Source organism: Centrocercus urophasianus, unplaced genomic scaffold, assembly GCF_019232065.1.
Source record: "Centrocercus urophasianus isolate 14NV4802_14NV808 unplaced genomic scaffold, USGS_Curo_1.0 seq_10, whole genome shotgun sequence".
Lineage (NCBI taxonomy): Eukaryota > Metazoa > Chordata > Aves > Galliformes > Phasianidae > Centrocercus > Centrocercus urophasianus.
Genome location: NW_024884142.1, coordinates 7,492,639 through 7,636,817, shown reverse-complemented (window position 1 = coordinate 7,636,817; position 144,179 = coordinate 7,492,639). Strand labels below are relative to the sequence as shown.

General features: G+C 38.9%; 2 protein-coding genes across 6 annotated transcripts in view; both read left to right on the top strand.

Moving 5' to 3' along the window:
* Positions 1-25,943: 25,943 nt before the first annotated feature.
* Positions 25,944-78,443, top strand: GREB1 (growth regulating estrogen receptor binding 1). The gene is made up of 32 exons (XM_042818280.1): positions 25,944-26,100; positions 29,483-29,602; positions 30,426-30,602; positions 37,424-37,606; positions 37,910-38,041; positions 38,679-38,804; positions 40,265-40,387; positions 41,237-41,374; positions 41,551-41,736; positions 42,202-42,552; positions 43,048-43,176; positions 44,649-44,774; positions 45,226-45,423; positions 45,520-45,700; positions 46,369-46,561; positions 47,126-47,262; positions 48,558-48,897; positions 50,320-50,435; positions 51,114-51,313; positions 52,301-52,390; positions 54,433-55,049; positions 61,531-61,633; positions 63,333-63,491; positions 64,850-64,992; positions 65,334-65,495; positions 67,103-67,307; positions 68,360-68,534; positions 69,440-69,658; positions 72,457-72,592; positions 73,049-73,249; positions 74,922-75,060; positions 76,653-78,443. The coding sequence occupies exons 1-32, from the start codon at positions 25,944-25,946 to the stop codon at positions 76,814-76,816; spliced, it is 5,826 nt and encodes a 1,941-aa protein (XP_042674214.1). The 3' UTR covers positions 76,817-78,443.
* A 29,307-nt stretch (positions 78,444-107,750) lies between these two features.
* The window catches only part of LPIN1 (lipin 1), a 52,758-nt gene continuing 16,329 nt past the window's right edge, over positions 107,751-144,179 (top strand). Inside the window, exons 1-14 of one of the 5 annotated variants that reach the window (XM_042839858.1) lie at positions 107,751-107,845; positions 123,201-123,401; positions 124,708-124,803; positions 125,574-125,908; positions 126,300-126,419; positions 132,250-132,376; positions 134,122-134,431; positions 135,430-135,523; positions 136,771-136,958; positions 138,034-138,127; positions 139,374-139,443; positions 141,941-142,018; positions 142,140-142,232; positions 143,510-143,586. In XM_042839858.1, coding sequence (XP_042695792.1) covers positions 107,768-107,845; positions 123,201-123,401; positions 124,708-124,803; positions 125,574-125,908; positions 126,300-126,419; positions 132,250-132,376; positions 134,122-134,431; positions 135,430-135,523; positions 136,771-136,958; positions 138,034-138,127; positions 139,374-139,443; positions 141,941-142,018; positions 142,140-142,232; positions 143,510-143,586 — 1,961 coding nt within the window. In that variant the 5' untranslated portion in view covers positions 107,751-107,767. Of the gene's footprint in view, positions 107,846-116,017; positions 116,089-121,850; positions 121,925-123,200; positions 123,402-124,707; positions 124,804-125,573; positions 125,909-126,299; positions 126,420-132,249; positions 132,377-134,121; positions 134,432-135,429; positions 135,524-136,770; positions 136,959-138,033; positions 138,128-139,373; positions 139,444-141,940; positions 142,019-142,139; positions 142,233-143,509; positions 143,587-144,179 lie in introns of those variants that run through there. The other 4 variants (XM_042839826.1, XM_042839848.1, XM_042839834.1 and 1 more) reach the window with 4 other exon arrangements.

The following is a 144,179-nucleotide window of genomic DNA, read 5'->3' as shown; positions in this document are numbered from 1 at the left end:
TTAGAATTGGTGTTAAATCAAGCATTGTCGATCCAAGTGTCTGCATGATAAGTTTTGGACTGTTTTATTATTAAAATGTTAAGAATGCAGGGAAATATAGGGGAAAAAAATAAAAAACAACTCTGTGCTTAACACTTTACCATTTGGTCATAGGTTTCATTAAAGTTAGTTTAGAATAATGTAAACTGTGAAATCTTTCAAATTTCTGACCTGTCTTTGTCCTCATTCACACGAATTGTACTTCATGGGAGGGCAACGTTTTAGGAGTGTGTTACAAAGGTGATTGTCAAAGTACAGGGGAATAGACACACTAATCTGTTTGAACTCAAGTTGTTATAGATATAGATGACAGAACTCCCAGGAACGGCACAGAGCTGGATCAGGAAAGGTTCAGACTAGACATTGGGAACTGCTTTACTGTGAGGGTTATCAAACACTGGGATAGGCTCCTTATGGATGTGGCTGATGCTCTGTACCTTTCAGTGTTCAAGTGGCACTTGGATAATGTCCTCAATAACATGCTTCAGCTTTTACTTAGCACTGAAGAGATCAGGCAGTTGTAGAGGATGATATTTGTAGGTCTCTTGCAACTGAACTATTATTCCATTCCAATCATCAATAAGTTTGCCTTTTTAAAGATCTTAAACATGTGATTTCATATATATATATATATATATATATATATATATATATATATATATCTAGAGTGGGATTTCAGCTGGACTTCCTGTAGATACGTATGTTAATTCATGTATGTAAGAAAGCACTTCAGAAAGGGGCAGAAGGGTGCTTCTCTAGGAGTTTTCCTGGCTGATTGTGCAGAAAATATTGTTTGAGTGATGTAGGAAATGTATTGAATTGTTAACTGTGTTAGGGGACTCCTACTGTTTTGGCTAGGCATACAGTGCTTCTATGGGAGCATTTTGTTCAATTTTAAGGGGGAAAATGTTTAAAAGTACCCATGATGATCTCAGATTATTTCTGTGGAAGACAGTGGGGAAAATGATCTCATTATCAATTGGTGTATAAGGAGGAAAAAATTAAAAACCATTAAAATTATATTTCTATGATTTAAACAAAAATACAGAAATCAATATCAATCCTTAAAGTGTGCAAGCCATTTAAAATGTGTCCATTTGTTGAGTGAAGTCGCATCAGCAAGCTCATGTATCTGTGTCTCAAACTGGACTTCTCTGTAATAGTGACTAGGTAGAAATACTGTATCTGTGCACGGTGAAGTGTCAAGAAGCTTTAGACAGAGTGGTTTGTAAAATAAAGTAGATTTTTGAGAATGGTTTCAAAATCAAAACATTCAAGCAGTTTTTTTTCTCATTGGCACATTCTCTCCCCTTCTTTTTGTAAAATCTTCTTAGCGTCCACACTGGTACATTAGGACAAAAAGTAATTATGAAAAGCAGGAGAAATCCTGAGTTTATTGGCTAAATTTGGATAGAATTTTTGACGTGGCTGACCATCTTTCAGATAAGATCTTTGTGTCAGAGTGCAGAGGTCAGGGTATAGAAGCCTTGGGATATCAAAAGGTGGTGAGAAGAATGGCTGGGATTTCCAGCAGCCTAAGAGTGCTCTTTTGTCTTTGGTGGTCAGTTGTCGAGGATGATGCCTGTGTACATCAAAGAAATGTCTAAACAGTGTTATCTAGGCCTGTCCTTTGCCCCCTGCCATGTAATGGGCCTCTTTTCAGGAAAACATTGGGAAAGCTGAGAAAGCGAGCTGTCCTATGCTAGTGCTATTAATTCAGCAAGAAAGCAGATCAATAATGTTTGTGCTAACCAGTAAAACAATCTGCTAGTTTCTAAAAATGCAGATTAGCCAATCCTTTTTTTTTTTTTTTTCATAATTGACATTAGCTGAGACTGTATTCCATAAAGAATTCAACTTCTGCCTGCTTTATCAATTATGGAGAATTATTCCGAGAGAAAACAAACAAACACTGAAAAAAGAGCTGATATTTTGTGCAATTCATACTTAAAACATTGATGTCTGAGAGAGTGCTACCATCGTTTTCAAGAAAGATGTGCTTTCCTCATCAACAAATGAGTGACAATAACAAAACAAAGCTTATACCTAGTATATACAACCCATATTGCCTTCTACTGAACGAAAAACATCTGCTTGTGTTTCCTTTGTGCCAAATCCAATACAGAAATTTATTCTAAAAGTGTTATGTGGAAAGAAATTATGACTATTTAGAATATTTTCTATGTATGCCTATGTGCACAAGGAGAGACTGATTCCTTTTTCTTTTTTAATTAATTTTTTTTTTTTTTTAAAGGTATAAACTCTTTAAAACCTCACTTTTACAGACGCTGGCTACTGTGAGTTTTAGTGGTGAGCAGCCAGGGCAATAATCTGGGGCCCCAGCCAAGTGGGAGCTCATTAGACTAAGGTGGGTGGTTATGAAGAGGAAGCCAGACTAGAAATGGGCTGGTATTGCTGGTTCCTGGCTTTTTTGTCAAGTCACAACAAATGGTGGTGCCTATATCACCATGTAATGCCACTGTCATTCTTGAATTTAATAGAACAATGTAAAGTTGAGTCTTTGCAGGTCTGAGAGTTAGTGCAGTAGAATTATACAAATTTTGTTTGTAGATCACTTTCTAGGGATATTTGATAAAACCAAGATTTAATTTAAAAAAAAAAAAAAAAAAAGGATTCATTGCTGCCCACATCTTGCTAACTGTATCATAATATACTCCAAGTTTTAAGTAATTGCAAATATCTCCATCCATAACTTTATTGAAGAGAATAGATCAAATGAAGGGAGAAGGACAAAATCCATACAAAATGAAATCCGATTCTTTAGTTCAGTTGTGAATCTGTGACTAAACAGATTAATTTAAATTCCTTTTAAAAGTGATTCATGTCTGCAAGTATCTTATTTCAATAGCTAGCACACTTAGCTAATGAGTAGGTCACTGTTAGCATACAGTGATATTCAGTTATGTCATTAAAGTATAATTTGTAAATAATAATATAGAAATCAAGGAAGCAAGAAAAAAATGTAATTTCTCTCATAAAGATTCCCAGGCTATCTTTGATGTTTACATAGTTGCCTCTTTTTTTTTTTTACCCATACTGAACACTCACTGAGGTCTTGCTGTGATGTAAATTCATTACTAGTCCTCCCATACTGCCATTTAAAAATCTACTTTAAAAAAAATATAATTAAATATATAGGAAATAGATTTTTTTTTTTTTTTTTTTTTTTTTCTATCATAACCATCTGCTTTTACGTTTTTGCTTAGACTGGAAGCTTTTAAAATTAAGTTTGCTTTTACATTTTGTTTTGCCACTTGTTGGTAGGAGAGTTGAACCTTTCTCTGTAATGAAGTGACATCTATTACCTAATGTCAGGTTTAAGACAGGAGGAGGACTTTGAGAGACACTTGATTTCAGGGAGAAGGACATGGTCCCTCTGAAGCCTTTACCTTGATTTGATTGTGAAAGTGTGTTGAGTAAATGGCAGATAGCATTGCACACTTTGTTCTCAGTGATACAGTATAATGATGAGACAATAAGAAGTGAAGTAAAAGCAGTTAAAAATGCAAATTAATAAGATTATATGAAGAACATTGATATATGGCAAGAACAAGGAGAATAGTTTTAAACTAAAGAAGGGGAGATTTAGATTGGATGTCAGGGGGAAATTTTTCACCAAGAATGTGGTAAGGTGCTGGAACAGGCTGCCCAGAAAAGCTGTGGATGCTCCATCCCACTTGAAGCAGGGTGGGATGTTTCAAAATGTAATTAGCATTAATTAAAAACCTTAACTCAAACCACACGCAGTGATTACATCCTCAGAGCCATAGAACGCTATATGCGTGCAAGAAATTAAGTGTGCTCTTGCCTTAGAATAACCCATGGCCTTGTTTTATTTTGCCGAACAGATACTGCAAGGAGCCACATCCTCTGTTTGACTTTGGCTAGAAAGTGGATGGGCTGTGAAACTGGTTGACTGTGCTTGAGTGGGAATGCTTGCCTTATCAAGTAGCATAATGATGGACTTCATGAAGAGAAAAGGGACCTGGGGGTGTTGGTTGATGCTCGGCTGCACATGAGCCGACAGTGTGCCCAGGTGGCCAAGAGGGCCAACGGCATCCTGGCCTGCATTAGAAATTGTGTGGCCAGCAGGAGCAGGGAGGTGATCATCCCCCTGTACTCAGCACTGGTGAGGCCGCACCTCGAGTGCTGTGTTCAGTTTTGGGCCCCTCACTGCAAGAAAGATATTGAGGCCCTGGAACGTGTTCAAAGGAGGGCAACAAAGCTGGTGAGGGGTCTGGAGCACAGGGCTTCTGAGGAGCGGCTGAAGGAGCTGGGAATGTTCAGTCTGGAGGAGGCTCAGGGGAGACCGCATTGCACTCTACAACTTCCTGAAGGGAGGCTGTGGTGCAAAAGGGTCTGGCCTCTTTTCCCAGGCAGCAAACAGGCCCCGAGGAAATGGCTGCAAGTTGTGCCACAGGAAGTTTAGGTTGGACATGAGGAAGAACTTTTTCTCTCAGAGAGTGGTCAGGACTGGAATGGCTGCCCAGGGAGGTGGTGGAGTCGCCGTCCCTGGCAGTGTTCAAGAGGTGTCTGGATGAGGAACTACGAGATGTAGTTTAGTTTGTGGTAGCAGTGGTTATGAGAAGACAGTTGGACTAGATGATCTTACGGGTCATTTCCAACCTTGTGATTGTAGGATTGTGTGATTCATCTGTATGGGTCTTCCAATAAACTCATTTCTATAGACTCTACCACTAAGGACTGTTGTGTGTGACAGATTATGAGCAGGTGACTAACAGCTATAGCTGTGTTACTGCAGGAGGGAAGTATTTTGTCTTTGCATTTTGTGCAAAACTCTTATGAGGTCATGAAACCAAAGCAGTTAATGTCAACTGGTAAAAACAAAAACCTGCTTTTAAAAACAAAATTGCTGTAAATATCATGTTGTGCACTGATAACTGAGCCTCAGCCCTAGGACACATGTCTATATTTGCTGATGTGCGTGTAGATACAGGTAGGATCTAGCCACCTGATTTACTTTTATCCATTACTGGCATATGGCTATTGCTTTAAAAGAGCTTCTTATTGGTGTTTGGGGGTACAGTTGGCTGAAACAGTTGAAATGGTGATAACCAGAATTTATTCAGAATAACAGAAGATTCTAAGTTGCTTATAAACTAATAAAGAACTATTCAAGAAGAGAAGGTTTTATAAAACTCTAATTTGGTAAAGAATTGTGAGCATTTTAATGAGAGAGTTCTATTCATGTAGTATATAGAGTGTTGATTGAATGGATGATAGGATTAAGAAAAGATAATATATTATTTCTGTATCTGCAGTGTATGGATCTGGAAACACTGATAGAAGTTAGCATTCATAGTCAGAAAGGAAGGACTTTGATAATGTGAAAAAATGGGAAACTTGCTGATAACTTATGTCAAAAAAAAAAAAAAAAAGTCAAAGGCTTGAAGATTTTCTGAAAGGAATTGGACAAATTCATAGAAGAAAGATCTGTGAATACTAGTTAACCCTCCAGATGCGTCTGTAAGCTGCACTTCAGATCAGGTGACGACAAAAAAGCCTTCCTTTCTTGTGCTCCTTCCTGAAAGCTACCTGAAGCCACAGTGGGAAGCAGGGTGGTGAGCCTGGAGGACCTTATATATGATACAGATCCAGTATTTCCATGTGCTAAGTTTTAAGTGAACAGCAGAATTCTAATAGGGGTAGATTTGTAATTGTGTATACCAATTATTCCTCCCTTCTTCACAGCTTTTGACACAAAAGACAAGGAAGAAAGATAATATTTCTATCTGAAAGTGACATGGGCCCCTTGTGGGCTTGACTTATACTCTTCTTTAGGCAGAGATCACGTTCTTGAGTCTTAGACACCTTGTAGACAAGTGGCAAGTTTAATGATTGTTCCTTGGTACTTAGGGAGATGTTCCCCTATAGGGGGTAAATTCTTCAGAGTACTTCATATTTGGAACATCCCATATTCAGTAATAGAGCAATTGTTCTGGTGCACTTAATGAAATTATTTTTCTTATTCTTCAGAAGTTAAGCTTTACTGTGGAGCGGTTTCCTGAAAGTGGTGTAGTAGTGTTTATGTAGCATTTAAATATTAGGATGAGTTATAACAAATTAGGATACTCTTAAGCCTCCCCATGTCAGATGTACATTGACAAAGACATGGGAGGTAGGTGCCCTCTGGAGAGTAGATAAATTACATAACAGTAAGCTATATTTTTCTGAAAGAGCTTTTATCAAATGTCTAGGATGAAGTCTTTATAAGAAGGTTTGTTTTTTTTTTTTTTACTGCTATTGGACAAGTTGTGTGTGTGTGTGTGTGTGTGTGTGTGTGTGTGTGTGTGTGTAAAATATCTGTAGTGCATAATTAAGGGAAAGTGGATCTGGCAAATATGAACAGTCAGCCCTTAAAGCAAAGAATTTTGCTCTTACACAAATTACAGGATAAATGGATGCTTGGAGATATGAAGAGTAAGCCCTTAAAGGCAAGAATTTTGCTGTTACATAACAGCTTGTTCCTATTCCTGACATATTGATTGGTACAATATGTCCAGTGGTGATGTTTTAGAAATACCATTTTGTACTGTTCATGATGTCTGTTCACAGTGCTACTCCATTCTTTTCTCAGTCACATGAAACTCTGTTCTTTTCTGACTTTCTTGATCATGAGTCTGTTTTCTTCTGCAGGAGTGAAGTACAGTGAGTTAAATTAGAAGTGGGAGCAATGCCTCGGTTATTTGAAAAATGCCAAGAACTCTGAACTAACTGAAATGATGGCACTAAAAATATGTAAATGAGAAAGCGTCTTAAATTTTGCAGTGGGAGCTAAAGTAAGCAATCACTCCTGGTGTGCTGTTGATATGCAAGTCATGATTTTGTTCTAGTAGATGCCTTTCCGTCACGTTTTTATATTCTGAAGGATCCCAGTCCATTGAAGACTGCTAATTCTTGTGGTGTCCCTTCTTGTATTTTACTGAGTCTTTTCAAGGTCTATTATGTCCTTTTTGACAAAATGGGCCTAAAGTGCACACAGTGTATAAGATTATGGATTTATCCAGTAGCACAGTAACATTTCCTGTCTTGCTTTCAGCTCCTTTCCTCTTAAGTCTTAAAATCTGATTTGCTTTTGTTGTTGTTGCTTGTTTGTTTGCTAATGAAAAGAAAAATAAAAGTAAAATTTAATTAGAATTTACTAGTAAAGTCACTTATTATTGAGTTACTATGCAGTAATGAGCACTACTGAGGTTGCTGTTCTCAATGAAGAAATTGACATTCTAGGTAATTTTTTTACTGCAGGAGTATATTGAGAATATAATTTCTGATACAAATATATCATTCTTAATCTTCCAAGAAAACTGCTATTATGGTTACGAATTTAAATACCATGTTCATTAGGATTATATGATGCGCATTTGTACTTGACAGAAGGAGTGAGGTATATAAATGCTGTTAGGCTGTTTTAAGGTTTTTATGGTAAAAAATAATTGCTATTTGTAATTTGTATTATATTTGTTATAGATCTATTTTTCTTATCTCTTACTAATATTTTTGAGGTTTGTGTTGTGCTATAATGATATCCTTTTCAACCTGAACAACCCAAAAATTTCAAATAGGCCATAAATGTCAGAATAGCAATGCTCTCTTCAGCTACAGCTTCTTTCTGTATTATGAGGTAAAAAATTAGTAAGGATTTTAACATCACTTTCAACAGAATATCTGAAATCACACATCTGTCAAATTCATTATCGTCCTGGTGGGTTTGACTCCAGAACTGTTTTTTTGACAAATTCTGAGGATGGAGTACTGTAGAAAATTTACAGATCGTCTCCTCCTTGCTTTCCAAAGTCCACACATCTGCCAGGAATTTAAAGTAAACAGCTAAATGTTTAGTAAGTGCAAGAAGAAATGATGATCCAGCACGAAAAGTTACTGTAGGAAAAATGCTCAGATCTAAGCTCTGTCACTGTTCCTGTGTGACTTTGAAATATTTGAACTAAGTCTTTTAGAAGCATTTAGATGAACCTACCTGTTGTGGGTTTTTCAGTTGTAACTAGGGACTCAGGAGATTATGGGTACTATGCCAAGATCACTTCAGATTGTAACTTCCCATCAGTAAAATGGAGAAAAGGCATACCCTGTAGTTCTACTAGGGAGTTAGTAAACACGGAGGTGTTCAAGAATTATTATACAGAAGTTGTGATTTGAAAGAAGAAAGAAAAAAATGGAGATTATAGCACTTCTCAAAACTAAGATGGCACAATTTTTATTTAAGTAAGTCTGAGAATTTTACTGTTTGGAATATTGTCAACTGATGTATTTAAAATGCAACACTGAACTCTTCTATGTCATTTTTGAGTAGAAGTTACCAGATGAGAGAGTTAAGGAAAATATATCTAAAACCATGGTAAACTAAAGAGATCAAAATTTGAATTATTCCTGGTAATTAAAATAAGCCGATCAGATAGAAAGTTGCGTAGTGTATATTTGTTTTAATTGGAAGCAGTGACATATATTATTTTCTAATTTATTGACTGTGAAATGAAACCATCCATAGGTACACATAGACCTGATATCTGCCCAAGTGTATATGAGGAAGTAGGTACAAAACACGGAGTTGATGAGGTGTCTGAGCACCAATCTTATGAGGAGAAGAGGCTAAGGGAACTGAGATTGTTCAGCTGGGAGAAAAGGAGGTGCAGGGGAGATCTTATGTCTTTCTACAAGTGCCCAGAAGGTTGTGGCTAAGTGGGAGTTGGCCTCTTCTGCCATGTAAATAGCGATGGGATGAGAGGAAATGGCCTAATGTTGCACCATGGGAGGTTTGGGTTGGGTAGTAAGAAAAATTTCTTCTCCCAAAGAGTGGTCAGTCACTGAAATGGGCTGCCCAGGGAGGTGGTGGAGTCACCATCCTTGGAGGTGTTCAAGAAACATTTAGATGTGGTACTAAGGGGCATGGTTTAGTGGGGAAATAGTGGTGGTAGGTGTTTGAACTACATGATCTTGGAGGTTTTTTCTAACCTTAGATATTATATGTTTCTATGAAAATGGTAATGGAAATTGTGTAATAACTGTGATAGTTTGCAGTGAAATAGCAGCATCTTTGATGTTAAACAATAAACACAAGTGTATCAGATCACATAGAGAATTTAGTTTTACTTTGTACTGGCAACAGAATGTAATATGCCTGTTCCCCAGCTGTGCCATATCTTGTCTCCTGACCCAACGTACTATCCAGAGTCCTGCATCACATGGTCTGATATATGAAGTCTTTCACAAGGACAGTGAAGAAAGTTGAGAGTTCTTCAGAGGTGCTTTTCTGAGCACACAAGTGGGTGTTACTCAGCCAGGAGTTTCTCAGGTTTCTTTTTCCCCAGGATGACAATTTCAAGAGATGGAGGAATGCTCTGAAGGAAGTGTTTTGAACAGTTAGAGCTGTTAATAGCTACGAAAGCACCAGTCAGGCTGTATCTTTAAGTTTTTAAGAAATAGTCTTTGAACATATGTTTAAAATTCTTACACAGGTACAGCATGACTGAACAAATAGCACTTCTGTGAGGTGCACAAGTAACAGTGAAATGTGAGTGAGATACAAAAGCAGCAATGGTTTCTTTTGCTTGTAAGAGCAGTGAGGAAACAGTTGTGACATTCTGAAATGCTCCCCTTGTGCACTGAGAAAAGTAAGGCTTTTTCTGGCAGTGATTTTACCTGTCATAAAACAGTGTGTCAGATTAATAATGCATTCTATTGAAAAGGAATGGGAGGTTTGCTTAGCCATGATTCATCGTTATCTGGTGCAGTAATTAAGTCTGTTGCTTGCCTTAGGGTCAGCGTGACCCTGTTTATTTTAATTTTTCAGCTCTGAATTTCTGTGCAGTGGATGTTGAAGGAGGAATTAGCAAGAGAGAGCGATTTATTGGTTTCTGTAGTTTTTTGGCAAGTGTTTATTGCCCTTCATTATTTTTTTTTCTTCTCATTCATTATTGAAATATTGATAACACCTAATTGGCCTTTTGTTTTACTCTTTAATTACATTTTTTTTCCTTAGAGATTTTAGAAAACATAGTATCGTGATTAGGATCCTTATCAGATCAGTGATGGGAAGAATACAGGAAATACTTGTATGGCTTTACATACAAAGCAGTATTTAAGAAGGTTCTTAGGTTCTTTAAAACATTTTCACTTGAAAGACAATTCCGTTCTGCCTACCCTCTTACTTCATAAGAAGGAAGCAGTTCACTATACTTGCTTTCCCAGTTTACTTCACATTTGTTAAGTATTTCCCAATAGATCCTGCATGTTATTTTGCTGTTCTCTTCAGTACCTTTTTAATAAATCCTGTTTTTTTTTGTTGTTGTTGTTTGTTTTTGTTTTTGTGGGTTTTTTTGTATCTACAAAAAATGAAGTGTAGTTTCCTGACATGATTTTTCTGGTAACACTATTGGGGTAGCTCAAAATCATGAATGTAACTGTTCTCTGTGCAGTAAAGAAGTGATGTCATCCCCAGCGTATTTCCAAACAGTGGAAGGGAGTCACAGAACAATGATAACAATAAAAAAGTGGATGAAAACATTTAGAAAAATTTATAGAGTTTTCCAAACTGAAATGTGCTGAACCCCGATCAGCTCTTGCAACTCTGGGAGAACTCAGTGACACCTTTGTGGACGTGAAGCTGCCCAGGTCAGCATAGCCCATGGGTCATAACGTGCAGTGGGTCTTTCCCACTTTGCTCAAAGTAGCGTTTTTCAGAACGAACTGACTAGCCATGTGTCTGCTGTGCCCTTCACAAGACTTTTGTGCCTCTGAGACAGTTTTTGTGCTTATGTGTGGCAGGAATTTAGCTTCAGTTCAGACAGCAAGCTACTATAAATTATCCTTTACATCTAGCAGGAATGGTCAGCTTGACATGCTTGAATGAAAGGATGCCACTTAGAGGGACCTTGATAAGCTTGAGAGGTGGTCCCATGGAAGCCTCATGAAGGTCAGCAAGGTCAAGCACAAGGTGCTGCACCTGGATCAGGGCAATCCCCAACAGGGAAGTAGACTTTACAATAGGTGAATTAAGAGCAGCTCTTCTGAGAAAGACTTGGGGGTACTAGTGGGATGAAAAATTGAGTATGAACAGACAATGTGCATTTGAAGCCCAAAAAGCCAACCCTATCTTGGGCTGTATCAAAAGAACTATGGCCAATAGGCCATGAAAGTTGATTCTCCCCACCTACTCAGCTCTCATGAGACTTTTCAATTGACTACTGCATTCAGCTTTGGGGTCTTGAGCAGAAAAAAGACGTGTGTACCTGTTGGAGCTAGTCCAGAGTAGGGCCATGATTATGATGAAAGGGCTGAAGTATCTGTCCTTAGGAGACAGGCTGAAAGAGTTGGAGTTGTTCAGCCTGGAGAAGACAAGGCTCCAGGAAGACCTCAGAGTTCTCCTTATTCCTTAAGGGAGGTCCACAGGAAAGGTGGGGAGGGAATCTATCAGGGTGTGAAGTGACAGGACAAGGGGGAGTGGTTTTAAACTAAAAGAGGGTAGATTTATATTAGATTTTGGAATAAATTCTTCACTATGGGATTTGTGAGGTACTGGAACAGTTCTCAGTTGCCCAGAGAAGTTAGAATGCTCCATCCCTGGATGTGCTCATGGCTAGTTTGGATGGGGCCCTGGGCAACCTAGTCTAGTGGTTGGCAACATTGCCCGTGCCAGGTGGTTGGAACTGAATGATCTTTAAGATCCCTTCCAACTCAAGCCATTCCATGCTTCTATGATCTTACAGCATGGCACGTATTGCATGCCGTGGAACGTGGAGTGAGAGCAGGTGAGTAAAGGTACCAAGTTTTCGTGGGTTTTTTTTTTTTTTTTTTTTTTTTTTGGAAACTGTTGAAGAGGACTGTGTGGGATGATGGGAGAAAAATTTACATAATCTTGTCCGTGAGAAAGGAGTGCTTTTATTTAATTATTTGCAGAACTGAAACATAACGTAAAATGCCTGGATGTCAACTAATATATATGCATTATAAGAAGTCAGGTGATCAGAAATCAGGAACAAACTGGAATCTGAGTCATTTGCCAATGTAAATGTATCCGTGTCCTTGCTGTTTGTTTTGCCATTGAGTATGGGAATAAATTTGAGATAAAGTATGTGATAACAGTTTTTTGTTTACATGCTTCTTTAGACACTTGAGTTGCCAGCAGGTCTTTTGGTTGTTTTGGTTTCCTGAAGATCTTACACGGTGTTAGCGGGATCCACAAGGGTGTCTCAGGTCTCCTGTCAAGGCACAACTGAGGCCACAAAACATCTACATGTGGGCAACTGAATTGAACCTCAAGACTCCCAAATCTAGATGTCTTCATGTAGACATCTAGAGCTGCAGCTCTTATTAGGAATGGACATGCAGTCAATGTGATCAGTGGAGCCAGATGAGTGATATAGCTAATGCTGAAGTAAATAAACAGTAGTGGTTGGTCAGCTGAATAACTGCTCCATTGATCTTATTGAATAGTGAAAAATTCTGCCTAGTGAACCGATGCATATCTGTGGATCGCTTCCAATGCCTAAGTAGTTCTCCAGTTTCATTTGAGGTTCTGTGGTTTACCTGAGATGTTCACTATTGGATATGACCGATGACCTGCCTCAGACCTCTGCTAGAATCCAGCCAAGGCAGTTCAAACTTAGTTTCAAAGCTAGAATATACGTGTAGTTAGGAAACTAAATCACAATCTGTATTTCTAGATGATTTTAAATGTCTCCTTTAGTACACATCCAAAAGTACAAAACTAAGAGACATTCCATATATCTCTTTGGAGGACACCATCCTGGACTACATGAAAGTTCAACCCAATAGGTATTTCCAGTCTGCATACAAAGAAACTTTTATGTAAGATTTTGAACACATTTTAACAGTTCTGGCAAAGCAGAAAAAGCAGTTACACCTGCAACAATTTTAAAAACATTTTGGGAAGAAAGGTAGTTGTCTTTCAATTAAATCAGTTGCTCTGCCTGGCGGGGCCATGTTTTAATTGTTTTTTATATATTCTGCACACATCAAATAGTAAGTTATTGGGTATTTTGGAGGAGTAGTCTTCATTTTTTCCCTGCTAAGGCAGCAGGGCAAATCAGACAAATCTTTGCTTGCTTTTCTGCTATAAAATTATACCTTTCTGGTGGATGATTTAGACAGACAAACGCGATCTTTTGACATACGTTATGTCAGCAGCTACATACAGACCAACTCTCACTGACTCTGCATCTCTCATACATAATCTCTATGCTCATCAGGCACTCCTGGCATTCCTGCTGTGGGTACTAATCAAATACAACAGGCCCTTCTGTTTTCTTTCTATTTCTCCCCTGGAACTTCTATTCTGTGCCTATATTGAGCGGGCAGGCTGCTTTTACATTCTGCATTCCACCACTGAACTCTGGAATAACATATTTTTCTTCTACTTCTGCCCTCTATTAATGTTCTTTGAGTGGAATGGTCCTTCCAGCCCAAAGGAAAGCTGGAGACTTCATTTTAGGCAGCACCCTATACAGCATCCCAGAGAAATCTGGTTCATGACTGCATTAAGAATGTCTGGCTGGCATTAATCAAAATACAAATACGTATTCTGCGGCTTGTGTTGATGTTGAACTGGTAAATTACTGAAAGATACTCTTCCAGAAATCATGTGTGTTCATACTCATGCATGCGTATTTCTTGCAGTGTTTGTTCTTCCTTTGCATTTCTCGTAACTTTGGCAATGCAGTCTTTTAAGTGTCATCTGGTGAGTGTAAGGTTCACATCTGTGCATTGCTAATAGGAAGCCAGACATCACTGGGCATCTTTAAGAGATGTAGCGTTTGTGCATGGTGCAATAGCTGTTCCTTTGTGTATGCAGTAGTACACTGAGCGCAGCCTCTCAAATTTTGTTTTGATTTCCTTTTATTCAGAAGATTAGAGGCGTAGTACCAACACAAAAGTAATGATGTATGTATGTAATTTCTGTTAATTTAGTTCTGTTAGCAGAATGAAGTATCCGCCTTATTATGCTTTCTTTACTGCTTTTGTTATCAACATAATGCAAAAGACTCTCCTAATTTAAAAAAAAAAAAAACAACCTTCCGCCCTTCCAAAACCTGTAACAAAACTGTTGACGTTAATAATGCTTCAGACTGACAGATTGGTACGTGCCCTGACAGGAGCACCATGACCCAGCACAGCACTTCTGTATTAACAAGACATAAAGTCAGACCGTTTATCATTTAGTATAGCCAGCACACAAATTAGAGAACAGCTTGCCAGGTTATACTGTGGTCTAATTGCTTTGTTTTTGCTACAGCTGCAGAATAGATAGCTTTGAAACCTTCCTGTGTTCTACTGTCAGAGGAGAGTGCTCGTGTCATGGCGACCCAGCTGAGTTGTTCGGTGGTTGCGTACAGTGCTGACTCAGGAGTGTTAAGTGTCCTAACCAATTCTTCAAGCAGCAGGCTATTCTAAATCAAAAGAAGGAAAACGCCGTAAAGATATAATCACTGGCAGCTACGTTGGGTGTAAGATGTTCAGCAATGCAACCAGAATATGAAACTTTGGGAGTAACTCACTGGATGACCCTGAGGAGCTCATGCTTTCGTTATGGTACAGTGTGCTTTTCATTACCAGGCTAGTATTCCCGCGCTGAAAAATACTGCTTACTGAAAACATTCCTATAACATAAGATGACAGACTCACAGTTGCTTGTATATGTGGCTATTCAAATGTTGTAGTTGAGAGATATTTTATAACACCTAATTTTCATGTTGTAAGTATGTGCATTTGTCGGCAGATTGTGTCCTGACTGCTTAGTCCCTCACGCTTTGCTGTTTTCTGGGGTGAGAGAGCTCTCCTCAGAATAACTCGGAGGTATTTTAAAAAATACAGGAAACCGTAATTTTTGATCCCTTAAAATAATCAGTTTAGATCTCAAACTACAAGTTCACTTTGCTAAAAGGATGAAACGTGAGCTTTGTAGTGGTTCTTTAACTGAAGATGCTTGATTAAGGTTTTTGCATTGCATATTTTTGTTTATTAATTTTTCTTACTTGAAAAAAGTTTATTACTTTTTCTTACTTACTCTACTTACATTTTCAACATGCAGTGCACGTTGATCTCCTGACTGAGTAAACCTTGATGCTGTTTGATTTTCCAATGTAATTAATTTACGTAAAAGAAGTATTTGTCTTTTATCATAAACCCAGGGATGGCTTTATGCCTTTTAGCCTATTTCCATTGTGTATCTGTTCATCTTCGTTGTGTGGAAATTATGACAGTTTTATCTCAGTGTGTTCAGTCAGAAGAAATCAGTGAGGATTTCTACATCAACCAGCGATGCCTTTCTCTGTCAAAGAAGTTAACAGGCTCTAAACCTGTGCAGTCCATATGTATAAAGAGAGAGATCAGAGACTGCCTATGCCTCTGCTGTTCTGAAGCAGACAGCTCCAAAGAGCTTTTACTGCACATCCTGCCCTCCTTGGGGGCTGCCCTACATTGCTACACTGCTTCCCCTAATGAGCCTAGTGGGTTAGGATCAGGTTAAGGAAAAGTAAAAGTGGATGGATCGTAAGCCTTTACAGTCAGTATAGGATGACTCTGTAATTTCATGTCAGATTCTGAAAACGTTCTCAAAAATAATCTCTAGCATCCATAGCTAAAAATAGTAAAATATGTCCCATCTGGTGATTTCTTTAGAATTTGCTTTGGAAAGCATAGATTTAAAGATAATCTCTTTCCTTCTGACTTGCCAGTCTGTTTCCTACTGCTTTGCTCTAAGATGTGAAGTGCTGCTGGTACAGAGCTCGCATGTAAGACAATAGTTGAAAAGAGAGTCGTGTCTCTGTCCTGGGTAACACAGAGAAACCCTCTGCCTTACAGAGCTGGGAAAGGGAATGACCGAGACCTGTACAACATTTTTAACTAATTTTCCACTCGCCGCTTTGATCATCATTTCCTAGCACTGATTTGTGGCACCTCCTCCCCTCCCTTTCTCCTCCCCCTACTTGGCTTCTTCCTGCTGCTTAACAGGCTCAATTGGTTTTATGTATGTAATTCTTTTTTTTTTTTTCCTTTTTTTTTTTTTGAAGAGAGTTTGAAGGTGGTCTCTAACAGAATTGCTTTCATCCAAAGCCAGGAGCTGATCAAAGCAACACACAAAAGCCGAATGGGAGCCAAGGCAGAGCTGCCTGACTAGCCATAGGGTCAGGGTTCTGTGCTGTAGAAATAGTGAAGCATATTGCCTGAGCTATGCTGGGAGCTGCTGATAAGGGATTTTTTCTCCAGTAACACCTGCAAAGTTTAAGAGATCCCAAAGGAAAATCAGACAAATCTGCATCAGAATACATTGTTTCCTGCAGAGGAATGTGAAGGTATTTACCGAATGAAGTGCATTGCTTAAATGTATTTATTGCCGTATCATAGATCAGGCTTATTCTGCATGATTACAGCACTGGACTCACCCAATTTATGCTTATTCTCAATGAGTTAGACCAGCTGTCAGTTTATTAAGGAATGACATGCATGATTGGCAATGAAAAGAAGGTTCACCTGAAATCAAAAAAGCAAGAACATGAAAATCAATATTAACATTGTCTGGAAATGGATTTCCTGTGAAAATTACTAAGAATCGAGCTAATAATGGGTGTTCAGTCTTCTATACAAAGTCTGATTAAGATTTCTTCTGAATTCTTTTTGCAGACAGGGGTGTTTTTAGGGCATTGGTCCCAATTAATGATGATAATTCTCTCGAAATTAGATTAGTATTCGAGTGTTTGACTTTTCACCAAGGACTTCCTACTAATGACTAGTTTGAACTTTGGCAGTTTTTCTCTTTATTAAGATAAGCTAAGGTAGATACAGAATCATTTTTATGCAAGTTAATCTGAATTTCCTAGAAAAGTTCAACGCGTTTGAGAGTAGTCATACAAGCTTTTAAGGTGAAGGATATTTAAGTTTTCAGTATTCATAAAGGAAGATTAAACTGCATCTTAAAATCAAAACAACCTTTCATCTTTAAATAACTAAAAGAATTTGGTTGTTACTGGAGTTTCTCTTTCCTCAGAAAGCTACAATGCAGGCTGTTACAGTTTAAATTCCTTCCCCTCTAAATTGCTAACATGCCTGAGTCCGGATCTTCAAGCCTAATGCATTGCTGTGTATTTTAATGGCTTTATGGCAAGTCAGAGTGCTGTGTGTTTAGTGGAGTTTTATTTAGTAGAATTGAATCTGTATGAGAATTTTAAAAACACGTAGACATAGTCTGTAAATTCTTTTTTTCTTTGTCTATGAAAAACATTCATGAGTCACTCCTGCTTATATTTATTTCCTGCACAAATTAAAGGATTTTCACTGAGAAATGAACTCTTCCTCTTCAAAAGTAATAACTGTTGGTTTGCAGATGAATAATTTCCCCAAAATAAGAAAATAACCTGAAATTCTTGTCTTTCCAATAGATGAAAAGAATGTGAAATAAGTTTTTATTAAGGAAGATCAATTCAATAGCTTGATTTGCTGTCTGCCTGAAGGGCAAAAAGTAGTTAATAATGTCTTTACTGAAAATGCTTACTTCTGATTTGTCCCAATCTGTTTTCATCCCCTTTGTTATCAGTCATTACATCTATGAGTGCACAAAGGGCAGATAACAAATTGGGCTTGATTTTTCAGTAGATGGGGAAAATGGCATATATTTGATTTCATTGCAGAGGTATCTGTTTTAACCTCTGCAGTGATTTCCTGACAATAATGACATCTCTCACTTTTTTTTTTTAACTTCTGAATTGAGTGAGAGAACTGATTCTGGTGATTGACAGAAGCAGTTTGGCATGGGATTGCAAAAAAGCTTGGTGTCTTCTTCCCTTCTTCCTAGGGCACCTGAAAGCTTGGCACCTTTCAAACAGCACTCTTGTTCCAAGCTCCTGTTGCTTGGAAACATGAGTCATTGGAAGAAATCATGTCACTGCTAATGCAGGAAAAATCCTATGCTTTGGATCAGCCTAATTTTCAAAATCAAAATAAGATACCAGGTAACAGACGAAAAAGAAAGTGGTGCATTGGTCTGAGTCACAGTATTCTTTTGGTGTATTCTCTTTATGGAAACTAGTGGCATTGTTCTTGGCTATATTAAGATGGTGGAATTATGTTCTCTCTGACCTGCCATCAACCTTAATCACAGCCTCTGTGTTTCATGAACTGCTTATCAAAAGTAACATTGAAAGGAAACCATTAAGTTTAATCTGATCTGGTCTTCCCATAGCCTTTCTAATACAATTCCACAGGAGATATATGAGTTCTAAGATCCGGTATCAAAGAAGAGCTGGAATTTCTGGGAAAGATATCAGTGGTTTAAGCTAAAGCTTTAATGTTACCTTTAAAATACAATGGTCAAATGTGGTCTGCTGAACCATAACTTTATTCATCTATGAATCAGCTAGAGAGTTTTCAGTGATACACAAGTTTAACTGCAATGGAACAAATTACTTCACAGATGTGGATATAAATCAGAAGATCCAAGAGTGGCTGCTGATACTACTCACTTAGCACTTAGCCAACAGAGTTGGGATAAGCAGATGATAATAATTTCATTTCTCAACAAATTTTTGAAGTTTCACATTTTCTCCTTATCAGTAAGACTAACCACAAAGTCAAAACCTTCATGAAGATTTAGATGAACATCATGTAAGTAGTAAAATATTGGTCTGGAAATGTTCTCAAATGAAGACGTATTTAAATGTTTCCCATAGTCTGTGTTTGTGTCATAACCCTCAGTTTTCTGAGCCCTTTTTTTCTCTTTCTTACTGCCAACTCATTAAAGTTGACAGTAAGAATATTCAGATATCTTTTGAAAACAGGTTTGGCTTCCAGAAACCTGTATGTTTTGCAGAATTTTGAATTAGCCCACCTGTTTTCTACGCTTGTAGAAGTTTTTTATTTATCATACAAGTGATAATTACACAGTATGTGAATGAACAGATTGTTTTCTTAAATAACAAGTCTTGCATTGTCCTCGCTCATATCAGCGGCTCTCTGGGGCTAGTGTTCTCTCCGGCAATTCCCTGGCACAGTTTGGAAGTTAGGATGACCATACCCAAAAAGCAGTGTGGATCAAGTAACTTTGTTTTAAGCCATTAGTAAAGACATTACCTATGATACTATGTATGCATTCTGTGAGCCTCAGAGAATAGTTTCCAGCCCATTTTATTGTTTTCTAAAGACGTAACCTCTATGTGACTTGATCATAAAACAGGCTGTGACAGACAGGAAACACTGTGCTGAGTCTTGCTGAATTCTGTAGATGTGAAAGCTGTAAAAGTCTCCTTCAGTTTCCCTGAATTAAAAATTGAATACAGTATGTTTGTCTTGCACTTTTATGCAGAAAGTTAAAAATAATTTATTCTTCCAAATCTGATGATTAAGAAATCACTGTCAATAATTGCAGATAGCATCACAGAAAGAGAAGAATAAAACATGATTACACAGCCTTGTTCCTGAACTGAAGCCATAGGGAATATTTTCTATTGGTTGTCATTGCTATTGAGGAGAATCACTTTTTCAGCGTTTACAAATTTACTTTTCTTTCCTTAGTTACATCTAGAATTCTGCCCTAGGATTTCTCCCTTCTTAATCAGATTGTTGTTTTTAATATAGATTTTATAGGGACTGTATTAGAGCTAATAGGGACTTTACTTAACCTTATAAATACTGATGGACTCTGGGTGTTACTAGATTGTTCCAACTTGTGTTCAGAGAGCTATCTGATTTTCCAACACTGAGCTTTGGACAAATTCAATTTCAATAGAGAATGCTTCCTCCTTCCAGACAAATATTAATAGATAATGAATTGGATGCTTAAAACCATGATTCATTCAAACAAACCTCATCTTGAAGAATTTATGAACCTCCTCTTGCTATAGCAATGAAATTATTTTACAGTACTGTTGGGCTTGTAGACCTATTATCATTCTCCTATTAAAAAAAAAAAAAAAAAAATAGAAGTTTATTCTATTAGGTCATTACAAAAAAGTGCAGACTGTTCAAAATGGGAAAATGTATCCATTGCTATTGCTATACTGTTTTACTCTGACATGAACAGCTTCTGTATCATAAATAACTAAACTGGCTAAAGATATCTCAGGAGTTTGTTCATGTTGCCTGCAAAAGGATATGAATATTGTTCTGAATTTAAACCTGTAGTTGTTCAGCTGTTGATACCCCTTATTATGATTTTTTTAAATCTTTTACCTACCTTTTATCATTTCTTTTAGAAATAATATTCTGAAGTAGTAATGCCAAGAGAGCTTTAAAATGCAAAAAAATGTGCAACTCAATGTGAAAATTTTTCTCTTTTAATAATTTGCAAGTCCTATATAATTCTCATTTCTTATTTAGACATCAGCCTCCTGTGATGTAGTGGCTGATTGGGTAGATGAGGGGAGAGCAGTGGCTGTTATGTGCCTTGCCTTCAGCAAGGCTATTTGTCTCCTACGGCATCCTTCTAATGAAGCTTAGGAAGTGTGGGATAGATGAGTTGACAGTGAGGTGGACTGAGAACTGGCTGATTAGCAGAGCTCAGAGGGTTCTGATCAGTAGTGCAGAGTCTAATTGGAGGCCTGTAGCTAGTGGTGTTCCCCAGGAGTTGGTACTGAGTCCAATCTTGTTCAACTTCTTCATCAAGAAGCTTGTTGAAGGGATAGAGTCCAGTCTCAGCAAGTTCACAGACAATACAAAGCTGGGAGAATTGGCTAACACATCAGAAGGCTGTGCTGTCATTCAGTGAGACCTTGATAGGCTGAGAGTAGTGTGGAGGGGAACCTGATGAGTTTCAGCAAGGGCAAACGCTGAGTCTGTACCTGGGGAGGAATAACTACATGCGTGAGTACAGGTTAGGGCCTGACCTGCTGGAGAGAGTCCAGCGGAGGACCACAAAGATGACAAGAGGCCTGGAGCATTTTCCTTATGAGGAATGACTGAGAGACCTGAGACTGTTCAGTCTGGAGAGGAAAAGGCTGAGAGGGGAGCTCATCACTGTTTATAAATATCTAAAGGCTGGGAGACAATGGATGGGGCCAGACTCACTTCAGTCGTGACCACTGACAGGGTTAAGGGAAAATGGACACAAACTGAAACACAGAAATTTCCAGAAAAACATGAGAAAGAACTTTTTTACTGTGAAGTACCCGAGCGCTGGAACAGGCCACCTAGAGAAGTTGTGGAGTTATGTTTTCTGGAGATATTAAAAACCCATCCAGATGCTTTCCTGTGCCACCTACTGTAGGGAACCAGCTTTAGCAGGGGGACTGGACTGATGATCTCCAAAGGTCCCTTCCAAGCCCTGTGATTCTTGAAAACTTGGGATACAAACGTTTTTAATTTCCTTCAGATCTCTCAACTAAAGTGATTAACAGTGGCTTTCTAATTTCACACTTGGAGCTCTTGATTACATTTTAAAATCTTCTTAGCACAGCTTGCATAGATCCGCTTTTTCTGTTTCTGATAAAGCCAAAGGTTCTTTTAACAGTCTTATTATTATTATTTAGCAGTCGTATAAAGCCTCGGATTAATTTCTGTTCTCTTATATCTATAGTTTTCCTTAGGATATCGCCAGAGATCTTTTCCAATGAAACTGTTCTTTGATTCTATGACACTCATCCTGTCCAAGGTGTAGGATAAATCCTGCCTGGTATTGCTATGCTAGATCTTCAGTCTTCACAAAACAGTAATACTCTTTTACTATTGACAACTGCATCTGATAAGTCACCAGTACATTACAGTCTTCCTTTCACTAGTCAAAAGATTTCTCACCAGCATCTCCATTCTAGGTTGGAGATGGCATGTCCTTCTGCTGCTGGTCATTGCTCTGTGTATGACCAGTCACTGTCATGGCTCTCATGTTGGTAGGTGTTGTCCTCATGGCTGAGCAGGCATTTTCTAAAAGTGCATCAGCTGGAGTACAGGACCATAGCAGAATAGTGCAGGTGACGGCCTTCGTCTTCAAAACCTGGTGATTTCAACTGCAGTTGAACCTGAGCATGAATCTGTAATCAACAGGCAAAACTATTAACTCTGAATCACATTCTGTATTTCCTAGTCAAGTAATTGCTGTTTACCAACGGAGTCCTGACAGTTCCTTGTTTGGAACTAGAGAGCTTTTCTCTTACAACTAACATAGATCTACTTTTTACTTTCCCCATATACTTTGTTTATTAGGCTAAATGCTTAGTAAATCTTTCTGGCCAGTTAGCTGTGCCATGTAGATCTTCATGCCATGGACTACGCTATCAGAGAATTAAGGGCCAAAGCTAAAGCCAAATAACCAGGAAGCCCTGCCTTCCACTCCATGACAAACAGTTGTTTGCCCAGGACTCCTAATATCTTTAGACTAACATATTGATAGGCATTCTCAGATGTCTGGCATTTCTCTTTGGCAGCATTTATCTGTGGGTTTCTAATACGTTGTACTGACCCACTTCAGCTGTATCTGCAAATTTTTTTAGGCACCTATGTTCCTCAGAGTGCTTTCATTATTCTTTTTGTCATGGTTGTAAGCAGCTCTCCCAGCTCCAGGTCTTCCTTCCTGTTTTTTTCCCCCTTTGTATTAACTAGTATTTTTCTCTGCATGCTCTCCATGGAAACTGGCTGTGGCAGTCATTTGCTCTTTGATTTATCAGCAGTTGGGGTCGAGGCTTACCCTTCTGTTGCCCTGTGATTTTTTTTTTTTTTAATAGATCTGGTTGCCATCTATGTTCATGGCTTGGAATTTCACATGTATTTGAAACTTCAGCCTGCGCCACCCACTTGTATCCAAGAGAGGCATAAATCTGGGCTGGGAACGCTGAGCTCATTGAAGCAGGAAAATAGGACTCAAAGCCTTTGCTTCCTGGTTGCCACAGAGTCAGCAGTTTACAATTCAGGTGCCGCAGTCTCGGCGGCTTTAAAGAAAAGAGGCTGACAACCATCACAGGGCTTCTCCCCTGCATGCTTCATGGAAGTCATCTCTCCCACAACTGAGAGAATTACTGGGGCTCTGAATGACATGGACTGATGTTGGCAAACGCCTCCAGGAATGGGGCATCCACAACCTCCAAATCTTATGCAGTATACAATTTCTGGCTCCAGAAGTGTGTGCTTGATGATGTAAAATGTCTCTAAAAGATTGGCTGTGTCTTCTGAAGTATGTTCCTGAATTTATGACTATGTCTGACAGTGTGACAGCCTACAGGTATGCGAGAGCTTACCACAGATACGAATCCAAAAAGTTTCTGTTTTGCTGTACAAACCCATTCGTATAATTAAATTGGAACTATAGGGGAAGAAAAACTGTGACTGCGTTGCAAAGGATGCCAGGATCTGGACCTTGTATAAATAGTGTAACTGCACTGGTTACACCAGACTTATTATCTGGTGATGCTGATTTCTGGCATCCATAGCATTACAGACAGGATTTCTGATGTGTGTGCTAGTGGGCTCTACATAACAGGTATGCAAGGTGCCAGTAACAGTAGCATCTGTTGCTATTCCTAATAAACAGTACAGAATAATAGCTGTTTGTACCAGTAGGAGAGAGTTTATGTACTGAAACACTGCAGTATTTTTTCTTTCATCACTAGTAGATGCAAATAGTGTCAATGAGCAAGTCAGTCTTCATGCCTCTTTGCTTAAAGCAGTTCTGCTTGTGTATTTATGTGTAAACAATGCTTTTGGATCATCTCAAAATATTGTGTCTCTCATTAGATGAATTTTAAATCTTCCTATTTTTCACGTGCTCTATGGAAGATTTTCAAGAAGTAAATGAATAAGTTTGGAAGTCCAGTTTTGGTCATGTTGAGAATGGGTAAAATCCAGCCTCTTGTAAGGCAGGCCTCTGCAACTGCAGTCAAACTTTGAGTATTATCTGAGGGCTGTATCAGGAATTATGAAGTACAGAAAATCTTTTGGATGTTTTCCAGTCTTTTTCTTATTGTGTCTCTGCCTTGAAATACAGCAATCTATGTAAAAAAGTGTGAAGTGCCTGATAGCTGAGTGGTGCTTCCAATCCAGAAGGTATGACATTGAATATACCATATTGAGTGCTTGTTCCTTCATTTTTACTTCTTTTTGGTCCAGAATTTCAAAACTGTGCAGAACCATACAGTTCCTGGTCCTGAAAATGTGGAGCTGGGTCCCTGGCCACCAGACTAACAAACTAACTAGAGAAAATATTATTCATAGGAGGGGGAGAGATTTTAAGAAGAATGACATATCTGTTAGGTATCTTGATAATCATTTGTCTTTATTGCGCTGATGTTGGCATATAAAGCTTGAAAGATGGGTTAATTAGTGAGTTTGCTTGGAAACAGTGTTTGAGCTCTTAAACGAATTATACCAACCGTGGGCTTTGTGTCCTTTTAGAGACAATACTGAAGACAGGAATTCTTCATTATCATTAGCTGGGTTTGGTATAGATGAAGCAGTAATTAAAATTTGAAATGAGAAGAGCCAGAGGTAAATTGCTGCTTCTACTGGGAGAGAGGATGCTTCCTTATTTCCACATTAGCTCTGAACGTAGTTAATGTGCTTTATTTTGTTACTTTTTTTAACCCTTCAGCAAATGGGTTCATCAGTGCAATGCGCTGCAATTTTTTCATTTGCTTTTGTGTTCATTCACCTGTTTTGTCAGTAATGCCTACTTCCTTTCTTGATCACGTCTGTAAATACTGCATTGTTATGTAATTCTCACTGAGCTTCTGTTAATGCTGTATATAGTGTGTAGTTAAATATATGATACTAAAAGGGTACCAAAAAGTATACAGAGCTATGGTTTTGTATGTCTATAAGGTTTATAAAGTCATACGAGTATATCCAAATGGTCAAATTTGCTTAATGTTTCTTTTTGGGGTATGTTGTTTTTTTTTTTTTTTTTTTTTTTCTCCTGAGAAGAGCCATCTGTGATTTCCAAATAGCTTTCCTTTTGCTTGCCTTATTCCTGCAGGATGCTTCCCAACAGGCTCATTTCCCAGGCAGCACCCTGCACCGAGGAGGGGCTGTTCACTGTTTTGGAATTACTGCCACAAACAGGAAACGTTTCATGCTTTCCATTCACAGTGATGTGAGGAGGGAAAGGACATGGGGCCCAGGGCAAGAGCTACTTTGTAATAGAAAAAGAAAGCTGACATGGCTTTTGGCTATACCAGGTCATTGTATCTGTGGGAAAGCAGGCGGTGGTAAGGGACGTGGGAAGGAAATGCTGGGATATTCAGCTAGAATAGGCTGGCTCCTCACTGACCATCTGAGTGAATTATGCTGTTTCACTAAGCTGCTAATAATGGAATGCAAAAATCAAATAGATAATGGATATGTCTGTCTTTACAAAAATACTCTTGTTCTTATGGAAAACTATTGCTTAAGGTGAGAAGAAAAAGCCATCATCTTCCAGAACAGATTACAGCAGTAACACCTCTAAAATACATGTTGGCCTGCCTTACCTGTGAGTTTTTAGCCAGGATTGGGCCATGAAAAGGTGACTACACTGAACTGTGCTATTGCCCAAATCCTTTGCAATTTATTCTGCTCAAATCAAACAAAACAGGCTGTTTGACAGGTGAGATTGTTGACTACTGAAAATGCATCTCCTCAATTGCTATACCAACCATGGAATTACTAGACTGAGTTTTCCAGCCTTGTCTTCAAGAAGGTGTCAAAGCTTTTCTACTGAATTTCAGAAAGCTGTTACTTGTAGATAACTTCCTGTAGTTCACCAGCAGGATCAGCTCAGCCACTGCTGCAGTCAATGTTCCTTTCCTATGCCTCTCTCTGCGGACAATTTCTCTTCCCTGAGAAATGTTGCAGTCTGACATCAACGTGCAGTCATGGAGTTCTAAGTACTAAAATTGAAATCAGTTTTCTTTTTTCTCTTTGTCTTTTTGTTTGAGAAGATGGGAAATTCTTACGCCGGACAGCTCAAGACAACAAGGTTTGAAGAAGTGTTGCATAATTCTATCGAGGCCTCTCTCCGCTCAAACAACTTAGTTCCAAGGCCGATCTTCTCTCAGTTGTACTTGGAAGCTGAACAGCAGCTGTCGTCGCTGGAAGGTAGGAATTAGTGAACTTTATATTTCTGCTCCATCACAGTTCTGCTGTTTGCTCTCCTAGGGGTCAGCAAAAACACTTAAAATAGGAATGCAGAAAAGCTGCAGCATTCGAAGTTTTTCTTTAGATATATTAAGATCTAAATACATGTATAAATATTTATATTAGAATTTGATTAGAATGCAAAATGCATTGTCTTTTGTTTTGACAAAAATAAGTTATCTGCTTGCTCAGATTTATACGCATGTATAAATTGAAGATTTGGAGAAATCTTTGGTGATTTAGAGCATAGGGTCTGTTATCTGTTATCCTATAATTTATCATTTATAATTTATCATACACTGCTGGAATTTATATAGTAAGTGATGGTTTAAAATATAACAGATGTTTGAATGAGATGCACTTGAAGTGATTTTTGTTGTGAATAGTAAGGTACAAAAATTGTAGCTGATTATTGAGGATGCTTATATCTACTTTTGGTGTGATTCTTTTAGTTATTCTGTTGTAAATGTAAAAACATAGGATACAAATGCCGGTAAATCTTGTTCCAGTTGTTATATAGCACATGGGACATGGTTTAGAGAAGATCATTTTTTAAGTTTCATTTGCTCAGTTTTTTTTTCATAGAAATAGTATAATTTAGATGAACTGTAGCTCTGACAAGCAAACTCATGGTACAGCTCAGTGCTTTGATGTGCTCTAATACGCATAGTTCAATGCTGCTGCAAGGTTATATTTAATATTTAACCATTTCTGCCACCAGGATGGTGTTTCATTTCTTCTCACCAGGCCTGCTTATGCTGTTTTACCTTGCTAAAGATAGCTTAGAGATATGCAGTGCAGAATGCATAATGGTTAATGCTCACAGTAACATAAAAGGAAAGAAAAACAAAACAAAACAAAACAGCAATCCAAGAAATAGTAATGGAAAAAAGTATTTTGCATGGGTTAAACTTTTTACTGCTACCTTACTGTAACTGCTGAGGAAATATCCCTTGCAGAAGTAAGTTTGTTCACCATTCACACATCATTAATTTTTTTTTTTTTTTAATTGCTAGCATAGTGCATGAGAATGGATCTACATTCATTGTTTAAATATTTATGCTGCTTTATCTCTACACAAAGTGATTCTTCTATTAAATATTTCTATGAGGATTTAATAATCTTTTCCATGCCAATCAACAGTGATGTCACAAAATTGATTATGATATCACCTGGGAATGGTGCTACAGGTGCAGATGCATTTTTGAGGAACAAAAGTGCAATTTCACACTACCGTGACTTCTTTCATTCAGGGCTTTCAACAAGGAACTGTTTAGACCACGAGAGGCTGGTTCTGTTTTTTTTTGCAGTTAATGGCAACAGAATTGAACTGTAATTAATCACACAACAGCCTGGTGAAGAACATTAATTTCATGGAATTTTCAGACAAAGGGAACTCTGAAGCGATCTGACATAGAGTTTTCCCAAGGTTGTTCCTTAGGTGAGAGAGCTCTACAGTCTGGCATCCTATACTCCAGCCTCACAATAAGTAGAAATGTCCACTCCTAGCTAGGTGAATCCCTGTACTCTGAGGACCAGGAGGAATGTGAAACAGTGAGCCATCCTCAGGATCCTGCATAAGCTCTTGTCCATCCATCTTGTTATGCGTCCTTGCCCCTGACATTGTCTTGTTCATATACTTGGACTGTTTTCGGCCATAACTGCTTACTAGTCATCAATACAGCCAGTTTTCCTATGGTGGAGCAAACATGTTATACATAATTTACATATAAAGTAATGTAGTCAAGGTCAGTACTGGTGACAAGTTGAAAAGTTTGACATTTCTCACCTACACAGTACATTTTTTGCAAAGAGTTCACAGCCAATTATTTTCCAATGACTACAGTTTTCCAGTCTCTACATTTAAATTTGAAAAAAAAATCCGAACATACTTGTTGTAAGTGTATGCCTTTATGGTCACTTACACAAGCACAATTGCCTATGAAGTCATTTGAAGCTATATAAATTGAAAGTGCCATGTTCACATAAGTTGGTTTAGATACAACATCAAATCTCCTTGGCTCCAGTAGTAGGACATTTTCTCATTCTGTTTCTTTCCTGTCTTTTTATTATTGATGCATGTAGATGTTAGTCAAGATTAAGTCATAACACATAGCTTATCCCTATCTTAAACACGAAAGACAAAGAACTTCACTTTTCTCTTTGTTCACTTTCAGCATTTTTGTCTTTGGACTATATCCTTAAACAGAAATGTTTAATGTTATGCCTTTATCTGTGTGCACCAGGATTGAAGTTTAAATACTTAAAAGAAAACATGTATTTCAAATTCTTTCCCTGTAATACACATGGAGAGTAAGCAGGTTAATTCTGTTAGCAAGCAATCTATCAGTTAAAAATACTGACTCAAGGGACCAGAACACTGGAAAAGTGGTATGCAGCAGAGAGTCTGAAGGTAAAACACGTGAAAGCATCTAAAATAAAAGCCTAAACGATATATCCTTTTCCTCAGCATTCAGAATTGCCTCTTAGAATGGCCCAGTCCTTCTGCAGACCTTTGTATGTTGTCTTCCAGACATCTGCCATTCCTTGACATTGTGCAGAGAGCAGCAGTGTTTTACTCAGAGCTCTGGGTTTTGGTAGGAAATGGTGTAGGGAACCTTGGCAGGGTTGGATTCGATGATCTCTGGAGGTCCCTTCCAACCCCTACAATTCTGTGATTCTGTGACTGCATGAGAATCAGGTTTTCTTGTGATATCAGCTGTTGGTTGAACCTAATTTCAAGTGGGAACTGTTTCTTCAGTCTACAGCACCAAGGACACGATCATCAGCACCTCATTGATAAAATCTGTACTTGGACTGCAGCCGTGGTGTTCTAAAGTAATGAATTTACATTTGTTTTGGCTGTTAATATTATAAATAAAGGATACAGTTACAATGTTGTGATCAACAAGAGTTCAAACATCAGGAATTAGATCTCCAAACTCATGAGGTTATTTTAAAAATAGAGATTATTTTTTGAATAATAAATAGAGGCTTCTTTTTATTTGCCCCTTGGCTTTTTAGTTCTTCAGGTACACTTCTGTCGTGCTTTCAATTTTTTTTTTTTTTTTTTAGGCAAAAAGCTATTTTTTTTTTTTTTAAATCAAAGACATTCTGTTGTAAGCATAAGACTGCTAGTTGGAGCTTCACAGAAAGAACAGGTAGCTTTAGAGCTTCACAGAAAGAACAGGTAGCTTTAGAGCTGACAATGTTAAAGTCATTGTCAAGAGGAGATAATCCAGTTTTCTGTAATACTTTCTGTAACTGGGTCACCTTGTTCATTCAATGATTTGTTGCCAGCATTTTCTATTTTCTAAGACATTTTTGCTATCACAATTTGTAGCAGGCAGCAGAGCAGATAATGAGGAAGAGGAAGAAGAGGAGGAAGAAGAAGGCTCAGAGTCAAGCAGTCCTGTTTCTTACCAGATGAAGCCTCCCCCAGAGGGGTGTTGCACTACTGATGGTAAGAAATGCACTAAACATGCATCAGAAGGCATTTTGCCCTGCTCCAATAGGTATAGCTGGAGCGTTTCCCTGTAACTCATATAAATGATCTTGTTCTGATGTTGTAAAAATAATAAGCATTCCATTGTTCATTATCTGCTAGGCAAAGCTGGATAGTTCTTGGCTGTTTTTGCATTTTGCAAGGTCTTTACCAAATGTGGCAGGTAAGTGTTTGTGCTAGAACACCTGGCATAAGGACAGAACAAGGCAAGGTTGAGTTTCACAGGCATAACATTCACTATAATGAGTACAGTAATTCTCAGGTTTTATCATCAGTTTTTACTACTTGAGGTGTACCTATTTACCTAATTCAATGTTGCTGAAAGAATTATTCAAAAAACAAGCAAAAACAACAACAACAAAAAAAAAAACAGAACAGGAAAACCAGTGAAATTCACTAGATACTTAGAACTATTATCTGCATTTCTGAAAATCTGACTGTAGTTATGATGACATTAGTAAGTAGCCCATAAATATCTGTGATATTAGTATGATATTAGTGTATATTAGTGATGTGTAACATCATCTCTCTGGATAAAGTTATCTCCGGAAAGTTCTCTCTGGATTTTCAAATTTGAGTTTGTTTATTGTACTGATGGTATTTGTTTATGGTGACCAAAAGGAGGGGAAAAAAAACTATCTCTTAGTTGGCTCGACCTCAGAGAATACCACTTTGCTTTTCACTAAAACTATTGAAAGATCTTTAAGAAAGACAATTACCTGTATTAAAGAGAAAACTCTTCTCAACTTAAAGTACATTGGATTGATTTTTTTTTTTCTAGGTTTCTGCCAGGCTGGTAAAGATTTGAGACTGGTTTCAATTTCCAATGAACATATTGAGGTACCATCAGGGTTTTTACTTGTTGGTGCCAAGTCACCAAATTTACCTGATCACCTCTTAGTGTGTGCTGTGGATAAAAGATTTCTTCCAGATGATAATGGGCGCAATGCCCTGTTGGGTAAGTCTGTCACAGTAAGTGAATGCTTCTGTGGTCTACAATTAATAGCTAGTCTTTTTTCTCAGAGTGAGTTCAGCAGATGTTATTTCTTTTGTGTTTGTACGTAACTCTCATTGGTGATGCACAGCAAGATAAAAACTCAGAGCTGATTATGTTTACTTTGGAAAGATACAGAGTAAGCCAATTCATTAGAAATTCTTCATGATCTGTCCATTAGCCCAAGAATTAAGTCATTATCTGGTCTGTGTATGACCTAGTTGCTGGAACTACACATCTGGAGTTGAAACTGGAAACGGTAACTGGAGTTGAACTGCTCCGTATTTTAGCTTTCCAAATACTAACATAGTTGGACAGAGTGTAGATCTGTCAAAGTGAACCTGTCTACAAGATACATGTAAACAATTTTACCGTAGTTTGTACTGTAAAAAATTAACATAGAATCACAGGCTTGGATTAGAAGGGACCTTGAAGATTGTCTGGTTTCAAACCTCTGCTTGTGGGTGGGGTTGCCAACCACTGAATGAAGCACTGGATCAGGTTGCCCAGAGCCTCATCCGTTATGACCATTTTCATTCATTCCTTTGGGGCAGTGATCGTGTTCCCAACTAAGTTTAAACAATAGCACGAATTCTGGATCCTAACCTATGATTTTTTACTATTATCAGAGTAAAAATAAATATGAAGTATTATAAGTTGAATTTTTTCCTTAATGCGTAATCAGGTAATACTGTGTTTGAATTCAGTCTTACAATGCACATTATTTTAAGAAAACAAATTGTGCAGAATACTTAAAATTTTCTTGCTTTTTACCAATTTAAGTGTCCGATTTCTGACATAAAGTGAGTCTTTCTATTTTCATTTTAGCCCTTATGATTGCCATTATCCTCATCCAAATCAGTACAATTATAAGCAATCCACAGTGTTGTGAATGAATGAACTAGATATTGATGTTAGTGAATTGGAATAGTTCATATACTGGGACAAAAAGTATATAATCTGGAGGGAAAGCTCTTATTGTAGTCAGACATTCTTGAGTAATTATGTATTATTTCCTTCAAAAATGCTTCGTCATTTTCTGTGTACCAGTCTGAGCTTTAGATAGCAGAAAGGAACTATTTGTCATTGTGCCCTTTAACCATGTTCCTTCACAAACACTGAGGGATATGACGTGAACTCAGTTGTTATTTCAGTTGGAGCCGCTCTTCAAGGCATTTGGGATGACAGCATAGTGTGAAGGTGGATAATGTAGTTCTGTGCACTGTAATTCATTTCCTCGTGATTTTACAGAGTTGGATTGGTCACAGTAGATTTGACTAATGATTGCGAAAGAGTTAGAAGGACTATAAATCACCCACATGTTGTCATTCTAAAGATTAAGACAGGAATGTTGTACCACTCCAATCATTCAGTGCTAGCACTCTTAATAGCTTAAGTTCCTCAGGCCTTTGTGGAGAGAAAGTAGTATACTTGTTAATTGCATGCTAAACAAGAGCACAGAAAAGCAATGGGAGCATAACTGAGAGGTTTTTATGCTACTTGCATCCTCAGCTTGATTATTTAACACTCTTTTCTTGTTCTAAACAATTTAGATGCTTATTTTTGGCTGTTGTACATTTAAATTCTAGTGAATCGTGTTCTTTTGAAAAAAAAAAAAAAAAAAAGGTGATAATTTAGGATAAGTTTTGTGTATTCTATAACAAGATTAAATGTGAAAGAATTTGCATTTGGATCTTTGAGATCCAAATTCCAGGAAAAAACAAAATGTCTCAGGAGTTTCTTGACCAGCTTTTGACTTATAGCCTTATTCCCATGGGGGGCTGATGATACTGTGACAATTTGTTGATTATGCTACTGGGTTGCTCCACCATCTAGAAATATGTGCTTGCAATATGGAAGTTGTCCTTATTGAAGACCAAGGTTGTTTTGTTTCTTTTTTACAGTGGGCTGTTTATTACATGGGAAACTTCTCTTTTCTGGAAAAGGCAGGCTCTTAAGCAAAAAGTTCTCTGTATTTGAGGAGCCTGAGAACGTATTGTATATATCTCCACTAATCAAGTTAGATCCCAAGTTTTGCTACTTGGGACAAAACAAATTCAAATTTTGGCTCCAGGAAACCATTCCTTTTTGTTTTGTAGCCTGAAGGAATGCTTGACTGGAGGAAGAACTGCAATAGTGTGATATTTATTGTATCCTAGAAAATGCAGCTAACATGCATCACCCCCAAAGGTTTTTCTCCTTTTCATTTTTCCCTTCAGTTCTTACTCATAAGAAGGGTCTCTCACGATAAACAAAGCAGCTATTCACTCATCATTTTCCTTCCCAGCAGACCTAACAGCTGCCCACTTTCCTAGCAGGGAATAAGAAATCCTTTCTTTTTTTTTTTTCAGTGGGTCCCTGAGGTCAGGACAACAGAGGAAAAGATTAGTTTTCTTGCATTGTATGCTGTAAGATGAAAAGGTTGCAGTATAAAATCTGTGGCACTTCTGTTAGAAAGTACGCTGTTCTATTAGTTTTTTGTAACAGTTGTGAGTTTCTGTACAATGGAGTCTCAACATGAACGTATTAATTTCATTTAAGGCCTTCAGTCTTCAAATGGAATGGTACTGAATGGGAGGGAAAAAAAGTGAAGCAGTCAATATTTGTGTGCTTTTTGCTTGTGGGTAGAACTGAACAGAAGAAATATTTTTGTTGAAGAGTTAAAACCATGCTAAATCTTAGTGTTAAGGAAGTTGGAGACTTTCAAAAAAATATTAATATTACATAAGTATGAACATTAATTAAAACTCTATTAGTCATTTAAAGAAAAAAAAAAAACAAAACAGGAGGAAAATTTCAGCTGGACCAACTGGTGATAGAAATCCTTTCACCTTGAAGTACTCTGCTTGCCCTTAGCGCAAGTTCACTGTTAATCCAGAGGAACCACTGCCCAGTCGTAAGGTAGATAGGGCTTCACATCCTTTTAGTCCAAGGTCCTGCTACTGACCATGGGGCCCTTAGCATGGAAGTGCTTTTTAAATTATAGAGTCATAGAATATTCTGAGTTGGAAAGGACCCACAAGGATCATTTGGATAATAGATCACTGTGATGTGGGCAAATTCAAGCCCACATGATAAGATATTAGACACAATCAAATATCTTCTGATTAAACAATCTACAGAGGGTAATGGCCTTAAGTCACTACTGAACAGTGTTGGGTTTGAACTTTGACCTAAAGGTGAAAGGCTTCTGGCCCCAAAGCTCTGGGCATTGATTCCTAATTCTCTTGTGAAATCAGTTGCATGACATAGATATATTGAGTCACCTTATGGCTGCCCTGACTCCCCTTTGTCCTTTCTATAATATATGGAAGAATATTTAATGTGTTTTGTTTGTAAAACAAGCTCTCCTCTCTATCAGCTGTTAGCTCCAGCCATTGTATGTGAACAGGGCATGCACAGAATGAGGGTCGGTAGTGAGCCCAGCCTTGTTCAAATTCATCAGTGATCTAGATGAAGAGAGAAAGTCGACCTTCAGCAAGTTTGCTGATGACACAAAGCTGGGATGATTGCTGACACACCAGGAGGCTGTGCTGCCATTCAGTGAGACCTAGACAGACTGAAGAGTTAGGCAGAGAGGAGCCTGATGAAGATTAATAAGTGTAGAGTCTACATCTGGGGAGGGATAAATGCCTGCATCGGTACAATGTAGGGGCCAACCTGATGGAGAGAAGCTCTGTGGAGAAGGACCTGTGTGTCCTGGTGAACAATAAATTGACCATGAACCAGCAATGTGCCCTTTTGGCCAAGAAGGCCAATTTTGTCCTGGAGTGCATTAAAAACAGCACGGCCAGCAGGTTGAAGGAGGTGATCCTCCCCAATACTCTGCCATTGTGAGGCCGTGCCTGCAGTATTGAGTCCAGTTCTAGGTTCCTCAGTTAAAAAATACGGTGTTCTGCTAGAGAGAGTCCAGTGGAGGGCCACAAAGATGATGAGAAGCCTGGAGCATCTCCCTTAGGAAGAATGGCTGAGAGACCTGAGACTGCCTGGAGAAGAAAAGATGAGGGAAATTGGTCTGATAATCTCCAGAGGTTCCTTCCAATCCCTACAATTATTTGATTCTGTGATTCTTATGCTGGGGGCCCCAGACCTGGACATGGTACTCCAGATGGGGCCTCACAATGGCTGAGTAGAGGGGGACAATCACCTCCCTCTCTCTGCTGGCCACCCCTCTGTTTATGTAGCCCTGGATAGCATCGGCCTTCCTGGCTGTAAGAGCACACTGCTGGCTCATGTCCCGCTTTTCATTCACTGAGACCCCGAGACATTATGATGAACACTGTTCTCAGACTTACTCCATCTGCTGCAAGGCTGGCAGTGGATGCTTCAATCTGAAAAGCAGCCCTGAAAAGAGTAATGATTGAACATCATACAGCACTGAAATTATAAATTCATGCTATATTGTATCTGTGGTGTCATCAGAGAAAGTGTCAGTCTGAATGAATGGGATAAAATTCAGTGCTGGCAGGTGCTTTCCAGAAAGAGCTCAGCTCAGGGGAGGTGGGAAGAACTGAGGTAAAAGATGATAGTTTGATTTAAATGGAAAACTGAAAAATAAGCTTCTAAATTATTCTCCAAAGAGTTTTCAAAACATGTTGACTCTTCAGGTTTGTTAATTCTTATTAAATCTCACCAGTATATTATAGCTGGTGAAAACCAGTAGATCTTGAATAATAGACTGCCAAGCAGACAAAGTTAAAAATAGATGACTTAGGGCAAAAGGCTGTTTCAGGTAGAGGATACTTTTTGTTAAATCTTTCTTAGTTTGCTGATGAGTTACAAGAGTTATCAGCAGTGACTGGTGTAGTGTCCATGTGAAAAGATTTTGCGTCCACTGCCCCACTGTTCTGTTTCTGTTGCAGAAATATTTCCCCATATGGCTTTTGAAAGCAGCTGGACACTTTCAGCTAAACAATAAAACCTAAAAGGGGTAAAGGTACTTCTATTTTACTTTTGGAAATGGTCCCCTCATGTTTCTGTTTGGAAAAAATAAGGCCTTGTAAGTGGCAACCAGTTAAAAATTGCAGTGCTGCTGCTCATGCTCAATATACTGCCAAGATGTACAGGAAGTTTTTATTTGCTAGCAGAATCGTTTTCCGTAGTTTCTTAATCTGCCTAAAATGCATGTCAGTTCTACAGCCTTTACCACATCCATTGTGGTTTTGTTTCCCTTTGTTGCTTTTATTGCAGCAACTGAAGGTTCTGTGATGTTAGACAGATTCTTTTGTGTTGACTGATACAAAACAGGATTTAGCAGTCTTGTTCCAATTTTATGAGTCATAATGACCTCTATCATTCTACCTATCAGCCTCAGTGATATAATGAAGAGTTTTCAGTCGTTATTGTTCACTTATTACCAGAGATACAGACAAAACATTGGTATCTAAAAAAATGCCTTATAAACTTAGATTTTTAATGCATTCTTCTGAACAATTTGAATGAAAATACTCAAGTTGTAGACCAAGAATCAGGTGTTTACAGAGCACAGTATTTCAGTGTCTGCATGTTAGTTCACTTGTCTTAAGAAGTATTGAATGTTAATTTGAAAATGGGATTGGTCTGAAATGTGATGGAAATTCTCATAATTGGCTCTTCATTTTATTTAACATGGTGGAATTGTAATATTTCTAGTGTTATTCTCCATATTGATGGGATCATGAGATGCTTTTCCTTTGCTTTATTTCTACTGTCTTTCAATGGACTGAACACACAATTTTGATTTGAAATTCCTGTGATAACACATCAAGATGTCCATTAGATGGGATTAAAATAAAAAGAACCTCCATGCTTCAGGGCATGTATAGGGAATAGGAAGAAAATTTCCATGGGGAACATTGTCTTCTATTTACAAACTGTATGATTTCCTTGTAAGAATCAAGTGTTTTGAGGTAATTGCTCAGATGCAGTGCAAAATTTTCCTATGGAAGTACTTTGGAAAGTGCAAAAATGAAGCTGTTTAAGAATAAAAAGCAGATAAGTCTTAATTAGCTGTTCAAGGATTGTTCTTTACTTATGGTGATAATGGCATCACCATCGCGAGCTCCTCTTTGAAGCTCAAATTTTATACCTCAGAATGAGAGGAAATGGCAGTATCCCTGGAAATGCCCCATTAAGCCTGAGTACAATGGCTTCTTTACGTGCAAGGATTGCATCTCTGTCATGTTCCTTAAAGTTGCAGACATGTTCTTTTTGTAGTCATAAATAGCTTGAGGTGTTGTGAAGTTCTAACGCAGTCCAGCCATATCACCTGACAAATCTACTTAAATCAGTATCCTAAAAAGGCATTAGTATTTTTTTTCCCCTAAACAAACTTCTGTAGTAGAAGCTTGGTGCTTAAATGAACTTAGGTCTTACTAAAGAGAGTAGATTAAATATACTTGATTTCCTGAGGCTTTCTTGAATGTTTAGTTTCAGTGCAAGTTTAAAAAGGAGTAAAACTTTCTGTGATACTGTGTGATTCAGTATAGTTGAGCCAGACATGTTTTGTTTTAATGCTTTTAGGTACTTAATGAGTGGGTACTGTGACTTTTTTCTGGTGGGAGAAAATGAAAAACGTGGCTTGTTTTAAATTTTCTGTTCATGTGTGACTGTTTTTGCAATCTAGTAGCCAAAGTGCAACAGACAGGACTTGATGTAATATTTTTTGGGATTATAATGTTTATACAAAGTTAAACCTGTAAAACAAAACAAAACTGTTTTTTTCTCCAGGGAAGAGTCATGTTGTGAGGTTATTAATAGTCACCAACCTTTCTCACTGGATTAATGTGCATTGTTTGTTTTATCAGGCTTCTCTGGCAATTGTGTTGGCTGTGGCAAGAAAGGTTTCTGCTACTTTACAGAATTCTCAAATCACATTAACCTTAAACTGACCACTCAGCCCAAGAAACAGAAACACTTAAAGTATTATCTGGTCAGGAATGCACAGGGAGCTCTGACGAAAGGATCTGTAATCTGCTGGAAAGGGGCAGGTAAGATAATGAAGCTGTCTTCCTCAAGCTCTGGTTTTTGTCATCCAGGCTTGGATATTACTGGAACTGGCGTCTATGTAAAACCTGAGACGGATCAGTTAAAAGAAAGAGTCCTTAAAGTGCAGCTGTAAAAAGCAATTGACCGCCCTAATAAGAGGATGGCATGTTTGATGCCATCGGTTCCTCCCTTCCAAGTGCCGTAGCCTTTAAGTAATTCACGTGTGAAATTACGAAGTCAAACACGCAGAAAAAAGCGTCTGTCGCTGTTGCCGGTGGATAAGAATCCTCTTTTTTTTTCTTAAGAACTCAGAGGCCGGCAGTCCTTATCCAGCACCTGCTCAGGCACGGGGTGCCAACTGCCAGAGAGTGCAGGCCTCTCCGGGAGCACCGCGACCGAGCCTCCCCCAAACCCTGCTCCTGGGACTCCACAAACAGGTACCACGCAGAAGGAGAACGGGTTAACGTGTGCTCTTCCTGCTCCGTGTGTGTGTGTTTGTGTGTGCTTCTGAGTGGAAAGACAGAAAAGAGCACATTGCCGCGTGCAATAAAACAAATCAAATAGATTTAGAGTATCTTATGAATAAAGGAAGGAACTCTTCTTTCACGTCTTTTCACTGTCCATTTGTCCCCCCCCCGTTCCCCCGCCCCCGATTTATGTACAAAATTTTAGGAAATAATACAATGGATAGGTGATGTGGAGCTTGTTCATAACTAAGGCAGACCTTCTCTTTTAAGAGACATTTTGCATTGTAACCAGAACGCTCATTACTGCTGGATTGTATGGGCATCAGTGGAGTAAAGCGGCTTTAAGATTAAAAGACAAACTGATGAGTGATATCTCTGTATTAACAATGATTTCTCAAACATTTACTTTTCCATTAGCCTCACGTAAATAAAAAGTGATCAATGATAGTGGCTGAAGTGATCTCTCTGAGCTTCACAATGAATATTCTCTTGTGACTCTTATGGATCCTGATCGCTCTATTAAAGTAAATGATCATTTTATTATGTCAATTAGGAATCTTGTTCTAGAAACATTTATTGTAAATACTTTATATTTTTTTCTTGCCAGCTACAGCCGTAGATCAAATCCCATCAACAGCAGCATTCGGCTCAGCAGCTTATAATGGCAAGGAATCTCCTAAACAACAGTTGGCGAAAAATAACCTATCTGCTTTGACAAGGCCATCGGTGTTAGGTATTTGTATGGATCTGTTCTTTAATAACCTTAAAGATCTATATTCCATGGATTTGACAGAAACATTGAACAAAAGATACCATGATCATAATTCTCTGTATGAACAGGAATTACACTTCCCTTCCAAATCTCTTGTCACCGTAACCCCTCCTTTTCTTTTGAATGTTAATTTTCAGAATAAAAGTTTGTATGATTTTAGCCATGGCTTTTTTGTAATTCCAATTATAAATCGAAGTTTTTCATTACATTTACAATTGATACAATTTGCAATTGGTACAGACAGGATTCTGAGTCTAGTTTCTTCAATATTGTATTTGTATCGATCTCACTGAATAGTTTTGTGGAGGGAATTAAGAAAGATATAGAAGTAGAACAAACAGCTACATACTGCCCTCACATGGTATAGGTTTAAAAGTGATCTCTGAAAGGATGGACGTAAGATTGTTCTGCAAATGTACAATCTCCAGATTTGAGGATTCGTTTTACTTTTGGCTTTAGTATCTTTTGTGAAAAGAAAACAAAATTAGAAAAAAAACCCAAAAACAAACCAACTCAACTAACAACATTTTTAATACAAGTTCTTACTCTTGCTTTTATTTATTTTTTTAAAGTCTAACCATTTTACCAGGAGATACAGACTTACCAGCGTGAAGTAGTTGCAGTGTTTTCATATTTTATTAATGTGTATAAGCAGAAACAGCTCAGTTCTTCAAGATGCTGAATAATTCCTGGGCAACTATGGACTCTCAATTATTAGAAATACTTGATGTTAGTGGGAAAAAACTTGTCATTTAGGATTTTGCAGGAAGACACAAGATGACTGAAGAAAGTAACAAGAGACTGAAGAATTTAATTGCAAGGGGCTCCCAGGAAAACTGTGAGAAATATGGTCATGGTTTTACAGACAAAGATGTTGGAGCTAACGATGAATAGTGCAGAAGTCATTTGCTTTGAAGTAATATGGATTATCATTAAGCTAAAGATCATGCCAGTGGGAAGAACAAAAAGCTTGACAGTGGAAAAAATTGTTGAAAAGAGCACAGATCTTTACTAATATTGCACTGAAACCTGTGACAATATTTTTTAATTAAGTTACATGAAACACAGTATTGTGGGTTTGGAAATAGAAGGCACAAAGTGTCCACGTTGGCTTCAAAGTATTATCATAAGCATTCTTACTTAGGATGTCTCATTTTAGTATACTGCTTTTACTTCAGAGTAAACATTGGTGTAAAATAGGTTAAGCTTAACAGGTCTCTGCACCAGAATGCTCCTAGGTCCTTATGCAGAAGATAGCAAAGTAAAACGAAAACTATAAGCAATGATTATGCTCATGGAGTCAATCTTGTCTAACACAGTACTTAATGCTTAATTCAGTCCATCAGCACGTGTTGAATTATCATGCAGAGACATGAATAAAATATATTCTAATACTTTTCTGAAATATTATTGTTATTCAGGCACTTTGACAAATTCAGGGCCTCCAAAAAAACGCCATAAAGGTTGGTCACCAGAGTCTCCATCATCCACTGAAACTTGGAACTTGCCGCTCAACCCACAGGCTCCAAATAGAATTAAAAATGGTAAGCTGAACCCAAGGTAATGAGGATGTTCATTTCATTATACAGAAAATAATGGAGGGAAAGAGGCAATATTTTAAAGACATACACAGATTCTTGGAAGAGTTTTGAAAGGTGTTTGATACCTACGTTTTCAGAATTATTTTCAGTTCTTCAATTTTATTGATCCTTCTTGGAGTCTCTGGACTTAACTCTCATTAGAATCCATTCATCATGTCATTATTAATAAATTGCAACAAGTGCTTGTGTCCATCTTTTGATATCTAAACGCCTTTAGGACATTATACTGTCAGAGCTCAGATCCCAAGCTATCATCTCTTGTTTCACTGATTTGTCACAGTGTTCTCGGCTCTTTCTTGAATTTTAGTCTAGATACAGACTAAAGTGAGGTGTGATGAAACAAACCAACTTTCAGCAGGATGTTTTCTTTCAGTATGCTACGGTTTAAAATTAAAACAAATAAATTAGTTTTGAACAAATGCTGAATCTTAATTTTTTTACATACCAAAATGCTTAGAATGAATACAACCAATTATATCATACAAAGCCCTCAAATCATAGCTTTGCATTGATATCATGTATATCTCTATATTCATGCATTCATAGTGTGAAATGTTTACTTATAAATATTTCAAAATCTTTGGATGCACGTTCAGTGGTCAACGTGATTCTCAAGAACTCTCAAGAAATTAAGCACAGTATGGGTTGTGGTAACAGATCATGAAATGTGTGGTGTGATTGGAACTATGTAGCACTTATACCAAATGTGTGTCTATAAGATGACTGATTAACTTTTCATTGAGGAAACAATTACTAGATCTCACTCCAGAGATATTACGTATAAACTTTTAGATGGAGGAAGCCTATCATCTCTACCGCATTCTGCTTTGGTGGGGCCAGCATCATCTCCAATCGTGGGCTCAGGAGAGCCCGTCTCAGTTCCTGACAACCTGCTGAAAATCTGTAAAGCAAAGCCAGTTATTTTCAAAGGTAAAAAAAACCCCACCCTTCAGAAAGATCTCAGGTTGGTTTTTTTTTTGTTTGTTTGTTTTGTAAGAGATATGAAGGTAAATCCAACTGTTAAACAATGCTAAAGGTCTCATTTTTGAAATATCTACTATTAAAACATGAAATTAATGTGATGTGTACAAATGTTTCTTTTTAAGGTCATGGAAACTTCCCATATCTTTGCGGGAACATTAATGATGTGATAGTGAGTCCTCTGCTGTATACCTGTTACAGAAATTCACAGTCTTTATCTAGAGCATATGAACAATATGGTGCCCCGACAATACAGCCCATTTCAGAAGAGATGCAGCTCTTGTTGACTGTCTACTACCTTGTTCAGCTAGGTAAGATGATTTTCTAAAACTGTGTAATTAGTTGTTCCTCAAGACCAAACTTAGATTAAAATATGATGAATGAAACAATGTTCATACTTTCCTGTAAGAGAGAATTCCAGCAACTGACAAGAAAAAAAAAAAAAAAAAAGGAAAACATCCGTAATTCATTGCTCTTGCACGTAGACCATAGTTAATAAATATTGTTACATTGACATAAGCAGTTCTCAAACTCTTAAATATTTCTAATAACTGATAGTCAGGTTCCAATTACAGCAGCTTTGAGTCTCACAAAGACACTTCAAAATGAAAGATACAGTTCACATCTTCTAATGGCCACAGCCATGCATGCGTAAATCTGAAACACAACCATCTCTAATAAAAAAAACAGTACATTTAAAAAAAAAAGACCTTTTAACTCAACAACTTTGTTAAACTGTTTCATAATATAAACATTTTCCTCTTAATCTTTTTTAGCTTCAGACCAAGTTCCTCTTATTGAGGATTTAGAACAAATATTCATGCGTTCTTGGCGAGAGTCGCACCTATCTGAAATCCGTCAGTACCAACAGATGATTCCGCAGACCTTTCCTCAAGTGCCCAGCCAGATCGCCCCAGTGACCTCAGCCCAGCTCCCCTGGCTGGCAGGGCTGGCAGCCAGCTCCTGTAATGACAGCGTCCACATCATTGAATGCAGCTATTCTCTGGCTGAAGGCCTTTCAGAAATGTTTAAGCTGCTCATCGAAGGAAAATTAATAAAGACAAACTACGTGGTGATCATCTGTGCTAGCAGAAATAGAGCCATTGATTCCTGCATTGTGATAACAGGTAAGATCTTAACGGTTTCTCCAGGCAAAACAGAGTCATCCCATGCCATGGGATTTTTGATAAGCTGCCTCAGAAAAAAGAGCTGTGACCAAGAAGTAATGGGCTTTGATGAACCCAAGGTGCTGTCGCACAGTCGGATCTCCTCCCAGTAATCCCATTCTGCCCATATTAGCTGTGTCTTTACAAAGGCACTACTGCAAACAAATAATAGAAAACTAACAGCAGACAGTGCATAATGCTTTCCTGCTCTGTGTGACTGAGGTACTACTGTGAGCAGAGAATTGAGCATTTTCTCAGCTTTTATATCATGCGCTTTCAACCTCACTGTCTTCAACAAACATGGTACGTACTTGTATAAGAGAGAAAAAAATCTCATCTTGGCCTTAGTTTTTTGGCAGGAGAAGATTCAGTTAGCTGGGAGGTGTTTTTCATTATGACTTATAATGTTTTTAGTGTAGCTTGAAGCGCTGTCAAGATAACTTTTTTGTCTTTTAGGAAAGTATCAGGCAAGAATTCTGTCTGAGGGCATGCTCACTCCTTCGGACTACCAAAAAGAAGTGAACTATCAGCTGGTCACAGGCAAAGTGGAATCTCTGGGGTCCTTCTTCAGCACCCTCTGCCCAGGTATAGAATACACTGTGGATAGGCATATTTCCAAGCCTGTCAGTCTTTTTAGTGAGTGAAAGCAGCTGTGTTCATGCTTCCCTGAAGCAAGACATTATTACAAATGTATAAAAAAATACAGGACAAAGTATATTTGAAATTGCAATTTCTCCTAGAAGCGTCAGTTTCTAAAATACCTCAGGTTCATAAAAATATGCGAGCAAGAAGTTCAACATGTTATTCTTAGCTACACAAATCCACCTATACAATATACAAGCCCATATGCATATGAATGAATAAATTCTTTTGCCCCAAGCACACGATTTGTTTGGACTGTGGTACACTAGAATTGTTTTACAGAAGAAAGGACGTCATACTGTGAACTTGAACTTAATGCATGGGAAAGAGAAGATAACTGCAGAGCCAGCTCTACAGGATCATTTTTAACTGAGGATTACTACAAGGATGGTTTTCTGTGGATAGATCCAGCCATGTGGAAAATGTAACTGGATCGCAGCACTAGAGCAAATGCAGCATACTTGTCAGTGTTAATGCATTTCACAGTCCCCTTCACCATTCACATTGCATCATGAAATCTGTACTTGGAAGGCAAGAATGCTTTCTGAATACGTTACGATATTTTTATCGGTCACTGAAGAGACACCTGTCTTCCTAGAGCCATCATGCAGTTCCACTGGTGTCTCTGTTCCTTGTATCTGTGTGTTATGATTCTCAGAATAACTCCTACTATTGTTTGAGCAGAACAAGTAAATGAACATCCTGGAACGAGTTGCCATCTACATCCACTGGATTGCACTTCACGAAGATGACCCTGACACTCTAGTACCATTTGCAGACATGTTCAAATATTTTTTCAACTGCTGAGAAAATAAGTATTCAGGACAGGCATACTGTATTTTCTGAGTAGGTATTACCTGTAAGCAGGGTCCCTGCTAAACAGAGCAGATGTACTTAGCTCAGTAAAACATACCTTGCTTTAATATTGTATAAAAAACCTCATTTCTCTGTCTACTTTATCAAAAAATATTTTTCCTTCTTTTTCACAAAAAGTGTTAAAGATTTGATATCTATGCTTTGCATCAGATTTTCAAAAGCTGCTTCTAATCCTTATTAGTGAACAGTACAAACAGCTACAGTGGTCAGAACATACACTAGGTTTTGTGCAGGTGTTTGTCTTTGCTGATTTAGGTCACAATCTTCAAGCTAGTTTTCTACTATGTTCTCTAAATGTCCTAAGCAGAGGTCTGCAGAGCTGATCTGTCATTCCTCGGCCTGATGTGCACTTTATTAGTGATAAGCTGAAAATAAATAATGCATTGGAAACTAATGATAGGATTAGTGTACAAAATACCCAATAAGCCAAAGACAGGACAGCATATACAAAGCTCTTTGAGATCTACTAAAGAAAGTCAGCATGAAATACAGCTGTTATCAACCTGGATGTTTTTACCACTCTCCTCTCCATTTGCTAGAGGGTGACATCGATCTTTTGCTGGAGAAATTTTATCAGGAAAACCAAGGGCACATCTCTTCATCACTGTCTGCTTCAGCAAATAAATCAACAGCACTGAATGGAACAGGAGCAGCTGTGTGTACAAGTAAGGAGGATTTTCTGAAAAGGTAATAGAGTCAGATGCTTGAGAATAGGTCTTTAGGTGTGCAGTTAGATGTACCTGGGCAGAGTCCTGGGCTCTTGAAGAATTCTATTCTGAGGTGATCGTGAACTCATGTCTTGGGATACCCAGATTTATTTACACTGGGTGCTCAGTTCGTTCCATGAGAGCTGTACTTCCTGAAGCTTTAAATCTTACTTCCTTGATAGCAGAATGCTACTGCACAAGTCCAACTTCAGCTCATAAATATTTAGGAGACTTGCAGGAATAAAATTCCCAAGTGCAGAAAGTTTTCTTTGTACGTCCTATCTAGATTTTGCTAAAATAGAACACTGACTCCTTAGAGAATAGGTCAGTCATTCTTTTCCAGGCTGTACAATTTTACACTAGATTAGACTTTTGGTGTATATATAAAAAGAATTTTGTCTTTTTCTAGGTTATGAGATTGAACGACATCAGATTCGACCATTCCAGCTGGCAGTAGCTCAGAAACTGCTGTCTCATATTTGCTCAATTGCTGACTCCAGCACTCAAAATCTTGATTTGGGTTCCTTTGAGAAAATTGATTTCTTGATTTGTGTTCCACCCTCTGAAGTGACTTATCAGCAGACTTTGTTTCATCTCTGGCATTCAGGTGCTCATTAGTTAGCTTTATTAGCTGGATTTACAGTAAACCAATGAACGCATTTATATCGGGAAATCCTGACATTTGTTCCATTTTTTTTTCTAGGTATTTTATTAGAACTTGGGTTGGAGAAGCAGCATCTTACAAAGCAGAAGGTGGAACAGTATGTTCTGAAACTAGACGCAGAAGCCCAGATTAAGTTCAAAGTCTTTCTGCAAAACTCTATGCAGAATCCACACACACTGTTTGTCCTAATCCATGATCATGCACACTGGGATCTAATGAGGTAAGGATACTTGAACTTGCTTGCAGAGATGCAAGCATTTCTGAAGGCTGAGAGGTCATGGCTAGGCACAAACATTTTCTGGAGTCACCTGCCTCTCTTAGTTGATAACAGCAACTTGCAGTGCTGAAGCTTGTAACTTAGACCTTTCAGGTAAATGAGTGAATTTGGAATGATGTGTTAAACTGGAGGAAGAAGTCGATTGCAGATGTCCTATGAGACTGGCATTTGCTCTAACAATTATTAATCTTTATTGTACTAATTCTATCACAGGTACTTTCCCCCTTTCTTTCCACTGTTGTGGCTTATGGTCTGTCATTTTCTGTCCTTTTTTTTGTAGGTAAGAATTATATTTTCTCAAGAGCAGCAGAACAATCTGGCTAAATTTAGCAGGGAAGTGTGCAACCATTAATAACTGCCATAATGTCAGCTTCCTTTTGTCCTTTCATATGCCGGTGGCCGTAAGAGACCAGTAATTTGCTAGCTATAGAGTTAACCAGACTTAAAGAAATATTCAGCTGCAGTGAAATAACACATTTATTTTCCTCTCCTTTCATGCAGCTAAATCAGGGTAATGAATAGAATCCTAAGCTCCTTGTTTGCATTTAACTTTGATTTCACATCTCCCTTGAGCCAATCGCTTTGGAGAGTTCTGGGTTTCTGTTTTGCAGTGCTGTGCATAGCCTTTATCCTCAGACAGAACTGTCTACAGGACTTGTTGATAGACTGTTGAACTGCAGGGAGGTGAAAGAGGCGCCCAACATTGTGACGCTCCATGTGACTTCCTTTCCTTATGCGCTGCAGACACAGCACACTCACATCAGCCCTTACAATGAGATCCACTGGCCTTCTTCATACAGCAATGTAAGATGGATGCTCTGAGGTGATTTTGTGAGCTTTTCATGAGTTATTTTACTTTTATATACTTGTTGAAACTCTGGAGGCCTGATAATTTTTGTGTAAGCTGAGTGAAGTTTGCATGGTCTGTGACAGTCTATGTCAAGTTTTTTTTCCTTTTGCTTCTTCTGTCATTTCTTGCTTATTATCTTTATATGTTTTATATCTCCTGTAAACTCTAGTAACTGCTATAAACCTTTGAGTTACATAGGTAGAAATCATCTAGAAAATCTGTTTCTAGTGCGTTACTGCATGAATATAAATAGATATATGAAATTTCTTCACATATTTTTACCTACATAGATTTTCTGTCTGTACGTTTACATGGGAAGAGAGGAGAGAAACAGGGGAAAATGGAATATAACTTCTTTTCTCTCCAAAAACCAACTTTTTCTTTCTTCCTGTGTATTATATGCCTGAATATATTATGCCTATTATAGAATGTGACTGCAGATACCGATGATTAATCAATTATAAATTAATAATTGGTAGATTTTTACCTTTAAAATTCTACTGCTTCATTTCTCCTAGGGTGTAGATTTATATCATGAAAACAAGAAATACTTTGGACTGTCAGAATTCATTGAATCCACTCTGTCTGGGCATAGTATCCCACTGCTTCGGTATGACAGCTCTTTTGAAGCAATGGTCATGGCTCTGGGAAAGAGGTATGGTACAATCCTTAGTTTAATGAAGGAAACATAGGGAGTATGTTGTAGTGTCTTGAGTCACTAACTAGAAACCTGATTCTTCTTTTTTTTTTTTTTTTGTCTCACTGTCTTACAAATTATTTCATTTGTTCTTATTTTATCCTCTCATCTTTTTTTTCAGTATATATTTGGCCTGCGATCCAATCAGTTCAGATGAATTCATTAGATAAACTTGTACACTGTTCAACCCATATTAGTGTGTGTGCTTGGTTACAGCAGATAATTCTATGTTACAGTAATTGAATACTGCACAACCAAATGATTTCTAATGTAACTTTAGTCCAATTTTATCACTTGCTGGACATAGCTGACTTTTTTTTTAATGTATCATTTTTGTATACCACATAAAAAGGGAAGGAGGTATATCACTATATTTTGTGTACTTAAATCAGTGGTAAAAATTTTAGAGGAGCTTCTCAGCTTGAAAATATATCAACAGTAATTATGGAGCCACTGCAAAAGTGTAATGACATATTATGTGAAGGCATGCAACTGCGGATGATATTGGAGTCTGTAAGAATTTTAAGACAGGATGAGTAGAGTCTTGCAAATTTGTATTGCTAACTGAGAGAATGAGCACGTCCACATTTCGCTACTAGCATTTGCTACGGGGTGACATGGAGCTCTGGTCACGCACATCAGGTACTTCTCTGAGCAGGCCTGGTTTCATTTTTGTGGAAAATCAGAGCAAAGGAAGCTATTACATTTCCACATCTCTCCCTCTCATAGAGTGGGCATTAAGGCAGGGTGTACCTGAGCTTGGAAATTTGGAGTGCTCATTGAGTGCTGCCTACATATTTAGTCCTGCTCATTGAGTGCTGCTACATATTCAGTCCTCTTGGAAAAAAAGAGTGAGTTGGTACACAGCTTGAGTAAGAACGCAATAGGAAAAACTCTAATGCTAATGTCAGTAAGAGTACTGTTTTCATTGTCGAGTGCATGCATTTTGATTGATGGTGTTGCTGAGTGCATTAGCAAATATTCTGTGACAAATTTTCTAACAGCAGCAAAGTGTTGATAACTTGAAGTGATGTAACACTGATGAACTACTTGCTTATAAAATCCTTACTGAGCAATAGAGAGACCACTTCGGTTCTGATTGTGAAATGATGTGTTATTGCAAGGACTATCAAACTGTAATTTTGGACAGTAAATGATAAGGGTTCTTTGCAGGAGAAAGTCTGAGTTTGCTATATTTTGGAGAACATCAGCTTCTTTTACTTTAATACTTCACTATTTAACCTTTATTTCAGGTTTCCCAGATTACACAGTGCAGTGATAAGGACTTTTGTCCTCATACAACACTACTCTGCAGCTATGATGGCAGTGTGTGGTCTTTCTCAGATGAAGAATTACACCTCAGTTGAAACTCTGGAAATCACCCAAAACCTAATAAACTCTTCAAGACAGTGTCCTAGTGGTCATGGCCTCATGGTAGTGTTGAGAATTCCATGTACCCCACTGGCTGCAGTGGCATATGAACGTCTCTATAATGTAAGGGAAAGACTAGCCCTTGAAGATAACTTTGAAATAATCTTGGGAAATCCTAATTCTGGAATCACTATAGGGAAGCACTTTGTGGAGCAACTAAAGGTAACTTGCAGAATGACATATACTGGGAAACTTTGTTAGTTGGGTAGATGGGGAGACTGTTGGTGAGAGATATGGTCATGAGCTGAAGCGTGGTTCATACTGGAAAAACTCAAAACTACTGCAAGGAGCACAACTTTTGACTGTAGACAAATCATCTGTGATTCCTTTACTGTCCTACCAATGGTTACTTTCTGGTTACTCAGTTGAATATTAACGGATAGAGCCAGAGCTTGGCTTCCTGCAGCAACCCTTCCAAACAGCTGAACTGCTTTTATGTACAACAACAAGGAAAACAGACATATAGAACTGTCACAATTTTCTCACAAAGTCACTGTTGCATGGATTTTCTTTGGTTAAGATTTATATTATTCTTCTCACCAGCAGATGGCATAAAGGCACCAAATTGGTGATGCTGCCTATAGGTTTGGAATTCACAGCCTGGTACTTAATTCTTTCTGGACCGTGTGTTATTTCAAAGATTCATTTATACCCTTTATGTCCAGAATCTTAAGTCATGTATGTAACAAAAGGCTCTGGTATTTTCTTGCTCTTCATAACACTGCCATCTGTTTGCTCTAGCAAAAATGTTTATTGTACTGTTCTGTGCTTAATTTGATGTGTTAGACAGTCATTTGACATCCGGAGCCTAAAGCTCATCCTACTGTGTCATGAATAACTTTTTCTGAAAAATCAATATTCTAAATCACATCCCATTTGTCTTCCCAGACATTCACAGTAGTGGTAATAAGTGTATAAACGGCAGAAGTGGAACTATCATACTGTTGTTCCTGCTGTGTATTCCTTATCTGTAGGTCAATCTCACAGCAGAAAGTATTGGCTGGTATGAATAAAGTAGTATAACCTGATGCTAAACATTCAAATGACAGAACTAGTTATCAAATTTCTCATTACACTATTAGGAAAATTGACAACTTTGATGGAGAGTAGGAGGCTTCAGAGTGAGAGGCTTAAGTGAGATCAGTGTAATGTGTGTGTTCAAAACTTCAGTACTTCCAGCTTCATGCTATTCCTCTATGGTGAAATAGCCTCATTTCCTTCTGTAATTTATCTATCACAAGAAGCAACCCTTTCTCTCCCCGGGAGCTCCTACTCATCTTTATTGCCTGATGTACCATATCCACTCTATCCATGTATGCCCTAGTCCTAGTGCTGTGCAGCTGGGAGACAGGGAGACTTTTCAGACCAGAACATGCTGTCTGTTCTCCTCCTGCCTTACATCAGGCAGATTGCTACCTGTAACTCTTTAGGAATTGTACAATCTACCTGTGTTGAAATTGGCTCTGCCATGTGGCTTACTCTGGTGGAACATCCATCCACTGTGCAAATCAATTCAAACAATGGATGATAAAATATGTGATCATTTGTGCCTTGCCAGGACGTTCAATAGTGTCTCTTATGCAGGTCTGGCAGAAAATTGAAGATGTAGATTGGAGGCCACAGACCTATTTGGAACTGGAAGGTTTGCCCTGTATATTAATATTCAGTGGTATGGATCCACAAGGGGAGTCTTTACCACGGTAAGTAGATCTGGTATTTTCTCAGTGGGAGTTCTTTACCCATTGCTTATTGGATGGCTAAAAATTAACTGTTTGAATACTTGTGGGGAAGAAAACATTTCAGTGTCAAAGATGCTTTTCAATTTTTTTGTAAATTTTTATATTGTAAATAAAAAAGTTTATTAGTAATAATCTCCTGCTTTTACAGTAACTTAATGTTAGTAACTTAAAAATATTATGAGTTGTCATTGTATAAAGGTATGTAAAAAAGAAGTATCTATAGCTACTTTAGATACCTCAAAGCAGCTGAGATATGTGCAGGATATTGGTGTATATCCAGCAGGACATGTGTAGAGGTCTGTGCCTTCTGGAGTTGAAGCTGGAAGGCAAACAAGATGCCCTGGGACCACCAAAATTGCACTAAATGTTTTTGTTTGTTCAATTAAATCCAAAATGATACCTTTTTTTTTTTCTTGTATTGATGGTAATGTTCAGTGCACCAGATTAAACTGCTTAACTAGATAAAGAATAATAAAACCATATGCACCATAATGGAAAACTTATTAAACACCAAAAATCTACCTTGTTCTGTCTCATATGTAGCTTAAGCAGATTGTAAAAAATATTCCCCTTTGGCTGTGTCTGGAAAAGAAATAGAGTACAGTGAGTTCTCATACTCTCTCATCTGTTTCTCTCCAGATCACTGAGATACTGTGACCTACGTTTAATAAATTCATCTTCTTTAGTAAGGACAACTTTGGAGCAAGAGCTTGGTTTGGCAGCATACTTTGTGAGCTCAGAAATTCACACTGAGAAAGCAGTTGTGAATGATGTGTTGGAAAGCGACCCAGAGAAACTAAGCAGCACTGATAATGAAGATGAAGAAATAGCAACAGAAGGTACTGCTACCAGTGATAATAAGAGGTGTAAAATGATTGAGCTGTATTAGAAAAATACATGTGATATATTAGAAAAATGTGATATATTAGAAAATGAGAAATGGGTTTCAAGTTCTTCCATTCATTGTCTGTCTTTGAACTCATATTGAAATAGTAGAGTTGGAGAGGTTATTATTTCTTAAGAGAGGCCTACCTTAGGTGTGATGAATATTTCTGTCCATTTAGTTGAAGTAAGTTGGTGTAATTTGAGTCCAAGGTGCACTGAGGTTAGGCATCTGAGTTATAAGGCTGCTCTCCTGGTCTGTGAAGTATGGTGCACTCCCGTGGAGTTCAATTTAGAACATCAGCTCAGATGATAGACTGAGCACAGTGCTTTTTGCCTCTGTTTATTATTGCTAAACTACATGTGGAAAAAAAAAAAAAAAAGGCATTTTGACATAGGAAGCTAAGTTAGGAACCTCAAGCAAATGCCCTTGAGGGACTGTCATCATCAAAAGCTGAGATATAATTTATCCATAAAGCTGTTACACAACGGGTAGGAGGTAGTTCATAACACACTGACAAAACAGAGCACTTTGTCAGTTGGTTTCACTGACACTAATTGGGTATGAAAGGTAAAACACAGTTGTGAGTGTCAGCTCCTGGCAGCAGAACTGATTTTGTAAGTGTACTGCAGTTCAACATGATTAGAATATTTTATAGGCTAATCCAATGCTGCATGGTAGGAACACATTGAATACAGTGTCAGAAGGAGGACAGAATCCAGACAAATCAAAGAATCATGGCTTAGGTTGGAAGGAACCTTAAAGACCATCCAGTTCCAATCCCCTGCCATGGTCAGGGTTGCAATACATCAAATCTGGCTGCTCAGGGTTCCATCTAAAGTTGTGAGCTCTTCCTTATTTCAACAATACAGCCATCACTTTTTACAGGCTTACTTTAATTATGTTTTGCTTTTGTTTTCCTCTGCTACTATTCATGAAACAGGTTCTACTTCAGAAAAAAGAAGTCCTATGAAAAGAGAAAGATCTCACTCTCATGACTCTGCATCTTCGTCTCTCTCTTCAAAAGCTTCCAGTAAGTCCTTAAGTTTATTTCTATTAAGCTGTATTTAGGATAGATAAAAAACCTTCTGTTCAGCTTGTTAAAGAAAGGGGAAAAAAAAAGGCATAAATCAGTCAGCTTTTGGCAAGGCCTATTTTAATGAGATTATTATAGGTAACTTCCAAAAAAGTAATTTAGAATCAGACTTCTTAAATACAAGCAGATGATTTCTTGCTTGGAAAGTAAACATAGGACAGGCTACCTGGTACAGGTACTCCTGTACTCCTTTAATGTGTGACACTTAGATTTGAATCCTTAGTTAGTACCGAGTGCGTTCACTGAAGCTATGACAATTCAACAGTTTTAAATAATCTTTTGAAAATCCCTAGGAAGAAAAGAATTCTCAGTCTTGTTCGTGTCTTTGTCTTTTTTGTTTTGCTCTGGAATGTTCATTCATTAAATCTGCACTATTTGGAAGCTCCTTTGGAGGTGGATCTTTTTTCTTAAATCTTTGTTTCCTTTTCAATCTGCAAATTGTTGCACGAAGCATGTGACAATGTTGAGAATTACCTGAGCTTCTTGTCTGTTAAGTTTATTTGAATGCTTTTCAATGCAGATAACAAGGGGAGTGTTGAATGAAGGTTCAGAAGACAAACTGTTATGTAGGTGTTACAACGTCCTGCAGCTTTTCAAAACGTTGCAGCTTTTGAGTCACAATACCTTCTTTTTGATCTGCTTGTAGTTTTCACCTTGCTGACATGCGTATTTAGCCATGGTTTCTTCTCTACAAACACAGTGGTGGTTATAAAAGGAAAGAAAAAGACAAGATTTGAAGACATTTTTGATAAGATTTTTAACCGCTTTAATATGAAAAATGCTTTTTCTTCTTTAATCTGTTCTTCAGTTTGCAGGATCCATATGGCCTGCATGTGGCCGTGTAGCCTGAATTTGCCTGTGATTAAACAAATCTTTTTTTTCTCTTTTCTCTTTCTTTTTTTCCTTTTGCTCTGGGATACTGATATTCTGCAGGATGTTACGGTGATTTCTTGAAACCATTCATGCTGCTGATGATTTATTTTCATCTTCATTGCAAACATTTGGTGGCTGCTTTAGATTAATATCTGCAACTAGGATCTCTTCCCATTTCTTGAGACCAAGAAAAGCTACAGACTCTTTTATTAGTTCAGAATCTGTTTTGTTGCTTTTTGTTGTTGTTGTTTGAGAACACAGATTTTTGTTTTCACTAGAAATGGAAAGCTGCTTTTATCTATGTCTAGCTTCAGACAGACATTCTTACTAACACAAGGAGACTGACTGTTGAGCCAGTGTTCAGTCTACTCTGAGGACTGCACAGTCTTTACATCTCCTTTTTGGAGGTTATTGAGATTAAAGATGCTCAGAGCCATTCAAAATGAAGCCTCAAACTCTCAAGAGATCACTGTAGTTAGAATATATAAATAAAAGTACACCATTTTCAGAGAATTAGTAAAGAGCTATGAGCTATATCTATGTGGTGGTCAAGGCCAGTCTTGATGAGTTCAGTTTTTGCTCTGAGCTGACCAAAGGCTGGATGGTTTCATAGCATCAAAGTCTTGAGAGCTGAGTTATATTATGTCAGTCTGTGTTTCAGTATCACAAACATGAGTTTGGAATCAGAGCTGACTTAGAGCTGAGAACTGTTTTTGTGTGGAGATTTCTGTAGTTTGATGGGGTAAGAGCCAATGGGTACTAATTTTCTTTCACCCTTTTGAACAAAAGTTTACAGAATTTTATAGTCTTGAGTGATGAGGATATCTGATGAAATAGGGAATGGCTGAGGACAGGTCAGTCACACCTTTCCTATGAACGTAAGTTCTTGGAAAGGCACTTGCTGCACTGAGACAAATACTCCCACCTAATCTCATTAAGACTTTCTGTATGAGTAAGCTGAAAGATAGCAGGAGCTATAGGGCTGCATTATTTGACTGGTACTGTATCTAAGCAATTTTTCAGTGTTTCGCTGTGTCATTGACTAGCTGGGATTATTGTACTTACATTAAAATATTATGTTGTATTGAAATATAATTTTCCTTTAGTTACAGCATTCTGCAGCGAGCCATCTCCTCCTTTAGTAACAGCAGGAGACAGAGCAAAATCCCCCCACCAAGTCCTAAGTAACAGCACCGAAGAAACTACAAATAGCCATGAGAAGCAGAAGCAGAAGGTAGACAAGGGGGCACAAACAACAATCAGCAAACACTTACCTCCGGGAAATGAACAACCTGATACAAAACAAAACCTAAAAAGTGCCCAAATTTCCATCACCTCCTCATCTTCCTCACCTTTCTCTTCCTCTTCTTCCTCCTCTGCACCTACTCATAACTCCTTCATCTTACAGACCTCTCAATGCTTCATGACTAAATCATCAAAACAGCCTCCCATAGTTTTCCTGCCCAAACTGGTTTATGACATTATTACCTCTACGGACAGCAGTGGACTTCCAAAATCATCTTCCCTTTTGCCTTACCACTCTGTGATGTGGGCAAGTTCTTTTCGTCCTCTTATGAGTAAGATGATGACTTGCACAGAGCAGTCTCTATACTACCGCCAATGGACAGTGCCCAAGCCAATCCATATGGACTACAATAATAGAAATGAGGGCAGAATGGACACCTTTCACCCAAGGAGACTGCTGCTGAGTGGGCCACCACAGGTGTGTAATAAGAGCAAGGTATTATCATCCATTTATGTTATTCAGTTTTATCATAATCTACAAAAACAGATTAGTTATTGTTATTCGTACTTGAAACATTTTTTATGTGGAGAGTAAGTTGCTCATATTTTATTTCCTTATTTCTCAACTCCCTTCTAATAAAATGATCTTTTATTCTTTACTGTTAGTTTGAGTTCAAAGACAATCTGGAACAATATTCATTTTCTGTCAGTCTTTCCATTAAAATGTTTTCAAACATAGCTTGCTTGGAAGATAGATTTCATGCATCATTTCTGTCAAAGTTGAATAAGCATTTACATTTTAAATAAACATCAAAGATCAGCACAAAAACACTTCCCAGGATCAATCTAAAGATAGCTGGAACTTTGTAGTTGAGGTATTTTCTGTTTCCTCCACGTGACAGGCAGAAATTTAGAATCTGTTGTAGGTAGCACATGCAAGAAGGCCTGTTCAACATTAGCAGAGCTTTATTTACAAGGTGAATACTAACCAAGAGTTTGTAAATTTATTTCAAATCATGCATAAAAATGGGTATTGTCCTAAGAAGTTCCTCGCTTGTCTTTTAAATTCTCTGAGAATGTTTAATACTTATGTCTGAGTAAGACATCTTCTAGTTCAGTACACATGTTACATAGTAAGTCTGATGCTGTGCCTCTCACACTCTCCTGAAGCAATGAGACCACATGTCTATGAGCATATTTACATCACATGAACATCAGAAGTCAGAAAGGAAAAATCAAACCAAAGACTCATGTTTCCTGTTGCTTTAGTATCAACAAAAAGTTCATCTAAATATAGTTACCTGCCTTATCTTGATCCACCCATATGGATTTATGCCTATTATAAGTGCCATTCATGCCTATTGACTGGAAAAGGAAACTATATATATTGCTATTTATTAAGTATTTTTTTTCCGTAGTACCAAATGTATATTGCAGTGAAGTAAGAAGAGCATAAATGGGCTTTTCATATTGAAAGTTCCTGTAAATTTTACTGTAATGTGTAAAGGATTCCAGAAAGTACTTCGATTAGGAGTTATACAATACTCTCAATTCTTTTAATATAAATTGCCTGTGTGTGCCAAAGATTGAAGTGTTACACAATCAAGAAAATGAATGTCATATTAAGGTGCAGACCCAAAAATAACATTCTGCAGCAGGTTGTTGACATCAATCTCTAAGAAAAACGTAAGCTGTGACAATTTTTTGTAGAATTTTATATTTATACATATCACAACTCACAAAGAGACTATTCCCAAAGACACCGTAAAAATTCAGATTTACTGATATGTAAATACTGCTTTAGTATTCACCTGATCGTAAAGCATATGGTTTAGGGTCTCAGATGTAAGCCTGTGTTTCTCAAAATAGTCATTTAGAGACCTCTGAAAGCATTCTACATATCCATCAGAAGGACTTGTTGTTTGACACATGACATGTGACATTTAGCTAGTTATATTGAGACAAGCAGCTTGCTCATTCATTAGCTCCCTACCATGGTATATGATATTCACCACCTTTAACTATCAAATGAAACTCTTTTTCAAATACAGAATAGGGCTCCTGTGGGCCCCTTGTACAGCAGTGAATGACACCTTTAATATCACTTTCTTTACGTGAAATTCCATCCTTTCTCCACTTACATGGAGAAGCTGGCAGCCCATGTCTTTGTCAGGTACGCTCTTTGCTGAATGAAGAATTGGATGGAAGGTTGAGCCTAGAGAATGGTGGTGAATGGAGTTAAATCCAGCTGACAACTGGTCCCCAGGGGTCAGTATTTGGGCCCATCTTGTTTAATTACTCATGATCTGGATGATGGCACTGAGTGCACCCTCAGTAAATTAGCAGATGACACCAAGCTGTGGGGAAGTGTAGGAATGGCTGAGAGATCTGGACAGGTTGGATTGATGATCTGAGGTCAATGGGATGAAGTTCAACAAGACCAAGTATTGGGCTCTACACTTTGGTCACAACCCCAGGCAACGCTACAGCTTGGAGCAGAGTGGCTGGAAAGCTGCACAGAGGAAAAGGATATGGAATTGCTGGTCAGCACTAGGCTAACCATGGGTCAGCAGTGCTAAGAAGGCCAATGGCATCCTAGATTATATCAGAAATAGTGCAGTCAACAAAAGCAGGGAAGTGATCCCTCTGTACTGAGCTCTGATGAGGCCTCATCTCAAGTACTGCATTCAGTTTTGGGCCCCTCACTATGAGAAGGACATAAATGCCCTGGAGCGTGTCCAAAGAAGGGCAATATTTCTGTTGAGGGATCTGCACAATTTAATGAGAAATTGCTGAGGGAACTACGATTGTTTGGTCTGGAGAAGAGGAGGCTCAGAAGGGACCTTAGTGCTCTCTACAATGTCCTGAAGGGAGGTTGTGGTGAGGTGGGAGTCAACTTCTTTTCTTGCATAACTAGAGACAGGACTAGAGGGAATGGTCTCAAGTTATGTCAGGGAGGTTCAGATTGGGTATTAGGAAGAATTTCTTCTCAGAAGGAGTGGTCAGGCACTGAAACAGTCTGCCCAAGGAGGTGATTGAGTCACTGTCCTTGGAGGTGTTTAAGGAAATGGTAGACATGGTTTAATGGGCAATATTAGTGGTAATTGGGTGCTTGGAGTAGGTGATCTTCGAGGCCTCTTCCATATGATTTTATGGTGTTATATCCATAGTGTGGGTTTTTTCCTAGTGTTGCATTGGATCATGCAGCTAACATATTGCTTAGTGAGCATGAACAAGTATCATAGCTATGGGTAGAAATGTATGACGTTGAACAAAATGCCTATCAGGAAGTCTAAATTCACTGAAATATTTTTCTTAGAAACATTTATCTTAAAATTCTCCAAACTGCAAATGAAAATTTTGTGCCGCTGTTTTTATACCTGAATATTACAAGCCTAGAACTAGCATTTTCCATAGGCAGGTAAGCTGCTCATAGTCTGTAAGTAACTGCCCATTCCTGATCATAGAAGTTCTCTCAGGGGATGAAAACCATCTTAAGACATTTCCTGAGGAAGAAAACTGCTGCTCATACTGTTTGGGTCTCCTCTCCTTTTCCTAAAATTTTAGTACAATGGGCTTAAATGCCATTCTTCTAATGTTATAAAAGTATTAGGGAAGTATTTAATATATTTTTTGTTAGCTGTCTTTTAGCAGAACATAGCAAGTGGAAACAAGAAGACCCAGCACCATTTGACCAGCTGTCTGTGGACCATCAGAATATTTTCTATGAATCAACACTGGTTCGCAGACCACAGTCTGAAAACCACTGCTGTGGTATGTGAAGAACTGTCTCACCTGGAAATTAAAGTAGCAAAGCCTTATGGAATTATTTCCACTTCTGCCATAAATTACTCCAAATGTGAAGATTGTTATCAGGGGGTACTTTCTAGAAACATGTGAGAATAATAAAGAACTTCCAGTGCTCCCGATGTCTAATGACTGGAACAAGTTAAAAAAAAATAAAAAATTAAAAAAAAATAATAGAGAAACTCATTGCTCTTAGACCTGCTACAACAGACCTTTGGATGACCATTTTATGAATAAGCACATCTAATTTTTCTAACTGGATTCTCTCAATCTCCAGTTTTTAGTTTGTTTTCAGTTTATTATAGATATCTATGGAAAATACAGTTCAGTGACCAAAATCTTTTAACAGCTTCCACTCCTGTAGGTACTGCAGGTCTTTGACACAAAAGATGAACCTTTGTTCTTCTGGAATTTTCTGTGGGAAGGATTTGAATTCATGTTCTCTCCTCTTGCTCTTGTACATCTACAATCTTCATGAATGAACAGTTGTGGAGTAAACATATCCTTATGTATCCCACAAAATCGTGCCTTGCATTTAGGATGAAAATAGAAACCAGAATGCTAAATCTTTGCAGGATTCTCATTCCTTATTTATTGCAAGTTTTCACAAAGTATGAGATTTTTGCAACTTAAGTCTTCTGTGATCTTCTCCTTCAAATTCTAATTCATCAGACTTCTATCTTTCATGTTCGGATACCCAGAAACAAATTAGAGTAATACTTCAATTATCTGACAAGGTATGGCCCCCAGGTGACTTATCCTGCTTGCAGCATCTCTTTGTGGATGCCCCAAAAAACTGATCCAAAAGAAGGGTAGTGACATACGAGACAAGAATTCTTTGGAGAGATCTGGCAGCTGTGTGTAATGACAAATCCTCAGTACTGTCAAGCAAGCTGACACTCTGCGCATTTCCATCTGGTCAAGTGATGGCACATAAAAAACACAGAAATCATATTATTGAATTTAAAGGCACATTTACCTATCTGAGCATGTTATAAATTCAGATTTCAAGGGTCTTCCCTTCTGAAGCAAATGTTGATTGTCAAGTGGAAGTCATTTTTCTTTTGAATCTTTTGCTCTCTAAATGAACTGAAAAAAGTGTTCTGTATTTCAGCAAGTTATTTCTTCAGCAGAAAATGCTGGCAAATATGTGAGTGAGGGGAGTCAAAGTAAAAACTTGGTCATGTGTTCAGCCTGGGTTCTCTGCCTGCAGAGAAGCTGTCTGAAAATGAGAGATTCCTGCCTGCTCCCACCAGCGTTTTCCATACAGTGCTGCTAATACCTAGCAGTTCACAGAGCTCAGTGTTATACTGGACATTTTTTAGCTGACAGATAATGAGATTAGGTAAAATGTGATGCATGGAATATCAAAAGTGCATATGTTTGAGTTTCCTGGTGAGGGACCAATATTTTCAATCCCTGAAAAATGCTGAATGGTTTTCAGCATTTTCAGTTTGTGACCCGACTGCTTTGTATATCTGAATCAACAGACAATTGCTACCTTTCATCTAAGTACCACTTAGGGTTAGCCTGCTGACCCCAGCTGTATTGTTGAAAACTATTTGTGAAAACCTGTTTCCTGAGCTAACAGAAAATGGATGTTTTTGATAGAGCAAGTTTTAAATGGTTACTGAAAGGGAAAAGTAAGGCTTTCAGCCTGTTGACAATTCTAAGAATACACTTAAAACAGATTAGGAATGACAGCTCTGTACTTCTGACAATTTATCTCTCATTCGTTCAAAATTACGGAGCTCTCAATCTGTCAGGCCACTTAATGTTTAATCAGAGGATGGTGGGGGGCATGTAAAAAGAGTACATTCATAATGGCATAGAAATGTAATCACTGCTGTGAGAAAAAATGTAGAAATTACATTCTAATAAAACAAAGTATGATCAAGTTTGCCACAAATGTAGAGAATGAAGTAGTTTTGCCTTGCTTACCAATGAACAGGTATTTCATTGAAGCTTACAGCTTTGTTCCAAAGTTAGTAAAAAGATTCTCATGAGTCTCAAAGGATTTTATATGAAAACTCAGCGTGGGACTCAGAAATATCTCAACCATGGGGCTGTGCTCTAATGGAAAGTAACTTCTTCCTGTATTACCCCTGGACAGCATGGAGTTGTGTGTTAGCAGAACACATGGTCTATGGGCTTATTTTACCCTCAGCAGGGAAAAGGGAACCCTTTTCAAGCCTTGCCAAACACTCATCCAAGTGCAGTCTAGTTTACTGAGAATAACAGGGATGAATTTTGACAAAAGCAAATGTTTACGTGCTCTTGTTCCATCTTCATAGACTCAAGTGTTGAGAGAAAATGAAAAAGCTACTTGAAATATGGAAATATTAAGTCCAGCACTGTTTTAAATTGTTCAGTACACGATGTTGCTGACGTAGCCCAGCACTGGCAACGAAAGCTGGGGTTTAAATGCAGTACTAATGTAGACGTATTTCAAAATTCTATTCAACTACCTGAGAACAACTAGTTACAGAAGGAGAACATGCCATAACTGACCTATGTGTTAACTTCACTCCGTATTCTCCTGTCAGAATGAGTTTGCAGGTCTCTTTTTTTCTCCCCTTCTGTACTGCGTCCTTTCAAAGTGTAACAGTGTTATTTCTTCATGTGATCATCAGTAAACTTTATGTGGAAGACACTGAGCAATTAATTGAGTTAAACGCTGGCTGTGGCTGAAAAACCTACAAAAGGACTGGATGTGGCCTGGACAAGTTCTCCAATAGAGGTCTGACACTTCTTCCTTCAGGATACTTCAACAGCACTCAGTATGCTGATGAATTGTGCAAATACAAAAGAGCTGAAGTAATTATGTTGTTATTTTACATCACATGAATTGTTTTTTGAACACTTTAGGAGTTTGTGTGGATTTTTAAGTGTTCATTGCCATTTTAGCAACTGTAAGAGAGAGAAAATTCAAGTTTGCTGTCTTAGACCTGTGACACAAAATGCATTTTCCAAACTAACTTGCAACATGAAGAGCACCTAAAAAACATCAAGCACCTGAGCTTGTCATTTATGGTTGGGAATAGGAAAGTACAGGGATATGCAAACACTAAATATTAATATTTGGTTTCACTTCAGCTGCAATTTCCAGATGAGAATGAAAGTTCTGTATTTTCTGATTTGTATATTTACAGATAGGGAAAACAGGTGCCTACCTGCAGTTCCTCAGTATTTTGTCCAGAATGCTGATCAGGCTGACGGAAGTGGATGTTTATGATGAGGAAGAAATCAACATTAGTAAGTTCTTGTTATAAATAATATATAAATATAATTTGCTTCTGGAGAATTTAGAGACTCGTTATATTAATTTAAGCAGTATTTTTTTTTCTGCATATTCTATGCTGTTCACCTCAGCAATTAGAAATATTGTTGAAATATTTTTAGATTTTTTTGTGATCTTCAACTGATACTTGAGAACATTTTAATATTTCACTCATCATTTAGAGTTTAGCCTTCCTCTCCACAAACCTCTGTTTTTCTTGGTAAATAACTATCTGCTTTTATGTACATTTGATGATATCCAGCCATCATTTTTAAGTTTAAAATTGGAATGAACTTTTGAGGCGAAATGCATAAAAGCAATCAGTGAAACACTGACACATTTGTATTGCCAGGAGCAATGTTATATTTTCTAAATACATAAGACCACATGAAGAAAAAAACGTTTCCTGCTTTCTAATAACTAGTTTTAGTCTGAAATTCTAAAATCATCATTTACTCACTCTCTCCTAATTCTAGATACTCAGCCACAGTAATTATGGATCAATTATGGATAGAGAAATCATATAATAGTAGAATAGCTTATCCGGGGAGCCCAGGGTTTGATAGGAGGACAACTGCATGGCCACTGAGTTCAGCATGGGGCTGAGCAGGAATGTAGGAAGATCTGGTAACCTGACTGGAAAGCCAAGCTCTGATGTTGTTGTTAGCAACCAACATGGCAAGTTAAATCAACACGAAATCACAAGTGAAAGTTGGGTGCCATAAGGAAATGGGAGCATGGAACAGTGTCTATGCTTTAAAATCACAACCTGACTCGTGCTGCATTAACTTCATGCAGCAGATGACATCTTTTCCTGATTTTACTACACTTCTGTCATTAAATACAGCTCTGAGCAAAGTAGTTGTGCAGAATAATACGCCAAATTGAAAAGCTGATTTAGAAGGTTACATAGATGAAGGGTTTATGCAGGCACAAGGAATACTGAATGTAACGAATGCCCTTCTATTGGAAATTCACCATCTGATTAATTCCATCTGGGTTCATATTTACTTTGGATTTTAAATAATTTATAATAATTTTAAATAATCAATTAATATTAATAGACACTGAGTTGTAGCTCTTTACAATAGCTGGCAACTGATCCCCAAATTGAACTTTTCACTACTTTCATCCTCTTGACAAAAGTAAAAAAGCATTTCATTAGGATTACTGTGCATGTTTGTTGGCTTGCTGGTTTGTTTTATGCCAATTTCCCTGTTTCAAAAAAAGCCTGATTTCAATTCCTCTGGCCTTTAGTTCCCCTTAGAAGAGGCATCTGACTTTAACTCTGCACGGTACTTAACACCTAGTTTCTGAGGTGGAGTTTCTTTTTCCCAATAAGTTTTTTTGTGGAGTTTCTTTTTCCCAATAAGTATTTTTTCTCCACTCAGCTCACAAATGTGCAGTGGAAAGCCTGCAAATGTCCAGATACAGGTAAATCAGCCTTACTAGCGCCTTAAAAATTGTTTTCATTATGAATTAAAAGCCAAAATTGCAGTGAGAAATGAGGTATATTTGTTCAAATCTGCACCTCTTTATGCATAATAATGTTGTTTAATGAGAATGATTTAAAAAATGATGCAAGATTGTACTCATAGCAAAACATTCTATAATAATAAAAGGCATATTTGCAATTGTAATTTCATTACTTTTTATTTTTCAATAATTTCATAGACATAAAAGAAGAATCAGATCAATGCTACCATCAGCCTGGAGATACATGGCCAGATTTGGAGATGTTTAAGAAGATCCCTTTTGACTATACTATCCATGACCCAAAATATGAAGATGCAAGTCTGATTTGTTCCAAGCTTCAGGCTGTAAACAGTGAAGGTTAGAATTTGAAAAATCTGTTAAATGTTACACATACATACATTTATTTGGTTTTAGCAGGTGAATCATGTTGACTTTTAAACAGTGTAAAACTGTCAGAATTGTACTTGACTAAATAATAATTGAAAAAAGATTTGTAGTTTGTTAGATGAAACACTAGATTAGTAGCCTTATTAATGTTTTATGGCATATTGAAGAGGTAGTCTCATTAAAAACACTCTGATCCCACAAAAAGTGAGCATTTTAATGTTTTCTATTGCAATGTTGTTCTTTATGTTCTTAGAGATCTTAATAGGTTTATTTGGTTTAGGTTTGGAAAAGGTGATATGTATGTGTTCAGATTTAAATTCCTGTAGTATTAAGGTGTGAAATAGTCCTCTGGACTCCTGTAATAATTCTTCATAAGAAATAAGCACTTCTGAAGTAAACTTTAGATAAAGTACGCATTTAAATTAGGGCACGTGGATTGCAGATGTGTTTGTGTCTTTCTGCGGTCTGTAGCACTCATCTAGCTTACAAGCAAATAGCAAATGAAAATGTCTATGGCCAGGTGAAATAACTCTTATCTTACAGTCCCATACGTAAGCCAGCTGGGGAAACATGGGTAGGATGCATCCAAGCACACCAAGAGTGCTCGCCAACATCATACCACCTTTAGAAGGTAACGACAGTGGATGGAGATTCCTGGTGATTGAAAAAAGGCAAAAATGCCTTTCTTTTTCAGGACAAGAAGGAAGGCCAAAGCAATTACTGCCCGTTCAGCCCACTCTCAGTCCACAAAACAGTTATGGATCCAACCCTCCTGCAAATCATGTCCAGGACCATAAAGAATAGGACAGTGATTGGGAACAGCTAGCATGGAAGAATCATAGGCAAATAATGACTGACAAACCTAATTGCCTTTTATCATGAGAGGACTGGCAGGATGGACAAAGGAAGATCAATGACTTCAGTGAGGTTTTTGTCAGTGTCTTCTGTAATATCTTTATAGCCTAAGTTGGAGAGAGAAAGTTTAGACAGGTCAATTTTGAAGTGCATAGGAATTCATTCAAGTATGATGTGGCACAAAGTCTGACTGACACCTACTTATGCATGGCAAAAATGCTTAGGGACTGATAGTGGGGAAAATGCTGTTTAAGATTGCCTTTAATAACCCAATCAAAGGGAAATATTGCAACCTCAGCAAGTTTATGGACTTACCACTACAATGCTCAGAATGAAATTATACCTTGTTTTGCATGCATTTAATCCTGCCATCGTTCTTTAGTTTAATTAAAGTGACAGAAACAATTTGTCACAAGGGAATACATTCTGGCCTTGAATATATGTTACATACATTTTGTTTCTGTTTTTAATAGACAGACCCATTAGCAGAAGGCAGGAGGATATGTACACCCACCGTCAAACAACTAGGATGAGATTATCCAAGTATGCAGCGTATAACACCTACCATCACTGTGAACAGTGCCATCAGTATATGGGTTTCAATCCCAGATACCAGGTAAAAATTTCCAGACATTAATATTTAGATCAGATATTGAAGCAGACACAACCCAAACACAGTTTTGTGTTTATTCACTGTAGCTAAATTGACTTACAATCTGTTTGTGTAGATTAAAGAAAGAGCTGATTGTTGGATTTTATTATGTCTTGAGGTTTGCCTGCCTTGACTAGACATCAGACCTGGGGACTATAGAGTTTCTGTTCCTCATGTAATCTGGGGCCTTCAGAGGGACATTAAGTGCTTGGTAATGTTATGAATGCATATTCACCACAGTGAGACCTTGTAGGAAATAATTTTGACACTAACCACTGGCATTATCCTATTTTTCCCATCTTCAGCTTTATGAGTCCACTCTGCATGCATTTGCCTTTTCCTATTCCATGCTGGGAGAAGAGATCCAGCTTCATTTTATCATTCCAAAGTCAAAGGAGCATCATTTTGTCTTTAGCCAACCAGGAAGACAACTGGAAAGCATGAGGCTGCCACTAGTCACAGATAAGGTAGATGAATTATTATATTTGTGGCCATATATAGGAGAGAGACACGACCATCTTTAAGATTCGTTGTAGGATTCTTTACATTTCAGATCGTGCTGTCAAGAGATGATAAGGACCTAACACAGGCTTGTATTTTCTCCCAGAAAGAGAGACATGCAACAAAATTGTCAAGCTTTTTCTCATTACCAAGGCTGTTTTTTTTTCACATTTACATTCTTATCTGAGGTTAAAGTTTTTTGGTTATGGGTTTAAGGCGTTAAAGCGAGAACGGTTTCAGCAACTGGCCTCAGAGATGTGGTTTTGTTTGTCGTACAGTTTACTGACTGTAAGGAAGCAATTTTTTACTGTAAAGAAAGGCAATGGATTTTCAATCCTATTATGCATAAGTGCTCAGATGGTTTCTTAAAAAGAAAGAATCTTTGCAAAGGCTTTAAAACTATCCAAAGAATTGCAGGATACACTTGTAGAAAATACTGCATAAAACATTTGGCAGGCTATGCAGCCTCTGATGTTGTCCTTTACAATGACTCTTAATATCCATATTTATGATGAAGCTATGAGTGGTTCAGGCTAGGTGTGGGCATTAGTGGAGCAATTTGTGAAACAGTAGCAAACACTAGCTTACTACTTTACTTGAGAAAATAAGCTGTTTCCAATAAAAGATAATCTATCAATATCACCCTCCAGTTTGAGCATTCATGTCCTTGAAGATCGAAATGGGAGACCCCACACAGCAACATAGCAGCAACTGTACAAAGTGAGGTTTAAACTTCAGTAACCTTGTACTTGATCTGTACGTAACTTGAACTGTGATCTGGTTAGCTGTGGGTTCTTCTCCTGCTTCTGTCACAGACTTGCTCTGAGGCTTTGCCAAAATTGTTTGTTTTCCCTTTGCTTCTTTATCTGTTCGTTCACTCCAAAATGGTGCCTGCAGCCTTGATGCAAGGTTGAAAAGTGCTGTGAGATATAAACCTAGATTATAAAACTACTATAAAATATTTGTCTCAGTGCACTTTAATTAAATCTGTAGAACTCCACAGAAATTAATACCCGTCCATCATATTGTGCTTTGACATTTTTAATGTGTAGTGCTTAACTGTGAGGGCTGTGAAGAGGCATAGTTTCCTTTTGGGTCCCTTTCAGCCTGAAATCAGTTCCTCAGGCTGGAATAGTTCTGGATGTTTGTAGAAACAAGGCACTATGGAGATATACTGTCAAACCTGAAAGTACTTAATGAGTTTAAATGCATTCAAGTTTGGATGATAGCCAGTCAGAAGACTTATATTACAGTTTTGGACTAATGTGTTTCTTACCATGTTCTGTCATACAGATCTGAACCCTTTTCCAGATCTAGCCTCAAGGTCCATGAGTAGTTGGCAGTAAAAATTACCAGTCCTATCCACTTCACCACTGTCTCACCAGATAGATAAGTTAGTAGATGGAGTTTTCTTTTTTTCCAACTCTTATAAAACTTGTTTATTTTCCCATTAAGCTGATTTAAAATGTAGCAATGTAGTGAAACTTAAACCAATTTGCTCTGTTGATGGACATGGTTCTTTTTTAAACATTATCCAGCTTAATAAAGAAACTTATCTTCGATTCACTTACAGAGTGAAGATTTCATAAAAAGCCCCACTTTTACTCCCACCACTGGGCGCCATGAACATGGGCTTTTCAATTTATATCATGCAATGGATGGAGCCAGTCATCTGCATGTTTTAGTTGTCAAGGAATACGAAATGGCCATATACAAAAAGTACTGGCCCAACCACATTATGCTTGTTCTTCCAAGCATTTTCAACAGTGCAGGAGTGGGTAAGTGTGACATGAAGTGTGACATAAAAAAATATGGACATGTGACTTGGGCCCTTGAGGTGATGCTATTCAAATTGAAATGTAGATTTATATAGATATAGGTATAGATATAGATATAGGTATAGATATTATAGCTACCATATCTGATGATCTGGATTCTCTTTGAAGACAGTCTTGTGTAACAGTCTGTGTAACAGTCTTTGGTGCACATCACTTAATCCAGATCACCTAGAACAAGCTAGATGAATCACATGAAAATACTTTTTCTTCTCTCTTGATTTTAAATAGAAATGAGGGTAGTTAATTCAGATGGAATTACCTATTCTGCCTTCTAGAACTAAGTTGCATGCTATTTCCAGCTAATTCTGCATAGGAATCTCAGGTACCCAGAGAGGTTCAAATATTGCTAGAGGCTTCTGTTTGCTCAACTGAATTGTGCTCACACTTTCTGGTAGAGGAGGTAACTGCTGCATCTCATGGAAGTGAAACAACTGAGTTCATGAGACTGGAAGCCCTCTATTACAGCTTCAGGTGTGTGTGGGAGAAATGAGATGGGTAAAGATTAATGAGCATACCAGTCAGATACATCTCTTGGATAGATTCTGTTAATATAATATCTGTGAAGTATTCAGCACCTTGCACTAGTGATGCAATTTGTAGACATCAGTAGTGACAATCATTGAGAATAGAGAATCAAGAGAAATCGCTCACATGTCATTCAGTTAACCCACATTTCTAGAGTTTACACTACAATATTTGAGGCACTGTCTGTCAGGTTAAAATGATCAGTCACTCAACCCTTCAGATTTTAAGAAATCTTTACCACAGAATTCAGGCTTTATTTTGCATGCTTTCCAGTGGGTTTCTGTCAGTCATTATCTTGGCCACAGACATACTATGTTGGCTCTGGGGAGTGTTAGGACATTGAAGCCTTCAGAGTGAGTCATACATATCCTGGGGTCCAGAAATATTCTCTTCTAAAGGATTTCAAGTTAAAAGCAAACAATTTCTGCCCCTACTTTTCATCTTATAGATTATGTCCTTGGTTTCAGGTGCGGCACACTTCCTGATCAAAGAGCTGTCTTATCATAACTTGGAGCTAGAACGAAATCGGCAGGAGGAGCTGGGCATCAAGCCGCAGGACATTTGGCCTTTCATTGTCATTTCAGATGACTCCTGTGTTATGTGGAATGCAGTAGAAGTTGATTGCTCAGGAGACAGGAAAAGGTAAATAGAAGACCACTTGCTCTTTCAGCTGATCTCTTTTAAGCTTTCACAGCATATCAGTTTTAAAATGACATTTCGTATACTACTTTTACCCTGTACAAGCAGAGCATAATATTTGCCATTTGAAAAATTGTTTTCCACAATGTTTACTGCTTGTTTTGCTTTTCTGTCCCCTGAGGATTTAAGTGCCTTGCTCTGGTTCAAACTAGAACTGCAGATTTCAAGTTCTGAAAACAGTCCTTCATACACCGAGCAAACACAGCCATTCATGTGTACGTTTTCAGTAGGATTTTTCTAAGGAAGCTAAAAGACATTTCTGTGCAAATCAGGCAACTGCTTTCTGCTGGATCGTTTGTCAGTTTCACTCTGTGCGGCTCTTTCAATACACCAGGTCTTCAAACAGTATTTTTCTTTCCGTAACCTTAAGAAAATTATTTGTTCTACATGTCTTTGCCTATTCCCAGAATGATGGCAATGCAGGAGTTATAGCAAACCTTCGAAAAGAAAAATGCTCACTGAGCTTTGAGGTTTATGGATTTGAGAGGTAGATTAGGACGATCTTGCACACTTAAGTTCTGGCACAAAGTCAGCAACCCTGCAGTGATCATTATCCAGGTGCATTGCAACATTATCTAGGTAACTTTAAAAATCTGGAAATCTGAGTGAATACTTTGAAAGATCTAAGGTAAATTTCTGACCTGACATATCAGTCTCCCACCACATAAGCGCTAGATAGTTTTAAATTTTGAGTCTACCCTGAAATGGGAAGTGAAAAATTGCAATAAAGCAGTACAACATTGAAGCTATCTACCTGGTAACTACTATGGACTTGAGAACTATTGTTCAGCCGAATAAGATTCTAATTATTCTCTCTATATTTCAACACATTTTCCTAATTGCTGTAGCGACTATACATGGACTGAAAGGAATGTTTCATTGAAGCACATTCTGCAACGTATTGAAGCAACTCCTAATGTCACTCACTATGCTTTAATTGGGATGAGAAAATGGTCCAGTAAAACAAACACTTCTGAGATCAAGGAACCATTCTCGTGTTGCCACGTCCATGATTTCATTATGCTAAATGTTGATCTGACACAGAATGTCCAATACAATCAGAACAGGTAAGTGAATCTGTAACGTCTTTCAAAAGACATAATGAACCAAATAAATTTTACAAACACTATTGCTGGATTTTTAGGAGGTTATTAATGGAGCACAAACAGGTTTTGTTTTCTTTTTGAACATTCAAATCCTTCCCAAATTACCAATAGTTAAAAAAAGACATTAATCCCCACAGTTTCAAAGAAGCAGTCATTTGAGTTGGAGTAGATGCACTAAGCGATGTGTACTGTAATGCAGGCCTCCCGGTTTTATCCGAGTGGCCTTCTGGTAACACCATATTTCTCTTCCTGCCAACTTGGACTTTTCCAAAGGAAATCATGGCTTTGTGGGTGAATGGTGCATAACTAAGTCTTGTTCTGAGATGGAACTGAGATACAGAGATACAGCTGTTTGGTTTTGTTTGTTTGTTTGCTTGTTTTTATGCTGAGGAGCATAATGTAGATCAGAATAGATATTAAGACAAATTTCTTTCCCATGAGGATGGTCAAACACTGGAACAGGTTTCTTAGCAAGATAGTCATGCCTGTCAGTGTTCAAGAGACATTTAGTATAATTTAGTATATTTTAACTTTTGGTTAATCCTGAAGTGGTCAGACAGCTGGATTGGATAATCTTTGCATGCCCCTTCCAACTGAACTATCCTATTCCTATTCCTATTCCTATTCCTATTCCTATTCCTATTCCTATTCCTATTCCTATTCCTATTCCTATTCCTATTCTATTCCATGTATGTTTATCAGCCAAATCAGAAGAAAGCAGTAAATGAACATCAACATTAGTGATTATTTCTCACATTCTGCTGCCACAGAACTCCCATTTTTCTTTTTATTTATATCACATAGAGTATTTCAAATTAAAATACTACCATGAACAGCATCACCACGGTTACCAGAACTGCATTCACTAGGTGCAGCACCTCACAGGCATTCACTGATTTACTTGAAAAAACCCTGGGGTATTGGTTCCGAGAAACAAGCATTTATCACAACAGAATGAAGTAGCTACTGTCAGAGGTGGGATTCCTCTGTCTAAAGTGAGTCTTTAGGCACCTCAGCATGCACAATATATCCACATGGGGTTGACACGTATTACAGGAAATCTAAAATATTAATTTTTTCTTTAAGCTATTTGGGATAGCCCAGGTCATCTAAAATGCACAGCAAAACTCTACTGTATTTCTCAGGAAGATGTCTCCTGAAGTCCAAATTTATTTCTAACTGAGAGGAAGAGGTCTGGATAAACAGATGACCTAAATTCCTATCATTACCAATCTGACACTAAAAGAGCATTTTGAATTTGCTCCCGTTCATCTTCTGATACAGAACACTGCTCCCAAGCAGTCCAGTGCTATTATCTTATGAAGCATTATGAACTGCTAATGAAGAAAACGACAGTGCAATAAAATAAAATGATACAAGCATGGGCAGCAATGCTAAAAGGTCAGGAATGCCAGACCACATCATCCATTTCCTGCCTGTGTCTTTAATCCATATTGCTTTATGTGGGTGCTGTTGAGGTTGAAGCATTACATGACAGTCCAAGCCTGAGCTAGCAATGAAAAAGGTGTATTTTAAAACACAGAGACACTGGGATATGTGGATAACAAGTATCCACATTAATATTGCTAAAATCAAAGAGGGTTTTCAAAACATACAATAAAATATCATTTTTCTTACTGATGTCTGTTGTTGCAGTAATTACTTCGCTGTTTTAAATCCAAGCCTTGGATGTTAATTCCACAGTTCTGCACATCATCCTGTTTGCTGTACAAATCTGAATTCCAAATGGAGAACTGAGGCTGAATTTTCCAAAGGCCAGAGGATTTAAATGTTGTCAGCTTTAGAAGTTTACCTTCTGTTCCATCTTATTGTTGAAGTAGGTCAAATTCAGCTCAAGGATGTTTGGCCTCATTCTGCTTACTTTATTTCTCTGTTCCAGAAGTTCTGTTGGATTAAGAAAAGGGTCTTTGTCTTCAAATAATTTTTTCTCTACTTACATAAAATTGCATTATTTCTGTAGGGGAATGTAAAACAAAATTACTGGATATCACAGAATTGCAGGGAAGGAGACATCTGGACATTATTGAGTCCAACCCCCTGCTATAGCAAGCTCCCTGCAGTAGGTTACACAGGAAAGCGTCCAAAAGGTTCTTCAGTATCCTCAGAGAAGGAGACTGTCTGGGCAGCCTGTTCCAGCGTTCTGTCACCCTCACAGCAAAGAGATTTTTCCTCAGGTTTGCATGGAACTTCCTGTGTTCTAGCTTGTGCCCATTGCCCTTTGTTGTATTGTCAACGACAGATATTTCTATTCTAAAGGAAAAATGATTAGGCAGACTTCTTTGCATTTGACAGATCAAATGCAGGGCCTTTTCCATTTCCTTGGAAGTCAAAGGAATTAATTTCCTTGACCTTATTTAGGTCAAGGAAATATTTGTGTATATTTTCTCCACGACTGCACTATTGTACTAAGAGGCAAAGAAATGTTTTTAACTCCTAGGTCATTTCCCTGGCATTTTGGTACCTTCCTCTTTCTGCTTTCTCCTGTGTTTTTGGTTATTTCACTCCCTAATGGTTCCCTCCCTCATTTTGATCTTCTTGAATTCATTCTGGTTATTGCTACTGACCTCACTTATTTCAAAGCTGAAGTCTCTTTCCCTGACTGATTACTACTAAATGAAGTGTTGGTATGTTTGATAGCTCTCCTTCATATGGTATTGATCAGAGACCCTGAGTGCTTGTACGTGTTAGTCTGTGATGACAAACTTTCCTCTGAAGTGCCATGATTTTATTCTTCCTAGATTTACCTGTGATGATGTTGACTTCAACTTGCGTGTCCACAGTGCTGGCCTTCTTATTTGTCGGTTCAATCACTTCAGTGTCATGAAAAAGCAAATTGCAGTAGGAGGACAAAGATCCTTCCACATTAAGTCCAAGGTGGGAACTGAGACTTCTTCTTCCTTGTTAGAATTTCGTTTTCCCTTTCGTACCCTGTAATCAGGAGAGCTGAGATATTAATGGTTCAGGTGCCAGTAATGGGATACGTTTGCTTCTATTTTTTCTAAAATCCAATTTTCAAAATTACCCAAATAACATTTTACAGTAAAGAAAACCATTCACTGTAAGTGTATAGTATTGATTACTCATCTTCAAATGATTTCATATTCGGGAGTACTTTGGTATCAAAGAAGAAAACTCTAAGTCTCTGTAAATACAAATATAGTTATTTGAATCTCTCAACATTTTTAGTAGTAGATACGTTTGTCTGAATGACTATTCTTGTATAAGTCTTAGATTTTTGGGTTGAGATGTGTTTTGTACAAACCAGAATTCAGATAAATGCAATGTGATTGATCAGGATTGATCTGTGCCAGAAATATTTTTTCCTCATAGGTATCTGACATTCCAGTTTCAATCTCACCTGCTCAATACATTTGTGCTCCTGACAGCAAGCATACCTTCTTGGCAGCACCTGCCCAGTTACTCCTAGAAAAATACCTCCAGTATCACAGCCATCGCTTCTTCCCTCTCTCACTGAAGAATTATAGACATCCAGTGCTCTCTGTTGACTGTTACCTCAACTTAGGACCGCAGGTATGAAACAAAGAAATCTTTAATTTGCTTTAGGAATGTATTGCCTATGTTTTGGATGAGTTTGTTGATGGATGCCTTCAGAACACAGCCTTCAAATTAACAGAACCCTATGGTGTTAAATTCTTGGTCTTATAGAGATATTGGGAGAAACTACAAATAAAGTACATGGAAAGCAATATCAGAGTTGTCCAATAGATATGGTGAGTGGTATTAGATTTTTAACTTACATAGAACACTTTTTTTTTTTTTTAAGAAGTGTTTTCCCAGTCCATTGTAATTTGGTCCTTCCTACATCAAATATCTTCCACAAGAGTTTTACAAACACTAACTAGTCCTTAAAAAGCACTTCAAAATACAAAAGTTTTTTGTCCACTTTTAACTGACAAGCTGAGTCAGAGCAGCAAATACCAAGATACACAGTCAGAGTGGGAGAGGCTGACATCAGCATTTAAGATCCGTTGGCTCTCCCTGGTGGCTTTGGACCTAAAGCCAAGGTTATTTTTAAATACAAATGTAGGTCATGTAGAAGTGCGATAATAAGGAGCTGATTTTCACTAATCTATTTTTATCTTTTCACTTGACTTAAATACTAAATGAAAATCAGTCTTGCTGCATTTACTAACTTAACTTCTTTACCAAAGCAGCTATGTAACGACCTTCCAATCTGTGCTGCTTCCAGAACATTTTGATCTCTGTGTTTCTTGCTCGGGGACATGATTTAGCAGAGGGTTGTTAGAGTTAGGGTAGTATGGTTAGGTTGTGGTTGGACTCAGTGATCTTTGAAGTCTTTTCCAACCTGAGTGATTCTATGATTGATTCCAGTTCTTTCTGGCTGAGCTTCCCATCATGCCTGAAAAAACAAAATCCGTGGAAGGGCACTGTGCTGTTAGTGCCTTCATCCACTGCATCCTTTCAGTTAAATTCAGTTTGGGAATTGTTACCTGAGCTAGTATATGATACAGCAGGGTTGAAGGAATTATTGCATGTACAGTATGCATAAATAGAGATATCTTGCGCCAGTTTCTCTTGCTGTGAGCCAACCTTCCTCCACTGAATCATGCTGATTTCGGCTGGATGTGGGTCTGCCCCAGGTGAGTAGAAAGGCACTTTGGAAGTCCAGTTATATTTAGAGGATTCCTTAACCTGAAATTTACAAAACCTGAAAGGATGCTATAAATACTCCCAGTTCCCACTGGAATAGGAGATTAATAATAGAAAAAGCAATTAGACAGTAGGAAACCTCATGCAATTATGTAGATGCACAACTATACTGATTTTTTAATCCTTTTGTGATGTAAATGGCATTAAACCTTTCTATAGGGTTTTTCTTGTGTCAGACTGTGCAGTTACTATATTCATGCCTGTGTAGATAAACTGTGCTGCACAGGTCACAGAGTTATGGATGGGAGCCATCATTACTGCAACTTTCAAACCATTCATATCTAAACCTCATTATAGTAGTAATGAGTAATTATGACTAATGATAGTTACAGATACTGCTTTTAGATTGCTTTTCAATAAGTAGAGGAATTGTTACAAAGGAACAGTAATGATCATAATGTTTGGAGTTGGAAAGCAAGTCTGAAGGTGGATCAGGTGCAAATACTGTAAGGTTGATGTGAAGAAGCCTGAAGAAAGCTAATTTCTATGTTTCTTATCCCCTCCCAATCAGATTGCAGTTTGCTATGTGAGTTCACGGCCTCACTCTCTGAATATCAGTTCCTCTGGTTTGACATTCAGTGGTCTCCTGCTGTACCTCTGTGACTCCTTTGTTGTAGCTAGCTTTTTGAAGAAGTTCCATTTTCTTAAAGGTGAGCCTCAACCGTTTTATTACAGGGAATTATATGACATGGTCACTGGAAATCTGGGATCAAAATGGGGAAAGCACCACTGATTTTGAATGTTATGTGAAAAACTGTGCATGCACATGTGTGTATTTATGTTTGTGTTTATATGCCCTACCATCTCTGATATTTGATGATTCATCCATAACAGTGTTAAGAGTTCTGCAGACAGGGAAACAACGTTTGATCTATACTGCTATGCATAGTGTATACACATAAATTGTTACCTTATATTTGAAAATGATTATGTATGAAACGTTCAGCCATTGTGTTCTTGCAAGTGATGTTTTTTCAGTTGTCAAGAAGAAATGGATGATGATAAGACTCCATCAGAATCTGTTTGCTGTTCCTGGAAATATAAATGCTATCACTAAAAGTTATTCTTAGTAACCAGTTTCTCCACACAGTGCATATGATCATGGACAGCACTGGAGACAAATCACTTCTGTCTGTATTGCAACTTCTTTTGGATTGTTCTGCTGCTGTTGTAGAGATTCAGTGCTCTGGGGATTTGTTTCACTCAGCTACATCTGTCACTGGAGTATAAACACCACTGCCACTGCCTTCTTAAAACAGAAGTTATGAACTGCCATGTTCTTTTTTGTAGTTAATGCAGTTTTGTATAGGTATCTGTAGCACAGATTAGGGTACACAATGCTTTACCTGCATGTGCTACTGAAGCCACGTGAGTCCCTGTGTCTATTTGCATTCTGGAGCAATGTCCACATTTGAAGTATAAAAGGACTGCTTCCATTCAAAGTTACTCTGCATTTTTTTCGAGTGACAAGAAGCCTGCACAAATCAGATGATTTTTGCAGTGTGTAGCACAAAGTGTATTTGATTCAAGAGCTCCCTGTTTCCCTTGGCAGTTTAGTTGACCTTCTAATCAGTCAGTTAAGCATTAAACACCACTCGACTCTCTTTACTTTTATTGTATTCTCAGCTGTTTCTGTCTTGGGCATCTCTTTCTATCTCACCGTCTCTTTTGCAGAGTAATGAGAGCAGGTGAGGTGATTTCCTCTTGACTGAGCACTTTTTTCAAGAGCCAGGAAATCATGTGTGTATGTTGAAATAGTATCAGCATGCCAGTCAAAACAGTTCATATTAGATCATTTTTGGTCAGCAAAACACACAGAGCTTAATTAGCCATTGTGGGGATTGGCTTGTGGCGTGTTTTGTTGAGTGAGGGTTTCACTTAACAAAGTAATGTTCTATCAGGGCTAGAACAGTAATGGATGTAAGGTATTACTTTGTTTTCTGTCACCACCCTCTTTGACTTGACAGATTTGATCTTTCTTTCTCCAAAGAGAAGGAATGTATTGCTAATCCTGTGTACTAGATGAATACTAGATATCCCAGGTTACAGAAGAAGACCCTGATAAACAGGGGACTGAAGATAACTCTCCAAAAAACCTAAATGTCTTAGTTTTCACTCAAGAATATCTGTAGCTCCTGTTTTGGAAGTGGTGGAAATTCCTCTTGCTAAGAGGTGGTGGGAGATGGGCGATTTGAGAACAAAGGTGATACTCACATGGGTTTCTCACTGACTGTTTACTTAGGTGCCACCCTGTGTGTTATTTGTCAAGATCGGAATTCTCTTCGCCAGACTGTTGTCCGGCTGGAGCTGGAAGATGAATGGCAGTTTCGATTGAGGGATGAATTCCAGACTGCCAACGCAAAAGAGGACAGGCCACTTTTCTTCCTGACTGGACGACATATTTAATAGAAACTAGACACTTTTCCTGAATAACTAGGGGAAAAAAAAAAGAAGAAGAAGAAGAAGAAGAAGAAGAAGAAGAAGAATGATACAGGAGACTAATTGCCAGCATCTCGTGAAATGGCTTTTGAGAGGCTGTGCTTTCTGAGGAGAAACAGGACTTGCCATTGTCTATTAGAATCAATTTATCCTCTTATTTCCAAGCACTGTAAGTGGATTTTCTAATTTAATCGTCTGACGGAGGTAATTCTTGATTCCTGGGAAGGACAGAGAAACTCATTATTCCTCGTGGCAGCAAAAAATTTCAATCAGAAGGGAAATCAATGAATGCATTTCTTCTGACACAAAAAAGACCACACGCAAGTTGATAAGCAAGAGTTTTAGAAAACTTGTGTTCATTCCAGAAATAGGAAATGTAAATGTAGGAACAGGTTTTGATTTTGTTTTACAAGTCTTATTTATCTAACAGTTGGCACAAGGCAACAGGAATTGTTACAGCCTTGTAGAATATTGCTCTTAATTGATCCAGGTAGGCTTTTTAATGAAGATATGTAAAGTATATTCTTAAAGAATGGGAGCCCAGTTGGAGTCTTATTTTTTTTAACAGATGCCAACTGGATAGTTTTAGTATACGGGAATCCTGGGATGGCAGCATAATCACATGTCTGAATTTCATAGCATAAAGAAGAGCCAGGAAATTTGACAATGAAATCTGAACCTTTAAACATGAAAATGAAACTGCTTGGCACAACTGAGAACACCAAATGGTGAGATTTACCTGCAAGTGATTTTTACATCTAGAACATTGATGTTTTTGTTTTCTGACTAAATTCTTGCACTGACTACAAGCTTCAAGGTAGGCCCAGTGCATTCAAGACAGAGGATCAGATGGTTCTGAAACTTTCCTAATACACTTACTGGGGATATTTTCTTGCCAAGGTGCATTAAAAAAGTGAGAAAATACAGACTAATTTAGGTGGCCATACAAGAGCATGTTCTAGAAAGGCACCGGGCATCACAGTATTTTTGTGCTCTCTATATGTGAAGTCAGTGATCACAATCCTTGTCTAGGTTTTTGGAAGTATTCTCTAAGTTTCAGATTTCGTGTTTGTTTTTATAGAATCTGTGTAAACTTCATTCAGTCTGGATGCAGGAAGGGTAAGTATAGACATTTCCAGAAGGTGTCTAATATTTGGGCAGTCTTTCTTGCTGGATACACCAATGAGAGTATCATTGATTTTATATTGATGAAATGCCATTAGGTGCCTGAAGCCTTTACAGTATCAGTCTTGAAATGATGACATGAATATGGCTGTGCCAAAGAGCAAATTTCATAGTGTTTACAAGGAAAAGGTAATTTCAGTAAAGACGAGAGACTTGACTGCTATTTACAAGAGACAGACTGCTATTTGCAAGATAACTGCTAGAAATCAGTGTGCTTATGTATTCTGTTGTTTTTCTTCAGAGTGAGATTGGCTTTGTATAAGTTCTGGGAAGGAAGATGGACATTGTCTTATGTAAATAGCACCACCTGTGCAGTTTTCACCTGTTGCTTAGTTAATTTAAACTTTTTAAAGGAATGTGACATTCTTGTCCAAACTATTCTTTATAAATAAAGTCAATACTGCATGGATATCTGTCTTGGTGGTGTATAGCACTGGATGTTTTTTGTGGGGGGAGGGTTGGGGGAGGAAAAAGTTTGGTTGAAAGGGGCTAAGATGATTAAATAATTTCCTGAACTGAATAAGAGAAAACAGAGTGTCTTTTAATGGTCTAAAGCATAACATAGCCTCTAAGGTACATGAGTCTTTAAAAGAACTCTGGGCTAAAGACAGAGCTTTGAAATCTCCTTTCTTGTAACCAAATGCTCCATCTATTTATGCCAAACATTGCAAACTTTTCTTATGTTTTAGATATGAGATGATTTGTTTTGCAAGTCCTTAGACAGGCATTTTCTCCATGAATCAACCTCTCTAATGGAAAAAAACGCCTAAAGTATTTATTGAAACAAGAAACCTTTCAGTTCTGCTTTCAGAGATGGGGACTTTGCACAGCAAAATTTCTGGTTGTTCACTGTAGTCTTAAGAATTTATTTGAGAGCAAATATATGTGTTTTTTCTTTTTTTCATAATGGAAGTGGTCGAGAAACATGGTACTGTCCAGCATATTCATAAATAAATTCTTGCTTTTCTAACAACATTTTAATACATTCAATTTGACTACTGAAATGTTAGGAAAGAGAAACAGAGAGAAATAACCAGAAATTAGAGGAGCTAGCATGATTCACAGTAAGTTTCAAGAACACCACACTGGTGAGAATATCAGTGTGCCTTTCTTACCAGTCCAGCCTCATGCATGTCCCCATAAAGTTATTGACTAGTGTGTACAATGCTTCTGTGGATAGATATCACTGTGATAAAATACAGATCCATTAATGTGGCTGTCAAGGTTCCTCAAACCTTTACAGCACTGCAAAAGTTGCTTGATTGTGCTTAGGCTCTGTCTTCATGGAATTATCCAGCATTTACCCTCTGCCTTGTCCCGTGCTATTCTACTTGTGTTCAGTTCTACTGGCACTGGGTAAACCTTTTGAAATGATCACAAGTTCAAAGATTTTCATTAAATACCTGCAAGATAAAAAATGCATTTAAACTTCTAGTTTGGACAGGTAGGTTTTTAGTTTTGGTTTTGGTTTTGTTTGTTTGAAACAATTCCCTGTTAAAGCAGTTGCTGGCATTTTGGCATTCTAGGTTCTGTACTCTCATTTGAACAGACCATTTTTATGTCACTGGAGATGTCTGACATCATTTATTAAGGTTACTTGTTAAGATTTAAGGTGCTGACATAAAGAAGCAGAAACATTATGAAAATGCAAAACATTGTAACTGTGTGTTTATTTAAAGGTTTTCTGTGTGGAAAAGATAGCTCTTTTTCAACTAGAACATTATTACATTTTTGAAATTTCAGCAATAAACAGCCTACTTAAAATATTCAGTAACCCAAATTCTTTCATGTACAGACCAAGTGAACGGGGAAAAGCTTAAAAGTAATTCCAGAAAGGCATGTTTACTTTATTGCTGCTGTGGCTTTCTTCATGCAAAACTGTTCTTATCTGTGAAATTAAAACATCGCTAAATCCGATGGAAATCAAAAAATCACATCCTTTCTTGACATTCTCCTTTGGCTCAGTTACTTGCTCACTGTACCCTTTATACAGGATAGGATTCTCAGGACCAGGCCTCACCAGATGTGTTTCTGTTGTGTGACCAAGCACAGTCATTCTCCACCAAAGAGTACATACATAAACAGTCACATATATAGTGAAACTGGCTTGAACTGCCCATTTTCTGACGAGGCACATCCTGCTGTAAGAGCAGATATGCACTCCTGCGTGATCAAAATGCAGTTGCTTCCTGTATAGGGAAGCTAGGCACACAATATGGCAGAAAAACACAGCATTTTCTTAATGTGGTCTGAGTAGTGGTGGTGGATGAGGCAGGGAGTACAGCTCTCCAGAGCTCCATCCAAAAGTTTCTTCATTCTTGGTATAGTTTACCTGCTAAACTCCCTCCAACTGTCAGCTATCAAGCATAGATACAATGTAGGATTTTGTGTCCAACCTGGACTCTGAGGTGACACAGTAATGCAGATAAACAATCAAGACAAATAAAATGCCATCTGATTGAGTGGGACTGGCATCTCTTGCCATACACACAGTAGCAACTTCTTTTTGCTGTGTATTTTTTACCATGGGGTTGAGGACCCAGGTCCCAGCTCCATTCTTATCTTACCTTTGTGAGTGGGAATTATTTGCTTTCCATCACGTTTGCCTTTGTGAGAAAAATTGGCCCATACTCATTAAGCAAACAGATCATTTATTCTTTCTGACTTGGCAAGAAGATAGAGCTCTCCATCACACGGATTGATGTGATAATGTTGTAGGAAACAAAAGGCAAAAGGGAACTGACAGCATGCTTTTACTGACTTTTATCCAGCCTCTAACTTCTTCTCAAGTGCCTCCCATGCTTACTGTCTTAGTCAGCCACTATTATCACAGACAGTATTGTAATCATGTTCTGTACTGCGTGTCAGAGGGCGAAGCATTTTGTGATTCAGCTTTGCAACAGACAGTATCCAAATATAGAGAAGGTTACTGGGAAGGTGACATTTTATTCCTTCTGACCATCCTCTCTCCGCTATCAAAGCATACTTCACAAGCACTTGAGCACTGATGTCTGGTATTTGAATACCATGGGCATTATAGATGACATGAACGCTACAGGATGTAAGGGATTTCAGCATTCTTCCCTTAATAAGCACCTCCTGTTGTGATGGGGAATGTACAGTTCTCAGCTCCCACGCTGCATCTCACAGCAGCTGCTAAATATATCAAAGGCAGATCTGTGATACTCTGTGGTGATGCGTGTCGGTCACACATAGCGAAAGAAATACAAGAGAAACAGACTCAATGTGTAAGGCTCGGGGTCACAGAGGTTCACAAGGTGGAGAAGAGAAGTGGGGCTTAAAGCAGAGACAGAAGAAGCTTGGTGTCTGCCCCTCAGCAGTCTGCCTTGGTAGTTCATCAGCTTCCACTGGAATAATGTGAGAAATAAACTGTTATTTTTTCCTTTTTGCTATCTCTTTAAGGATCCAGCTCTTCAGTGAAAAGGAAAATTGATTCCGCATATTCTCTGCCTGTTGACTGCCTTCCACCCTTTATCCCTGCTCCAATTTTCACCTAAAAAATCAACAGCGGTTCTGGTCAGTGCTTTTATAACATTTCCAGTCCTGCCTTGGCAGCTCCAGAGGCAGTCATGGATTGTTGTAGAGGACACAGCTCAGGGAGTTCTGAGGCACAGCCCAGCTGCTGGCATTGCCCAGTGTGTACATGCTATTCAATAAAAGAGAGAGAGGACATCAAAGATAACAGTGAGAATTCTGCTCAGTAAGAAAAAGAGATTTGAAATTGCCTGCTATAGTTTTAAGAAAGGCTTAATAAAATTGCCTGGGGAGGTGGTGGAGTTACCATCCCTGCAGCTGCTCAGGAACCACGAAGATGTGGCACTGAGGGATGTGGTCAGTCGGCACGGTGGGGATGGGTTGGTGGCTGGATTTGATGACCTTGGTGATCTTTTCCAATCTTAATGACTCTACGACTCTATGATCTGTATGTAAATGTGGTTTTGTTTAAATCCTCGAAAAACCTGACATATTTGTTTTGCATTTTCTTAGTTATATAAGCAGAAGGAAATGTCTTTCTACTTGTTGCATCACTGATGTGTTGACTGAACACTTAAACTCTGAGCATATTAAGGAGGATTATTTTGGCAAAGTGCATTCTGATGTGTTATAGAAAAACTTTAGCAGCATTGTTAACAGCAGCTTAACAATTTCCTTTTTCTTTTAGAAATAACAGGGCTGATGTGAAAGTGAATTTGGACTTGTTACTGCCTGTAGGGAGCCAGGAGGGACTTAGTAACTGTTTTGAGAGCAGGGTATTGCAGTAGCCACAGGATTCTGTGCCACACTTACGCAGCAGGTCATTTTGCAATTGCACAGAATCTGGGTTTGGTGATGATGTCATTTTTTTCCCTTTGAATTTTATTTTCATAAATGCCCATAGTCTATCAGATGTAAATCTCAGCTCTGTCCTACACAAACTGGCATCTGTGCTGGGACACATCAGCAGCCTTGTGTGCCACTCTCAAGTGGGGAACACTGGGCTGTATTTGAGCCAAACACGCAGCATCTTACATCTTACCTGTGTCACGTGTCTTTCATTATTTGTTCTCCTTGGCACCTATATAATTAAAAAATTCCAAGCTCCATTGCTATGTATTGCTCAATCTCCTTTTCTCTCCCTTGCAAGAGCTCCTCCTACCATTCTTCCAGAGGACGTTTTCATTTTGTGGGGTCTGCTGACCTTATATAAACCTCCTGACATCCCTATTTGGAGAGAGGTGCTGCATCTGGTGGATCATGGTTCTGCAGAGGAGTGCACAGGACTGCAGTAGGGCTTCTTGGTGTGGTGCAGCATGGTCCTGGGGCTCCTTTCCTGTGTGTGCCCAGAGGCACAAAGCAGAGGGCTTTCTTCATCCCTATTTCAAGGGCTTATTAATTGTCCTTGGTGTTTAGGAGATAAAACAGAGAAAGTAGTAAAAAGCAGTTCCCTATGCTTTGTTCTCAGCAACTCCAGCATTGTGAAAAGGCTGGAGGAAGTTAGACTGCTCTAGGAAAGTGATCCTGCCCCAGAACAGCAGAGCTGTGGCTGTATTTAAAAACATCTTAAATTAATCTTAATGAAAAACTATCCTGTTAAAAATAAGAAGGCATTATCTTATCAGTTCAGAAAATAAAATTCACACCAAGGCTTCCATGAGATAATATTACCATTTTAAATATTCTGGGATGATTACAAATGTTTTTTCGTGGTTTTTTTTTCCCCTTCTCATGACAGAGCACTTACAGATGCTATTTATAAAACGAAATTGGCTCCTGTTTACCCTGTGTCCTCATGTAATGAAATCATCAGGCAATATTTAAAATTGTCACAAGATTTTTGTATGCTTTGCATGATTATCCAATGAAGCTTTTTGCTACAGGATCTCCCAGAGGCAATGAGCTGAGTAGGAATCCAAAAGTGACTGTGAACTTTATGTGAACCTGAGTCTGAGAATATCTTCTGTGATTTTTGGGGCACTCCCAGTGGGTCTCTGATGAGAAATGCTAACGTGGGAAAGAGCAGCAAAGTAGTAAAGTCGTGGAGAAATGGGAAGGCACTGAGAGGAAAAGGGCTGGCACCTGAGGCTGTAGGAAGGAGACTTTCAGGAGGCAAAGAGGAATTGGCCTGGCTGGGAGCACAGAAGTAGAGGCAGTGAAAATGAAAACCTTAGGGAAAGGATGGGAATCACTGTTCTAATGTATGAAAGTTAGGGGGAAAATCCTTTTCCATGTGGTTGTTCTTCTGTTTCTGGATTTCTCGATCAGAAACATCTGGTACTGGTCACCCTTGGATGCAGGACACCAGACAATCAGGAGCATCCCTCTAGGAGCAGCAGTCACCAGGTTCATGTGCTGCACAGTAGAAATGCTTGTAGCTGTCAGGACTTCCTGGGGAAAGAAAGTTCCCAGAGCTGTACAGTGCTCAAGATGACAAAGGCTCCAGATGTGCAGTGTGCTGGGAAAGATGTCCAGCCACCTCTTGAAGGATTTTATAAATAATATTACTATTTATTATAATACTATATGTTATACAGTATTATAACAGTGATTGAAACAGTTTCTGATGGACTGTTATCACAGTTTGAAAGTAAATTTAACAGAAGAGTTGGGTGGTACAGTGGAAAATTACTCTGGCAAACAGTGATTCCCACCTTTCAAATGCAGTGAATAAACATTTCAGCAGGGGCAGGAATGCCACTGAAATGCTCTAGGTGTGGCATTTCCCTGCTAAGCAGCATTCAGGAGAATTGTATTGAATTTCCTTCCCCAAATCTGTTCCAGAAAGAAAATGTGATGTGCCAGATACCTAATAAATGGGTTACTGTGCTGACAGTCTCACCATTTGCTCTTCAACAGAAGCAAGTAATTTGAGCATCCTGGTAACTTAAGTGCTGTTCTCTTATCTCTACGAAATGTTGGCCTGCCATATTAAAGTGACCTGACTATTTGGCCACCTTAGATTCAAAGTTCCTGATGTGTCTGTCTAAGTAGGCATTAATTTATCTGAAAATTAACTCCTCTCCTGTCTTCCAGGTGAATGCCCCATGAATGTCCATGAATGTGCCATTTACGGTGGACAGAGCCCATATGCTGGCTACAGGCTGCTCCTGTGCTCAACACCACATTTCCAAAGTTTTCTTTTTTCATTGCTTATTGTTTTACCTACGTAGTGAATCTACATATAGCTCAAGGTGAAATATCAAATGCAGCTGGGTGCACTTGTTGATTTGATGATCATTATCAACTCAAAGATAATGCTGGGTCTCTCCTGCAGTAGCTTACTACAAATAGCACACTTCATTCTTGAGCACAGAGGAAAGATTGAGAATCATTTGCCTGAAGTCAGGGATTTTTAATAAGAATTTTATTTCACCAGCAAATGCGAGTGGATGCATCACTAGAAGAGGAATTAATAAAATCAAAGCCAAAGGTTATGAATTTGAAAGCGTAACAGAGCCGTGAATTACTGGTCAGCTCAACAGCAAAGCCTCTCTGTGTCTCATCTGGGATTCCATTCAGATCAGCTGCCAGAGGTGATTTTAGGACGCTGAGTTCTGTAGTTCTCTTATAGACAAGGGTGTCCCACCTCAGGTATCTGGGCTCATTTGTCTGAAGTTACATAGGACAACACTTACAATAATTGCCTTTGCACTTTGGCACATATCTGAAAGGAAATGTAAGACCAAAAGAAATAAATGGAAAAGAAAGTGTCCTCTTCCAAGTTCTTTATTGCACAGAAGGAGGAATCTGTGCTGCCTGCGCAGTTACGATCTGTAACTGCACAGCTATGCAGAAAGGCAGAATGAGATTTTGACATTAAGAACCTGCCTTGAAAACAAAATGAAACCATTAAAATCCATTCTAAATATGATTAGTGATGGTAACAAAACGTTGGCAGGGTGAGAATTCCTTATATTCTGTTCACAGATTGTAACACTCAGCAGGTTGTCTGAGCATAAAATCTCATACAGACGTACAATGGATACTGACTGTTTGGAAGTTAATTGGTTTGCCAAGCTCTAATTTTTCACTGAACCTTATGACTTAATTAGGATACTTGAGGAGTCAGTTGCAAGGAAAATGTGCTCTGGTTTACGGAGCTCATGTTTCTTTCTCTGACTGTGCTTCCAAGAACTTCAGCAGGTAAAATTAGCAAGCAAACGCGATCACTGGGAAATCATATTCTCTGGAGCTTTGTTGTCAACAGCTAAAACCTGAAGGCAGCATTTTTGTATATGGCTGAAGCCAAGGCTAGTTTTAGTATCCTGTGCAAAGAATGGGGGAAAACGATCACCTCAAGATGTCGTCTGAGGACGAAGAACAGCCAGAGAGCCCTCCTGGCTCCCCTTGGTCTTGGGTAAGATCTTATGCCTTAAGGTTGCATAAATAACAGTTTGAAGCTGTAGGAAAAAGTAAGAGACTGTTGTATGAGCCTGGATAGAACTGAATAAAACCAGCTTTCTTAATCTCCCAGCAAAGTATGCTTATGCTTCTGTTTCAGCTTTACCTGATGTAAATGTTTTGAAAACATTTGAATGGTGAAAACCTATTGCTTCTGTTGTGTATGTCAGGTGCTGCAAGAAAACCTGACTGATTCTGTACCATTTGCTTTGCTGTCTTACTGGCTCCATAAAGCAGCACTATGGAAATGTGCCATTTGGTGTGATGGAGGGAAGTGATTTAAACAACAGCATAAACCTTTGTTCTAAACATGTGTAAAGAAAAGGGTCAGTGAGACTTCTATTACAAACACAGAAATGCATTGCTGTCATTTTTTTCAGTAAGACAGAAACTGCCTTAATACAAAATATGGTGCACCAGTGGTCCACTAAGCATTGTCCTGTGGTTTAAGGTTCTGGCTTGATGCCTATTGATACCAGAGAGGCTGTGGGTCAGCAAGGCTTTCTGACGAGAAGGTAAGGGATGTGTTCATCCCAATAGAACTTCAGTCAAAACAGGAACAGTTCTACTGAGTGGTTCGGGAATTCTGCGGGTTTCAGAAAAAGAGGGTTGTGCAAGCAAGGCTTTCAATTACTTTTTAGAAAGCATTTACTAGGATTGTGATTAAAAAATAATTAGATCTTGACATTAGTATTTATGTTTTCATTTCATGATCTTAAATTTCATTATCTTTTTATAAACATATGCACGTATGATTTTTGTGGAAACATCAGTGTTTGAAATGCTTTCTGATCATTGGTGGTGAGGCACAAGAGGCACAGTGTCTGTAAGCACTGAACTGACATTTCATGCAGGTACTTGAGGAGTTATCAAAGAAAATTATTTTTGAAGGTAAAAAGCATAGAGTAAACTGTTTTAGCTGACGATAGGACTGTGGATTTAAAATTGTTTCATCTTCGGAGGAATATGCAGGGAGGATAAAAAAGAATATCAGTTGTTCTCACTATCAATCCACAAGGTTGCTGATGAATAACAGGATTAGTGTGTAGGTGAATATCTATTTTTGAGGTGTAAGAAAACAATTTATAGATGTTGACTTCTTAATTAAATTAAGGCTCTATTTTCAGTTAAGATCCCATGCAGACTGATCAGAATGAAGTCTGGGTGTGGATAGAGATGTGCTGACCAACTAGCAGATAGTAGAGCTCTAAAGAACTTCTACACTGGTGGTATGGTAGTAAAGGTTGAACCTTCCTGCCATTATCCCATGACATGTTGCTGTGACAGATGACAGCAGAGGGGCACTCTGACACAATGGAGTCTGACATGGAAGTGCTTATGTAGCAAAAGTGTGTCACTGAATGCCTCTGTGAGGAAAAGATGGCACCCACTGACATTCATCAACACTTGCTGAATGTAGATGGAGACCAAACAGTGGATGTGAGCAAGTGAGGGGCATTTCAGCAGTGGTAGCAGTGATAGAGGGTCACCTCCACTGGTGCAGACCATTTTGAGTGCAGCACGCAGGCTCTTGTTCATTGCTTGTGAAATGAATGGTGGTGACTGTTGAAAAACAGTGTTTTGTAGCTGAGAATGTGTTCTATCAGTGCTGCTACGCTCACTGCATCTGTAGTTTCCATGGAAATGAATAGGATGCATTACTTTCAGAGTGACTTACATTTATTCAATAAAAACTAACTCTGACTATGGTTAAAAAGCTTCAGCAGATTTCTGGCTGTGAGTTTTTATTAAAAATTAAGATGTTCTGAAAAACCAAAGCAAAGCAAAAATAAAATGAAAAAGAGAAAACAAAAAAGCGAAGACTGTGGTGTATACATATGTACTTTAGTTTAAATTTCCCTCTGGGAATTTCCTTCACTTATAAGTCTCCCCAATTGTGAAGAAAAACCATGGATTCCACTGAGCCATGGAACATTCTATTCTGTAACAAATGTGGAAGTTTCATTACAAATTAAATAAGCAGTGTTATTTAGCATATAAAACCTATCGGATTTTAATAGAAATAGATATTCTAAATATATTTGAAAGTGTTGGTGTTGGCCTCTAAGTTTCTGCTGAGAACTTCAGAGAAGATCATTTCTCTCCATAGATTGACTAAAGTGCTTCTGTGTGTCCGCAAATCGTGCAGTAAATGAAAAATTCCCTTAGGATGATGAGGGAAGACTTATATATTTGAGATTTTTAAAAGCTCATAACGAGGAGTTCAAATAAAAGATTCCATGGGTATGCACGGATAAGCATTTGAGTCCTCAGGTTAAACTTTGAAATTTAACGTGCAATTAAAAAGACTGCATCCTTCCAGAAGCAAAAGTGCTCTTTTATAAGCATCTAGGCTTCAAAACTCCTCTTCTTATTTACCACAGCATTTCAAGAGGATCACATAAGTATGATTACACAAGGACATTTTATTTCCATAAAGATATTGAATGAGATGATATACTTCTCCTCCTTTCATCAGATGAATAAAGGAAAATTAGGGAGGGAAGAGTTCGGTTGGATGTCAGGGGGAAGTTCTTTACAGAGAGAGTGGTGAAGTTCTGGAACAGGCTGCCCAGAGAGGTTGTGGTTGCCCCAAACCCTAGAGGTGTTCAAGGCCAGGTTGGATGGGGCTCTGGGCAGCCTGGTCTAGTATTGAATGTGGAGGTTGGTGGCCTGCATGTGGCAGGGGGGTTGGAGATTCATGAACCTTGAGGTCCCTTCCAACCCTGGCCATTCTGTGATTCTGTGAAAAAATGCATAACATGAACTTCAGACAAAGAAATTACACATCACCGAGAGAAGCCAATACATCATGGTGAGGATGGTGTAGCTATGATTCGGACTTAAAATAGATACTTAGGAAGGCAGTTTTGTGGCAATTATATAATAGATTAGGCAGAAGGAAAAGTTTTACCTTAAAAACCAGCGCAACCAGTTCCATTTCTTTTCCTTCTTTTTTTAACCACCCACTGGCAGTGTGTCAGCAGATGAAGTTTTGATAAAAATTGTGACTAACCTGTGTGGCTGGAAATAGGACTGTTAGGAATGGAGGATGCTGCCGGAGCAGTGCGACCTGCAGCCCATATTGCAGCTGGCTGACACTGGTTGTGTTACACTTGTGTATCTGCCTTTCTAGACCTCATGTGAAGGTAAGGTGATTATAAATTCTCTACAGTGTCATAGTCGATTGCCACAAATTTGTATTTACAATGCAAAGGTGGATTCGTTTTGCTCATTCTTGCACCAGATCTACACTGAGGAGAGGGATGAGCTGATGGAGGCTGCCATCATGGGCACACAGAGGCTGAGAGCAGATTCCCCAGAATGGGAATGCTCTGGCAGACAAAGGTGTCCCTCAAAGGCTCTTGCCCAGGAAGCCTTGTGAAGTGACATTGCAAGGCTGGGTGGTGACACCAAACCTAATTCCTGCAGCTTTTGCCTACAACACCAAAATGTCAGCAGGCCATATATCACCACAGGGTGCTGGGGTCATGATAGGTGTGTGCCAGGCACACAAACCTGACTGCCCATTTTGTGACCAGGAAGCGCTCGTGAGGGGCTGTGGCAGGAGCTAGGAGAAGGCCTTTTATTCCCCTTGATTGATTTGTTTGGATTCAACTTTTGCATGCTCTCATCAGTTCACCTGGGGGTTGTTTACTTTGTTTTGAAGGGTGTGCTTGAAATCCCCGTGCTTTGGGTTGGACAGCTGTCTTGTCAAGTGGGGGAGGTCACGAGGCTGCTCTGGGGATCCTTGGGTGTAGGGTCACCTGCTTTCCAGGGAGAGCCCACAGCGAGGTTTTGTACCTGCTAACAAATGATAGTGTGGTTTATGCAGATTTAATTATAGAAATATCCAGGAGCACTACTTTATCTAGTACTCAGCCCACCTTCATTATTTGAAACTTTAGAGCAGGGCTGAGCCTGCTAAACTACAGAGGACACAAAGATCTATGCAAATTCCTGTACAAAAATTCCCATGTAGCCTTGGGCAAACATCAGGTTTTATTTTCCATAATTCCCACTTGTTACAGAGAGCTCTGCTCTGAGATCCCAGCTGAAGACCTTCATGCTTTGAGGAACTTTTTGCTAACAAAGTACTGCCTTTTCTTCACAGCAGATTGCTGGAGGTCAGCAATCACTCTGTATCTGGGGATCATGTCTCATAGAGCCTGCCCTGTCTTAATATAGACTTGCAAGTTCACAAGGACCAAAGGATGTGAGCTGGTAGGCAAACAGTATAGAAGCTACCAGCTGCCTTGCCTTCCACTCCTTCCTGTCGCCTACACTGCCACGAGGCTTCTTTTTAGCAGGATGAGTAAGCTTTAATAACAACAATTGTTTCCATAAATGCAGAGAGTGTTAATCTCCCTGTTGCCAGTGTTCCTTGTAGTGATCACTGACAGGTGATTCACTTGCAACTGGATGTTGCACCATTTCAAAGTACAAATTTCAGGAGCCGTGTTCAAATGACTGAACAAAACCGACAGCAAGCTGTCGGCTGCATTTGCAAAACACTTCTAAAAGTGTTTTGGCTCTAAAAGAGGCTGCCTCAGCATTCAGTGAGCACAGACCAGGAAAATAATCTCAGAATGTTCACGGCAAAATGGTTCAGGAAATGCAAAACTGGCTTTTACCTTGCTCAAAATGATATCTGTGTGTGTGTGAGTATGGAAATGGGAGCAAATGGTCCTGTGGATGCCATCACCTTTACAGTGCTGAAATAATTAAGAAACTGTAAATGGAGCAAAGATTGCCTGGCTTCCTTATGTGTGTGCATCCTCTTAATATGAGGAATTTCAGAAGCAGGTGGGGGCTTCCTGTGACGCCCAGTTTGAACCTGCACAGACAGGGAAATATCCACTGCCTGGTTGTTTTTGGGGATGGCTGAAGGGTGTAGACACTCATAAAGTTTGATGATTTGCTTTATAAAATGGAGATACTGAAAGTTTTCTGTGCACCATGTCCTTTGGGGGCTCTGAAACTCCCTCTCACGCAGGACATTTGTTAACATGCCAGTGGATTTTGTTTAGGTTTTAGCACCTGAAGTTAAACATGAAGCAAGTAAAAAATTTTGAAATCATGTGTTTTTCATGAGGCCTTCAGGGAGGTGAGGTCTCAGTAGCTATGAGGGATCCGGTGGCACTGTCAGAGCACTCAGGAAATGAAGTCAAGATCATATTTTTCCCTCAGAAACACTGCTTCGAAGTTATAGCTCTCAAAATCTTCAACATGTGGCAAGCTGTGATTTTTATCTTTACAGCTTCCTAGGAAGTCCATCATACAAACTGCAGACCACACCACAGTAGATTGATCACTTGTTGAACAGAACGGATCTATAATACAGGTACTCTTACCAGGCAATAGAGGAATGCCCTTTCATAGTAAATCCTTCCTTCTGAAAGGCCAAGAAGAAAATTGATGGATGGATTTATTTAGTTCCTGTATTTTCTCGCCTTCTCTTCCTTTATTCTCCCTTCTGTCTTCTGAATTTCATGAGAGCCTCAGATCTTGGAGCAATGCTGATTTTACAGTCATTACTTAAATATACTACCCGAATGTACTACTGCAATGTATGAGAAATTTTTCTTTTGCCCAACAAACAAGGGGAACACAAGGGGCAAGGGAAGCATATTGCTACTTCTATTTGCTTCATTTCTTCAGTGGCAGACATCCTAAACTTGGAGCCTTTCAGCTAAGTGAAAGATGTGCATGTTATTTGATTCATGAATCAGGTGAATAGTTTAAAATTTTTCTTCTTTAAAATTTTCTAAATATTGATCCACTTTCAAACAGTAACCTGTCTTCACAGCCACAAAGAAAACATGTTCTTTTTTTTCTAACCCAATCCTTCCGTTGTTTTAAATTCATTTATTTAATAACATCATTGTCTTCCAGGTCTAAATAGTCACAGTGCAAAACTCTATAATATAGATTTTTAAAAAAAAATTTTAAATCTTTTTTTGAATGGCTGTTTCACGATGGCTGACTGCAGCGATTTGCTAGTATCCTCTGAAGCCCTGCTGAGCTGCTGAATATCATAAAACAAAATAGATATTTTCGATGAATTGTTATGAACAAGTTTGCAAACTCCAGCTGTAGGAGTTGGACAGACTGTGTTGCTGCCTAAAACCTTGACAGCTGAGGATTTCTAAAACAAAAGTGACCTCCAGTGGTCACAGACATTAGTCATGGCTGAGGCCTTCTGTTTCCCTTGTTAGAAAAGAAGCAATGGGATAATTCTCAATCTGTGCCTTTTCTAGCATTGCCTCCTACGCCATCATCATTGATTAAACTGTTCCTTATTTCCAGGTGCTCTGTGTACATATGGTCTTGCTAACCAGAATGGAAGTTTTTCATTACTTTACCTTTTCATCAGCGTTGTATACCTCAGGAATGGTTTTTTTTTTTTTGGTTGCTTTTGTGGGGTTGCTTTTGCTTGGGTTTATCTCCCCCATAATCTTTGCTCAGCTTCTCTGTGTAGTACAACTTTGGTGCTAATATCCCCACATAGAGTGGAGTAGAGTTTTGAGTAAACAAATAATTAGAGAATATAATGTCAAACATCTCAGGGTTCATTTTCAGGTATTATGCTAGCAAGTAGGAGTTCTGCAAAGCTTTGCTAATAAAATCACTAACTTCCCTTTAAAATCTGAAAATCTGATACATTTCTCTGTGGACTCATCTTTTCTTTGGTGTTTGAAGGCAGAGAGACAAAAGGCAGAGGTGTAAGTTGGGGCTTTGTTGGATGTCACAGAATCAAGAATCATAAGGGTTGGAAGGGACCTTTGGCAATCATCTAGCCCACGGGTATCCAATTTTTTGGTTTACATGGGCTGCTCTGAATGAAGAGGAATTGTCTTGGTTGACATTATACATAGGTCACTAAGAAAGTAATGCTTGGGTTGGACATACCTCATCTAGTCCAACCTCCCTGACAAATCAGCTTCCTAAGGTAGGTTACACAGAAAAGCATCTCAGCAAACACCTCTGAGAAATCTGTAGAGATCAAGGGTCATCTTTCAGCATACATATGTGAGCACCTTCCACCCCCCAGTTTTTGCTTAGAGGTTTTTGCAAGATATCTGATGGGGAGCTTTCATGCAGAGGAATGTTCAAGAAATGCAGTAGAAATGCACTACTAAAATTACTCATGTGAAGAACTTGAAGAAGAGTTTTCCCACTGGTATTTAATTATTCCGCATCTTTACATCCTCAGACTGATTTCACTGGCCACGCCCCAACATTTTTGGCAGGTCAGTGAAAATGCAAGTCATTGCAATTTGAACTGATCTAAAGAAATACAGACGTGACCTTTGATAAAAATGTTTGGATATTCATAAATCCCTTCCGTTGGAAATTTTATTTTGTATGTGCAACAAAGGCAATGACTTCAGTGTAAGCCAATTAAGATTTCTGCCTAAGATTGAGAAACAAAGGGCAGCTCTTGGCCTAAGCCCTGTGAGGCTGGCCCAACACAGGGTGACAAAGCAACTTTCCCCAGTGCTGCTGGTTCAGCAAACCACTGCAACTTTCTCAGTTACTCCATCTGCTAAAAGGGGATTATGCTAATAACATCTTTTGTAACATGCTTTGAGATTCATGGAGGCAGTTCTTTATGTAACAGAGGGATTGAATAAACAGATTGTGAATGTACTAATGCTTTTATTTTCTTCCTATGTAAAAAGCTACATGACAGATGAGAGTTAAAAGATGGAAGAAGGAGGTTTGCTTATTTTTGTTTTATTCCTCCCTTCCGCTTCCTTCTAGCAGCTTCATTATGTTTGTAAAGTGGGAGTCAGTGAAGATGTTCACATCTCTGCAGCGACAAATTTGGATATAAAGCAAATTTTGTCATAAAGCTTAAGTTTTGCTCAGAATTAATATTCTTTCTGTCTCTTCCCCCTTTCCATTCCAAGGTGATACTTGTGCACAGCCAGGCCTTGATGGTACAGAAGAGAATGTGAACTTTCCTGAGACACTTTTTTTATGTAACAAGCTCACTGATTTCTATCTATCTTCTTCCTCCTCCTTATGAGCACTGCACAAATCTCAGCAGATTAGAGAATGATACAGAAATCTGTGTTATTCCTGAGGATCTCTGCAGCACTGACAATGAATAGCAGCAAGGAAATGGGATCTTCTCTTGGCCTAACACCACAACAACAAACAAAAAGGTGGTTTATTAATAGGTGTCTGGCAGACTATCTAATCCCAACACTTAATGACTGAAAAAACAAGATGGAGGCAAGTGTCTAATTTCTTGCTGGCAGTTTGTGCCTAATGGGTGACAGGTTAGTGCTGTCAGAGAAGCAACAGCCAAGTTTCTGACTCAGTTTTCTCAGCAGTACGGGCATCAGGGTAAGAGGGGGAGGTTTCTGTGCCAGATGTAAAAAGTTACAAAAGAAGTGTTAACCCAGCACTAAGTTACCTTTTATACAGCCAGGCACTTTCCTTCTGAAGAAGGTGTATGTAACAGCTGGGATGCATCTAGCCCAACAAAGCTCTCCCTCAGCCTTTGGCAGAAGCCGCCAGGGAAGAGGGCTGCCAAAGGCCAGAGCCACAAGCCTCCAGCCCTTCCTCACGTGGTGGCTGGGGCTCTGCTTCCCCGTGACCTTGCCTCTCACCTTCCCATGGACTCATTTCAACTGCACCCATGTCAGAGGGAGGCAGAGGCTGCTGCATGGCTTTTGACTACATTTGGGCTCAGTGGAAATAGAGCAGTGCTCCCCCTGAAGGGTTCATGTTCAAGATAAAACCTTTGGAATAAATCAGTCCTTGAAAATACCTCTACTTCTCCACTGCCTATGGAGAACACAGTCAGCTAGCTCTCTTAGGCTTTGGCCAAGGTTAGGGAAGGTGCTGATAGATGGAGATTACACTGCCATGCTGGAGCGGTTCCTCACTTTCATTTCTCACTGTCAGCAGCCACTGAAGGACTGACCAGACTTTTGAATCATGATATCACAGAATCATAGAATCATTAAGATTGGAAGAGATCACTAGGATCATCTAATCAAACTTTGGACCCATCACCATGACCACAAAACCATGTTCCTAAGTTGAATACTACTTCAGGAAATCCTCCCTCTTCTGTGATTAAGGAGGGCTGCACAAAAGAGAGATTCTGGCACAAGCTTTTTGTTTTGTCCTTTTACAATGTGTAACAAAATGGACCACAATGAAGCTGCTGAGCTCTGGTGAAAACAAGCAAGCAATAGTTAAAAAAAGTGAGTCTTAGTGCATGTTCTCCTCCTCTGTAAACCCTGGGAGAGTTTTGACTGCTGAAGTGATTTTCAGCATGCATTTATGTCTATTTTTCATTCTTCCATTATCCATGAGAGTTTGCTGAAGAAAAGCTGATTTCATTTCATGGAGCTGCAGCCCCTCCTGGAAGCAGTGTGCTTTAAGCACCCTGACAAAGGAAAATGTGTCATATGGGAAAAAACTGCGAAAAATGGTACAGGAGAAAGAACAGCAAGCTGCTATGGAAAGTGCCTTCCTATGACAGGCCAGAGGACTATTTACATGACATTTTAGGGTAGGCCAGGTGGATCATGCTGTAACAAAGCTACGTCTTCCTGTTGATTAGAAAAAGAATCCTGACATAACTGTCTTCATTATGAATGTCCAAGGTCAGTGGGCAGCCCTAGGTTCTGATCTCCCTGAAGAAAGGTGGCCCTGAAGTCAGGGGAAACCATTCTCTATCCTGGAAGCCAGAAATGCACACCCAGGCTGAGTCCTTACCTTAAACATCTTTACACTTCTACTGTGGGAACTCTCTTAATCAAGTAATGTTTTATTTAAACACTAAGAAACCATGAATGAAAACTCTGACCGGAGTGAAACAGTCTCTGAAAAGATGTAGACCTGTGTTGTCACCTGAAGCAGAATACAAGTAACTGGATCTGTGTGCTTGCTCTTTGCAGAAGTCCCCTCACACAGGAATAATTAAATAATTCCGTGAAGGACATCATCTAATAAATAAAAATAAAGAAAATACCCTAGACCCTGCTCCAGTGAACAGATTATCTCTTGTTTTCATTCTGTCACCTCCTGCTCACTTCCTGATCTGTGAAGTTAATTACAAAAATGGATCCTGCTAGCCTTAAGTATTACATCCTTGATCATGTCACTACATATTGGAAGAGGTTTACAGCACAGATCTCATAGAATCATAGAATCATAGAATGGCCTGGGTTGAAAAGGACCATAATGATCACCTAGTTTCAACTCCCCTGCCAACCTCTAGACCAGGCTGCCCAGAGCTACATCTCACCATGTAATTCTTAAACTGTAAATCCAGAAAAGAGAGAGCCTCAGATCATTCCTGAGGGCAGGTTCTTATTGCTGGTTTAGTCCTGCATGTCTTCACTACCACCACAGCAGCAATAGCAGCTCCATTAGTGTAGAAGAGATGATTGTAAAGAACACTGGAAGATACTGCTTTATCCCAGGGTTAGCCAGCCCCACATGGAGCATATGCTGGCAATGTAAACTGTATGCTGTACAGCAAGGGCATCTGTGAAGCTTCACTCATAGCCTGAAGAAAAGTGATATCACTTTTAATAACAAAGGAGTGCTAGATGCCAGGCTGCTTTAAGCAAAATTCTGAGGAACACAGGAGGAGAGGCAAAAGGAAACTGTAATGATACAATTCGGTTTCATGTTGGAATAATTTCAAAGCCAACGCAATTATTTAAATGTTAAGTAAAGCTCATTAAGCCGAAAGGATTGTTAATGTGATTTAAAATATTTCTAAAGATTCTTAAAGCTTTACATATAAACAAGTATTAAACTTGCAGCACGGAAGTAAAACAGTTCTGCCCTGCTGCATTCTGCGATGTTCCTGCCCAAGAATGTGAGTCAAAAGCTTCCTCTTGTTCTGCACATGCTGTTTTTCTACTACTCAGCAATTCTGATTGGCTTTTACGATCGCCTCCTTCTTCCTAGAAATAGTCCTGAACAGCATGTAGTGTTAGTGAGAAAAACAAATCTCATATAACAAAAAGCACACTTAGGCTCTCCTCCTCCCTGTTTTCTGACTCCTGGACAAAATCCAGTAGGGAACAGCTTCCAAAGTCTATTTCTGAACTTGTATTTACTTTTATGCGTACGTAGTCTTTACTACATATGAACCCTATGTTGTGATGCAAGTAACTGCGAACCTTCGTTAACCATGAGAAATACAGCTTCATGACAGGAGGCTGGGGTTAGCTGGGTTGCTCACAAAGCACAGAAGGCCTGTGACAGTGCTAGCCACAATGGAGGTGTCCAAACTTTGTGGCTCACTAAGAGATCATAGAATCATAGAAACATAGAATGTCTTGGGTTGAAAAGGACCACAATGATCATCAAGTTTCAACCCCCCTGCTATGTGCAGGATCACTAACCACCGGACCAGGCTGCCCCGAGCCACATCCAGCCTGGCCTTGCATGTCTCCAGGGATGGGGTATCCACAAGCTCCTTGAGCAACCTGTTCCAGTGCGTCACCACCCTCCGTGTGAAAAGATATAGAATAATTGTTTTTCTTCTGCTATTGTTTCCACTCCAGAAAACTGACCTTGGGACAAAAGTCCCATCCTCTCTGTACTACAAAGATACCACATTCTACAAAATGACCTAAGCTTACTCCCTAAAATGTGGCTTTTAAAAACTGAAGGTTACATATAAGACAATTACATATTTTTACAGCACTTAGCAATGTGCGTGTGAGGCTGCATGATTTGACTGCATGAAAGGTTGAAAGAATCATAACAAAGCTATCTATTCTTTTTGTTTTGCCAGGTGGACAATCAGATGAACTTTAATTCACTTGCAATTTCATACAGGCTTATTATCACTTTTTCATGAAGCCTTATCTTGAAACTTGATGGACACATTACTTCTTTGGTACACTTGCTGACTATGGGCTGTAACTTAGTATTTAGATATCATCTCTGGACTCTACGCCACAAACCAAAGTTTGTGGCAAAATTTAATCATCTTCGAATACTCAGCATTCCGATAGGAGGCTTGCTTCAAAGGGTTGGGGAAGCACCACCTGCAGTCTAGAATAACTTTGGTACCACATGGAAACCTTTGCCTATGAGCAGGCAAAGTGAGGCAGAATGTGCAGCAAGCCCAGCTGATCTGCAAGGTGTGACCTGATTTGCAAGGACCCAGGTGTGACCATTATGTTTGACTTGCTGCCACGTTTATACCACACTACAGAAGAAGCTGCATTAATTAAAGGGTTCAGTTCACCATATGTAACGCTCATATGGCTTTTCAGTATACAGCACTCAGTTTTGTCTGCCATCTTCCTGATCTCAGCCACAGTGTTAAACCTCATGCCCAGATTTACATGAAGAATAAATGGGATCAGAGAAACACTCATTTTCTTACAGCCTTTCTGAAATCCACCCTGCCTCCCCCTCAAGCTTTGATAAGTTGTATGCGAACTATGGCAAAATTTACTAGCAAGAGAAAACACTGACAGACTGTGCCTGTGTTACCTGAGCAGCACATAGCAGTACTGCACTTCCAACAATTTTTATGGCTTACTTTTGGATGCTGTGGAACCTGGGGATTCAGCATGTGTCACAAACCCAGTTTCTCAAGCCTGTAAACAAGACTTATCCAGTTTGAGCTCTGCTGTTGTACCTGTTTGACCAGAATATGCCTGATCTAAGCCAATAGCTTCCTAATAGCTCCTTCCTTTTCTCTTTCTGAGGGTCCTGTGTATGTGACTGAACGCGTATCTGGTGTCACAGCATGAAAGCCAATAGGGAAGACATACAGTCTGTTCTCTATTTATTGTGAATAATCAAACGTTTCCAGACTCTTCATGGGTGTAAATCTCACTTTCTGCTGATTTTCAGATCCAGCTCTGAACCCCTTGACCTCATATTTAACAGGAAGTGCCTGGACAACCCAAAGTTTGCTACCAGGCTGAGACCAACATGCAAGGACACACATGGAGCAAATAGCAGCACCAGGCAACTTCTCAATTTGCCAGATTTTTGCCCCTCACTGAGGATAAGGCAGTCATGCTCCACTCCTCACTGTAACCTTCCTCTGGTGAAAGGTGTCTGTGGGATTTCTGGGTGGTTTGGTGGTAAGCTGCCATTTCCAGGCATGACCACAAAGCTGCCCTGGGCACAAGAAGGCAAGGAGGCTACAGGCCCTGGAAAGGCAGTGAGGGTGTGATGATCAGGTGATGTGGAAACATCACCTCATGAAACACCTTTTGGTAGCCTGGGGTAGTGCCTAGAAGGAACACAGCCAGGTGCAGCATTAACTGCAGTGATTAGAATGTCTGTTAAAAGCAAGCAGAAGGCGTGATGGTGGGGCCACTCTGCCAGCCAATAGAGGCAGCATTCAGATGTGCTCCTTCAGCAGAATTGTGTGGTGAAGATGAGGAAATGGATTCAATCAGTCTTCAGTAGATGTATCATAAGCTTTCAGATAAACAACTTCTCATTTTACCTGCAGGTGACTAACATGAGATTAAAAAATGGGAGGAAGCTCAGGCAAAAGAATTAAGTTAAAGCTAAAGCTGGATATTCATACAGAACAAGTGCGTTTCTAACACTGGCCCTGTGATCTCATGCTTTAACCTTGTGCTGGGATGAATTCAGTGAAGTGTCTGGCAAAATATTTTACTTGCTGTGTAGCATTCCTCCTCCAGTCTTTATTTCTACCTTTACCTCAAAGTCACTCTCAAATGCGGTTAGAAAACTGCCATGCCTGGCCTGGGCTCTGCTGCAGGTCAGAGCAATCTAATTGTCCTTTACTCCCACAGCAAGAAGACTGGAGCTCTAGGACAAAAATGCAAAACATTTTTTAGCTTAGAGACTGGACTACTACAAACATTCAGCGTAGTCTAAATTTCAAAGTGGTTTAGGAACATGAGAGAGCAAAATGTAGCTATCGGTATTTTCAGCAGTAACAGGGGCAAGGGGAACACAACCAGAGCTGCCCTGGCCACCATGCTGTTCTGTTGGGGCTAGACAAGTAAGGGTGTTCCAAATCATTTGAGATCTTCCTGCCCTGTAACCATGCCTATAATTCATTGTGACCTTGCAGCTACTGAAATGTTTGTGGATAATGGCTCTTTTTGCTGGGGACAGATGTTGAAGGTCAAGTGAGGCAAGAGAGCAGAAAGAGTTTCTTGTTGGGCCTCCTCAACTTCACACAATGCAGCCTGACTATGATTTTCACATTACAAAGGACATAAATGGTGCTTTAGTCCCACATGTGACCTCCTACAGACCAGCAGCTACATTTTGTAGGCTTTTTGTAGAAATGTACATAGTAATGCTTTGACTCTAGTGAACTAAGTTCAGACCTTTTAGCTAGGAACTCATGCAGGTTCTGACAGAGCTCTCTTTAGTTATGTTTCTGACATAGTTTCTGAAAATATTAACCCATTCTTTGAATCACTTATTGATGATCTAATCTTCACCTGACTCTAGCCATACCTCTCCAGTAAAGCTCAATCTTGTCTGTCAAATTTGACTATTCCAGATACTATAAAATGGTTTTATTTCCATACCAGGAAATCATCATTTAGAAAGGAATTTGGTCATGTACTCAATCTATGATTGTCATCTTATCTTATAAGAGGTCATTCCTTCTTTGCTGTTGAAAAGAGACTGTAGTGGAGATAACATCACCTCATCTAAGAAACTAGCTCTGTTTATCTGTGAAAGAATAGATCCGCTGCTCAGAGCTATGCACCCACACTAGAGAAAATGTAAGTCACCTCTGGGCATCAGAGGTGGGTTTTATAATCATTTTTTTTTTAAAATCAGATGCCCTTCAGGGGAAGAAATAGGTTGTTTCTCTCTGGTACCAGCAGGAAGGAAAAGAAGACACACTCTATGCACTTAACTACATTAGGAGGCATTATTACCGCAAGAACCAGATTTAAATGAGGTGAGTAATTCACAAATGAGTAACTTTGTTTACAACATCTGCTGCAATCAGCGTGATGAGTTAATCAGTGGTCAGGTGATGTCATGCAACTGAGTTGGAAGTTTGAGACAGAAGAACCTTGCAGATCACCTGTCCTGTTCCTGGGTTGTTCTGTCTTTGTTCCCTGCAGTTTGTGCCTGCTCTATTTTCTCAGTCAGATTCAAAGCATCTCATGTGACAGGGTTTCATTACCAGTTTCTGAATTTTTCCACTGTGAGATTTCATTATTAGGAAAGAGCTCCTGAAAATGCAGCCTCATCCTGCTGTGTCATTTTATCACACAACAACAGAATACAAGGCTGGAAGATACTTAGTGATCATCTGGTTCATTTCTATGCCTAAAGGCAAATTCAACAAGAATTACAACATTTCTGACAAATGTGTGTTTACTCTGCTCTGAAAGATCTTAGCCTCTTCCTGTAATCCATTCCAGAGCTTGCCTACCCCAATATTATAATTTTCCTAATGGCTAAATGCTTCCTGTTGCATTCTGTCCCCTCCACATCTCCCTATCTCTCCCAAGGAGACAAGGATTGCAGCTGTGACATTTTCATTTTCCTTGTAATTTTTTACACATGCTAGTGATGGGATGAAATACAGACTAATTTTTCTCCTGCGAATGTCATGTCATAACATGTTATCTCTGAATCTTCTCGTCTTCTATGAGCTGTAAGAATTTTTCATCCTCTGATTCTTAAACGTATCATGTTTAGCTGGGAAAAGTACACCTTGGCTTTATGCTTCCAGATGGGCAAGACAGGGTTATAAAGTCTCTACTTAAAAATAAAAAAAAATTTTTTTAAAAAAGCAGATTTGGCTTTGCACCACAAGTTACAGTTTTGTCCTGAATACTAAGTACTTCTCCCTAACAGCTGAGGATGACATTATTCCTGTTCAACAGCAGGAGAACTGACCAACAGTGCTTGTGGTACACACATAGACCTACAAGAAAGCTCAGGTAGCTCTGAGACCTGAGCCTTTGGCTATATGGCTGCAAGTCATCTAAGCAGTGCTAGGGTTTTGATGCTTCGTGGCATGATGTAGTCACTTCCATATTATTCAGACCCTCAATATTGGCTGGCCCCTTTCCAATGGCCTGTTGGAAATGCCTTGTGCTCATAGTTGAGGCTGGGCTGGGGCTACAGGCATGCCAGGTACTGGTCTGGTCTACCAGCGTCAGGGCAGAGATGAAGCTGTTCCAGCAACTCCGCCTGCCTCCTGCCTCTGTTTAGTTTTCTGCTACAGGAATAGCCTTGTGTCCTATTTCACTGGCTTAAGCACAAGGTCATCTTCTCCCTGCGTTAGCTTTGTTCCCTGAGGTCAGCAGATGCTAGCATAGTTGAAGGAGGGATTTAATGCACTGTGTATCTGCATTAAAACAATTTAAAATCATGTCAGTTTGCATTTCCAAGCCTATTATATAGGAAATGCAGATAGTTGATTTGTAACAGTCAACTTGAAAAAGATGACACACTAAACATTGAACAAAAATCATTCAATTAAAAGCTACTTTTTCTCATTGATTACAGGACTAAATGAAAGCTGCTTAGGGTTGTTTTTCAAATGCAAGCAAGAACAGATACTAGGCAACTCTAAAGATCAAATACTTAACTACAACATTAACTGTTCTTCTAAACAGCTGGCAGGGATCCTGGAGAGTCCCGTGGTTGTTACACCAGCGCACAAAGAATGTTTCACAGGGCTGTCTCTGATCAATGTTTTTCAGAGGGACTGAATGAGAAGGCAGCAGCACTATTGTACAATTACCGACTTGTTGCAACACACTGTTGACTTCTCTGCTAATGAAATGTACTGTTTTCTTATTGCAGTTCCTAGTATTGAGTTCTTGAGATTTATTTCTTTAATCTTGGATGTGGTTTATGGGGAACTTTGTTATTAATAAAGACAAAGTCAGCAGGAAAGGAAAAGTAGGAGAGAAGGAGGCAACAAAACAAAGAAGAAGAGAAAGAAAAGGAAAAATCAAAAGTCAGCCTACTTCTTTCATGAAAATAGCTCTACTTATCTGAGCTATTTTATATCTGTGTGGTCTGCATATTAGACAGCAAAAGTTGGGGGAAATGGAAGAAGGAATGAATTAGTACAGAAAACTCTTCAGAGCTGATCCTTCCCATCTCCAAAGCAGATCTCCTGGACCCAGCATTGTGCAGAAGTAGCAGACTGCTACCCCAAGTGGTTCTGCATTTCCCAGGTGATTTCCTGTGGGAAATCCTGAGGCTGCAGCCAAATTGTAGGGCAGGCATTTTCTGGGGAGTGGCAGTAGTTGTAAATCCCCAGACACTGCATCTATCTACAGCTCTTTGAAAGGGTAGATAATAGCAGGACAAGGGGAAATGGTTTTAAGTTGACTGAGGGAAGATTTACGTTGGATGTCAGGGCAAAGTTCTTTACAGAGAGAGTGGTGAGGTGCTGGAACAGGCTGCCCAGAGAGGTTGTGGATGCCTCGTCCCTGGAGGTGTTCAAGGCCAGGTTACATGGGGCCCTGGGCAGCCTAGTCTAGCACTAGATAGGAGATTGGTGGCCCTGCTGCAGGGGAGTTGGACCTTGCTGATCCTTGAGGTCCCTTCCAATCCAAGCCATTCCATGGTTCTATGATATGATTATATGATCTGGAAAATCTGGGTTTGGTTCTAACATGGACAGGACAGAGATGGGGCTGATACCTCTCTCTGGGAGGTGGAATTGCTCCTAGAATTCAAGAAGTTACAAAAACAAAAGACATACAGGTACTAAAGACTCATAGGTCAGTCTGAGTAAAATAGAATGGAACATTGCCTAGGAAAATACAGGGTACATATAACATATGAATTTTATAAGCACTAGATATACAAGCATCAAACACATAAACACTTAGTGTGAATTTGATCTGCTATTTCATGTTCCATATACTTTGTGTTAACACTGAGCAGTTAACTGCTGTGTTATCTTCAAGCCACCACCTTGTTATCAAAGCAACAAGATGCATCTTGAACTCAAAGAGGCATGTGCAATTGGAAAATGTTACTATATTAAATCCTACCTTTGAATACAACAGGCACCTGCATTTCAATTAATAATTTAGCTTGTGAAAATGTTTCTGTTCATTTCCTAATTGGTGCAACAATATCATCATTTTTATTCTACTTCTGAAAATAGTCTTGTTAAAATAACGGCAGATGGAAAGAGATCTGTTTCTAATTCTGTTGCTAGACTTCCTTTGTAACCCAAAATAAGTCATTTATTCAGGGTGTATCTCAGTTTCTTCATTTGGAAAATGGAATTAATAATACTTCCTGGCACATAAGGTTGTTTAAGAACTTGGTACATTGTGTTTGAATGGCATGGTGCAATCCTTAATGGAAGGTTCTGAGTGCAAGCTATTATCATTCAAGTAGACACCAGAGACCAGTGGTGATCCTCAGAGATTGGTGTTGGGATTGGTATTATTTAACGTCTTTGTAAGAGACAGTGGGATTGAGTACACCCTCAGCATCTTTGCAGATGACACCAAGCTGAGTGGTACACATCAGAGGGAAGGGACGCTATCCAGAGGGACCTAGACAGGCCTGAGAGGTGGGCCCATGTCAACCTTGTGAAGTTCAACAAGGCCAGGTGCAAGGTCCTGCACCTGACTTGGGGCAATCCCAAGCACAAATACAGGCTGGCTGGAGAACAGCTTGAGAGCAGCCTTGAGGAGAAGGATTTGGCAATGTAGATTGATTAAAGACTCAACATGAGCCAGCAATGTGCTCCTGCAGCCCATTAGGCCAACTATATCCTGGGTTGCATGAAATGTGATCAGCAAGCTGAGGGAGGTGATCCTGCCCCTCTACTCTGCTTTTGTGAGACCCCACCTGGGGTACTGCGTCCAGTTCTGGAGCACCCACAAGAAGGACATGGAGTTGTTAGAGTGCATCCAGCAGAGGGCCATGAAGATGGTCAGAGGGCTGGAGTGCCTCCCCTACAAGGACAAGCTGAGAGAACTGGGACTTTTCAGCCTGGAGAAGAAAAGGCTCTGGCTCCTTATAGAGGAGGAAGTTTTTCATTCAGGGGAACAAGCTGCTCAAGGAGGTTGTGGATGCCCCATCCCCGGATGCATTCAAGGATGTAGGTCTGAGCAGCCAGATCTAGTGGTTGGCGACCCTGCCCATAGCAGGGGGGTTGAAACTAGATGATCTTTGAGGTCCTTTTCAACGTAGGCCATTCTATGATTCTATGATTCCATGATAAGATTAAATCCTACTGAAAACAAACAAACAAACAAACAAATTAAAAAAAAGCAGAAAGCAACAACAACAGTAACAGAAAAAAAAGTACAAAAGCTGAGATTGTAGAAAAAGAGAGAATTGAGAACATCTCTTTGTACACTAAAAAGTGAGGATTACACAAGGGCAATGTGTTTTGCAAAGGAATTGCAGAAGAGATATGCATTACAGCAGCCGTGTTTGAAGTACAGTAATTGAGGCCTGGGTACTTCAACTTCTGTGCATATACATATAATTCTGTGCATTAACTGTATTGTTCATTATTATTCTTTCTTTCAGATTCTATTGATGAAAGATCCTGGTTGGATTCGAAATGTCTGGACTCGCAATCTAAATGTAAGGAATACTATTCTCTCTGATTTTCACCTCTAGTGCCTTACAGCAGGCCTAGCTTGAAGCCAGGCAGGTCCTCAGGAAAATGGGACAGGGAGAAATTAATGCTTGGCCACCTTCCAGTACCCAGCAGAGCATGTCCCAGTGTCATCCTTCAGACACCGTTACCGTATGTACCATATGCACCTTGGGGTACTATTATTGCTGTGAAACTGTGGCTCTCACATGGGATGGTACTGGCAGGATAAAAAGATGGAAACGACAAAAGAAAAGAAAGAATAAGAAAAGGAAAAAAAAAAAAAAAAAGGAAATTTGGCACTTTGCCTGGGCAAACAGAACTTTGCCTGGGGAACAGAATAAGAAAAGCTGTGTCACATGTTATGAGAGACACATCCAAACAGAATTCACCCAGATGGCCCTGCTGCTGCTCTCCTGGAAGGCACATCTGTGAGGCAGTGATCTCGGGACACAGCCACACATTGGACAAAAGGACCTCTGAGGAGCTTGTTGCTTCTGAGTGGAAAAAAAGCCTCTTCCCACCTCACATAGAGAGCTGCCATCACTGAGTGATTTGTGAAGAGAGAAAAGGAAGCAGAGCCAGGAAAGAACCTGCTGACCTCCTGTGTGGCTCTGGAGCTACCCCTCAGCAGTGACCTACTTGTACAGTGATTGTGGGGCAGAATAGTTAGAGGCTGATGTGTTGAAAACATGTGGGACCACAGCATTTTTACCTAGCACAAAGCAGTGCTACTCAAACACATCTGTTTCACTGAATGACTGGAGACACTGCAGATTTCTGTGTGGTTTCACAGATGTATTAGCCTGGGTGGAGTGTCATCTAGCATAGCTATATTGCTATCTCATGTGGATCCTGCTCAGGTGCTTTCATGCTGCGTGTATTAGCGCAGCATAGGAGATATGCTATGATTTATGGAGGAACCTTCCTGATGTAGGATCCTTTGGGTGACTCACGTGTAGCTCCTATACTGGGTAGAGCCTGCCAACTTTTCAGTTTGTGTCTGACAGATGAAGGTTAAGATTTCCATGGAGCTATGCCAACACAAATTAAGGATTTAATCCATACAATGAGTTTGATATTAGCAATGTCACATAAACTAGATGGGAAGTCTGAAATGAGGGTGAGGTTGGCTGCTGTTTGCCTGGGTTAGGTTTGGGTGTCAGTTTCAGCTGCTGAGCTGTACAGACAGAAAGATTCATGGGAATTCACAATGCAAAGAAAACAAAGAGGGAAGGAGCCCCAGTTAGCAAAAGGAAGCACAAAATCCAAAAATAAAGGCAATGTATCATGTGAACTTGTATAAAAGCTTGAAAGAAATGAAGATAGTGCCTTCTAAGTAAGATTAAGCCTTCTGTAGTAAGATTATACTTCAAGAAGTATCATTTTTTACTCAGTCCACAGCAGAGGAGGCTGAGGGGAGGCCCCATAGTAGCCTCCATGACCTCACAGGGAGCACTGAGCTCTACTCTCCCTGACAGCAAAAGGGCCTGAGGGAATGGAATGGAGCTGTGTCTGAGGAGGGGTAGGTGGGGGTCAGGGACAGGCTGTGCACCAGAGGGCAGTGGGCATGGAACAGGCTGCCCAGGGCGGTGGGCACAGTCCTGAGTGCTGAAGTTCAAGGAGCGTTTGGACACTGCTCTCAGACACAGCATTTGGATTTTGGATGGTCCTGTGTGGAGCTGGAGGTTGGACTCTACGATCCTGTGAATCCCTTCCAACTTAGGATACTCTGTGGTTTTATGTTGTGTTTGGGAAAAAATCTGAATTCATTTTTATAGCTCATTAGTATGCACTTTTCCCTAGACTACCCATAATGTAGCATGGAAATATCAAAAGAAGATGGGGAAACAGTTCTATAGATGTGCAATATTTAATACATGCTACAGGGAGGAAAAGTCAAGTGAATCAGTGAACCACCAGAATTTAGAATATAGAAAGGATATTGCAGACAAAAGATACGTTTGCACTAAACTGTCTGTGAGCAATTCTGCAGCCTAAGGTATGAAACAGAAAGTGACAAAAAGACATCAAACAGAATCTGCCACAGGAAACAGAATTACAGAGGCTAAATTATATCTGATCAGGACAAGATAGGTGATCAACAAGCATGATCCCATCGCATGCAAACAACATGCAAAACATACAGCATGACTGAGCTGGGCTGTCACCGATGGCTTCAGGGGAGGGGCATCTGATAGCAGCAGGATGACTACACAGGCAGGCTTTTTTGTTTGTGCCCAAATTGCAGGGTGTGGGTGGTCATGGGGAAAAACAGGGTGTCTGAGGAGGCCAGATCAGAAGCAGGCATGTACCTTGATGTGACTCTGAGCTACCTGTGGGTATGACTTTTTTTTTTTAAATTCTGTTAAATAGAATTATTTTCTGTATTTTCTGACCGGGCTTTTTCTGACCAGGCTTCTTGCACTGCTGCAGAGCTTCATGCAAAACACCATCTGCTTGCCTAGATTAGCTTTTTTATTAAAAAAAAAAACAAACAATTCACCTGTTACAAACAATGAGCAGGACCCTCTGCTTGTTTAAATCTACAGAGGTCACCGGTTTGAACAGGATTATACTGCTTTGTGTGAACTGAGTGCTGGGCCTGAGTTCTCTTTGTGCATGATCTGCTGAGCACAATGCTGCTAACTTGCAAATAATAGTAAAATGAGCTTGTCTTGCTTTTGTAGGCAGAAGCTGCTAGGTTTGAGACCATTCATGGTCTGTAGATTTGTCTGCAGGCAATAAACTGTAGGGTAAGCTGTAACAAGGGTAGCAGGTCCAGGGCAAAGTCTCTGACATTCTCAGTTTGCATAACAGAATATGTAAAGCATACAGGCTGCCAGGACAAAGGTTTTCTGTTCCAGAATGTGCTAGACCTAATGAAATGGATTTAACTAATTTCACTGAATTAAATGATTCCCATGGATTTATGCAAAATGCTTGTATGTACGAAACACAAGTTTATGACAAGTTTATGGAGCAGGGAGAAATAATTTTCTCAATGTGCTAATTCCTGAATACAGCTGTTTTATTAAAAAAAAAAAAAAAAAAAAACAAACTGAAATATATATATATATTTTAAGAAAAGTTCATGTTTGTAAGTGCCAGTGCTTGTAAGCTTTTTTCATATTGTGAGCAGAAAAACATGGAGATGGAGATGACCTTCACTACCTTTTATGTAAGGGTAGGCTCTAGAGAGTGGTAGTAGGGAAGAGAGTTGATTAGGGTTTCTTTTCCACTATTTTAATACTTGACCAGCTAAAATTGTTTTAGGTTTCTCAGTTCAGTGTTGAATTAGATTTCCTTACAAGGGATTTTTGCCTCCTGAGAGTCATTCAAATACATCACACTTTTTGGCCAGATTATATATCCATAATGACCTCAGGTGTTCCACTTGCAAAAATCTTGCGTGTTTTATATATAGATTCATTTATGTGTCAAAGTCTTTGTTTAAATGTTAATATTTAGATAGTGAAATTTCCCAATAGGGTAAAATTTCAGTTTTTGTTTAGTTTTCAGTAAAGCAGAAAAATCAGGAAAACACTTTAAGTATGCAGGTTGCAGTTTCTGTATTCAACACTTCCCTTTCCAAATTCAACTTGGCTGATGTATTGTTTGTCACATCAAACCTAAGTTTAGTTTTCCAAATTTTTCTTTTATAATGATAGAAATTAAGTTCTGCTTAATTGCAGTTCTAATATAACATTAATTAGCATGTTTGGGGACCGCTTTGCCACGACACCTTTGGAGAGACTACAATTGTTTTGACATCAAGATATTTGAAGCGAAGCATTTACTACTGAGTTATCATGGACACTTCTCCCATTCATAGAAATTTGAACATGAAACTGGAATAAAATACTTTCATGATTTTGCAAAGCTAATCATATATACTAACTGTTTAAGTACTCCAGATGCAGAAATCATAAGTGAATTCTATTCCTTACGCAATGTCCCATAAATATCTGTATGTTCTCACCTATGTAAAGAAAGATAGCAAGTAGCAATCTGAAATAAATCACAGTATTCCTGCTTTAAAATGCTTGACTCAGAGGCACCAATGAGAGTTTTCCATATGCCCTGCGCCTAAACCAGTGAACACGCTTAAATAGGAGAAAGATTGCAGTAAACTTTATATACCAATTAACTACTTGGACTCGATGCAAGTAATTAAAGAGCATTGCCCTGTGACTGCATTTAACTTTATGTCTCAACTTGTTTCTAGGACTTCAGTACAATCTCAGTTATTATCTTTATCAGTAACAATATAATTTTGAGAATAAATGATCCTAGAAGCAGTATGGTTAAGTTAGCTCTGACAGCACAACTAAAAGATTGTTTAAACACCATATATTCATTAAACATTGCTATGCTACAGGCATTCAAAGGATGACTACACTTCAAATCCAGAACAAATACATGCTTGTCGTAAACTGTAATCATTAAAATCCCAAGAGGAGAAGTGCAAAGAAAATGTCACTAAGATGGGTTATCCCCACAACAGTATTTCACCTCTCCCTGCAAACCTCCTAATACTTATTCAGAGGCTAAAGATCAGAGAGATTGGAAACCTGTGCTGCTAGGTGCTGCTGCAAGGCTAAGGTCTCACAGCACATGGGAATGAACAAAAAGACAGTGAGGAAAGACGTGAGGGCCACAGCTGTTGATCAGGCTTGCACTCTCTTTCCTGACTTGCTGTTACAGAAAGCCCTGAAGAAGGAAAGCTGACATGTTTCAGCTGGAGGTGCAGGATCCAAACCTGTTGCACGGATTGAATTGGGAAAAGTGGAAAAGAGCTTTATTAAGAAATACAGATATGTTTTTTAAAAATGCTGTAACCTGGCTACATACTACCATTTCAAATATTCAAGAATCAGAAAATCACAAAATTTTAGGGGCTGGAAGGGAACTGTGGAGCTGATCAATCCAACCCCCTGCTAAAGGAGGTTCCCTACAGTAGGTTACACAGAAAGGCATCCAAGAGGGTACTGAATATTTGCAGAGAAGGAGACTCCACAACCTCTCTGGGCATCACAATGTGATGCTTTACAGACTCCAAGCAGTAACTTTCTAGACCTGTTCGCTAAGATAATTATATGCATGTACTTTTAAACAAAAGCATGTATTTTGTCTGAGCAGAGTGCAGTCCTTTGTTTGAACATGTCTACTTGGAAACTCTGGGCTTTGGCTAAGGAAAGAGTATGTTGATGTTATCTCTGTAATCTCATACATTCTTATTGCTTTGATTTACTGGCACTCATGATTTTCTAAGATTTCTAAGGGTTATATTTAGAGAGCTTAAGCTACAGATTTGGAGGTAAGTCACTTTGTAACAAGACCAGACTACTACAAGTAGACCTCCATAAGAGTTGATAGATATATTTAGCCTCCCTTGTGTGTCTCTTGAATATTCCTCCCCTCTTTTGTTTTGGCCATGTTTGCATCACAGGAGTCAATGCGTGCCACTGTTCCTCGGTAGCCCAGTATTTTGACTGTGGAAAGAGCTCCTGGGATATAAAGGAAGCACTGAGATTTTCATGGTTTTGCAAGGTTTGAGGTGGATCTAAAGAGAAAAGAAAGGCTCATTTAAGTTTCATTATCAAGATGTTATATACTGAGATGGAAAAACCCCCACTTCTTGAGTAGTTCATTGGCTACAGATCTCTTTTCTGAGAGTATTTTTCAATGAGGGGTAGGTAGAAAACTGTGCATCACAAAACCAAGTCCAAAAGTAGTTGGTACAAACCCAAATTTGGTTACACAATACAAGCCCTGACGGCATGACAGTTGATAAGCGTGTTAGCATTAGAGATGAACATTTTGGTAAATAATCAATACCTCCTGCCCTGCCTCTAATTTCGTTTGTATCTGTTCCTGGAAAACTGCAATCCTACATTTGACAAAATAATCCCCACAGTTTCCCTTTTCACCTGTCACTCCACCTTCTCACTGACTTAGACTTTATAGTCCTTTTGAAGAGCTTGTAATCTTCCTGAGGATGATGTCATTGTTCACCTCTTAACAGTGAGGACAAAGAAGGAAGATAAGAAATGATGTCAGAACGGTGTTGTGTAACACCTGCGTGACTGACCGTGTCAGCAGGCAATTACAACCATATGGAAAGCAGAATCCAAAACCTGAAGTTGGCAAAGGGCAAAGAGTTCAGGTGGGGCAAACTCTGCAGCTGGTATATACATATATAAATACAACACACTGAACACACTGACAGAAGCAAGATGGCTTCATACGGAATAAAGAATAAAATCTATCCTGTATGGCTTTATGTTGGATAAGGATGGCATTCTTACTCTTTCTGAGGTTGTATTCTACTGAGATCTTCAAGAACCTCACACTGACAGAGTGGGAACAGACCATTCCAGAAACTGACAAAGAAAAACCAGCAGGACAGAAAAATGTTTTATAAATCACTACAACTAAGTAACTTCTACATACATCTATATGCTACAATAACCACCACTAGTGTGCCTTCAAATGAAAGGAAAAAATGAGTTGCCAGGTAATTGAAGGAAAATAAAAGGGAAAAAATATGATGGAGATGGAAGATTCAGTAGATCATCAAAGGTACTGTAGGTGAAGTATAAAAATACCTACTTACTTAAATTAGGAGAGTTACTATTTTATTAAGATGTTGAAACATTTAATTAGATAACTGGAGAGCCAGATTTTGTAATGCTCATACTGGAATAAAACTAGATCAACTCTTATACTGCTTATGCAGTTTATACAGCTTGAGCTACTGAGTTTATTATCAAGACAACAGCACCAGATTCCAGAGCTATATTTGCTTATGAATACATTATAAGTTAGCTAAAAGCTCAAGTTCTCTATTTATGGAATCATTTTTACATGGACATTGTGTATGCATTAACAATTGCAGTCATTCATAACCCAGGCACTATATGCCTGAAGATGTATCCCAGTTTCAGTGTGGAAATAGAGGCATTAGAGCTAATGCATTAAATCACTTTCTGGTCTGAGTGCTCATTTTCTGAATGGCCAACATGCTTGCCAGGAAGATCTAATGCCCCAAGAACTGAAGGCTTTTTTTCTTCTTTTTTCTTCTGCATAAACATATGTACTAAATTCTAGTAACCTATGCTTGAGTTTTATTAAATCTTTTTTCTTTTTGGCTTTTTTAAAGCCAGTTTTATTAATTATCAGAAGACTACACAGGTCAAATTTCTTGCAACCTGTCTTTTCAGAGTAATTATGAACCTACTTCTTAGGCTAGAAGCACTGTGTCAAAACCATATGCACATAAACTGAACTGATAACCTGTAAGTTCTTTGGGACAGGAATTAAGTGTTAAATGAGTCATAATAGGTGGATACAAATCAGAGAAGGAATGGAAAGAAAAAAACTTCTGTGAGCAGGTCCTTTGAAAGTCTGTGGACAGTTTCAGAGTCAAAACTTAGGAAATAAACTTGTGTTGCCCAAACATGCCTCCAGAAAACAAAGAAGAAAATGACCTGATTCAAAACTTTTTCACTCCATGAATTATTCTCTTGCAAGGGCATAGCATGCTTCTTGATCATATAGTCCAACTCCCTCAGACATGCAGTTTTGTGCATAACTTCAGTGTGCCTCTCAGTCTTGTATGGTCTGTGGCCATACTATCCTCCAAACTATGCCCAGACATGGGACTGAGCCAAACCTACATCCATGACCATGTTAAAGCTTGTATGGTCTGACAGACTATGTACTAGTGCTTGGTTCTTTAAACAGATGTCACTGATGAGAACAGTTGAGCTGAAGCGAGTTGAATACCAGAAGAGCAAAGATTTCAGAATCAGTCAGCAGAAGTTGTTCTGAGAAGTAATCTGAGGAACAGTGTCCTCAGAGATGATGGTCACATCAGCAAGAACAGCAGAACTAAACAGGACTAAGATGGTGTCGTGCTTCTAGCAGAATCTTATAGTTGCGGAGCAAGCATTTGGCACTTTCCTCAGTATCTCACTTGTATCATGGCTATATTTGCACTGCAACACAGAAAGAGAAAATGTGACCTAGCACATCAAACCCTTAAAAAAAATGTAGAACCTTACTTGTGGGCTGGATCAAGCAGCAGGTGGCTGAACATGGTAAATAAGTGGACACAACTTTTCAACAGTGAGGCTCTCATTTCTGGATTTCTGAGAGCAGCAGAGAAGAGTGGGTGGTGTAAAGGCTGTGGAAAGATAGTGACTTTGATTCAGTGTGTTACAATTATGTTTTTATATAAATACAGTAGTGAAAGCCTGTAGTGGAGTTTTGGTGGCATTAAAGCAGTCCAGAACTGTGAGGGCTGGAGGATACCACCCACTCAGAGGGAACACAATACAGAACTGCATTCCACATGAATGCAGCAGAGCACTGGTCAGGGTCCACTGCTGGCACAGGCACAGCTTCTTGTATTTACGTCAGGGATGGGACTATTCACCAGCACATCTCAGTGCTTATAGGGACAAGGAATTATATGGGAAATGAAAGCACAGATACTCTGGACTGAGGTGAATGGGATGAGGTTCAACAAGGCCAAGTCCCGGGTCCTTCACTTTGGCCACAACAACACCATGTAGCTTGGGGCTGAGTGGCTGGATGACTGTGAGGAAGAAAGGGACCTGGGGGTGCTGGTTGATGCTCGGCTGAACATGAGCTGACAGTGTGCCCAGGTGGCCAAGAGGGCCAACGGCATCCTGGCCTGCATTAGAAATAGTGTGGCCAGCAGGAGCATGGAGGCCATCATCCCCTGTATTCAGCACTGGTGAGGCCGCACCTCGAGTACTGCGTTCAGTTTTGGGCCACTCACTGCAAGAACAGCACTGAGGCCCTGGAGTGTGTCCAGAGAAGGGCAACAAAACTGGTGAGGGGTCTGGAGCACAGGGCTTGTGAGGAGCGGCTGAGAGAGCTGGGATTGTTCAGTTTGGAGAAGAGGAGGCTCAGGGGAGACCGCATTGCACTCTACAACTTCCTGAAGGGAGGCTGTTGTGAAGAGGGGTTTGCCTCTTCTTCCAGGCAGCAAACAGGACCTGAGGAAATGGCTGCAAGTTGTGGCACAGGAAGTTTAGGTTGGACATGAGGAAGAACTTCTTCTCTCAGAGAGTGGTCAGGCACTGGAATGGCTGCCCAGGGAGGTGGTGGAGTCACCGTCCCTGGCAGTGTTCAAGAGGCGTCTGGATGAAGTGCTACAAGATATGGTTTAGTGCTTGTTGTAGCAATGGTAGTGGGAGGACGGTTGGATTAGATGACCTTGTAGGTCCCTACCAACCTTGTAATTCTATGATTCTATGAGTCTATGATTTTTGACCCAGTTGCATATTGTTTTATTTTGGGGAATAAGCAAACACCCATATGTGTTGTGTGCCGGCAGAAACTGCCTTCACTGAATTTTTGTTCTAAAGCAGAGATGAAATTGTTCATGTAGCTCTGTAACTGGAAATAGAATTTCCAGTTACAGGAATTCCAGCAAACAGGAATTTGAGCATGTGAGAGTGCATCAGTCTCATCATCCAGCAGTTCTTGTGGTTTGCACAAGGATTAGCAAACACAGTTGGAACGGGAGAAAGAACTGCTGAAGAAAAACCTTGCAAAGAATTACAAGTAGGTGAGGGATGAGGGGAGACTGCAAGGAGATTGTTTCACAGTATGACTGGAAAGTTAACAGAAAATGGAAGACTTAATTGCTGATTGCTCAACAAGGAACTCTCCCCAGGCTTCTGCTGTGCTACATGGTGGGGACCAGAACATGTAGGCACATGAAAAACACCTTGAAAAAACTAGTTTTCAAGCCTAAATCTGGCAGGCTCTCCTCCAGCTCATTTATGAACTTTGATCCTTCCTTATGCATGTTCTATGCCCTCTTTTTTTTTTCCTGTGTTTTACTGTTTCCTGATCATTTGTTTGACACTTAGCTCCATCCCCTCCTACTTGCTATGAGAGATCCCACTATCTGGTAGTTTTAGCAGTGCACATCCACTTCCCTATTTAGTTAGCTGCACCATAAGCTATCTCTGTTCTTGTCACTGCAAGTTTGAAACAATGACTTTAAGGGAACCAACAAGGAGACACCCCCTCACAGAAAGGGGCAGCCGTGTGACCGACCTGTCCTCATCTCCTAGTTCGGCCTTTGGTACAGAGCGTTCTGGGCCTGAGGGCACAGCCGAACGGAGAGAGAACACAGCTGTAAGTGACGATGCAGAGGAGGCTCCCCGCCCGCCCGCTCGCTCACCGCGCAGCCTCCGGGGGGGCGAACGGGCACCGCCGCCCTCGGGCCGTTTGCGGCTGGCTTCCACGCCTCCTTCCATTGCTTCGATCGGCGGAACAACGGCGGTCCGCCCCCGTGTCACACCACCACCATCAGGCCGGGAGGCGGGTCCGCCCCACCGCCCGATGTGGGCAGGGCCGTCCCGGGCAGCCCTTCACACCGCCCCGCCGCGGTCCCTCCTCCGGGGCGGTGCCGCCGGGCTGCGTCGCCGTGGCGGCGGCGGGCGGCGCGCACAAAGGCGGTGGCGGCTGCGGGGAACGGAGCGGAGCGGCCCGAGGCAGCCTGGGTCCGGCGGTTGCTGCCGGGTTTGCGGCGGAGGTGGGAGCCGAGAGCCGGGGCTCGGGGCCGTGCGTGTGGGAAGGGAGGCCGCATGACCCGCAGGTGCCTCCGGCCTGGGTGGGATGCCCGGGACATCCCACGGTTCCGGCGGGCAGCTCCTTTTCCTTGCTGAGCGCTCTGATTCGCCGCCGTTTGGCAGGCGCTGCTCGGAGGTGGCACGATGTGCGCGTCACAGGCAGGGCCTGGCCGGCACGGTGCCGGCAGTGTGCGTACAGCTCAACTTGGCTGTCGGGAGTCTCTGTTCTGTGATTATCCTCTGGTTTGGTTTGCGGTCTGGGGTGTTTTGTTTGTTTTGTTTTCTCGGTGGTTTTATCTGTGTCTGTGCTGTCTCAGACAGCAACTACTGGCAAATGTTTAGTGTCTGTGGGTAAGGTTTTGCTGTCATTGTCTTGTCACTTAGAAGCCAGATGCTCTTGTTACAGTGAACAGAGCCTGTTGCCATGAAAGGAACTGGAGGAGAAGTGAGGAGATGATAGGGTAGAGGTTCAATAATGTGATGGTTTTAGGTATAAAGACACAAAAATAGCTTCTGATGGTTTTAGATACTTTCTGGTAGCTTGTGTCACCTGTCAGCATCTGCTTACCTGGCTCAGTGTGGTCTGGTTGTGAGGGAGCTGGGCAAGTTTCAGTTATAGCCCTTTTCCATACCTATAGATGTGCAGGTGTATGTGTTTGTTTATCTGTTGAGCACTCGTACGCTCAGCAATCATTAAAAAAATTTGGAATGCAGTAAATGCTTACTTTAAGCTCTGACAGCAGGGCAGTATAGTCAGAAAGAAAACTTTTTTTTGAGTCCCACTGAAAGAGAGAATGCTAGTCATGTGAGGAGTCAGCAAGGAATAGAGCTACAGCTGTGCCTCCTCTCTCATTTGTGTTCCTGCTCTGACATTGGAACAGTAGCCCAGGGCAGCACAGGACGTGATCTTCCATAATATTCACCACCTGATTCAAAAGCTCTTGGTTTCAAACATTGGTCTGTAGTTTCAATTTGTTGTGAAGTTTGATCGTATTTGTGCAGTACCAATTCAAGTGGGTGTCAATTTGTATGGCTTTAGTGGTCCCCAACAGGCAAGCTGGGGATGTGCATTTGGGAGGCTGGTGTGGGACTACAGTTGTTGACTTAAACTGATCATGAGATAGTTCACTTGGGCTCAGGCACGCTGGCTATGGGACGAGAAGCCAGCCTTGTCCTCCTTCTGTTTGAATGCCAGGATTCAGTACAGGCGTGTTTGTAGTCTTCAGATTGAATCTGTGATTTCAGGTGCTCTCAATGAAATATGCTATTATTTATGGGAACTTGCTCAAGTATATGAGAAACGTGGTATTGCAAATGGGAGAGATTGTGGTAGAATCTCAGCAATAACAAGTAGGACAGTCATCAGATAGTCAAAGGCTGTATCTGTGAATAAGCAGGTTCTGGGGATGACTTGCAGCTTGGGGGATAACTTTGACACTTGATCTGTTTGACTTCTTGGACATTATAAGAAGTCACAGCTCTTGGCTAACTCCAAATGGGAGTCAAATTGTCTAATAGAATTAAGCCCAGAATAATCCCAACCTTAAAGTATTTCTGCTGGCAGGAAGCAGAATGCTCTTACTCTGGTGTCAAGCCAGCCACATACAGCATGTTCTGTTCTAGTTCGGGAAGAGCCAAGTGTCTTGCACCTGTTCCCAGCTGACCAGAAGCATTGTCAAATCACCTGCAGGAATATGGTCTGTCTCATACTGCTGTGACTGTGGTGAGATCTGGAAAAACTGTGCATAATCAGGTTTGGTCTAGAGTCTGTCATACTATTTGTGAAACAACCAGAATTGCACTGTTCAGCAGACTGCACCCCCACAACTTGTCCATATCAGAAATGTGGCTGCTCATGGCTTCCTTCTAGCTTGTGTGTCCAGGTTCCCTTTCCTAGATGGAGGGGGAGGGGAGGAGGGAAAGGGGGAGGAAATAAGTATTGTTTAGCAAGATTTGTCTGTATCTTGTTACCATATGATGTAGCCACATGTAACAGACCTCACTTGACATTAGTGGGAGTTAAATCACACTCTATATCTCAACCTTAGTAACTTGGACAAGATGACATATGGATCTTGTTGCAAAATATGGACCTAAACTGAGACTTGCTACAAACCCACACGGTGCCTGCACAGTGGGGTTCATAGCCAAGACCCTGGGTTGGATTGATGTAGAAGCCAGCAAGTAATGAAGAAAAAGGTTTTCAAAAGCTATTAATGATTTTCGGAGTCTAACTAGAAATGTGGTGGAACTTAGGAGGTTTGGATGGGGTGGTGACTCAGCATTAATGACTTTGCAAGATGTTAATCATTTACTAATAGATAGAAATACCACTTCTAAATGAGTAGAATATTAGTTTTCATGAGCTTTAGTAGTTAGGAAGTCACTGCTAGGGCAGTTACTCTATAGATGTGAAGGGTTTATTTTAATTTTGTGGGGAAAAAAAAATAATAAAAATCCCTCCAGAGAATCTTACTGGAATAATATTGTTATCAACGTTTTTAGAATATAAACTCTGATACAATTCTGAAGAATTCTATTAATTGCTGTAGAGGAGGTTGGTGTTCAATACTGCAAACAAAACTGAGTTGTTTCAGAGTCAAGAAAAGAAATGTTTGGCACATAATGAAATGATAGAAGTCATTACTTACCTAGGAGTCTCTTAAGTGTTGCCGATTGCTCTGCTATGTGTGATTGATTCCCTTGGAGGAGCCAAAGTTTGATCCCCAGCTGTGATCCAGTCTCTCTCAAGCTTTGCATCTTCATAACAAAAGCCAAGAGTAGATCAAGGAACCATGTAGACCAGGCTTGGGAAGTTGTCATAGTGTGGGCATGAGCTGCAGTGCTGCGGTGATTTATCTTAACTGAATGCTGGCTCCCTTTCACCACTTCGAAGCTATAAGGAAAATTTATTGGGAAAGTTAGGGTCTCATCATGACATAAGGTTTTAAATCCATAATGAAAAGGTGTGTCTGTAATGTGGTATGTTCCTTTGTGCTGCGGATTTTGTTTGTGTTACATTTAGCATTGCTGCACATCTTCTTTGTGCAACTGCAAAAAATTCTGCAGTTTGTGGAACTGCAGAACTCTGGAGAAAGTGTTGAAAGGGACCTAAATGTTTTACTCATGCTAACACATAAAAGGATGCCAAAGGCCATTCTTGGCAGACAGACCAGCTAGCTTAGTCTGCTTGCATCTGTGCATTAAAGCTCTCTTAACTTTTAAGGAAGGTGACTACATCTAAACTGCTCTTTGGGAGTCATCTCTTGTTTGTCTGAACTGCTGCTGCTACTGATGGGCCAGCTACCCAAGAATTGCTTGGGAGAGTGCTTGTGTGCCAAAAATATACCAGGTTTTTGTAGTTTGAATAGATTCAGTCTAAGCAATCAAACGATGAGATCTGTGATGTGATTTTACTTACTAGGACATGAGCACAGTGACGGTGTCTTTAATTGTGATAACTTTCAGTGTTTTATTGTGTAGTGTCCAGAAAAGAAAGGTGGAATGGTATGGGGGAAAAGCTGGGTTGCAAAGAAGGGGCCGGGAAGGGTGCAATTACCAGCTTTCTCAATGTGTGTGTACAGCTTGGTGTACCTGTACAAAAGAAGCAGATGACTCAGGTGGTGGTGCTTTTGAACTAGATTGGTCATCCAGTAGAGTTGGAGCTTCAGGAAGGACTGAAGATGATATTGTTAAGGCTACTCTTTGTAAAGTTACATACTTAAGTAATAATGTAGCACCCAATGCTTTATTTTTTACGTATTTTCCACAAAACAATAACATCTGAAAAATGATGGCTGTCTTAATAAAAAAAAAATTGGAGTTATTCCCTCAGCAGGGGATGCTAGTTAGTTTGACATGAAAAATGATGCTAGAAAATACTTTTAATTTCATAATGGATGAATCATTTGGGTCTGTGGAGTGTTTCAGACCATTTGAGAATAATGGCAGAAGCATTACAGGCTGCTCTCACTTGCTGAAAGCTTTGATCGAAAGGATTTTGAACTTTCCCAGCAGCGAAAAATAGTTTATGCTCTGTCTACTAGCTTGCTTCCACAGTATGAAAACAAGTTTTGCTAAATCCAGTGTGATTAACAACCAGGCAGTGGGTTTAACCCATGACATAAACCTTGTGCTTATTGCTGAAGTCACTGCTGCCTGGTTAGTGTGTGAAAGATGTCTTGGAGATGCCAGAGTGAATGTTAAACCAAAACCACAGGCAGCCTCTCTGGGGTTTGAGGAATGTTGGTTTCCTGGAGTGCTGACACAGTATTGCCTGACTGTAGGTTGTCCAATCAATTTCAGCTTTGGTGGGTCTGTGCAAAAGCTAGGAAAGAAGGGCCCATATTTTGAGTCTGAGTCCCATTTCTGAACTATCCCCCTACTAGAACTCCCTTTTGCTCTCTATGTTGGAAATATGAAACCATTTTTGTGTGATTCCCATAGGATTAATCTGTCATCCTCTTTTAATTCTGCAGTGATTTTACAAGCATGGGCCAGGTTCAGCCCAGTCTGGACTTAATGTCTGGCACTAGTGAACTATTTGAATGTGGCTTTTTTTTTTTTTTTTTTGTAGGGATAAGAGGCTTGCACTGTATGGAAGCAAGCTGTGCTGTTCCACTTGGTCACAGAGCTTGAGGATAGCGTCTCACTTTTAATTCACCAGCATAAAAATAATCTGTGCCCTAAGACAGGGCAGGCAGCGTGGTTGGATCTGTCATGAACGAGAGCATTTCCATAATTCTCCTTTGAGGAGCTGAGGAGATCTGCTGATGTAACCTGTTAAGAGGATGTGAGTTCTCTTTGTTTGGATTGGTTACCCGTAACCCTCCAAAAAAGCAGGTGTATATCGAGTCCCAGCAAGTACTCCTTCTCCAAGAAAAGGAAGTCACATCTGTGTTGCACCTAGAAATTTTGTTGCTTATGCAGGCCAGGCGTCAACTGGTGTCAAATAAACCATGTAATTTGGAATCTAAATGTGGCCAGCTTTAAGTTTAATGCTAGCACAACAAGAAATAAATTTCTTATTTAGGTTAGACAAATCCTTCATAGAAACTGGAAGTATTTTTCCAAAGCAGAGATAACTAAAAAAAAATCTACTAACAGTAACAGTGTGTGTGTAGTGCTGGCTTCTTGGAGAGTTCACATGCGAGCTATGAAGATAATTAGGGGGTTAAAGTTTACGACTTGCAGGGAGAGTCTTGGAAAGTTAATTCTGCTCAATCTTTAGGGCAGTCAGCAACCTGCTGGGAATACCATGGAAGCAGGATTTGTTCAGAGGTGCAGAGTGATAAAACGGGGCAAAGGGCACAAGGCTGTGGGAAATTCTAGTTAGATACTGGGTAGAAAATCATCGCTATGAGGATGTGGTAACAGATGCTTGGTAAGGCTGTGAAATCTCCATCCTTGAAGGCAGTGAGAGCTCCATTGGGATTCTGGGCCGAGCTGCCCCTCCTTTAAGGAGGGCTGTGGTACATGGGACTCTAGAAGCCCTTTTCTAATCTGTTGTTCCAACAATTATGACACAACACAAGGTGCATCATGAGTTTAAAGTTCTCAGTGCAACAGCTCTCTGCTGGATTTACATTTAGGAAAAGTATGTTACTAATACACTTGCTGTAGGAGCCCAGGATGCTGCTGCCAGTTGGATACTGGAGCATTGAATATTATGACCTTTTGCTATCAAGTTTTCACATTTTGACTTATCAGTGGACTTATTACTTCCTAGGTGCCTGAGTGCAGATTTACGGATTTCAGCATTAACATTTTGTGTAGTGCCAAATACTTTGAAATAGACAGGTCAGTTTTCATGGCATTCTTTTAATAGTTGTTTTTTGGTTTGTTTGTTTGTTCTCTTCTAAGTATAAATCACTGTTAAAAATCAGAGTTATTTTTGAATCATTTCATACTTGCATCATTTTGTTGTTACCAAGAGAGCACAGCTGAAAGAAGCCTGTGTTGGAGCTGCTGCTTAATGCGTGCTATGCAGCTCAATGCAGTGACTGTCTCAGACTGAGTTTGATTCTGTTCTCATCAGCAGTGTGAGTTTTACTGTTGCCTGCCCTCTCTGTTGGTATCCAGGTGATGTGCAGCCCTGTAAGGGACATGTATGCCAGGCATTCTAAGTGTACGTACTGAGCCTACAAGAGCAGTCTTGAAATCACTATCTCAGGATCTGCAAGAGGTATTGGAAAAAACAAAGGAAATAACACAGTCCATGGAGTTTCTAGTGCTCTGGAGAGCATCTGCTTAAACTCATTCATATTTTGTGACCCCTTAAAGGACTTGTTGGATTTATGAGTGTCTTGTGTAGGGACTGCGTGTGATGAGAATATGTATTAAAAAGGGAGGAAACTATACTAATTGGGAGAGGAAGGGAAATAAAACCAAGCAGCCAACCACTTTAACCATCAACACGTGCCTCATTTTTTATAAACTTGCTTGTACTAAAAAGATATTCTAAAAGATTGGTAGAGTTGTATTTAGAAAGCACTCCAAAGTTCAGAAGCTCTGGAGTGCCGAAACATATTGCATTCTTTATGCACATGTGTCTTACAATATACTTCTAACAGCAGAAATCTCAGCTAAGTGGGAGAATAGTCTTTGTCTTTAATGCAGTGAAAAAGGAGATCTGCTTAGAATCATCCCTTGCCCTGCCCTTAAAAGCCTGTAGAAATACGAGAAAAATATATTCCATTTTTAGAGCACGATAAATGATAGGAGGGGATGTTTTATGCTGCAATAATGCTTTTCTCTTCAGCGATAAAGTAGAAACTCTTACGAGCTGCAGTCTGAAAGTCTGACTGTGGTTTTGAATGCAACTAATGTTACAAACTTTTGGAAGCTGTTATAATTCTGAGAGTTAAAAGGTTCTTTTGTTTTTGTTTTTTGATAACTCTCCACACCTGTGTCAGCTCTAAATAAAGTCGTTGAGAAATCCTGATTTCATGTGAAGTTATTAATTAATGAAACAAGAGAATAACCCTTGCTGGAATGTAAAATGTCTCGATCTCAAATGTCTTTACAATATAAAGCAGAGCTCTAAACCTAATCTGTTTTATCTGTTGCTTTTCAGGTCCAAACCATGAACTACGTTGGACAGTTAGCAGGGCAAGTGTTTGTAACCGTGAAGGAGCTCTACAAGGGACTAAACCCAGCCACGCTGTCGGGATGTATTGATGTAATTGTTGTACGTCAGCCGGATGGAAATCTTCAGTGTTCTCCTTTCCACGTCCGCTTTGGGAAAATGGGAGTTCTGCGTTCCAGGGAGAAAGTGGTAAGAATTGACACTTTGGATATTTTCTGTCTGTGATTTGACTCCAGTGGTATGAAATTTACTAGATACTCTGTATGTTAGACAAGATTTTCTTTGGACATTCTTTACAAAGTGCTCAAATTGAAGCAATTTTCACTTAATACAGTTATTACAGACTGCCACACTTCTAAGCATAATTTATAAGACGTTGACTGTAATAATAAAAAGGAACCATGAAATTTGTAGTGTTTATTTTTAATACAGCAGAACTTTGTGTTAATTTGGGCATATTCTCAATTTCATTAGTGACTACGTTGAAAGATGACTTTTTATACTATGTGCATTGGTATTTATAAAAAAAGGGATTTACAATGAAGTAATATTTTTGAGGTAAAGAATATTAAGACAAATTGAAGCTAGAAAAAGCAATGAGGACTTCAGATAAATGTAATCAAGCTGAACGGCCTGGCCATACAGTGTAGGATCAGAAGTTGCCAGTGACTAATGCATGACAGATTATTTTAGGAAATAATTCATAAGCACATATAGTTTGAGCTGAGAGCGTATCTGTAATTATTCAGCAGAAAAATTGAAATGTCATCATTCTTTAAGTCTTACCGAAATCAAAAAGGAATGCAAACAATTAAAATGGATAACAGTTCAAATTGTTCCTATGCCAAACACGTACAATTTCTGGAAATGTAAATGTAGGTTGTCCAAGTCTCCCTCCATAAATACAGTGAAAAAGAAGTTAGTGGCAAAAATGGTTATAAGCAAAGAGAGAAATGTTCCTGAGAAGAAATGGAAATGGTTGGTGCTGTACAGCTCTAAGATAAATGCATGGAAGAAATCAATATGTGGATCATGTTGAGAATAAAAAAACACTTTTGTTTTTGCTTCTCATAGTACTTAATTAATTTGAAAGACAGGATATTAGAAATTTGTAAGTGAAAGCACTTTCTGCACTCTGGAAAATTAGGCTGTGAATTAAAAGGGAGAAAAGATTTATGTGGCAAATGAAGCATCTAGAATTTCAATTAAAAAGATTCAGGGCTTTATGTAATGGCTATAAACATTCCTGGGGAGCTAGACAACAATGAGCTGAATAAGTTAGGGCAGCATCCTGAAAACTGATGGCCTTGTGAAGGGCAAGAAAATTCCCCTACCCCTTCACAAGTGTAGTGGAGTGGTTTTTTTTGTTAATGAGGAGGCTTCCTGTGCTGCACTGAGAAGTGTTTGTCCATTGACAAAAGGTAGGATAGCTGAACAGGAACTGTGTATCTAAAACAATGTTGTTTTAATTTTCAAAAATGTTACTGACTTCCAGGTTGACATAGAAATTAATGGAGAGGCTGTAGATTTGCACATGAAACTAGGAGACAATGGAGAAGCCTTTTTTGTGCAGGAGATGGATAACGATCAGGTAAGAATCAAAATTCCCGTTTGTTAAAACACAGTGCTTACTCTTCAAAGTCAATTCTGAATTTAGAGGTTTTGTTGAAAAATATATTTTTATCCATTCTGTAAGTTTGAAAGTTTCTGGATATTTTTCTGCTATTGGAACTCAGTACTGAACTTTTTCTTGATTGCTGAGGTTGGAAAGAACCTGAAGAAAATCATCACATAACTAAAAATTAGGGGCTTATATGCATTTCAGTGTGTGAACAGAAATAACATGTACACAGTTTATGTGATCCAAAGATGCGTACAGCAGAGGATGGTATTTTCACAGCTTCTTTTTTCTCTCAGAAATCTTGACTTTGAACACATATACTCAGCAGACTGCCAGCATAAAGTGCATGTGCCTTGTAAACTTTTGTGTGCAGAGTAATTGTGGTACTCGCCAAAGACATGATCCTGCAACTATAATTCATGTGAATTGTATTTAAATGAAAATTTCTGCTCTTGAACTGTGGAATTAAGTACTAGTCTATGTAAGTTACGGTCACACTTGTTTTGAGTAGTCCCTGTGTGAAGTAATCTATCAGTAAAGCCCTTAATTTTTGTTACTGTACGAAGTGGAATGAATTCTCAAATTCTTCTACAGAGGAATCTTGCTGAGCTTCCAGATATCAAATCATTGTTACTTTTGAGTGATGTCTTAAATTTTGTTGATTGTGTGTGGATTTTAGATCTATATTTATGACTGACAGAAGAACTAACTTTTTTGCATGGTTTGGATTTCTTTCTCAGGAAGTAATTCCTTATCATCTCTCTACGTCCCCCATTCTGTCTGAGGGAACTGTGTTAATGGAAGCTCAGCTGAAGAGGAACTCAATTGACAGGATAAGAAACCTGGACAACAGTGTATCCTCACAAGTACCACCCCAAGCTCATGGATCCCAGCCTGGTAATGAAACATCTCCAGTCTGTAGCTCTGTGAAAAAGAGAAGGAAAAAGAGGAGGAAGTCTACCCACAAATTAGACAGCTTAAAAAGAGAAGACATTGGAGACACATCAGAAGATGAAGACATGTTTCCTATAGAGATTAGCTCAGAGGAAGAAAAGGAACCATTGGACAATTCAAGGTATCACAGTGGAATGGAGATGTATAATGGAAACCTAATGCAGGGTTAATGTTCCATTCTGTACCTCTGACAGTAATTTTGAAGTTGGTACACATGGCTGGTAAACATTCTCTCTAAGAAACAGCTTTTGGCTAGAAAGCTATCAGAGTGCTACTATCAGGAATAATGAAAATGCCACTTAAAAAAAAAAAACAAAAAACAGTCTTTAGTCATGCTGTGGGCTAGGAAGGTGTGAATCAGATGACATGTCTCTGTCTTTTTACTTCAGGTTAAGTCAATTCTTCTTTGCAGTACGTGTTTTTCCCCCCTTTACTCCCACCCCAGCTGTTTGTAGTATGTAATGGTTGAGTAATAAAATGTTTTTTTTTTTTAATGTCATGTCTCTTCCTAGGATTCTTGTTCCGGATGTGTTTGTTGATGATGTATCTGATATAAAGGCACCTGCTGTGTCTACTTATTCTCAGTCCTCATCATACCCTCGTTCGGATGGGGAATGGTCACCTATTCAAAGGTAATTTTCTGATGGTACAGTCCTAGATAGTTCTCTTTTCATTAATTTCTTACATGCTAGTGCTATATGAAGTCTTACGAAAATTTTGACAACAAATGTGATCACTGTCAACTGCTAGATGAAATCACATACTGTAGAACAATTTCAGGTTAACTCTGCCCTTGATTCAACGAACACGTGCATACAAATTCAGGCCCACAAATTCTAAAGAATACTTATGTGCAAGCAGTGGTATTAACAGATGTGTGTACTTCAAAGAGGATATATGTGTTGTCAAAGCTGAATCTTTACCTGATGCACACACTTTCTAAGCACTTCAGTCAATGCAGAGATGTAAAACTTTAAGCACTTTGAGTATACTCAATAAGTATACTTTGATTATACTTATTTTTTTAAATGAATGTTCATGTCCATTCCTGGTATTTGGGAAATACCATCAGAAATTGATATCTTGTTGTCAGTTGCATTCATTAAAATAAGAATGAAGAGTGTGTGTGTTTATGTGGCTGTACACCACTTCAAGTGGGGTAGTATCAGTAAGACTTTATGGTATGTCTTAACGAACTGTCTCTGTGGGTGAGGAATGGAAGAAAGGAAAGCAAGGAAATGATTTTAGAGGCTTAATTTAGATGTTTTACATTGCATTCTATAATAAACTTTCTGCACTGACTGTATAGCTTACTGATATTAGCTGGTGATAGTATGTGTCAATACCCTGCCTCCTCAGTGGCTTTTTTTTTTTTTACTGTACGTTCTGTTTGTTTCTGGATTGCAATATTCTGTATTTCAAAAACTCTAGATGTAAATTCATCGTTTACATAGCTAATACACAAAGAGCTTATGTTAATCAGCACTAGTTGTGAATAATGACACTGTTTTATTTCTTTTTTCTTACCAACATGTTGTGTTGTCCAGTAAACCTATAGATTGCACAGGGCAATCCTCTCTTCTCACTGTTCCAGTAGATGGTGGCCTATCTAACTCTTGTCCTCATCAGTCTTCTCATTTTTCTCCTCCAGACAGGTAGAACAGTTGTTCTCCCACTTTTCTGTGCTATTCTTTAATGCTTTTAATGCATTAATATGCTCTTGGCGCATTAATTGCACGTGAACTTTGCTGTATTTATAACTGTACTCATTGCTAACCCAGACACTTTCATTAAAGTGACTTTGGAAATCACTTCCTCTCTTCTTTGTGAGTACTGGCTAGAGGTAAGTTGCCTTGAATCACACGTTGAATGAGGGTAGCTAATGTATCCATCAAATCAGGGCACTGAAGACCTAGTTTAAAGATAAGTTTATTAAGATGATACCCCCCAAAAAGGAGAAGGAACTTAGTGAAGTTCTGCAGTCCTCTGAAGACTGGCATTTCCATGTGTCTTTTTACAGTTAATATGTATTTAAATGGCATTTCTATCCATTGTTTCTCCTGAGGAGTTTACTTCTTCACCAGCGAAAGTGAAAGCAAAACACATCCTTTAAAACTCAGAAATACAAATTCTGCTTTTTTTTTTTTTTTTTTTTTTTTTTTTTTTTTTTTTTTTTTTTTTTTAAATGGAAGGAGCCAAATGTCAAAACAGAACCTCTTTTTCTCTTGTTGCTTGTTTTGAAATACTCTCTGCACATTGGATTGGAATGGGGTGCATCTTAGGAGGAAAGATGGCACAACAGATAGAGCCTAAAACTTGGGAGACCCACAGTTATGCCTTTGCTGTAGTGTGGGCATCCTCTGACCTTGGACTTCTTACAAATCTGAAAGTGGATACAGATATTTGTAGATGCCTTTGTGTTCAAGGTGTCTCAAGGTTCTGCAGCCAGGCACTTTCTTTCCAGTTAGTGGAGAGATGTTACAGCAACTAAGCAAAACCTTCTAAATTATGTGTCTGAATATGGTCTTGGTTCTCCTTTAGTGCTGGGGAAGCTTTGAGTAGTGAATCAGACTAAATTGCACGTTGCTTATCTCAACATAGATACCAAGCTAGATACCAAAGGTAGTATTAAAAACTGAAAATCTTAAGGGTTTCCCAGCTTGGAGATCTACTTTTTATAGCCTAAACAGCCATAACAACAGCTACTCTGTGTGAAATCCTGGGGTAGTCGGGGATGTTCTCCCCAGTATTTTCATGGGAAGGTAGAGCATGTGCACAAGTGGGCCTTGAACACATAATGTGCCCTGTATGGCTCCATCAAATTTGATCTGGAGTTTAGCTGTCCTGCAGTTGAGACTTGCAGCTAAAGTGCTGTAGTGACTGGTCTAGATAAGGCCCTCTCTGTCTACAACTCCTTTGCTCTGTATGAGATCAGAAATGCTACTGTGACCACTCAAAAGGAAGCTCAAATTCTGAACAGTTGTTCTGGAATGTAAATGAAGTACCTCCCTTTCCTTCTGCCTATCTTTTTGCAGTTTGTTTGACTTCAGTCAAGTCAGGACTTTTTTTGCAGATCACACTGCTGTTTTCTTGGGCTTTCCTTGCTTTCAGTAGGAAGTATTTCTTAGATAACTGTGGTTTCCTGCTATAGAGCTGCTAGCCACAGTCCAAGTTCCTAATTCTTTGACATCAGACTACATTCATTGCATGCACAGCTTGTATGAAGAAATCTATAGGTCTGGGACACCAGTATTTGGTGTTTATGGATTGGATATGTGGATTGGATAGATTGCCTAAATGATTGAGTTTGCCCTTATGCATTGCTGACGGGACTGGTAGCTCTAGTTTGATCTGCATTATCTTCAGCAATCTGTAGAAGGGGGTGGAAATTCAGCTGAGCTGCATCAGTGCCTGACTTGAGAACAGAAGAATTGTATGAAAGGCAAGGTATAGCTTTGCCTGAGTTACAAATGTCTTGATGGTGTAAGAAATAAAAATCCTTTGGAGTCTTTTATTTAGGGAATTGCTTCTAGATTACTATCGCTGAACTACAAATCCTATGTGATCTTGCAGTTCAGCTTTATTGACCTTCCTAGTGCGAGTATAACACTAAAACAAGGTTTAATTTCATATAGTATTTTCAGTCTCTTCTATTGTAACTAGCAATAGGACTAGAGGGAATGGACTCAAGTTGCATAGGGGAGATTCAGGTCTGACATTAGGAAATAATTCTCTGAAAGAATGGTCAGGTGCTGCATGGGCTGCTCAGGGAGGTGGTTGAATCACTCACTCTGGAGGTGTTCAAGGAATGTTTACATGTACTGAAGAACATGGTTTAGTGGAGTAAAAAAAAAAAAGTGGTTGTGAGCTTTATTAGCCTCCAGTATGATGTTACTTTGGTAGCAATATTTTGAGGGAAATAGCAGCTAAAATAGTCCTTGCACAGATAAAGGAGACAAATCTGGTGTCACATACGTGCAGGTAGAACTATGCAAACAGACAGTAAATAAGCAAGACTATAGTTTGCATAATTGCCTTCTGCACACATAAATTGCTGTTGCTGTTCCAGAAGGGTATTATGTGGGGAGAGAGTAGCTGCTGAGTGTTAAACAAGATAGTATGAAGTAAGAAGGATATTTCTCTCTAATAGAAAAACAGCTTTCACTGGAAGGTCTCTAACTCTAACTCTAAATGCTAATGTTTCTCGATGGCTTGGAAAATTCCAGTTTATATTCTAGATTATATAAAAGGTAAAAATGTTTTAGTATTCTTTTTGTAAACAAGACCATAGTTTATTCTCTTTACCTTATAGATGTGTTTACATTCTGATTTGATATCAAATCTTTTACACTGAGATGCCATTGTAACGGTAATTATGGTCTCGTCTGGTATTGTGTTAGTATTTATTCCATATAAAATGGGTATTGTACTTGTGTTGAAAATTCAAGAGGTGATGTGTGCTCTGTTTTAGGAGAGTGGGTAGTAGCCTTTTGCATCAGGAGCTTTCTCAGAGCAGAACTCAGTGTTAACGTATGCTGTTTCAAGCACCTACACATGAATGTCTGGGAATAAATGTCACGGTTCTTCTTCACTTAATTGTGTGTGTAAGAAAACTGTGTTTTCAGAGAAAATTCTGGGAAATGCAAGGCCCCTCTGCTCCACTCCTTGGTCTGTATTCTCACTGCAAAATGCAGTTGCTAGCCCAAACTGAATTAATGCCTGTATTCTCTTCAGTTGTCTGGCTGAGTAAGGTGGGAGTTTGATCTGAATACACCCCAAAGCCTGCCTGGACAGAAGGCTTTTTTGAAGTAGAATAGGTGTTTTGAAAGTTAAAATGTTTATAATGCACTGATTTGTGTGGTGATAATGCTTCCCTGAAGTTAGATTTTTGGAGCATAAAGTTGCAATAGGATCACTGTTGGTAAAGACTTTCTTAAGTGTCCAGATTCCTAACATGCAAATTTTCAGTGGGCCCTAGATGCATATTGCCAGTTCTAGAAATTTGCTAGTGGGCTAGTGAAAGATATTGAAAATGCCACCAGGCATTTCTTAAATCCTCGGAGCTTGAAATTGCCTTTTACAACGTATTTCATTAATTCCTTCATGTGTCAGATGGTACTTTATGGACTAATGAGTATTTGGTCCTTTTATAAACTCTATAATTTAATCATTTGTAGCTGAAGAGTGTTCATGTTTCCATATTCAAGATATGTCCCAGTACAGCAGATTTAAAAACAAGCAATAATGCAGATAAAGTTGATAATATTCAGGACTGAAGTTCACAGGTCTTTCAAAGCTGTTTTGTGTAAGTGCATAGTAGTTATTTGCCTGTAACCAGTGAGTTCCTCACCATGCTCTACAAAACTGTCCTGTTTTGGAAGAGCAAAGCTATTTTGGATATTCATTTGGATTCAGTTTATTTAGAAGAAAGTTTTAAAAAAAAAAAAAAAAAAAAAAAAAAAAAAAAAAAACATAAAGAACTTGGACCAATGTAGAAAGCTTTTTAACAGTAAAGATAACTCAGCTTTGAACCCTTGATCTATGAATGATGTGGATTATTATTTTTTTTTCTTGTGGTTTGTGAATCAAGATGGAATGAATATACCAATGACTTCTCAAACAGCCATAAATTCTGTGGCTCAAAAAATAATGGGCTTCAGAGATTTTTGGGGAAATTCTAGGAGTTGCATCACGCAGAAAGGCAGAGTAGATAATTACGATTTTTCCTTTTACCCTTGAAATCAGTGCATCATTTATTAAGGACTAAATTGACTTCACTTTGTTGACTTCAGATTAAAAATATGCTGCAAAACTGATAATCTCCTGATAAATAAATGATTTTATATTCCAATACAGCAAAACAAAAAGTTAAATATTTTTCTGCTGGGATCACTCAACTTCTTTGTGTACTACTCCTGCTGTTTTCCCTATAAATATGTATATGGGGATGGAATTGAACAAGTCAGTAAAAAGTAATAAACTGAATACCTTTAGGTTAATTACTTAGTCAGGGTAAGGTGTCTTGTTGATCCGAGTGAATCACTTCTATACTTCATGTCCATTGTAACAATACTAATATCTCTTCATCTACTGCTTCTGGTGCCATCCCCATTCCAAATTCTTTTTTTTTTTTTACATAGGAAAAAGAATCTTCTGAAATATTCAGGTCCTGTGCTCATCTCATCTTTTTCATCTTCTTGAAGTCTGCTTCTGTGATGGCAGTTACTAAAAGATGGCAGATTATGAGACCACTGTGTGCTAGTATTAAGAAGATCCTGAACTGTTTGAAATGTTTTTCCTTGCTTTCATACTGTCTCAGTTGGCTGATAATAATCATAAAACTTCCAACACTTTGGACTGGTGCATGTCAATTTGTAATGTGCTTACTGTGTCACGGTTATTTTTGGTTTTGTAGTGTTTCTGTAGTAAGTACTACTTCTTTTCTTGTTTATTTTTCTTCAGTCCGTCAGGCTCACGTCCTCCTACTCCTCAAAGTGATTCAGAATTAGTCAGTAAATCTACAGACAGGAGTGGACTAAAGAATCCACACATGCACTGGGCCTGGGGAGAGCTACCACAGGCTACGAAGGTATGTGGTTTAATCAGTTTAATTCCTTGCTGGCATCTGTTGTGCTTTGATTGGGCAAATGTGCTTACTTTATTGCAGGCTCCTGAAGGGAGAAGAGATCCCATTTTCACATGAAATTGTAAGGTTTCATGTAAGAAAATTGCGTTTTGTTCCTAAAGAGCCTTAGATGCAAAGTAGGTGCTTGGTGTTAGCAGTTTGATTCACCAAAAATGAAAGTGGCTGTTTGAGTGTATATATATCCAGAAACACCTGCAATTGTCAACAAATCTTCACATGCCCAGATGTGCAGCTTTCTTGGATGTCCTGACTTGACTGGCTTGATGCCTGTGTCCAGCCTGAGGCCATCTGGCTTTTCTGAGAGCTCTGCTAGATGGCAGGATCTGTGGTGTGCCAGCAGCATTGTCTGCCAAGCCATATGCAGCTGAGTGTGCTGCTGGTCAGGTGTGTCTATCTCCTTATGGGAGCTGCTGAGTCAGAGCATTCATTCAGGACAAAAGATTGAAGACTTGTACCTGCCTGTGGGTGAGAGAAACAAAGATGATAGAATCGTTAAGATTGGAGCAGATCTTAAGGTCATCTAGTCCTGTTGTAGTACTTAGAGACAGGTTTGGTGGACATCTACCCTTTCCTTAAAAGCTTCCAGAGATGGTGACTCCACAACTTCCCTGAGCAGCCTGTTCTAATACCTCATGACTCTTTCTGGGAAGAAATTTATTCCTAATATCAATCTGAACCTCCCCTTATGCAACTTGAGGCCTTTCTCTCTTGTCCTATTGCTAGTTACAAGGACATGTTGCAGCTACGGGGGCACAGAGTATGCAGCTTTTGCTTCTTTCTGCTGAAGGCTGGCTTTTCTGCAGGGAGGACTGTAGGAAGCGATGGGACAGGAGCAGAATAAAGGGACAACCCAGGCTATGCAGGCCAGCAAAGTAGGCCTTGCAGATCTTATTCTTAGAGACTCTTCCCTTTGCAATCCCTATCTGTGTCGCTAACCAAGCTATTGTGAATTTATCTGGCCATGTCTGAAGTGGGAGTTATGCTTTGGATGCTCTTCATCACCTTGTAAATGTTTGCTTGCTCTGACACGAAGGTTACAGTAGCCGTACAGCTGCTGTTGTAGTGCAGCTCTCTCTGTAAGAAGGCCTCATGTCTTGCACTCTGGGGAGATCTAGAATTGTGCCTATAGATTGCTGAAAAATCTTAACCTGGAGTATTGATAAGTTACAGCAAGCCACATCTTTTTCCCTGGGAGCATCCTGATTGTATGAGAACTCTAGTTAACAATGTTTGTCAGGGTTACTTTCTAAGGTAAAGCTGCAGTTTGTGCTGAAAGAGAGGAGGTCAGGTGGGAGCTGTGATGTGCTCTCACACAGGTGTGTGGGAAATGAGGACTGCAGAACCCACTGTAGAACAAAATTTTCCTGGACCCAAGATGCAGCTGCATTATATTATATTTGTGTGTGTGTGTATGTATATATAATGTGTGTGTGTGTGTGTGTGTGTATATATATATATATATATATATATATAATATAATGTGTATACATACACATTATATATAAAACATACTTACAAGCAAGTAGTGCAGTAAAAGGCTATTGTATTTTGAAGCATCAAACTCAGTTATTTATGGCTTGCTCACCTTGAGAATCTGATCTTGTGTTGTACAGGTGAAACTATTGCATTTTTTTAAGAGCTTTTCTGTATATCAGTCTGTTGTTTTTTTTTTTGTCTTTTCCTTACAGGCGAGTTCTTTGATCAAAGCTAAGGAACCCAACACGATAGATGTAGATCCTTCTGAAAGCACTCACTTTCGGGTCATCCAGAGTGCTCCTATAGAGGAGTTTAACGGTGTGTCTCCTCTACCTGCCCTTGGACAGACAGATGCAGCAACTGCTGATGAAACTGAGCCTTTGCCAGCTGAGACAAATAAGCCAGAGACAGAATCTGCAGGAGCAGCTGTACTATCGTTGCCTGCCAATGAGGATATAAAACAAGCTGCAGCTTGCTCAGCTCAGGCAGTTGGCAAGACGGATTCTCCTTCCAGAAAGAAAGGTAAAACTTGATTCTTCATATTTATATGTATGATTTTGTTTTTTAAAGTTCATGGTGATAAAGCACTCCATTGCCATATAAATTGATCTGTGCCCTTAGGACACTTTCAGACTTGGAAAGGAATAAATTTTACAAAGAACACTCAAAACCTGAGTTGCTCACAGTATAGAAGGACAGAAGTTTTCATTTGTTGGGTATTTTTGGCAAGGCTGCAAAATTTGCTCCGAATTCATCAAATATGGTTGAATTCAGAGATCTTGTTTTTTGGCACATTCCCACTCTAGATCTGTTGATTCACTTGCTCTGACCACATTCAGAGTTATTGTGCATGGCTGGTACTTGTTGAGTCTCTCTGTTCTTGTACAGTGATGTAGCATGGATTTTTACACAAACAATAGATATAATCTAAATTGAGCAATTTTAGTTATGTATTCTTAGTATGCATCTTGTCTTGAATTTGTGAGATGTCTGCATTTCTGTTTCCTAACTTTTGGGATCTATACCTACTGTATTTTATTGCAAGTGTTAGTCTTCATGTAAAATATACTTGCTTACAAAATGTTACATTTTAGAGCTCTGATTATTTTATAATTATGAAAATTCTACATAAGCCTGCTTTGTGCAGGTGTTTTATCAGTAAGCATACAAGCTTATAGCAATTTTCACAAACTTTTTGATGTCTTTGTCTTTGAAGTCAAAAAAGCCCAAGTTAGTGACCAACGGTTTGCAATTCCCAGTGAATCCTCTGAATGAGGAAAGCTGCAGCATATCTCACAATTCTCCTCTGTTTTTCCATTTGTGTTCCAAGTGTGAGCAATGTATACAAGCAACTTGTTTTGAAATTTTAGGCAGTACTATTTTATGCAACTGCAGTTCACAGACTGTTACGACTTGTCTTCTTTCTCAATCCTAAAATGAATAGCTAAATAGCAATACCAATTCAGACTTCTTACTTAGAAGAGACTTGTTAATAGGCTTATTTCTACCATCCCTTACAGACAAACGAAGCCGGCATCTTGGTGCTGACGGTGTCTATTTAGATGACCTTACTGACATGGATCCAGAAGTTGCTGCGCTTTACTTCCCCAAAAAGTATAAGTTGTTTGCTTACATTTCTGCTGCTTGTGTAGCTTTCTTCCTTTTCCACTGAGATCAAATGGTTTGTGCCAACCAGATGAGGCTTCTTCTTCAAAAGAAAGTTTTATTTTCTTTCAGTCTTCACCACAGTTTGTGGAAATGTCGGGGCCTTTAGGTGGCTTGGTATTTGGGCCTAAGAGCTGTGCTCAAAATTGATGTTACATTTTGGTAAACCAAGCATCACATACTGATTGTGCATCATTACATAATGTACACTGATGTTTGTGTGTGTTACTCACATGCCCTGGGAGAACAGTTGGCCGTGGGATATATATATTCCCCGTGTCCTTGCTCATTACTGGTACCTTACTGTTACCAGCATAAAACTATTGCTCTTATATTGTTCTACTGTGGGTAATGACCTATAAACAATATGTTAGAAAATCATTTTTTAATGATGCATGGTAGACTTTCTTATAAAAGTATTTAATCCCAAACAAATTGGAACTTTTTTTCAGTCTTTATCGGAATCTCTTCACGTTTCACATCATCTTTGTCCATCACATTCTAGTCGTTTCACTAAAGTAGTTGAGCAACAATTAAAGTGGCTTCCATTTCTCTTTTTTTTTTTTTTTTTTTCTTGTTTGCTTAAAATCAGCTGTTGTTACATTAGTGTTTCAACAGAACAGAGAAAGATTAGTAACATGAAGGAGGAGGTTGGATTGCAAATTCCATTCTCAAATGCATTCCTATAAATCTGGAATGGAAAAGCAACTTGATGAGCCTGCGTTTCTTCATAATGATCTCATCTATATGCATTTGATTAAGAAATAATACATAACAGTATCCTCTTAAAATTTTCAATTCCTAATAGCTTGTATATGCTTATATGCATATTCAATATTCAAAACATTTATATACATATCTGACAAATGTACAAACTTTGTTTGGGAACAATTCTCCTAGTATAAATTTTGATTATAGCCATCTTAGTTTATCCTCTAAGCTTTTACTGTATATTATTTTTTCTTCTTGTAAATAAACTGTAATTATACATGGGTAGTTTAGGAAATTTAGTAGAGGCGATCTAATTCTTAAGGACAAGTGAGATCTGTGCTACTTTGTTTAAATTTATGGCAAAAGCCAGCAAATTTATTTCTCTTTATTCTTCAGCATGCATCTGATCTAAACAGTATGATGTTGAAGAGAGAGAATTTAGGAATGGATACGTGAAGAATGAATGTCTGATTTTTCTTTTTCAGTGGAGATAACATACAAAACAGAAACGCAAATGACACAGGGCCACGGTCTGCCACCCATTCTCCACAGTCTTTTGGGAGCTCAGGTGCTGACAGTGGTGTTGAAAGCACCTCAGATGGAACCAGAGATTTGCCCTCCATTGCCATTTCTCTCTGTGGAGGCCTCACGGACAACAAAGAGATAACCAAAGGTATAGATTGACCTGCGATACAGGCGTGTGTGCTCAACCAAGTCTGAGCGTCGTTTATCAGGGGAGCAGTGCCCTCCTGTGGCTGTATGTAGGAATATGTTTAGAAAACGCTTCCTGAAATGACAAATTTGCTAGATTCTTTTCGTAATTAGAAGGTCTTTATCATTTCACTATTTTTAACACCTTTTAGTAATCTAATGTATGCTATGTTTTTTAAAAATGTGTGTGTATTTCCTGATAATACCGATTTTATATCATAGCAGTGTGCGTGGTGCTTTTGTTACCTGGTATAATGTATAGCCAGGAAGTACTGTGCTGTCCATGCCAGGAATTAAAAAGATGGTCTGGTCTGTAGATGGCAACAGCTGCTGTGCCTTCCATTTCTTGTGTGACTCTTGAGAGAAATCATTTGAGAGTGTTTGGTTCTTTAAACTTTCAGCTGCATTCGATGAAGATAAACGGTTTAAAAAAAGCAAAATCTGCAAAAACATGGAGTCATAAACCCATGAGCCTGATGTTATGCTGATTACTGTTCAGAAGCTAGTTATTATGCATTTTGATTATATTGTAATTTGAGTTATGCTTGTTATTCAGATCACCTGTAAACCGTGGGGATTTTGTTGAAGGAGCTGCAGTAGTGGAAAAGGTGTTTATTCATAGGTGATTATTATTTTACTGTAAGCTGTACAAATGGTCATGTTTTTGCTTATGGGTTTATGTATGTTTAAGCCCACCAGGTCCTATTCCTAATTTGGACAAAGGGTCAGTAAAAGGCATGAGGAAATATTCCCTACTTTTCTTAGAAGCCTAATTTTCCTCTTCACAGTTCTATCCCTAGACTTTCTCTTAGCTTGTATTTTGAAGGGGAAAATGCCCAGCAGTACACAAAGAAACCTTCAGAATCTTCTGAGATTGAAATTTCTGAACGTCTTGCTTCAGTATTTCTACTGATCTCAGTACCCCAGTAATCAAGGGCAAGAACTGAGAGTGAAAGCAATGTTTTCTTTTAGACTGGCCCATCCCAGGGGTAATCTATAAAAGCGTGACTTGTTTGCTTTTTTCTTTTCCCCAACAGAAGAATTCTTAGAACATGCAGTAACATATCAGCAGTTTGTGGACAATCCTGCTATCATTGATGACCCCAACCTTGTGGTTAAGATTGGAAATAAGTAAGTATATTTCCATGGAGTAAGTAAGGAGAAATGATTCTTACTGTTGCAACTAAAGCTCTGCTGTGGTACTTTGTTGTGTTAGACCAACATCACTATAGCTGAAAAATAGGTTTTGAGCTTTTGTAGCATAGATTCATTTAGAAGGACTCAGCTTTCAAGTGAATTCAAGCTTTTACTTACAGTTCTCCTTGAGGCTGAAGAGGAGCTTCAGATCACCTGCCACAGCTAACTGACACAATCTGAATTTCAAGAAACTAGTATTAAAAACTAATAGTATTCATTCTCAATTGGTAGAGTAAAAATGAAGTAGGATGTGAACTTGCTAAGGCTTGCCTTGATCCAATTTGAATAATTAATATTTCCAGGATTGTGATGTTCTACTTGTAAACCCTCCATATGCAATAAGTTGTGTTTATAAAGCTGAATACTTTTGCTAATATGCCTCTAGAGAAGCATCATTCTTTCCGAATTTGTCAGAGTTCACCCACTGGGTATGAGACTTCTGTTTCTGGAGGGCTAAAGATATTATTTCATATATTTGTGTTGCTGAGCAGTGCAGTGCTATGGTCTATGTCTGATGCAGTTGTTTGGAGGGTATTTTAACTTTGCAGCCACTTCCAGCTAGCATTTTCTGTTTAGAGTATAAGAGAGATGATGGCTTTGTGTTGCAGTTAGAATTTAAACTACCCTTAGTTGTAGAAATTGCTCATATAAATCTGATACTTAGTGCATCCTTATGCAATAGCTTTTAATTGCATATGGGATTGAGTACGTGATGACCTTGTTTCCTCCATCAGGGAGGAGAGGCATTTATTTCTCCTCTGCCATATATCTGATTTTTTTTTTTTTTTTTTTTTTTTTTTTTTTTTTTGTAGTAACGTTTACCTGCCTACTGGTGATTTGGAAAGAGAGGACAATACTTCTCTAATCATAATACAGTCTATAACAGTAGTTGAGCTGTGTTCAGCACATCATAGTAAAAGTTTAACATCCTACAGACTCAAGTTCCTAACATTTGTGTAGTGATTTGATGCAAAACCAGTGAAAGCTGCCTGTTTAAAACAAACAAACAAACAAAAAAAAAACAAAAATAAAACCAGAAACGAAGCTCATTTGCTAATGAGGCATTAAGTACCTGTACTAAAGAATCTTCACAGGTTTAACCTACTATATGATAAATACTAAATTGTGTATTGGAAATTTGGGATTACAAAATAAAGTAATTGTCTTTCTTAAATGCTAGGTACTACAACTGGACAACAGCTGGTCCCCTTCTGCTGGCAATGCAGGCATTCCAGAAACCTTTGCCAAAGGTGAGATTGAATATGAAGGTTGGTCAGAGTGGAAGCTTTGATGTTTTGGTATTTATTAAGGCATATCGTTAACTAAGGCAGATAAAAGGGGTTGTGTTATAAAGGCGTGTGTTTTCACACTAAACCATTCCCTTAGTCTTACTTATTTAGCTCGTAGTATAAGCTAGATTTGGTCTGTGAATAGTTTTTACTTTCTTTGGTCTGTGAATAGTTTTTACTTTCTAAGCTAAGATAATTACAAGTATTTTGAACTTGATCTCTTTATCTTCTCCTGTTTTCCTGCATTAATACAGATTGTAAACATAAGTTAGATTGACTCACCTTAATGTTTACTGTATCTGAATGCTGATGACCTGCTTCATTTTATCTATGTACAGCATAAATTAGCAAATAAAAATTGAAGTCAAGGATTTTGACCTTACTTGAATGCAACTTAAGTACTGGACAGGGAAGGTCTACAGCTTGTTAGTTCTCAATTTCTCAGTTGGTTGGTCATAACCATCCCAGGTGACAGATAGCTATGACTGTGACAGCTGTATGGTTGTTTATATTAAACACACTGATGTACTTAGTCCGATTACATGTGACCTAGTGCCAGAGAGATGATCAGGACAGAAATACATGTTACTGTGACTATTTATAAAGGAGTAAGTGTCAACATTGGCACTAATTTGTAACCTAGTTGGCCATGGATTTAGCATCCTTTGTAAACTAAACTTTACTTCTGTCCCTTGCAGTTCTTCATGTATCTTTGTATTTAATCTATTTAATTCTTTTGCCAAAAGTTGAAGTAATACTCTACTACTATGTTCTTTCTGTCTTAGTGCCGCAACACCTATTGATACAGACAGACAATATAAAATCATAGAATATTGCTAAAAGGGAGGGGTGCATAAGGATCATTGAGTCCAGCTCCAAATTCAATACATTAAACCGATCCTAATAGTCCTAAACATCTGATAAATCAGGCTTGAATTTCAGAGCATCACAGAACTAGATATTTTTGTGTGTTACTGCAGATATTCCAGTTGTCATCAAAGCCATGATTCATCTCATTAGCACATATTGGTCTCCATTGGCAATACAGGTAGTTACCCTGAATCCTCCAGTGCAGGGTAACTACCTTTGTAATTCAATATTTAGATGCCTGGTCCTAATGTTTTGTCTTTGGCTGAGGAAGAATAAGCAGAAGCAATAGGTATGAAATACTTTTTCCATTAAGGGGAAATAGCAATTCCTTCAATGATTTTATGGTTACACCGTTATTCATATAGGTCATGTGAAATTCACTGTTGTCTCTTCTGTACGCTGGTATCTTTCTAGACGATTTTCATAGGGTGAAGAAGCTAATACTTATAGTTGGCACAGTCTGTGTGATTGGAAAGGCTTAGTAGTTCAGACTGTACTGCTGAAATCACAATTACTCGTTTATGCTACCAGTCATTCTACTGGTTTTCTTACTTACTTACAAGAATTTTGATTAGCTGTAATAATGCAACTAAGGTGTAATATTAAGATACTTCATCAAAACAGGCTTTAAGAAGTGATTGAAAGCTCAATTATTATTATTAAAAAAAAAACCTGACATTCTGCAAAATACACTTAAGTGCTTAACTGTAAGCAAGTATATTATCTAATTAAAAATCAATAGTACATCTGCTTGAGGTTGTCCATATGTTTGATAACATCTTTAAACTGTAGCCATTGTTCTCAACAACTGTTATTTTCTCAGTAGCTCCATCTGCAGTTTTCATTTTGTGTCTAAAAAAACTTTGCTCAACTTCATTCCTCTGTCACATCTTTTTTTTTTTTTTTTTTTTTTTTTTTTTTTTATCTTTTAACTAATCAACAGTGCAATTTTATTTTGATATTTCATTCACAGTAGAGGCTGTCACAAAACCTGTGGCTAAGCTATTCTAGGACATACTGAACATTGTAGCCACCTTTATTGTGGTGTTTCCCCTTCTGCTTTTTTTGCTCACTCTCGTGGTTGGATGAATTCAAGTCTTGTTATAAATCTCTCTGATCATAGTTACTGGAAGAAACTTTTTCTTCTACTAGGAATCCAGTATATACAGAATATTGAAATTAGCAAAGGTTTAAAAGAAAAAGTACAAAACTTAACGCTGTCATTCAAGTTCATAGTATCATGCTAACCTCATTTAAAACTACTAACTTCCTTGATTTTATCCTAGCTTATTATGAGTTATGTACTTCATAGTAATTCATAAATGAAAATGACCATCTTGCATGCTGTTTTTTTTTTTTTTTTTTTTTTTAAATACTATTTTCCATGACAACTCTTTCAGGAAGTGATCTTTTTTTACTCATTTGTTTGTTGTGCTTTTTTAAAATATAATTTGCACTAAGTAATGTAGAACACAAACAAACAAACCAGTAGCTTCTCCATTCTTGGCATTATACTAATACCTACTTATGTTTTTTTTCCTCCTTTGATTTTTGTCCTTTTCATTTTTTCTTTTAAAAATTCCATAAGTATTCATGTTTAAGTTACTTCAGAGCAGTGCTGGATACCATTAGATTTTGCTTTAGTAGAATTTATGGTCCGCAGACAGTATGTTTACTTTTATTCTGTTTATTATCAGTTAAAATTGTGCATTTGCACTCTTTCATTTACATATATCAGGTTGTCCTTTGTTTTGGTTTCTTTTTATGTTACCATCCATTTATCACAGGCCACTGTGGAATCTATAATGAGAGACAAGATGCCCAAAAAAGGTGGAAGATGGTGGTTTTCCTGGAGAGGGAGAAACAGCACTATTAAAGAGGTAAGTTGGAAAGGCCAGCTGCCTTCAAGTTCATCCCTCAGAACTTTGTTTCATACCCACTTTGGCTGAGTATTTGCACGCTAGAAGTTGTTTAAACAGCATCTGAAGTCTGACTTCAGAAAGCCTTCGATCAGACCCTACCTAAAATGTTTGCTTGCACTATTTTGGTTCTGCTTTTTTTTTTTTTTTTTTTTTTTTTTTTCTCCATTATATAGATGGGAGACAGTATTATTTAACAAAATTTGTGTCTGGGAGCCTAGATTTGAAGAGGTGTGCCACATGTTTTGCCTACCTTTCTACAGTTTTTGCTCACAGCTGAAGAACGGAGATTTTTATGATGAGAGTGCACAGTAAAGTTCAGTAAAAACTTAAGGTGGAAAACTTACATTACTTTTAAAGTCATCTTAAATTTCTTTTCTGAATATTAGAAGTTTGTGGTAACAGCCTTAAAGCCATGAATGAACATTAAAGCACAATGAAAAAGGCAAAATTTTATATGAAATATTGATCTCCTGTCTAGACGTGTTTAATCTTTAAAGTTGGCTAATAAAACCACTTCATATTCATTTATACTATTGAAGCATTAGTACTTGGGGGAGATATGTTTTATGGTTGTACCTCAATAGATGAACTCTTAGCTTTGCTTGAAATAACCACAGTACTGGTCTGTGGATATGAGCTTTAGAGACTGAGATTTTAGTTTCTGCAGCTTGAAATAGTTAGAATTTCTTCCTCAGTGGAAGTGTTTGCTTATCTATAAAGCTGTAAATGGACAAGGGGAAGTTTTATTCTTCTTTGTTTCTCACGAGTCATTCACTACTCAAAAGTCTTTCTTCTTCTGGGAAGGAATTGATAGAACTTAGCATCGACTCAGAGTAAAAATAATGTGGAATGTTTTATTGGATTAAAGATTTTAATAATTCAGTGGAAGGTAACTCTATTTTTCCAGATGGTTTTGGTTTTCAAGTGAAATCTGGCTATTTGTGATTAACTGAGTAATTTGATTCTGGAACTTCAAGAGAGCCAGCTATGGGAAATCTGAGTTTTGTATCTGTGCAAAACTAAATCTTAATTCTTCTTCTGAGTTTTATATTTACATTGCTTAATTATTTTGCACAGCCTTTATTCAAGAAATCCATGCAATTTTTCCCTCTTTAATCATGGATAAAGTAACAGGGAATGCATGGAAAAAAAAACTGTACTTGATCTTTGCATGTAACTTTTTTCTTCTTTAATCAGATTTCCATGAATTTGTATACTTTCTTGTATTTTTATAGGAAACAAAGGCAGAACAAGGTATGAGTGGGAGTAGACTTAAAGGAGAAGACTCTTCACAGATGAGCATGGCAAACAGGTACCCAAGAAGTTTGCTCTACCTGAAATGAGCAAGAATTATAATTTAAAAGTGAAATCAAGCTGTTTCTATATTTGAACCAAGAAGTACTGCACAAAGTAAATATTTAATGCAATGAAAAATAAGTACTGTGTGAAGTAAATATTTGATGCAGTGAATTATGAATTGTGTGTAAGTGCAGCTATCAAGGCTATAAGCCATGGCAAGGTTGCAGACCTTGCAAGTGTGCTTTGGCATTTTTAGCTTATGGTTTGGCTGGTAATTCTATGACACATATTCCAGCCCTTTGACAAAAAAAAAAAAAAAAAAAAAAAAAAAAAAAAAAAAAAAAAAAAAAAGCAAACAATAATTGAAGCAGTACTGCAAAACTATTTACATCTCTCTGGAGTTTTCAAGGCAGCATCGTAGATTATCCCAGGTTGTTTTTAGTTCACATGTGCTAAAATCCTGATTTATGGCTTGACACTTTAATTTCTTCCTGCGTATTTTAGGAAGTTCAGGAGCCTAACACTTGCCAGGCTTCTTTTCACATGCAATAGGTAGGAAAGATTCCTGGTTGTTTTTTTTTTTTTATTAGTTCTTTTAAGGATTGC

Coding starts and splice junctions, on each gene's coding strand:
- GREB1 (XM_042818280.1), top strand. CDS start 25,944: ATGGGAAATTCTTACGCCGGACAGCTCAAGACAACAAGGTTTGAAGAA. Junction 47,263..48,557: donor GTCATGGCTCTGGGAAAGAG/GTATGGTACAAT, acceptor CCTTTATTTCAG/GTTTCCCAGATTACACAGTG. Junction 64,993..65,333: donor GTTTCAATCCCAGATACCAG/GTAAAAATTTCC, acceptor TCCCATCTTCAG/CTTTATGAGTCCACTCTGCA.